Raw genomic sequence first — 144,179 nt, forward strand, 5'->3', positions numbered from 1 at the left:
CGGTGAACATTCTGCAGATTCATTTAGTGTTTCTGAACATATAACAGAAAACAATAGGGAACATTTGACAGATATGTTTATTGTGATGGTTTTGTTGTTTGAAAAAATGGGGGAAAATCATCTTTGCAGCATTACACCAGCCTTTCTTCAGAAAAAACACTTTTAAGCTCATGCAAATAAGTTGAATTCCAGCATAATTTTAGGCAAGACAACTGGTCTGAACTCAAAAATCATCACTGACAATGTTTCACTACAAAGAGACATTGACAGAGACATTGCATATTTTATGATGGTGGCTCAAGACAGAGGGCCAAAATATATTGAGGATATATTGAGGGGAACCAAACGGATCCTTTTACCTCTAGCATGCCCCCAAACTTAGTAATGTACAGTATTTGTACACTGTTTGATTTCTTTTAGATACCAAGATGAAAGAGTTGGAATCTTTTTCTCCATGCCCACTCAACCTACACAGCCCTTTTCCATCAAGATACCTTTTTACCTTACTCTCTAGCCAGGAATTGATTCAGTGGGTTGGCATCTGTTCTGACCTATCAGCCATCAACCCCAATAAATGCAATATTTCAAGCAGGAAGACTGTGATATTGTGATTATTATATATCATTTTTATTCTTCTCTTTGGTTCCGTCTCTGTAGTTTCACTTGAAAGTGCACTGACACGGGCTGAGCGAAGTAGTAGAATTTCATCTCTAGTCTTTGGTATTTTCACACACATTACTGCATGGGACCTTGGAAAGAGTCTCTCACATGCACTCCAACATATTTCTTATCCAGGGCTCCAGGGTCATACAGTACTGTCTCATGAAGTTCTGTGAAATGATCACAAATTTTCATATGCAGATTACATGCTGTAGAGGGAAATTATGTACACATTGCATTCCCCCTGGATGATTTGAAGGGTGATTATGAGAGAGCAGAAGGCGGGCCAAAGAACATTATTTGAAAAGCAGCTTTCCCACACAGAATACAGTGTATAGACAAGTCTGCAGGTGCAAAGAATGTGATGACAGGGCTGTCATTGGCTGATTGCTGATTCTGCTTCATGACAGGAGTAGGCTAAACATCACTGAAGTGTTAAGTACCTACTTATATTATACCTTCAATGTTTGTGCCAAAAGCTGAGGAAAACAGAAATTTTAAAGAATTTTAAAATTAAATCATTAAAAATTAAATAATACAACAGATGTAAAATAAATAAATGAATAAATCATAGTAGGTCTGAACAAAAAGATTTGTATTTCATATTGTATTTACTCTATTTTTAGCTACTTTTATATGTACTGTTTTTACTATTTTAAAATTACTATTTTTTATTTTCCATCTTATATTAAAATTTCTTTCTCTTTCTTTTTTAGCATTGCTTTATGCTCCCTTTAGGCTCTATTTAAAGTGCAGCACTTGGTTGTATGTCATTTATTTTGTTGTAAAGCACTTTGAGCTGTATTTATTGATCAGAAATGCATATATCAAAAATACAAGAAGGTGAACCTTGTATATCAAACAGTGTAGTATAATTTGATATATTTGTCTGTTATTTCAGGCCTATGCATCTTATCTTATGATTACACTGTGTTCAGAGGTTGAAAACTTAGTGGGGCATGTTTGGTCGACTGAAAGCTGCTATACTTATCAGCTTCAGAATATTTCCATGCCTTGTTTTCAGTGTGTAGAGTGTCAGAGATACAATAATGAACAGAAGCAAGTGTAAGCCAAAGTTTAAACCGTGACTCTGAAGGAAACCTGTTAACAAGACGTTCCATATGTCAGGAGGAACATATGTGGCTTGTACTGTAACTGCCGAGAGATTGAATGGAAATGAAATTAGTGACATTACAGGTTGGACTATACTACAGGTACAGTGATGTCCCAGTTGGGGGTTAAGAGTCTTAATGGAATTATACGACATTACAAGAACAAGTATTTTTGGATTACCTCCTGCCTACTTAATTCTCAATCCCCCCGAAAGAGGTACAGATTGTACTTAAACCACGGTGGGAGTTTAGCCCTATAAAATACAGCATTAAAGACCTTACACTCCTTAAGAGGGCAATGGGATCACGTAATTGTGTATTATTGGTAAGCTTGTTTGATGCAATGCGGTGGAATGACTTGAGTAGGAGGAAAACCTGTGGAAGAGGAAGTAAGTGAAAAAGGAAAGAGGGTGATGGTAACAGAGGAGCTGGTTGCAGTTAGCTAGTGCACTGACTTCTGCCACTTCCATTTTACAATAAGTCTTACTTTTTATTTCCCTTTTCTGATGATGTATGCATTCCCCAATCTCCTTTTGCTCTCGTAATGCTGAAAGAAAGGGTGCATCGATGTGGGGGGGTGGGGGGTGGGGGGGGGGTGGAGGCAGTATGCTTGCAGAGGTGCCGGGAGCATTGCCCACAGGAGGCCTGCAGATAATTACAAACCATTCAACAAACACAGCTCGTCGGCTCACGTAGACATCCTGACAGTGAGCCAATAGGCAAACAGAGCTCTAACGAGACAAAGACAGCAAAACATGGGGTACATGAGTCATACAACATCAGCTGCTGTATTGGAAACATGGATGGAAGTTGCAAAGCCAACAAAGGAATACCTGACTCACTTAGGAGAGTCAGGATGGAAAGAGATTACCACATCGTAGCTCAGAATATGATCCATCCTATAAATACTATAAACTATCATAGATACAGAGCATAATCATACTTAATAGCTTGGAGACAGTAATGAAGACAGTAAAGAAGAGGGTATGCTAGCCATAAAATGTTTGAAACACCCTCCATATTTTCAAGCTCATAATCATTACAATCACTTTTTGTAATCATCATCAGTATTACCATCATTGCTCCCAGATTTAAATCTTATTACCCCCATTAGTAAATGTCACACCTATCTACAGCCAGATTCAGTGTACTCACTAGACCATCAGTGCACAAGAATATGTGTGTGTGGTCAAGTGTATGTGTGCTGTATGCTGTATGAGAGTGATGAAATAGCTTTGCCCCACAGGGTTGATATTCTAACTGAAAAAGGGAGAGGGCAGAGCGAAGAGCCCTGCAAAGAATCTGATGTATCAGTAACCTCAATCATGTCCCACACCTATGGCTAACCTCAGGCTAAGTTAGGGAATTAACAGAGCAGCCGGGGAGAGATGCAACACTGGCTTTGACTTTGCACTTCAGAGGTACGAGTGCTTTGCCCCTCCTCTGAGATTCTTGAGAAAGACCATCATTATACATTAATAACGCCAGAGACTTCTCCCTCAGCTTGCACAGCCTCTGTTTGTGTCCTGTATTGATTTTTCACTGAATTCTTTTGATGAGCGTATGAGGACTGACACTATTTGTTTGGGTGTGCACTGCTGTTTGTGAGTGTATGTTTGAGATTAAGTACATGCGTGTCAATGTGCAGAGATTTTACTTGTGCAATGTGTGTATCTGTGCGTGCATATATGCCTCTTACAAGGTTTCTTGAGGCAAAAACAGTCTTTTCCTACACTTGTTTAGTAAACCTTTCTGACACTCAAATCCCATATCCAACTCAGTGCCATTCTCTGTCTCTCTCCATTAACGCATAATATAAGTCACATTCTTTTTCATCCTTCCTTAACTTTTTTTTTTTTGCTCTGTCAAACACTGTTTCCTCACAGATTTTTACTTGTCCCCCCCCCCCCCCCTTTTTTTTTTTTGCAACTCTGTCGTTTTGCAAATTATAGGCTTGGCATTTTTGGAAGGGCAGTTCACTCTGTTGGTTCTTCACAGTTCTGTGCATTTGTCCTGCTGCCACTCCATGCGTGAAAACTATTAAAAAAAAAGAAAGAAAAAACCACACACAGCCATGGGGAGAAAAAAACTGAAAAAAAATCTCAGACAGCAAACAATGAACCAGCATCACACAAACACACATGCTTGTTTGGATATCAGGACACATAAAACAGCAAACGCCAATAAAGAGCTGTATTGTTTGGGCTAATTGTGAAGATAAACAGCTCTTCCTGGGAGACTTCTCCTTTCTCCCCTGAATGTCTCAGGCTGATCAGGTTTCAGTGACATTCAAGGAGGAGGGGGCAAGAAATTGGCACACACATGGACACAAACATCTGCGCACACACACACACACACACACACACACACACACACAAACACACACACAAACACACACCTGCAAGCACAAACATTATCAGACAAAGACATGACCACCAGCAGCAGTGACCCAACAGCCAGCTGCAGCCTCCACAGTTGTACTTACAATGGTGTGATGCTCAGTTTTTTTTTTTTTTTTTATTTGGCACTCCTTCCTTACAGCTTTTCCCTTGATATTAAAGTCATGGCTCATTCATTGTAAGGGAAATCGCTATATTATTACAATATTTTAAAAGCCCTGAAGGATATGAGCCAAATTGAATACCCCTGCAATTTGTCAGCAAATGTGCAATGTTTGCACATTTCTCATTTTTCATCAAATAGGAACCATGACCTTGGGGTGTAAAAATACATTTGGCCTTTTGTTCCAATAAGAACAAGTCAATATGTCTGATTTTTATATATATGCCATATGTCACTCATTTTAAAGTGTTGATGTTTTTTTATTTTCCTGAGGAAGTCATGTGTTAATATATTTTGTTTCCAAAGAAATTAAAATCACTTACATTGGTGAGTTAGGTAAAATGTTGTGTCTTCAATTTACCACGTCATTGAGTTTTTATTTAGTAATAGAGCAATCAATGACTATAGTTACACCAAAAAAACACACCAAAAAACCCAACTCAATTATGTGAAAAGACAGATGATATGGGAAAATGTGACAATGAAAACAAATATCACAAGACTATTACAAATACTATACATGTAGTACATTATGTACTCTCCCAAAGATAAAACCCCTTCACACAATCACGAAAAATACTATTGCACATCAACACATTGAGTATAAATATACATGTATAAAACATACATGTGCAGTTTGACCTGCTAAAGTACATAAGCATACATCAGTGAATACAAAGTAATTACAATAATATATCTTGTGCTCAAAGAAACATGCATAAGCTACATTAACATCTTCACCTTCATGTAATTATACGTACTGTACAATTAATACACACATGCAAACATATACACATGTGCACATAACAACCTGTTAACCACCTGTACCTACTTCATGTTTTTTTTTCAATTTTGCGCTACATAATGCAGACTCATAACATCATAACATACTGTACATAATTATGAACACCCATGCATATACGTAGAAACTGAAAAAACAAATGAAAAGAGGATACAGATGAATACAATTTGAAAAAGCCTACATATAAACCCTATAGAAGCTGTTATTCTGAAACATCAAGAACTAGAGGCATTTCTTTTCTCCCTAGCCCTTATTGTTATACTTCAATTGACTTCTTGTTCTCTCAGTTCAGGGAATTGATTCCTTTAATCGACCCTATGATGCTTAAGATTGAAGGAATTTGTGCCACTGATCTTTAAATAATTATTTTCCACAAAACAAAAAAAGTTGCTGCAAAGTCCTTTGGAAAAAGTGTTGAAAAGTTTAAAAACTTTCATGAAACTGCACTGTGAGTTTTCAGCACCATTTGCAAATGGGGAAACTGACCCCAGATCAGTAGCTATACTCTTAAATCACATCTTAAGACATATTTTTACTATGGTGCATAATTCAGCAGGTGATTCAATTAAAATATGTAGTGACACCCAGTCACCTCTGCTCTTCTAACAGGATCATGTGAGCTGAATTTGATTCACTATTAAAGACCATTTTCTTTATTAGAATACAAAGAGACAACACAAACACCAAAACGTCCTGCAATCCCATTTAATAACATCTTATTTGTGTCATTTTTTCCTAGATGGACTGTCATCAATGACAAACTGTTCATCTTAAACAGACTTAGTTACAACAAACAACATTACCTCAATCCGCTGTTAGATGTCATACCTGCTGACAATGCATGTTTTGTAGCACTGACCCTATTTTGCATTATCCTCCTTACCCCACACTGACCCCTCCCTCTTTTGACTGCAGGCTCATCCCAGGGATGACTAATCTCAGTCCTGCTTTGGTCCCTGCACCAGTGATTATGCGTCTAATCAACTGACTATCACACCACCTTAACTGAGCACAACAACACAACCACTCTTGTGTGCCACATTATTGACAGTAATGACTCAGTGGACAAGAGAAGGAGGGGGGGGGGGTATTTGTGTGCTGCTGTGCTGCCTATCACGTGGAACTGTGTACACTGAAAACAGTAGAGGTGAGGATTGATTTCTGTAGGAACCTGTTCATTTATACCTGGAGTTCAAACATAAATGAATCCTGCTGAGTTAATCAAGTTCCTTGTGATAATCCCTTATGATAATTAATGGTTTAATACGCAGTGGGATGAAGAAGGCCAAAAGTTCCTTCAACTGAGTCATAGACAACTAAAAACAAACCAAAGCCCACATAATGTTCTACCAAAATGAATGTATATTATCAATCACTATTATAGTCTTTGCTTATTGTAAAGTAGACTGATATGCTTCTGTGTTTAGAGCCTTGCTTAGATGAATCTATACAATTCAGTTACTGTACGATGTACTGCATTGTCTTCTTTGCAGACTTACCCTTGTACACTTGCAAACTTACAACAAACTTGGAGCTTAACTCAGATGAACTTTTGTGCGTAAAGGACTGGCTTTCATTCTGATTTCTATTACATAAATGACGCACATTTCAGTTAAATAATCTGGTTCGTCTTTTCTTCTACAACAGTGAAGTTGTCCTGCTTTAAACTCCCAAACAAGCAGTTCTGCTCTCGCTCAAATTAGAAGTGCTCAATGATGTCACACAGTCTTTACATGGTTGTGGTAATTATTAAAGATCACCCCCAAAAATGTGTTAAGAAAGAAGACATGAATAATAATTTTAGTCTGGTATGGGTTCCCAACATAAAAGTTCAGTTGTAGTTTAGTTAAAAGTTCTCACCCCTTCATCCTCATTAAAGATTCCAAAATCTATAAATATATGCAAATTGTGTTCACTTCAAAAATTCAACTACTGGATATAAGATGTTTCCTACTTCACTGAAAAGTTCATTCTTAATGTAAGTTTCCACATCATAGGCCTGTTTAAATTACATACTGGACAGGGATTGGCTCCCAAACTAACTGTGATGTCACAGATCATGCTAGCAGCCTATAGATGCATGCCTTAAACTCCAATATTGGTGAGCACAGATAAGCTTTCCTCCTTCAGGCGATTTATTGGAAACAGATTTCTAGTGTCAAACTCTACAATACCTCAATGTGGATGCAGTGATGATCAAACATCACAGTCAGGTGACAATAAGAAAAAACAGGTTTGGCTGGAAGGGGGGCTTTAAAATCAGGGTATCCAGATACACACCTTTTTCTTAAATCCTCCCCTTTTGCAAATCAGACTGTGGCATGACGACATTTGTGAGATTTGCAAAACACAGGTTTACTATTCCTGTAGTTTCTTTGTTTTTTAATCAGCAGTGCCATCCTGAGATTGTGTTACATTAACGCATTGCACTGTAGTCTGTAGTATACGCATCATACATCTGCCACAGTCTGCTGCTGTTAGGGTTGCAGTGGAATAGGAGGGTCCATAGTGCGGTGGAAGTGAAGTAGCAGGCGAGCGAGGTGGCAGTGGCACAGCAGTCGAGGGAAGGGCAGCGCAGTGAAGGAACGCAGCCGTGGAGCGCGCTGTGCGCACCGGAGGGACGAGTTGATTGACAGTCGGAGGCACGGAGCGCCCCGTGCGGCACACAAACGGAGCACGCTAATCTCCCCTTACTAGTCTTGTCAAAGGCATCTTTGTGAAATACCAGCCAAATCAGCCTGGCGCAAATAAGGGGGAGTCTATCCATCCCCTGGGGTCGACATTGGAGTCTTCTCACCTAACAAACGACTAACGAGGAAGCAGCAGTTCTGCGACCCTATCCCACCCGGTCTTCACCTGTTCAGTCCTAACTGGACACAGTCAGTGCTAACCTGGCGTCTCAAACTATCCTGGAAACGAGAGTGGATGGACTAAAAGGTCAGGTTGCACTTTGCAGTCTGAGCCAAAGAAGATTTTCTCGATTCATTGCATGGACTGCGCCCGCTCCTGTCGGGATCGTTTTGGGGTTATTTATTTTTATGTGTTTGTTTTTGGGTATATTCTTGTAATTGTGATGCGTCTGTGAGTCAAGTTACAAAACCCGAAGCTTGAAAAAAGCCTTTTTATTCTTCTTCAATGGAATAACGGCCAGATATCCAGAAGACCCGGGTGGAAATTAAGTTCCATTTTGGTGCGTAATCTGTGCTGTGTGTGAGGTTGCTGAGCCGCAGAAGTAGTTGTGCCTCCTTCTTTTTCACGTGCATTACTCATTTGTTTTTTACATGGAGTAGGCTGAATCACAGGTAAAGACTTCAAAAGAGCGGGGTTTATTCTCTGTGGCCTGGAACACGCAGGCGGATCTGATGTGCAGATTCTCCGTAGGATGGTAAATGACCGATGGGGAATCATGAACAGCTCTTCTGAACTCGAAGATGGGACTCGGCATAAAAACCAGGTACGTGCCCATATATTGTACAGCTGCTCTTTGGATTCATGAGGAGTGGTGCATCTGCTTGGTGCAGTGTTACCACGCTCAGTTTGGCGATGTGGCTCTCGGGCGAATCTCTGCACTGTAGAGACAGTAGCTGCAGATGAGCTTTTCCCGACTCCCCGGGCTCTGGCACTTCTGTTCCTGTCATAATGTCTAAACCCACCCGCATATCACACAATCCCCATGGCTACTTCTGTTTAGCGCGACACAAGGCTTGCATGTGTCAGTTTAGAGTACTTGAGACAGAAATAGATGGAAACTGTGGGGAATAATGGTAAAAATCACAGTAGGCGCTAAATGTGAATAGATGGATAGTTGTTTGCGCATCTTGGCTGCGTGGACACCAAATATTCTCTGTTTCCCTCCCTATGTAAACCCGGGTTATACTTGGAAGTGAAAGTCTGGAAATCGCATCGGTGTTGTTTAGAGTGTTGAAACATGGCTCACAGATATCCTCCAATAGCCATTAACACTCCAGAGGTCTTTAGGCTGTCTCCCGCTCGGATGAATTGAGACAGGAGCAGACGTGCGTTGTGTTGCAGCCAGGCAAGCTCACTTTAGGGAATAGTCAATGTGTTTTCACAAGGTCAGTGGAGGGTTATTGACAGCCCATAAGGGAGAGGGCTCTTTTGAAACACGGAATCGGATTTCGGGGGCACTGATAAAGCTGCCTTGGTGCATTTGCTTGGCTTCTAGAATGATTTGCCTCACTCATCGACTAATGAGAAAGAGGATGGATTAATTTATCATGGGACTTCGCTGAAAAATGATGTAAAGGTGCTGATGTGAAAACTTCCCCAGAGCCATTATAAAATGATATGAAGAGAAGTTACATTTTTAGGACAAGAAACCTGCACTTTTTTAAAAATATCAGCAATAGCCTGAATGGCCTGTTATGAAAAAAGGTAACAGTGTAGAATGTAAATCACCTGATGGGCTTTTATAAATGAGCATTTTTCTCTCATCAGCTGTTTTATAACAACATAGCTTACTTCAAACCATTTCTAAATGAACATCTTTGCTCTCTGTGGTTCTTTTACTTCAAACTAATCACAAGAATTTGGATTGTGCCATTCGGAAAGGAGGAACCATGCTTATTACCCTCCTTCTGAAACACCCTTGTGGTACATTTCTTGTAATTTGAATAGCCTGACAGGTGTCAGACAATATCTTTCTACCCTGTTTTGTGCCGCTGTAAGATTTCATAGCTAGATTTGAGTAATTTGCAGGTGGAGAGTAGTGGCACTGGGCCTGGTGTTTAAGTCCTCAATAAGGTGTAGTTACATTAATATTGATTTATGCAAGGCTGATTGATAAGAGGCTGTAGTTAATTTTTCATATATCACAGTCGGCTGATTTTAGTCTAACCACGACTCTTCTAAGGAGGAGCTGATCAATGATTAAAAGGATATGTGCAAAACATTCTGCCTACTGCCTGCAAGCTATTTTATAACCACTTAAAGGTCATGCGAATAGCAAAAATGTCTGTCCTGGGCTTTAACTGAATGATTTTGTGTCCTGTAATGCCCATATTTCTGTCTCAGTTCATCAAACTTGCCAGAAAAAAAAATCTTAGATATGAGATAAATTTTAATGTTGTTTTTTTCAAGTTTCTGTTTTTGATGAAAAAATCTGAATGACTATATGAAGCACTAATATGCTGAGTGGTAAGCCTTGAGGATGAAAAGGCAAAATACGTCCCATAACCCCAACTCTCACTCTGGATCAGACGGGGGTGGGTCGTTGGATGAGATGAGAGGTTGTGGGAAATGGGAACAGCTAATGCTGATATCTGTCCCTCTCCTCCCTACATCTATCTGTCTCCCTCTTCTACGCTCGTTATATTGCTATCACACACAGACACACATAAATACTCTGTCTCTCTCTGTGCGTCTGCCTGTCGCTCTGTAATCTTGAGCAGTAACACCAAACCTTTATCTCCAGCCTCTGTGCTATTGACACAGTCATTTCAGACTCAGTGGGAAAGGGTCGGGTAATAGAGATCTCTTGTGGCCCCTTGTTTGTTTTGATATTAAAAAATGCGGTCAAGTATTTGTCTTGTGACTTTGCATATTTGATTTGTTGCTGTAGGTGTGCTGTCATCCATGCCCTTTTTGTAACAGATGGAGACCAGTCATAGTAAAGCAATAGTAGAAAAGATTCTTGTGCAACTTAATATCAGCCTTGAAACCTCATTCACTGAATAATAGGCAGCAGAGACTGAGGCTACATGGTCAGATATGTTCTTATGTTTGTAAAAATGAGACACTTTAAAGAAACAATGGCTACCATGAGATAGAGCATAATTGGAAGCTGGATAAATAGTGCCACCTCCATATTAACTATTTGTCACTGCTCGCCATAATGAAAAGAAGATGAAATAGCAAGGTGGAGAAAAAAATGTTGGATTTTACATCAAAGTGGTTGTTACAGTTAACTTATTTTCTCACATAATTTGGGGGGGGGGGGGCGGGCAAGGTGTGTAATACTGTGCTGTAAAAACACCAATATTGATTTTCTTTTGGGATGCTAGCTAGATATCTTATATTGTGCTGTTATACTGTTAGCTATAGCTGTTTCCATGGTATCATTTTTAAGTCACCAAAGCTCAAGCTACTTTGAGTAATTACAATAATATATCTTGTGCAAACATTACACATATACACTGAACACTGTATATACTGTATGTATAAGTATATATAGCACACACACATACTGTACACTCACACACTGTATAGCTGAGAAGTCAGTGAGGCTCAGTGGGGTTGATCACTCGGGTTGGAGGTAATCAATAACATTCGGAGAACTCAAAACTCTCCAAAGCACCGAAAGATCTGTTTGTGTATGAGTGTAATAACATAGAATGCATCTGTTCCTTGCCAGCTTACACACGCATTTCACTAAAGAGCAATATATCCTACAGACAATTTAGTGGATTTTATAGCCTGAGCTATACTTTAGAAACACCCACCAACACAAAGAAATCAAAGTCTCAAAATCAAATCAATAAGTTGGCAAATCACCTCACTGGTTAGGATGTATCTACAGCACATCAGGCACAAAGCTGTAAAAAGGAGGAAGGTTTGCCTTGACAGCAGACATACTGTAGGCCCACATCTATCAAAAACAGACCCGGCAGCAATCTAATTCAGAAATGATATCAGGATTGCATGAAATCCACAGCACACAAGCACACACACACACACACACCTCTGCCGGGATTTATCAATTTGCACTAACTCACTTTAATACTCTTCGGCCTCACATGTGTGGTGCAGGCATACACTAGAGGGCTGGACTATCCTTTATATACACACATCTATATAGATATTAAGGCTCAAGGATTTGAGGAAAATATCAAATTCACAATTTCTCTGACCACTACCGTGATTTAAATTCCAGTTATTTTCTATAAATCAGATTACAGACCTGTATGTGTGGTCTGCGATATTCAACAAGATTGTATTAAACAGGTTGACAACGGTATCTTGTTTTCACAGAATCACAAAGAATACTGTTGCTTGTTGTTCAGGACCTTAATATAATTGTCTATTAAACATGACCAGTTTAGCTCACATTAATTCAGATATTACATTAGTGGTATACTCATGACATTCAAATGTGTCCTTATATCAGCATATTGGTGCCACTTAAGGTAATAATGACAAACTACTACTGAGTCTCATCTGATGTTTTTTATGTCTAACTAAATGAAACCATTGTTGACAGCACTGCACTCTGCTTAAAGTTACGTTCACTGATCAACAGATATATTTATGTATAGACTTTAAGGCCCTACACATAAAACAATGATATAATATGTGTAGAAGGATTTAACTGACAAATCCTGACACCTCTGTTCACCTGCTGTCTGTTATTTAGACTCCACAAATACTGAACGATCTGTCTGGATTTGACAGGAGCAATCACTTTGTTTGCCAGTGTACAGCAAAAGTATAAAAGAAATGACACTAAGTGGTGTTTCCTCTTCCTTAAAACTGTCTTTGGCATGCAGAGGGAGAACATGTTAACCAGACAACAGCCAAGATTCCTTGTTTGTTGTGTGGCCAACTCAAAGAGTTAATGTTAATTGACTATGGCTGAGTATATCTTCCACCCAACACATGTCATTATAGCTTGTGTAATCATCAGCCACCAGTTTAAACTTTCAGTTGCTACAGCTTGTTAAGACAAGAGCCATGTAAATGATAATTAAAATCACTGGGATTTGAAAATTGTACCCTTTCAAAGAATGATTTTGATTAGTTGATCAACCCTACTTTTAGTGCTGCATGTTTTTGTCTATAAGCTGACACATGATAGGTATATGTTTCTGCTGTAATAGGTCATGTAATATTTGGTATATTTAATAGTATAGGACATTTTTCTTAGGCACTGCTACCATGTAAAACGGCTTCTCAATCACAGTATAACAGTGTTGTGACTGAAGCTGTACTTGGTGTGAGACGTGGTCTTGCTGTTTTTTGTGGGTATCGTTGTCAGACTAATGAACCTGCTGAGCTGGCTGGAGGTATAGGAGGCAGTGGGGACTGGAGCAGAACAGTGCAAAGCAGAGACAGTTGCCTGGTTCACTGGGCTCGTGATTTCCCTGTGGGGGGTCCTGTTATAGCAATTCAATTCAAGAATACTTCAAAAATATGTCCCTCAAGGGGTAATTTTAGGCAAACAAGTACACATATACATTTCATTCACATACATTTAGAAGATATGAAAAAATACAAATATGACAATGTCAGAAAGAGTTTAAAGACTTAAGGATTAATAGCTGGTCTACAGGTGGCCAACAATATCTAACAGCACAAAAGTCTATTGGCTTCTGGAATTAAACCAAACTTCCTCCCGCTTGTTACTACTTACAGGCAATCTAAAATGTACCACTGATTGTCCTTTTTGACAAAGGAAATGTAAACCAGCAGAAAAATGAAAAATGTTAAAGTACTTTCAATAAAAGAGGAATAAAATGTCAATATTCTTTAAACGACTCCAAATGTGTTTCGTTTACAAATGCAGTACGGTCGCTGCTGATTTTCTTCTTCTTCTTTTTTTTTTCAGAATAACATTTATATTTTCACTATCTGTCATCAAACACAGTTCCCAAGTATTTGTAGGTCTGGATGATTTCAACACTTACACCATGAATGATTGTTGGAACACTGTCTATATGGTTTTGTGAGTTTACTATGACAGCAGTTCAACGCTTAACAACCTCAGCTTCAGTCTCCCCTACCCCGCTCTGGGTGACATCAAAGAAACACCCGCCAGCAATAGTTTTCAAGCTCCAAAAGTACTTCATCCATATGTCACAGATCACAATTTCTGAAAATACAGCTGGTAGAATTCTGCACTTAGATAAGTTCAACAAGTTAAAATTGGGGCATATAAACTTTTTTCTCTACGATATAGACAGTTTTTTGTTGTAAGTGTACGCTCTACTCTGTCGCTATGGATGGTAACTGTCAAAAGTGCACGTTTAATGCCAGTGAGTGTGAGTGCAAAGTTTTTGTCTTTGTGTATGTGTGTACATATTGTCTAAAATTCAGTTTGTGCATCCAGCTATAAACAGATCACTGTTCAAAGGAGAGATGGATCAAATCAGGCCATGTCAGTATTATGTATTTAACAGTTGTACAGTATATAAAAGACAGGTTGATGTATTTATGTGGGTCTTGTGCATGCTGTGATCGTGTGATCATGTGTCTCTATCAATCAATTGTTCTTTTTAAACAGAGTATGGGGGTGGGGAGGTGAAGGAGAGTTATTCAGTTTATCAAGAAAAAAAAAATCCCTGAGTGTCATTGATTTCCCTTTGGTACCGCACTTCATAACAACATCGCCTGTATATTGGCATGCACTGTAAGCCTTAATGTTTCATTCTGTTTCTCATCTTCCAGTGGGCATGTTCTCCTCTGGCACTACTGCTTTTCTAATCACCTCTCTTCTATTGATCCTTTTTTTTTATCATTGTGATGTTATCTTCTTTTAAGATTTTGGAGACATCCAGATACCATACAAGCTGTGCACAGTTGGAATCCATTGCTTTGGCATTGTTGAATTGTGGGATCAAAACCTAAGTGGTTCATAAGAGTGTAGGCCTATTGTTAGAATGAAGGTATGAATGTGTGAGACAAGTGTGTGTGTTGGTGGATCAAAGTGGTGACGAGCCATTTCTGTCAAGTCGTTACGTAAGTGAAGAGTGCTTTTACATAGAAAGTGATTTAGAGCCTTAATGGAGAGGCATGTTATTTTGTTTAGGTTTCTGCTGCAGACAGATGGAGCCATTTTGTGTAATGTGCATGTGCAGTAGTCCTTTACCAGTCAGAAGGTTATAAAAGCATATAACCTCAAATGCTTCTGGCCTTGTTCATCTTCTGTTATCTGACCCTCACACTCTTCTATGTTTTTTTCTCATGTTCTCCCTTGCTGTGTCTCTTGCTGACATAAAGGGACAAGACATTTCAATAACCACTTTTTAGTGCTGCAAGGTGGCTAAGAAGCCTTGAGAAAGGTGAGGTAGAACAGGGTTAAGAATGAAAAATATAGGAGTTGATACAAGCAAAAGAACAAACTGGAGAGTCAGAGTGGGATAACAAAAGACTAACCAGGCTAGAGTAGAGTAAAAAGGACACAGGAGGGTTGGAGAGTTTGAATCACAGTAGGTCCCAGATCATTGCTGAGAAAACAGCAGGCTAGCTGGGAGCACGTGTATTTCTGCAATATGACGCAGATACTGTAGAGATTCCAGCTGCTTCTAATCCCACATACCTCCAACAAAGATACAGATACAGGGACGTGCAGAAGATGTTAGAGGAGCACAGGCCCAAATTCATAATTAAATAAATATATACTTATATAATGACTACTTTTGTAACACTGTTAAATCGATATTAAAATGTATGTATTTAACCCTCCTGTTGCCCTCGAGTCAAGGAAGGAAGGGAGGAAGGGAGGAAGGAAGGAAGGAGGGAAGGAAGGAGGGAAGGAAGGAAGGAAGGAAGGATAGGGGGAAAGGAAAGGAAAGAAGAAAGGGAGGAAGGAAAGGAAGGAAGGAAGGAGGAAAGAAGGAAGGAAGGAAGGAAGGAAGGAAGGAGGAAAGAAGGAAGGAGGGAGGGAGGGAGGAAAGAAGGAATGAGGGAGGGAGGGAGAAAGGAAAAGAGGAAGGGAGGAAGGAAGGAGAGAGGAAAGAAGGAAGGGAGGAAGGTAGGGGGAGGAAAGAAAGAGAGAATGAGAGAGGGAGGAAGGAAGGAGAGAAGGAAAAAGGAGGAAGGGAGGAAGGAAGAACAGAAGGAAGGAAGAAAGGGGGATGGAGGAAGGAAGGAAGGAAGGGAGGAAAGAAGGAACAATCAAAACAGACGGGTCAATTTGACCCGGGAGGACGACACACATGCAAAGAAACTGAAAAGTGTATTTCAGTATATTCTCCTCACATTTAACCAGCCCAGGTTTTACATACTGTATTCATCTGACTGACATCCTCACTTGCAGAAGATGCACTTCTCCTGGCTGTGTGGCTGCTTCTCTCACCTTCACATTCATCTCTTAGCACCTCTCCATAGATGGTATAATTGCTTCAGTAATAATGGGCAATAAGAAGGTGATGATATTGTGTGACTAAGATACTATTACTCTGTCCCAACAAATTAGTTTAATATAATTCAGATATCATATCATCATACTGAGGCTTGAAAGCTGGGATGCCTTTAAGCCACAGCTCTAAAAAGCAACACATAAGTTTAAGATAAGATGGAAACTGGTTTATAAAAGATTTTAACTGTTAATGTCCTTAATTTCGTTGTATTCCTTCTCTCATGTATCATATCATAGTTATCTTATAGCTTATGGGGGATAAAGAGGCAGACCTTTTTCACAACTTTATAACTAACTTAAACAACTTGAAGAAATGGATTATATGTCCGTATCCATTACCTGCTTTGGATGCACGATGATGATAACAGCTTATCTGAATGTTACTTCCACTGAGTTCTGTCAACTACAGTCACTATACCTTGTGGTAAATTATTAACATTAACATACACTAATATAAATTCAGCTACACTCAGAAACAGGATGAAGTACTGAGTATATTGTTGTGTAATGCTGGATGGAGCAGGAGTAACAGGAATTGCTATTTAATTTTTATTTATTTTAAACACCCCAGAAAAGGGGCATTTTCTCTTTTGAAAGCCAAACGGACAGGTGCTGAAGCTCCCTTTGTGGTCTCACTATGCACGTGCCTCAGATATATCACACATTGCCGTGGGAGGGAAGAAGGCTTTTTTCACAGTCTATCCTTGGATCTGTTACAAGCCTCATCACAGAAGCCCCAAAGCATCACCAAGGGCTCACTCGCATCCAAAACAACAGCTGCAATAGAAAGTAATTGTACCTAATTGATTCGTGATTTTTGGTAATTGTGTTGATTTTACGTACTGCACATACTTTAGGTTTAGTGTGTGTGTGTATGTGTGTGTGTGAGAGAATGTGTGTGTAGATATGCACACATGTACTTACATATCCGTATATATATGGTGGAAAGCATAATGTGCATGGCTGTTGGTTTTATTCTGTGTCTTACTGTCTTTGACTAAATGTAAAGCTGAGTAGGGAACATAAGGAAGACACCGCAGGGCAAGGTTATACTTTACCTTCCAGAGCATGTATTGACAGATGTGTCAGCAAGCTGACCTGATGGGCAGGGTTTCACAGCAGAAGAGCTAAAAGTGTGTGAGCTAGAGGGAGACTAGGCAGGCGAAGGCATTAGATTTCCATCTGCAGGATCCAGCCCCCCATGCATTTGTGTGTGTGTGTGTGTGTGTGTGTGTGTGTGTGTATGTGTGTGTGTGTCTGCGTGTATGTCTATATCTATTTAGAAACATGAATAGGGGAAAAAACACTCCAAAGGAAAGATAAATGTATGTATTCCCCCCCAAATAATTTTACTGTGGAAGACTGTAATATTGCCATTCTGCAATTTATTATTCACTTCCCTGCTAAATCATCATTAAAAATGCATTGGAAATCACCTGTGAGAGGCAGATGAGAGGTGTGCAGATGGAGGGAAAAGAGTGGGTTGGAAATGAGGCAGAGTGGTGGAGTGAGGGATGAGAGAGACACGGTGTGTGCATGTGTTACGGAGTTCACTCATCTTGATGGACAACTAGCCAGAGCTATTCTGCTGACAGATTGGGCTCTATCTCCATATCTGCAGTGAGAAGTGTCCAATTTCCTCCTGCCGATTTCAATCTGAGAGTTAAAGAGCTCTGTTCGTGTGACACTAGAGTGTTGATCAAATAGAGATGTGAGATTTAGCTTGTAAGAGAACATACTTCCCACAGCATAATGAACTTATTTTTGTTCTCTGTGCTCATCATTAATCAACACTCTCAAATTCACATGCATGCGAGTGCACATGAACAACAAATTACATTCACACAGGAGCTCAGTTCTCTTTTGTGGTGGGTTACGTGTCTTATTAAGAATGCAGACTGAACATAAAATAATTAAGGAATTAATTAGACTATCAAATAAAGTGAATAATTTATGATAAATGGAGTTTAATCAAGCAATCAATCTGCTCTGGCCATTGGATCTTGAGCAGAATATTGCAAGACAGAGGGAGGAAGATGAGGAGGCAATTTTAACTGAACTTACACACAATTACCCTGAAAACTGCTGGAATACAGAGAATGCCTGGCAGCGAACCAGAGCTGATTGCTAAAATAGTGATGTAAGAGTTTGGCATCTGTTCCACTTCTAGTGTTTACAATGCAATGTTATCTTTGTGTTAAACCAACAGAGCGCCTGTGATTGAGCTGCATTGTTTTCTAACTTTCTCATACTTTTTAGTCTGCCTAACATCACATTATTGGTACTCCTTTGAGCTAAATGGAGTCATTTCCACAGGAAACTGGCTTCATACATTTACCTGCTAATGACTTGCTTAAGCTAACGGAGAAAACATAATAGCATCATTATGGGCCAGACACCATCAGGTGTCTCAAGGTTAATAGTAACATTAATTGACTAGAGGGATGAAGGCTGAGAAACCTTTGTTGTCTCTATTAAGAAGTATTCTTGATTTGTGAATAGAATACAAAAGTTGAATGATTGCCTCGTTATCCAATGCCATGTGAGGTGAAATGTATCAGAAAACCAGTAATGAGCAAAGAGTTGTTTTTCATAGATGTTTTAAGCTACTTTTCTTACAATTAACCAAAGAGGAAATGTACCGTAAAAACCGGTGTATAAGATGCACCTATAACACTTTTTTTTTCATTTAAAAGTGAGGTGCATCTTATACATTGGTGTGTCCTAAACACCAGTAAAATGCAAAGAGAGGTTGGATCTGGATATGATTATAGGAACGTAAAGGGCCGTCTACACTTAGAATGATAACTATAACAATAACTATAACTTTAAACATAATGATGTGAGCGTCCACACGCTGCATGCGCCAGCTGTTTCGTCAGCTAATGAAAATAAATGACCTGTATGGCCTATATCCTGTATGTTGTACGGAAAAATGATTGTGTGTTGATCAGAAGTATTTCGGGACACTAGTTGCTGTGATGTTTCAGTATTTACAGACCAAACTGATGTTGAAGCGCGATGTGGAAAAGCACGACTCGTGTGCTGTAGTCTATTTGCACACAGCGACAGCTCTGACGAGTTCTTGGGACTCGAGTGAGCACACAGCTACACATTGTATTAATTATGTAAAGTTACTGTCTTCTTTTAAAAGGTTTAATTGAAACTCATAACCCAGTCTGAGTTAATATACTGGTCCATTAACCAGTAACCTGACACACTGTTTCAGGTGTAATTGATTGTTTTTCAATTAATATCAAATTCAGAAAGTTTTTGAGTATAAACGTGTGTTTATAAATGAATAACTACTGGTGCATTCAAATATACCAGTCTTTATAGAAAAGTGTTTTTCCCAGCATGACATCTCCCCAAAATAGACTGCGTCTTATGTCACGATTTTTATGGCAATTTGATCACTCCCCGCAGCAAAGTCGAATTCTGCATTTTTAAAAATGTAGCCAAAAATGTACATTGTCACATTTGCCTGTAGAAGTAATACTGACCTCAAGTTATGAAGCATATCATCAATGTCATCCATGCAGCAAAACAGCCAAGTTCCCATTGATAGAAATGGCATATTCATTCATCTGTAACAGAAATGGGATTTTTCTTTTCTTTTCTTTTTTCTTTTTTTTAAATCTGTGATCTGCAGAATGAGATGAAAGCTTCACGAAGGAGGTAAGGTGACTGATACTGATAGGAGGATGAGCAGAGCATTAGGAGTTAGGATAGTTTGAGGAGAGATATAGAAAATGAAATGATGCATAAAAATATTCAGAACTAGACAGACAGAGAAGGAGGCACAAAGACACGCAGAGATGTATTTATTGCAGCTGTCCTATTAAACAGTTATGACAAACTCATAGCTAATATATTAACAGACTTATCCACCAACATCCATTATTTATTCATCATCAAAAATTCAATCTGGCAGACGTGTGTGCCATTATTCAGATGTGCTGGGGGAAAGTGGCACATTTGAATAAATGAGGAATTGTAGGACTGACTCCCATGGCTTGTTGTTATTCCAAAACCCTCCCTGTAAATGATTCAAACATTAAATCAATCAAAAAATGTAGAGGAAGGATTGATGTTGAGAAAAGGCCCTTCCCTAGCTAGCATAGCTGGGTTTATTGTACTGTATCTTTGGGAAGAAACATTTAAATGTTCTTGACCAATTTTTTAAAAAAATGGTACTTGTTGGATCTGGCTGTGTCGTACACCATCTGGCTTGATTTTGTTTTTTGTTAGCAGGAAAGGAGAACATGTTTTCTGCACATTTTAACTTGCATCTTTAATTTCAAGGTGGTTTCTGACCCCTGCTTTGGCTGAAGTAGACAAGCTCATATTTACTATATTTGGTTATTTCTTGTTTCCGCTGGTGAAATTCTGCACCTCACTGCAATACCTAAGTCTGAATGAGATTGGATATGGAAATGTAGAGAAGTGCAGACCAGTAGTTTCTGCTGATGTTGTGGAATTTGGCAGCATGGAGAACAGGACGTATTCCTCAGAGAAACAAACGTGCATACAGACAAGTCTTTGCAAGCAGATACATAAAATGAGACACACATGCACAGACACTACTCTACAGTTAGTGTTGTACATTACAGAAAATAGAAGCTACAGTTAAAGGTACACAGTTAAATGTTAGTAGACATTTTCGAACATGACAATTGTGCAAGAAGTGTTGCGAATGTTACATTTTTGGTGGGAACATGAACGTATGCACCAAATTTCATGGCAATCACAAATATCATATTTTATTGTATGCATGTTTCTTCCTTGTCCAGACTGGTGCGTACATAACCCACATTGCAACTTGACCATCAACAGTTCAGTCATAGAGTTTAATTATGCTAGTAGCGACTAATGTAGCCTCGAGCCACTAGTTTTTAGTAGGGATGAGTATTGGACAACAGAGGTCTGAAATGATGTATTTTCTAACTTTTTAGTTTTTTTTTGTCATTTTCAAACTTCTTTAGTCTGTGTGACCTGTGTGACTTAGTGACATCTAGTGGTGAGGTTGTAGATTGCAACAAATTGAATAACCCATCCCCCACTTCCCTTTCCAAGTGTGCTCTGGGTTACTTTAAAAAGATGGTGGTGCAACATGGTGGGTAGATAAAAAAGACAAATTCTTAGGTAACAAAAAACAAAAAGATTATTATTTTCAGGTGATTATACATTTATTAAAACTTGCAGCAGTGCTCCCTCTACCTCTAAACAGACTTTGATAGGTAAAATTGGTGGAGTTGAGGGGGGAAAATAAAGACGAGTATAGGGTTTCTACTATTTTTTGAAACTGAGGTACACCCTGTACAGTTCAGTTTGGGACCAACTTGTTCAAAATATTGACGAATCAGATAAGGTTTATAGCAGTCTAGAAATGTACTTATTTTGTATTAGAAGCAGGTTTGGAGAATGATGAAAAGAACCAGAAAACAATATTTTAATATTACCCAGATTTGTTTTACACATTGAGGATAAACTGTTCACAGTAGAATAGATTAACATTACAATGAGGTAATGATTCTACTGTTAAAATGTATGCATATTATCAGTCATAGCATGATTTGTCTGCAGGACTTCCCATTCATTGCTAGCCTTATTGCAGAGCCATTATCTGTCCTCCATCTTCGTATTATTGTGTTTTTAGAATATTTTTTGCTTATCAGATATTATGTAATGTCTTGTGGAGAACATATGAATGCAAGCCGGGAGCTGCAGTTAAAATATAGCTTTAAAAGTAATTTCTCCTCCTACAAAATACCCCTCACTTTCATCATTGCTCTTTATTGGAAAACTTAAATGGAATTTTTTCTGGCTAAGTTGTCAGATAATCAGGTATGTGTAGTTCCAGTCAGAGTTAGTCTGGGATTGTAAAAGCTCTTATACAGCTGAGCCTGTCAGCACTGGGTTGTGTCTTAGCCATTTGTCTGCCACCTTTAGTCAAATCTTCCTTACAGATGCAATGACTAATAGATGAAGTTTGCAAGAGATGGGGATTTACGGAGCGTGTGAGGGAACTTATTTGGAAAAAAAAAAAAAAAAGTATGATGTCCAGAAATTTTGGGAGAGAAGTTCAGGCAAGCACATAGAGAGGAAACAAAGATTGATTTTTTTTTCTTTTTCTGTCAACAACATTGAATTTGTGGCGAGATAGAAATGGTTATTGTCTTCAGCTCTGTTTAGGTCTTCAGCTTCAGTGTATTTTAAGCTCTGCCTCTCTCACTTGGGAAATGGAATCTGGCAGTCTCCTCGCAGGCACCTATAATGTGACAACATAAGAAATCAATCAGACTCAACTATTTCTACAGCCCCTCAGCTCACATTGATTTATTGCAAATGTGTTGACGATGAAGAGAGAAACTCTTTAGCACTATAGGGCAGGATGGCCAAGGGGAGTGGATATAGGAGAGAAGGATGACGGGATGATGACAGGTTTTGGGATGAGAGGTCAAGGGGAGGAGCGAACAAAGAGGTGGGATCTTGGTTTGCTGACCTTTGTTTTGATAGGTTGACATTTTTCACCTCTGGGGTTAACGCACTGTCTGTCATCAGCCAACCGGGTAAAGAAAATGATGATAATGTATTTTATATTTTGGATAGCTTTGATGTGTTTGCTGTGCGCTGTGGTTTTCAGGATATGGGGCATGACAGCTGCTGTCAGCCTGTAGTGAGATGGGTCAGGGGTCACAGAAACAGAGGTGGCTTAGATTCTCACCAGACACCGTTAGTAAACTAGCAAACTCACAAGCAGTGTAGGGGAATGCTGAGTACTTTTGCGTTACCGAAAAAGAAAACCCCTTCGTAATTCCTTGCGTAGCTTGTTTTAGTCAAGATCTCCTTTAAATATAATGACTGTACATCATCACACAGCCAAACCTGGCCCATAATCTGTAAATGTTAACACTAATAGCAGGAAAACAGACACAATGTCCCATTTACAGCTCTTTATTGTACTTAAGTGGCTTCTCAACATATGCCCACATACAAGTTATAAAACACATCACTGCAACAGGGCATCAGGCTCTTGTTACCCAGGAACAACTTGAATGTTACTGTAATGTTCTTGCTTTTATTTAATCCCATAAAATCTACTACTTTGTAACATGTTGATACCTCTGTTAATATTATTTGGGATGTTTAGTGTGTGTCAATTTTGTATCTTACATGTACTTGTGATTTTCAGTTATTTTTCATATTGTCATGATATCAGATGTCTATGTTTAAAATAATCAACGCTTCAAAAGAATGGTTGCTTTGTAGCCTTTGTTAGTCTATGGTTGTTGCTAATTTTGTTCATATTGTCCACTCGCATGTTTCGGATTTGAGAGGTTTCCATTTTGAGTAAAGAACAAGGACAATAATTGTGTTTACGTAGCCTCCAGATTGATGAGCATCACTGTCAAAATGTGACTCCATTTTTCAAAATGTCTCCTGTTTTACAACTAAATTATTACCATATTAAAGCTGTAATTTGTATCTAACGCATTTCGTAATGGCTTGTTGACTGTTGTTACTGATTTGAGTCACTTTCAATCTTTGCATTTTTTAAACTCAAAACCAATTATCTTGCCGTTGCCACTCAATTATGACTCAGAGCAATTTCATATTTCATGCTCACACAGCTCAGGGGGATATCTGGAGGAATGCCTCACCAGTAAATTTTGTTTTCTATTTTATACTTCTCAAGAGTGAAAGGCTTGTTTATCCATTTTGGTGAAGACTGTCGGAGGGGGAGACAGAGTAAGAGCTCAATGGTAGCTTGGTGTATTTATATCATGGGCATACACTTAGAGACACCAGTGGCGGGGGGTTGCTGATGGAGATGAGGATTGAAATGGATTACTGAGATAGGACAGCACTACTGAGAGAATGAAATCTTATGTTTTTATTAGGCCTTCATAAAATACACCAGCAGCAAAACATACGTCTATCCATGGCCATATGCAGCTCAGCAGAGCGGCTGAGGCCCTCTCTCTGCGGGGGCCGCGAGACTGATTGAAGGGGTTAAAGAGGAGATTAAAGTGATAATGTACATCCCTAATCCCCAGCACTTTAAGAGGGCAAAGAGGCAAAACTGCCTCCAACCACAGAGCTGGACATGAAGAGGATGCATCAATAGTCATCAGGGTCAACCATCACCATGGCAACAGATTATTCAGAATAATTATCTGCCATATGTGCCTTGTCACAATTAGAAGTTGGCTGTGAGCTGGGTCACGGGTCAAATGCTGATCAGAGTATTGAGAGTGGTGGTGAACGTAACCCCCTACACCGTTTATTAGAATAAAATTCAGCTTACTCATCGCATCTGTCACACAACCTGCACTCTGCTTCTAAGCAGATATTCTTAGAGATCTGATGCTACCAGCCACATCATTTTGTTGCAGTGGCTTACTCTAAATGTCACTGCATACTGTGCAATATCCCCCTTTTTCAATAATAGATCTTACAAAATGAAAATCTGGAAATAAATAAAAATGGATTTATGATTTCAATCAGAATACTAAGCTTCTTGAATCGACTTTTTGGCTGAGTGGAAAGGAAATGACTGTGTGAAGAAAGTGTGCAAATGTGAGCTGACAGAGGTTTAGAGAAAAAAAAAATCGAAAAAACTTTTGCGGCTCGTTCTCACAACCAAGCCTTCCATTAGGAGTCCAGGCGTTTTAACTCATCACTGCAGTTCTCTCGCAGGAGTTATACAGAGAATGCTTCATTCCCCATAAAGCCTTGTTCACACTAGTACCCTGGGAAAAGCAGCAACAAGGTGCAAAGTGGTTTATCCATTATCGTGGATCATTTATTCTGTCACTTTGGCCTATGTGAGAAAAGTAATTTTGAGTGAGATACCTTTCTATGCTGTTTACCATCCTGTGCTAAAATATGTCTGTCTTTCAAAAATCACTTTTTCATTCAGATATGCTATTCAACTGGATAATTAAAAGGAAAACAGCTGTGATTCTGAAATACTTAAATTTTTTATTGTGAAGACACAATGTTCAATCTAAAAATCTAAATAACAATTTAAAATGTATTTAAAAAATCGCCCTTTACTTTGTTCTAATTGACTCTCTTGATCTAATTGTGAATTAGATACAAAACACTTTGAGGATTTCTGGGAGAGTGAAAAATGTAATGGTGGCTTAAAGGTTTTATTTGTATGATTCAGAAATCCCTTCTCATTAGTGACACCGGTGGCCATTTAGTGAGCTGCTGTCAACATCCTGCTGCTCACACTCACTCGCATGCATAGAGCAAGTTGCAGTGTAAGATTATTGCAGGTGGTGTCTTTTTCTTCACGTACACTTCTCATAATAACACAAAAGATCTCTAACGTTGTGTTTTGCACTGTGCTTCTGCAAAGCATCTCTCGCTCCCATTCAAAAACCAAAAGAAATACAAAAAGGGTCATGCTATGTTCTGCTATCATTCTAAGGCTTGTTTTCTGCTCCTTTGTTGAGGAAATGTGTGTGTGTGCTCAGGAGTGGGCGACTTGTCATTGTGCGGGTGTTTTGTTATGCCAGTTGTTTGTTGTCATTAGCGGGAGAGAGGCAAAAATATCACATCTGTAGGATTTTACGGAAAATCCAGGCTGTTGCAGACAATCAAGAAATTCAGGGAAAGTTTCATTCATCACGTTATATTACAACCTGTTCACTCATCAGCCATAAAAAAAACAATTAAAACATGTAAATTGCTCAAAAGTTCTTACAAATAGAACCAATCTGACAGCTCACAGTAATACCCCAGACACCTCTGGGTTATTACTGTGAGCTGTCAGATTGTGTGATATGCACGATGACACTGCTTTTCACTGATCAAATGTGTCACATCATGCCAGGCAAGATCACAGGGTGCAGCCACTACCGATACCTTTAGAAAGCAGCCTGGATGCATTCAGACACGCCACTTACATTTAAACACCAATAAATCCCCAATGCACTACTTACATGTGTGGTCTATTAAGATTGTCACCCATCACCATTAGAAGCCACTTGGAGCCCTCTGGCATTCTGGGAAAATAATTACATTCTTTCTGCGTCATAATTACTGCCTTGAAAGTGTCTCTTTTGCTCACTAACAAAGCAGCCTCTTACTCTTTCTCTCTCTTCCCATTCGTCTCTCCCCAAGCTCTGTCTTTCTCATCTCTAGTCTGTTGTCTCTGTAGACACTAATGAAGTGGTTTAATCTCACAACTCCAGAGGAATTGTCAGCAGTGGACTGCATTAATTGAGTTCTTGTGTGTCTTCGTTTTAAAGTTTCCACATTTTCAGAATGGGTCTACCATATAAACATGTTCACCATCTTCACCTACTGTACTGCTGCTGTGAGACTCATTTGCAGTTGGTAGACTGTAAGGATGTGTGTGTGCATATTGGCACAATGTGTTCATTAATTAGTGAAAATGAAACTAATGTAGTTTGGTGCTGTGAAAAGTTTAGTAGCACAGTGATTTCCCATTTGGAACTTTATTCAACTGTATGAATCCGCCCAAATCAAATCTGTTGCCATCTTGATCTATTATTCTGTAATCCCCTACAGGAAATCATAATAAGATTCGTTTTGCTTAGCTGCTCATCTGATCCGGTTGTTTTGATGGAGAAGCATTAGAGGATATATGCCTTTTTTTTTGGGGGGGGGGGGGGGGGTTTACCTCTAACTTATGCACCTACTCATTGCAGAAAGTTGGGATGAAAAACCTGTCAGATATGAAGTGAGTTTGAGTTATTATATAGTTCCAGTTGAGTAAACATAGTGAATAGCTTGTCTGTTACTTCCAGAGTATGACTGATGTTTAGTACCTGCTAACTACACTCAACTGGTCTATTTATGCAGTCACTCTACTTTGATTTAGTTCCTGCCTTCTTCAGAGTCTTCATTTGGATTACATTTTCTTTGACACTGCTTTACTGCATTCATGGGGAAAAAAAGCGACAGTTGTGGCAGTTCCTTTTACCAACAGCCAGAGAGCAAGCCACTGCTTCTGCTCTCATATTTGCCTCAATCCCAAGGATTCAGACTGTTGACTTAGGATCTTTTTGAATAAAGAGTACCTCCATTTTCACTTCACCAGCTAAAGAAGCTCTTTTCTTATTTGCACAGAAGTGCTAAATTGAAAATATGATGCATTAAACCAGGTTACAATTTGGACTGCATTAACTGTGCCCTCAGATATTGACACACTTCAATTGTCAGTTGAGGTGGAAGATGTTGTATATAGTATTAAATTACTGCATCATTTTGTGGATAATTTAACAACATTAGATTACAATATTTTATTAACCAACCTTGTGGAAATGTGAAGCTTGTATGTATCTGATCTTGCATACAGTGGAAACTATGTGAAGAAAAGACTGCAAAATAGATTCTACATAAAACATGATACCTTATTGCCCTAATCATTTCTAAGAAGGCTTTCAGTGCTAACTATTTGTGTTTGTAGTTATATTTATTTATTTATTGCAGTGGTGGTGTTTTATGCATAATGCCCTGTTTCTGTTTGCATTTTATTTTCATTAATTTTGACCTTTTGCCAGAACAGGACTGTGTATATGTCATGTTATTCCATTGCAGTTAATCTGTTCTTTGTTATCTTTTCTTTTCACAATTTCCAAACTAAACATTTATTCATATGAGATTTCATTTTAAGAGCCTGTTCTCCTAAAACTACCTATAGTTACGTTTGAGTGATAGCAGGTGGATGGCTAGATAGTTAGTTAGACTATGGTTTTTGTGCTCAAACTTAACCAGACCTTAACCACAGTGTTGTCCACCATAAACACAAAACATAATTATTTTTAACAGTGATTTGGAAACCAGCATATTACGCACCTGTTTTGGAAAGCAGCATATATTGCTCTGATGGGTCATTCTGGAGTGCTGGTACAAATGACCTATGTAATCTTTTGGAGGACTTGTTGTAATTTCACATACATTTCCAAATTGCTTATTCCATCTCTTGAAAAGTCAGTGATCAAACCCCCACACTTTGCATGAAGAGGCCCTTTCATGATGTGTGCATATACTGACTGAATGCAGTATGTACTGCACGCATTGACCATTGCTTCTGAGGGGTTATTTTGCAATGAAATTTAGAATGCTTCCATTATAGCAAAGGCCCTTCTGAGAAAATTGCTTTTGCATTTATGAGAAGTGTCACTATCAGTAGTAGCACTATGCTGTTGGCATGCTGGGTACATTCATAACTGCTAACTAAGCTCATATCATCCAAGGAGGGCTGAATCAAGGACAGCGTGACTTGGTTGTAGATACTCGAAAATGTTTCACCTTTCATCCAGGGGGCTACTTCAGTTCTAACTGACTGGTGCAGGTGTAGGTGTTTTACCTTTATTTCTTTTATTTCATGCTCCATCTTTCACACAAAAAGCACAGAGAAGTGAGATATTACACTTTAAAGGTTAGAGGAACTCTTTATTTTCCAGAAACAAAAAGTCTGCAGTCCAAGAAAGTTCAAACAAGTGTGATTAAGGTGTTCTTTGGTAGAGAACAAAAAAGCTCAAAAAACTATAATTGTCCAAGGCACACTTCTGGCAAAAAAGTTAAAGAGGCTTTGCCCAGAAAACTGTCATGGTGATTAAAAAAAAAGAAATTGACAAAACACTGTTCATGTTAAAATAGATCTATGTTACCACCCTTAGGGCCTGATTTACTAAAGGTCTACATGTGTAAAAACATCAGCAAACTTGACATCACCTGCAAAAAATGTGCAAACTGATCTACGAACAGAGGGAGGGAGGAGACAATGCAAATATGTTATTTAGCACACCCATTGTGATTTACCAAACCTGAAGGTAATTTTTCTGATGGCATATGTCGGTTTTTCTGGAAATATTTGTTTTTTTTTTATAACTCAATATATTTGTTAACCTCTTGCACTAGAACCTGATCACTTTCCATTTTGTACTTGCAGGCTTTCTGCTTGTAGATACAAGATAATTGCAAACACCTAAACAGAAAGCCAATGAACTCACAGATGACAAATGCATAGTATGACCCCTTGATGGCTCTACAAAGCAAGGAAGAAATAGAAAAATAATGAGAACAAAATAAGAAAAAAAAGATATACAGACAACAAGATTAAAATAGACCAATATGTACCAGCAGCACAGGCACAACATCAGAACAACTACAAAAGAGGACTGAAAAGAAGACTTGTTTCATTTAGTTTTGATGGTTCCTAGGCCTTCAATCATAATGCGGACTGGATTACTGTTGTATACATTAATACTGTTGTGTACATTATAAAAGTGTTTAGCCATAGGATCCTTCCATGGTTGATTACATTTTTTTTGTTTTGTTTATTATTTACAGGGAGATGGCTTGGCACTAACATCCCGTAATGTAGGGGCTCTCCTGAAACTGGTCTCCAGAGAGGCAGGAAAAACTTCCCCAAGAATAGGGTCACTTTAATGAGATTCCAGTTTGAGTGTATTATCCTTTTTATGGGATTTGCTAGAGAACTGTATCCTGTGACGAAGTAAACCTGCTCATGTCCTGAGAAATTTCTTCTCTTTTTCAGATCAAGAGGTAGAGTTGGGCTTTTTTGAAAGCATCCTGGACAGTTTAAAAAAAAATGTTGCTTCTCTGTGCAAAGCAGTCTGCCAAGATTATGGCTTGGTTTTCAAATTCTTGAGCAGTGTCACAAATACATTGAAGACGTTGGAATTGTCCTTAAACCAATTAAGATGAAAACTATCTGCTCTCAGCACAGTGTTTTTGTCTGTTCCTTTACTGTAATCTGAAACTGGCCATCCTCACCCTTAGAGATAGTCTGTTGTTAGTGTTCAGTAATTATTTTCCCATGAATCTAAAAATGGCGAACATAATTAAGAGCAAAACAAGCCCATATTGCTGATGCTGATTGTGTAATTGGTCTTGGATAACAAATACATAGTACATCCTGAAAGATGAAGAATGAACTCGGAAGGAAGCAAAATATCTGGGTGCCTGTTCCATAGAAAGTTTCAAAGCTTTCAATCCATTGTCATGCTCAATATTAGCATAGAAGGACTCCATTTCCAAAGTTACTAAGAGACATCAGCAGCAATTCTCATTTCCTGTAGGAGCTTTAGAACATGAGAAGTGTCCCGGATGTATGAAGTCAGTTGGTGAGTCAAAGGCTTAATAAGAAACTCCACAAACTGAGAGGCAGGCTCTGTAAAGGATCCATTAGATGATATAATAGGCCTCCTTGGAGGAGATTCAGATTCTTATGAGCATGTAAAAAGTGTGTATCCTAGGATGTGTACACTACAAGAAGTCATGCTCTTGTTTAGTAATCTGCCCTGCCTGTGGGTTTATCTCAATGTCTCCTGTGTGTTGCTTAATGGATTTGAGGACAGCTTATGATAATATTCAGGGTTATCCAATTGCTGTAAGGCCTCTTCAACATATTTGTCCTTATCCATTGCCACCACTGCTCCACCTCTGTCTTATGATAATTGACTCATTCTTGGCTTGACAATCAAAGCTTGTTTTGGGATTTGGTCAAATTCAAAACAGTCTTATCAGGTGTAGAGAACAAATTATCAATGTCAAAGTCCAGTAAAGGAAGTTAGAGTGGCATTTGATACTAGAAGCATAACGTGACACTTGGGTCTGAAAAGAGAACTTATTGGGCCGTATTGACATCTCTCATTTTGGTCTTTTGGTGGCACCACAATAACAGATGGAGGCAGCAGTACAATCTAAATAGATCTGTCTTGGTGTGAAATTAATTTGTGTGTAGGTGAGGGAAGAGTCCTTGCGACAGCACACTGACACAATCTGAGGTAACAGGTGTCTTCAATATAGTAATTATGGTATTTTCTTGTTTTGATTCCTGAGGTTCTGGGATTGCTGTTGCCCTATTTGGTATCTGTATCCCCGTATGTCTCCTTTCCCTCCTTGTTTTGTTCTATTCACGACTTGTAGGTTTTGGCCGCTATAAAATACGATGTAGATAAAGCAGCTGGGGAGGATGCAGTGAGATTAGAGCTGGATTCTTTATCACTGTTGATGAAGTTGAAAATAAAGGTCTCTACTATTTTGTGTCCCGGTAGGTTGGTCTAGTCCACCTGTAAATCTTGCCCTCTTTGTAGTTTTGTTTGTTTGTGATACCACAACTTGGGTCTATTACAGGAAAGTTGGGTTCATGTACAAACCCATGACCTTAGAGGACCAATATCCAATGTAGCACGACCCCTCCTAGGGGAGAGAATGAACACGCAGCACTTACCACCCGATAGCACTCAACCAACACACTCTGCAGTCACGCAGTGCCACACACATACACACACACACACACACACACACACACACACACACACACACACACACACACACTATTACAAATACACACACTATTCACATAAATGAAGTGCTACACCCACAAACAAACACACATGGTCAGTTTTTGGGGACATTGCATAGACTTGCTTAGAAAACAAAACAATACCCCAATGTGCGAATTATCACTATCACAAGCATCTTTTCAGACTTTATTCCTTGCAGACTAACACTAGCCATACTGACCTAAACCTAACCCTAACCTACACAACTGTCCCAAAAGTCTGCTTTTTTCTAATTGGGGACCCAGCTTTTGTCACCAATTTGACAAGCTGTCCACAATAAACTGGTCCTATGTCTAAAATGTATCCTCAAATATAGTCTATGACTCATAGGCAAACAGCGTGACTGAAGGAGGAAGCACCACATTTATCTTGTACCATCAGCATAAAAATCTGATCTCTTTGCCAAGGTCAAAGTGTCAAGATGGAGGGTATCCCTTGCGTGCAAACACAGTCACAGACATAGATGTACACAAAAAGATAGATGGAGACAGAAAGACAGACGGATAGAGATACACACACACACGCAAACACACACACACACACACACACACACACACACACACACACACACATAAGGCCACCCTGATGTACTACTTGAGCTAAAATCATAAGTCATTCAGCAAGGTAGCTGTACCATGAAGTGTAGACACCAGCATCCATAACATACATGTATTATTTATGAGTGCCTGTATGGTTTGCACATAGCGATGTATGCAAATGTACACATTAAGGAGAGGCGGCTCTTCATTTCTGCCTGTTAGAAGAAGTGTGTGCCTTCTTACCTTCTTATCACACTGCAATTGAAATAGCAAGACTGGGGGGCGGAGATCCATCTTGTCTTTTTATGGCATGTCTGTGTGAGTGTGTGTGTGTGTGTGTGCGTGCGTGCGTGCGTGCGTGCGTGTGTGTGCATGTGAATCTTGTGCTTACATGAATGTGCTGGTGCACTTAACTGTGCTTGAAATTGCAATCAGTAGCTTAAGTGGCCTGCAATTTCAAAAAGAGAAACTGAAGTGGGGAAAGAAGGTAGAAAAAAGATGTAAGCCTATGAAGTTAAGATGTGAGTTATCCTTGATAGGAATCATCTTGATTATTCCTGACAAAGGTAAGGGGAGTAGCATCATAATTACCTTCCTTGCTATTTCATGTAAGAATCAGTGAGTGCTTTTAAAAACGTTGTCTCCATGTTTGTGTGTGTTGATGTAGCATGTAGCAAAGTGGCCATTCTCTCCTTAAGGACCTTTTCAGTGCAAAAAGAATTTTTACTGCCTCAGAAGTACTACTTTTGCATCTATATCCCATCTAATCTGTAAATGTACTTCTGAGTCTTATGTTTTGAGCGTTTTTATGCAGCCATACAATAATAATTAATTGTCCTTACTTGGCAGGCATCTAGCACATAAAAGTTTTATTTCAAGTCAAGAAAAGTCAAGTTTATTTGTATAGCCTGACATCACATTCAATGTCTCAATTAGCCTAACAAATCTAAAACAACCACACAGCTCCTGACTTAGCCAAAACTTTCGAAGAAGACAAGGGGGAAATAAAAAATAAATTCAAAGAGATTCAAACAGAGATAACCTGTCTTCAGATGGCTGAAGGTGGCAAGGCAAGGCCATTTGTAAATGTGTACATGTTTGGGGGCCGTCATACTTATGCTGTAAGAAATGTACACTGGCAGATAAGGGAGCATAAGCAAGAGCAGTCTCAGATTATCTGCATCCTTAGAGAAGAGAGGTAACAATATAAGCCATAACACCCATATGAAATTGAAAGCCTTCTTTCAATCTTGCCGTTTCACTTCATGCTCCCAAAGCAGCCATTCTGACCTCACAGTGATTGTGTGCTTTATAATAGCAGCTGTGGTGATATGTTTTTGCATTCCAGTGTGTGTGTGTGTGTCTCAGGGACAGTGGATGACAGACTTGCTCCCTGTGTGTGGCCGATTGCAGTGTGTGAGCTCCAAGGACAAGCAGTGGAGGGTAGAGCGGGTGATTTGTCTCTTAGGATTGAACTCATCTCCCTGATCACCCGCAGGCCTCTCCTCCCTCTTCTTTCTCTCTATGCTGTCTTACTTTGAAGGTGAAGAGCATTTCTCTCAGTGTTTGCTTGCATCCATTATGGCTGATGCGGTTGATCGTGTTTGGTGAATTTACTGAAGTTTATGTCTTGTGTGCATACTCGAGGACACGTCTACACAGAGAGCATTCAAATAGAGATATGCAAAAAAAAAAGTGACAAAACAAAATCCTTGAGTTGTCTCTGAGACTGAGTAGCTGAGCATAATGCAAATACACTGCCACTTCCTGTATATCTTCTCATTGTTCTTATAATTAAACATAAACACCTGTATTTAAGACATGACTACCCTTAAGTTATCTACAGAAACTGCAGCAAACATCAGCTTATTTAGTTTATCTCTCTGAAATGTAGGTGTCTTATCTGTCTGTTCTATCGGTAGCGTGTTTAGATGTGTTTGTTTTCTATTGGCCAGAGGGTAGTCTTGATAAACTGTTCTGAAATAATACTTAGTTTACACCTCTGAAATAGCTAAATGCGATAAATCACAAAAAGGAGAAGAAAATACTCTTAGAAGCTAAAAAAAAACTGTTTTGTCATAAATCGAGCTGAAAGTTAGAATAAATATTTTGCAGTTTGGATAGAAAAGAATGGACTTGTAATGGAGCTCCCTCATTTTATTTAATGTATTTAGTTTTGTTACCAAATCGCACAAATGTCCCCTCCGGTAATTCTTTATAACCATTATTTGTGTGCCAGTGGCCAAGGAATCCAAAACAAGTGTATAGCACTGTCATCAGTCCTGAGCCGTACAGGGAATAGTCCCTTTGAAGTCAGTAAAAGCTGATATACCGCCCATCACAGCCACAATGACAGAGTCCTCCAAAATAACTAGACCCAAATCTCTATGGTGTGCAGAACAGAATATGGATGCTGCCTACAGTGCATTTCCACTATTTTTGTTTTATGGAGGCAGTAAAAGGTATAATATTATTTAGCTCAAAGTTTTTGCCCATCTCCTTATTTTAATGTGATACTTTTTCCAACCATATTTACTCTAATTTGCATTAATATAAGTTTTATTCTGGTAACGGCAAGGGGAAAACTTTGAGTAAATGACACAAATGTTGCATGTTTCTTTATCACAGTTCCTATTAATTACTATTTTTAAGTAAAGTAGAGCCCAACTTAGAAGTATATATGACTTCTTATTGTGAGTGCGTCATTAGTTCATGATTTATGAGCTCATTATTTTATAGTTCAGTAGTTCATTGGTTCATGACTAATGGACCAGAGACAGACTCCTCAAAAAAGAGTGAAATTCACAGCACATTTACTTTAATACCCACATCCAAATAGTTATCTTTATTTGCTCTCCAGTCCTGTATTGGAGACAGGAACTTCAAGAATTGTGTGTACCACCCATATATTATCTCTTGAAACGTCGTTCAGAAAATAACTCCCCAACATGTCTATATTGAGCAATCACAGTCACCCCATGCAACATCAGAGTAAGATAAAACCTTCACTGACTTACTGTGAAGTTAAAGATGTTTCATCATTTATCTTAACCGCTTGATGGGAAATCCTTGTCACAGCCCTATTTGTTCATTTCTTCTCACTCACTGTTAACCTCTCTTTTTCCCAATGTTAGATGATAAACACTAAACAACATAAAATCCTATATGCAACACTGATAAACCATGTTCACATAAAACACAGTGTCACTGTGCTTTGTATTCAACATCCTGCTCCTCCTTTGTCACTCCTTTTTTTCCCATCATTCTGTCAGTCTCAGTCCCCTCATTTAGCAGTCTGCAAGTTCTGTTAAATGATTAGTAAGCCCACAAGTGAATGTATGCAAAGCCTCTTCCACTCCATCGGCTTAGTGAGCAGCAGGCTTAAACACACCTTGCTAAAGTCCCTGTCACACACACACGCACACACATACACACACAAATGTAAAGGTATTCTGCTAAGTGAGCAAATATATTCCCAGAACAACACATTCACATAAACTAAATATTCTTAGATAGTACCTGGATTCTTGAATTGATTCTTGAATCTATGCCCACACACACGCACTCATGCAAACATATGAGTGGACTACACTCATTCAAAATGTACGCACGTACACATTCAGTCACGCCCAGGATAAGCCTGAGCCCTTCCTGTCTTCTAAGACGTGGCTCATCAGATAGGATTCTGCGTGTAAAGTCCAACCAATAAAAAGTCCAAATATTCTATTAAGTGTAAATCCTCTCCGCTGGTGGAGCTTGTGGAGTCAGATTAGGACTAGACAAACAGCGCCAAGCAGTCATGCCCACACCGGGACCACTGCCAACAAGAAACCCCATAGATATGTGTGTGCCACTATGAGTGCGTGTGAGCATGTTTGTGTGCATAGGCAGCAAAGAACCCCAATGTGAGCATTAGCGAGCAGGGGGATGAACAAACTAAAGCTCTGATACGTGCTGCTCGATATAATGGGAAGACAGAGTGTAGGGGATCTGAGTGGGTTGCAGCTGCAATGCACAACCTTTGGTCAGTGTGCCACTGTGTATGTGTTCATGTGTGAATTTGTTTTTCTGTCTCTTTGCCTGCTTGCAAGTAAATGGGAGTATACCGTTGCACGTATTGGTGCACACACGCACCTGTGAACAACATCAACTCCATGTACCACTTATTATAAATCAAGTCCCATTTACTTGGCTGTGTAACTGACTTGTTAGTTTGTTTAGTCGCATCACTATGGAGTCAGTGTTTATTTAGTAATGGCCGCTCTGTAGCTCCTCTGTGCACTGCAAGCACGGACAGCTGCAATGTTTTAGGCTGAACAGACATAGATTTCTATTGCTGACCCTAAGGCTGCTCATTAGAATTCAACACACCTCTTCTAAATCCCCTCCCCCCCATCTCTTTCTAACTCTCCCCTTCTCACTTTTTTCTCTCTTGCTGCCTTTTTTTCCCTCTCTTGCTGTCTTACACATTGGAAGAGAATGCTTAGAGCAAAGGGGTGAACCATTGGTCAGCAATCATAACAATGCATGTGTGAGCTGCATACTCTAAAATTCATACTTGCTGACAACTGACAAAACAGATAGTACAACTGCTATTCAATTGCATGCATGAACACACACAGTTAAACCGGTGATATTTTTTATATCAACTATGACTCACATATGAAAGGGGTCACTTTTCATAGATACTCATACCAGAGAGAATTATCACCCAACTGTGCAGTGCCAAAGAACTTCTTAACCTCTTTAAACTCTTATTTTTTTGTTAACGCCCACACAGTTGCTGCGTGGCTGCATCTGAACTACTCTCATTAGCCCCCTGTAGACAGCCGTTTCCATATTTTACACAAAAAAAAGCTCATACAAGCTCATTGTATGCTACCTGCCAGCAACAAACAGCAGTCAGATAAAAGTGCATAGCAGTGTGAAGAAAGCTGAGTTATTAACAACTAAAGAGCCAGGTAGTTTTGTCAAGAGATGCAGCAGAGAAAAATGAAGGTAAAAAGAGTGAGTGAGTACTGAATGCACATTTTGTCACATGGACTAAAGCACATACTGTTCAGATATGGTATACAAACACCCACATTCACCTACATGTGTGAATGCTTGCTTCCACACTAAAGCTGTAGCTCAGATTCAAGGAAATGTTTCATTCTTTTTTTTTCTTTAGGAGCAAACTGTGTGTACTGAGGATCTTGTAAAGCCATCTCTTGGAAGATGCACTGAGCCTGTCATAAACTATTGAGTTCAGTGATACCTTTGAGATGTACAGATGCCTGTTCAGATCTGTCTCTGTCAGTGTGCAGTTATGTGTGTAGGTGGTTGCAGTTTATCAGTACCGGTACCATTTACTGTATCTGTTAACAATTATTTCATGTTAGATTTTGAGAGTTTGGCTTAGAAAATGCACTGGCAGGTTCTAAAAATGTTTCAGTTATTTAAATTCACACCCCGAATATCTGTGTCTGTGTGTGTGTGTGTGTGTGTGGATATGGATTTTCTGCATGCATGTGTGTGTGTGTGTTTGTGCGCATGTGCTTGCATGCTTGACTGCACATGTGACTTGAACAAACGCCAACACTGGTGGTCCTGTCTGTTTGTCCCATGCAGACGTTCTGTGAGTGTGTGCCCAGCTCCTCCCAGCTCAAACACCGCTGGTCAGACTCAGAAACTGCCAGGGAGACCCCGGCCAAGGTAAGGCCCTGTCACCACAATATATACATGCACAGGCAGATAAATACACGTGCACATGCATAAATATATTGATTTCACGGGATATCTCAGAATTACTTTTTTTTCATATCAATGATAATATTTATAGGGGTTTCATTATGATGAATGTGTCATAGTTTTAAAACAGAAAACAATTTGAACCCTTATTTAGAGAACAAGGTATTACTTTTTAAATCTTTTTTTCTTACTGACAATGCTGTTCATAACATAATCACATTTGTAAAACACCATTTCTCCAGAGTTTGAACAAAATAGAATTGGACAGTTGAATGATAAAAAACATACAAAATCTCTTCATCGCTTCATCCATATACTATATGTCCTTTTGTATATATTCCACCAGCTCCCTTTCAGTAAAAAATGGGGGCACAGTCTGAATAGTGACTTGCTCACCTGCAGAGGGGATTAGGTATCATTGACGACGATTTTCATCACAATCCGCTTTCTCGCTGCTTTGGTGATGGCAGTGTGAAGGATTATTGCATTACATTTCGCCACCGAGCAGCAGTGATGGCACAACCTCAGCTCAAGTACCCAAACACACAAGAATTAGATGGGATTAGGCCCTGCAGATTCTCTGAATTGAGCAGCGTGATCACCACTGCATCAGGAAGAGGAGGAGAAGCCATGTACTGAGTAGAGCTTCGGGTGTCACGTGTCTTGTTTTGTTTACACCGCCATGTTGGCAGGAAAAAACGTGAGGAAAACTGAATGGCACCAGCGTCGATATCAAGTCATCTGAGTTCACTGTGCAATTTAATTCCAAGGACACTAAATGCTGTGTTCCAAAACATGATGGATTGACCATTATAATGCCCCCAGGGTGCTTTTCACGAGTATTGAAACATCTGCAACGGATAGTGTTCAGGCATCTACAATTACCTGATCAACTTCCTCTCATCCTACGCTGAAGAGTCTTTAAAAGCCTACAAATGCCTGGAAGTGTACAAATGGATGAAATCTGGATTTGTGATGAATAATCAGCTTTGGAGTCTTCCGGCTAAAAACTGCTTTGTCGTCACTCAAAGGGTAAGTGTCAATTCATCTTAGTTAATGTTAGCATAAGCGGAAGGCAGAGTAATGTAATCAGTGTCTGTATCTAGTATGTATCTTCAATTTATTAACTACATTGTTGCTGTGTGGATGAATTTCAAAAGGAACTACCTTATACATGATGTTATACTTTTATGATAAATAGCAGTTTTCATACAAGTGCCATGAAATTTTTAATTCAAAGGAATTAGTCAGTTGAAGCCATGGGTGGTCATCAGGAATGATGCGGCTGCATTAGGATCCCGCTGCAATTGCACAGCTGGACTTGGTGAGAACTGCTACCATGTGTCGGCTGTGTTAATCAGGGTATGGCAGCATTACCATGGAAGAGGTAGCAGTAACATCAAAAAAGTGCAAGTGGGTCACACCAAGTGAGGAGTCTTTGAAAAGAGTGGAATATCAGAAAAGCAAGGACATAATGATGCAAAAAAAGAGAGATTTTCCAAAGGCCACACTGCCATTCCAACAGCCTTCCTATCTCAACCCCCTGCTGTGCAAGCCCAACTCTACAACAGCCTCTCCAAAAGCTGTACACTAGAGAGACAGATCATAAAGCCAGTGGTCCCCTCTGTTGTCAGAGAGTATGCAGCATCCCATGTGCCAAAAGCTGTCATGCTGGAAATACTAGAACCCTTCATAAATCTTCATGACAAGCAGGCAAGGGATGTCAATCTGTCACAAGGCCTGAGCAGAAGCAGTGTTTGAACACACAACTGTGACCAAAAAAACAAAAAAAAACATTATTTATGATTTTTAAAATAAAGCCAAGAGCTGATAATAGTCAAATCTAAAATTGAAACATACAGTACATTGTATGCTGTCAGTGTTAAAATCAGAGGTGCATTTGCTGACTTAAAAAGTGTAATTGTGTAACAGCTTGAATCATCGTGGTATTTTCAGAGTGATATTATAGAGGAGGAATGTCCAAAATGTGGTCTGATCAAAAAAGCATTAGGATAATAACAGCATCTACCCCCAGAGCAGCCACAAAGACAGACATCAAAAAGCCTTCAGTGTTGATGTTGAGAAAATTATGCTACTCGAAGTCTCGAAGTAGCTTCACCACTGAGGCTACCGGGTATTTATGAACATAGAAGTTTTAGCAGTTGGGCTTGTGAGCTAGTCTCAAATTCAGACAATGAATTCCACTCAGCTTCCACCCTGTTTTATATGAATGTTTATCACATAAAAGCCTGTTGTCTTTGAGATTAATGTTTACTGTTGCTGTTAGGCATTAGTAGTGTCTAAAAGATATCTAAACTCATTTTATTATGTTTTCCAGAAACACGAGGAGTTGGCAAGAAAATACTATGAAATGCAGCATCGCCTCTCACGCTTGGATGTCCTGGTAGAAACTGCTGGATTTAGGATTTCACTCCTACACCCATTTATCTGGGCCTCACCTGATGGATATGTTTCTTGCACTTGCTGTGGTTCAGGTGTCAGAAATAAAGTGTTCATTTTGTGCAAAGGACCTCCCTGTAAATGAGGCAGGAAACTGTGTTGCAGACTTTTGCCTTGAAAAAGATAAGCAAGGAACCATCAGAGTGAAGCAGAGCCATGCATACTATTACCAATTGCAGCTATTTGTTACTGACAAACCATATTGTGATTTTGACACTGAATTGGAATGTACTAGAGTCTTTAAAAAAAAGTATCATTCCTAAGCTGCTTGCCAAGTATTTTTCAGTTCATGGTCAAGTCTGGTGCTACTGTTGTAAGCCACAAGTAGGGAACATGATGGTCTATGCATCAGGTTTTTGTTCAGTTAAAAGGTTTAACCAAACTTGCCTTCGCATGAGAAGAATCCCTAAACAGTGGATATGTCCCATCTGCAGGAAAGTAATCAAGAACCTCAAAACTAATCAGTGGTAAGAAGTTTTGAAAATGATTTAACATCCATTTATTTGTAGCCTTCTCATAGCAAATTCGTATATTTAGGGCCAATAAAACACATCAGTTTCTCTTCAAAATGGATTTTATCACAAGCAATAACTATAATAACTGAGAAAAGGTTTATTTACAGTTAACTAACCAAATTCAGATCAAAGACAAATATGCAGATTTCCAGTGACCACATATCTATTATTATTCTGTCCACAAGTTAATGTCTGTAAATATTGTATGGTGGCCACATCTGTTGGTAGTTACAGGACCATATCTCTACTCAGTTACATGACCTTACACCTGTTGATGGTCAGATGATCCGATGATCTGTTTCAGTATCACTGAAAGGGTATCAGATTAATTTGTAAGAGCGTGAAATGTATGTCACATCATTTTCTCTGTCAATGTCAATGAAATCTATCAAGAGAGTGCTTTGCCAAACAAAGTGTTTTATGACTGTTTTTTTTTTACTCTTTCAATGTGTATCCTAAGAGATGCTAAGTATCTGGTGTTCTCCAAGTCAATGGGATTTAATTGTTTCTTGCCACAAGTGAATGCTTGACTCTTTAATTAAGCTTGGTAAGAAAAGATAGACTGTCTGACACTGAAACCTCTGCCTGCCAAAATGACTGTAGGTCCCCTGGGAGCAAATGAGATAAGAATTACTTTGTGCTGTGATGAACTTCTTTTTGTGCAGCCTCCTTATCCTTTGAAAATGATACAAATTGAATTTAGTGGGAAAATGGAAATTAAATATTACATTGTATGGTGTGGCTTGTTTGTTGAATAACATTGAGCTCTGGCTAACTTACTTGGTTTCTCAATAAATATTTCGAAATAGTCAATAATGCAAACTGTCTTTTCAAAGTTGGTTGTTCCCGAAACTCATGAGGAAGATATTTTTTAATGATTCCCTGTCAACTCATATAAATAGACTTGGCACTAGTCTACAATACATTACACTAATACCAAGTTGGAAAAGCTTTGAAACAGTGGTCGAATCAATGCCAAAATAATAAGGCAAAAATCAAAAGACAAATGAATTATAAGCTTAATTAAAGCCAGCATATATTGTTGAAATAATATTAGGACAGACTCAGGTTTGATATATGAAGCTACAAAATGGAAAACGAACATATTAGTAAAGAAGTGAGAATATTAACTATTTTTATCATTGCTTTGTAGACTTATCTCATTCAGTCCAGTTCTATTCCTTTTTTTTCTTTTAACAACATATTTTCAGTCCTCAGAAACTGGCATTCCAACTCAAGAGATTTAATGTGTCTTTTACAATTTTCACTGTAACATGACGGAGTTGCTAGATCATCATTATCGTACCAAGAATAGGCCAGAAATCATTTTCAGTTTCTTTGTGGGTAGATTCCTTCAGCTTCTCCTGTGAGAATCTGGTCTGCAGTAGGAGGCTAGCTGCTGTCTTGAGGACAATCTGTTGGAAGGATTATTGATGCAGCTGATGATTTATTTGGTTGTTCTCCTCTTTGCAGTTTGCACTTTTGTTTCTTCTTCTTCTCCAGGGATGGTTCATGTTTGAAGATGAATGGGATGTAGTTGGGCGACAGAGGGTTATCACTCTTTTTGGGGAATGTACATGTAGTTACAGGTTTGTTGGATGTAAAGGTATCAAAACCTGATCGCTTAAATGAATCTCATTTTTTCTCTTTTCCTTGCTGTAGTGCTGACTGTGTAACAAAAAATACAGAAATCACACTTCGAGGCATATCCTTTATGCATGAATTGTTTGTATTGATGATTTTAACTCTTAATAATTACCTGGTACTTTAAAAACATTTGGTCCGTATTGACACCACAGTTCACTGACTGAAAATATCTCACAACATTTTAGTGAGCAGTGTTGTTTCCTTTAGCTGAGCCTTTGTTTGCTCTGCAGAATCCATGCCTTAATGCACTGATTAAACTTGCCTTGTCAGAAACTGTAATAAAAGCCTGTTAAATTAAAACAATATTAAAGTAAGGGTGTGTTGTATTCTGATACGAAATAGGCCTAACACAAGCTGAATCCATTGCTTGTGGGGTCCCAACGTGCAGTTTTCTTCATTTCTATCACATTTTATGGCAGTAATCTATTTACAGTATGTCATCTTTAATCTGGATCTTTAGGAATCCAACAACATGCTCACCCTTTTACTTGTAGTCAATTGTTCTAGCATGCTGGCACACAACAACTATCCACCATGTTTATTCTTTATAAACAGAGCAGGAGACTAATTGTTAGTAGTCATTTACCTTCCTAGCAATCCTCTCGGTTTCCTGCCAATATGGTTGTGTTTTAATTTCAACTGTTGAATGCTGGAATTGCATGATGTTAACTACCAAAGCTCTGTTCTGATGTGAAAGTGTTATTGACGCTCCAAACAAATGGAATAGCAATAGAAATATTATTATAGGCTTGGAATTCCAATGTATGTCGATCAGCTTGTAGGTATGTTTGTGATTGTCCGTGTGTGTTAGTTAAGTAACAGCAATGTCTTACCGTCTATGTATCAGTTTGTGGTGACATACTTCTGTGTGAGAGATGTAGAGAGAGACAGAGAGAGAGAGACAGCTTGCTCCTGCTGGTTTCCTGTTTATCTAATGAGCAGACAAAGCCTGTCGTCCAAGAACTGTCTGCCAATGCTGCTTCGTTGGAGGATGACATTGTTTCCATAGACAGGAACTCTCTCTCATTGTCTGCCTCTCCTTTTCTACCTATCCATCAGAATTCCCCTGTTGTCTTCTCAAATCCTGCGGTGTGGCATGAGTTGAGATAGAGGATCTGAAAGTCAGCCCCCAATTACTGAGTGGGGTCCTGCTGTGAGATTGAGAGATTCGTTTACAAAAACTGTGTTAGGAGGCTGGCTGTCCCACACTGAAACTCTTGAGTTGACTTGAGATATCATTCTCTTGTGACTTGAAGGCAGTAACCAAACCTTCACTCCTCATTGTCATGCTGACTTTTTCTTCTTTCAATTCATTTTCTCTGACTCGTGTCAGAGTGTCAGGCACTAAATGTCAGACTGACATAGAATTGTTCACTGAATGTCAGTCTGACATTGAATTGTACCTTTTGTGTACAAAAGCTTGTCATTGGACCTGTACCTTCATACAGTTCCTTTACCTTTACTTGCAAGTTCATTTCAGTGCACGTACCATTTGTACCTTAAGCACAATTTTGAACTCCAAGAGACTACCTTTAAACAATGATAAAATCATCAGGCATGAGCTTTTTCACCACCCAGCCACCACCGTGCCAAACTGTCAGACTCCACTTTAGACTTTGTAGCTTAAAAAAGGTCTACAACTTTCATTACAAAATGATGTGTCTTTTTGAGTGTGTAGATATTTCTCAGTCCTGTGTGTGTTACTGTGCAGCACATAATGTGTAATGTATCATATATCTTGTCCAACTTAACTGTCAGTATTCTAGCAATGAATGTTTAGTGCAGGGCAGATGATTGTTTCCATGATGTGTGCTGGTGACAGAGCTCAGTGAAACTGTCCTAATGTTACATTGCTGCAATTCTGCAGTGTAAGGCCATTATATGCATTATAGCACTAACACCCTGTCACACACACACACTCACAGAATCACTCATCTACACCTGCACTTACATACAAAAGGGAAAACTAAAATCATTGTTTGACATGCAAGGAGAGATTTCAGAGCGCAGTCAGGATTTACATGTTGAGTTACAACAGGGAGACAAAAAAAATTATGCACGGCAGTACTCCCCTGGAGCTCTTTTCTGTGATGATGTATTTGAGTGAAAAAGCAGGAGGACGTGGGAAGGGAAAGTTTTACATGTGCAATATGTGCATGTGCTCGCCTGCCGTTGCAAGTACTTGGTTGAAAGTGTTGTGTGCATTTGTGTGTATTTGCATAATAAATGTAAATGGCATGAGTGTATCTAGTGTCTAAGTGTGCATTACATGTTTGTACATATATATACAGTGCCTATAGAAAGTATTGACCCCCCTGGCCAAATTACATTGACAATGATTCAATTTATAAAAGCATGCATGCATCTGTGCATCTGTGCATATTGATAAAATAACTTTTATATTTTACCAAGATACATTTTAAAGCTTTTTAAATTGGAGTGCCCTGTAGCTGAGTGGTTACAGTGCATGCTACATACCCGCAACGTCCCTGGTTCCAGTCCGGCAAATAAATAAATAAATGCAATCTACCAAAAGAAGCAATGCCTGTGAGCTAATTCAGGGAGCCCACGTCAGGCTGCCACTCCACTTACATGCCAAACTCTTCTCACTGTAACATTTATCAAACACACCCTTATAGTCACGGTAGTGTATTTAAACCTTCAGTGCTCTGCTCACACTTGCCTGGTGCAACACTGCGCACATGCTTGCTTCCTGCCATTGCTGCTGCTGCTGCTGCTGCCATTCATATAGTTTTTCAAAAGCACCACCTTCACTCCAGCATCCACCTGGAGGCTCTAAGTCTATTTTCCCCTCGGGGGGAAGTTAGTATCATCACTCTCCACTCCCTGCTGTGTGAGATCAATGTTTACTTGTGGGGAGTGACAAGTTAAGAGCTTAGACACAAAACAGTAATGCTGTATATATACTACATTTAAATAATATGTTGCTCCATGTCAGTTGGTTGACTGAAATGCATTTATTTTCATTTCATTTGTATATTGACATGTTGGTGTTTTTTTGTTTTTTTAAATCAGCATCAAATTCAAATGTATTTGTTAGGATAGCACACAGTAAGAGAAAGAGTCTGTAATTTTGTTAAAGACTATACTTACAGTTGTAGTTTATTGTGGTAACATGCTCAGATTTGCCAATTAGAACTTAACACAAAGTACAACTAAGGATTGCAGGAATATCTAGTTTTGCAGGTATATCTGTCAAAAACAAAAACAAAACACCAAACCAGGATTTTGACCTGATGATGGACATGAATATTTCTTGAATTTAAAAGCAATCTATCCAATAGTTATCGAGACATTTCGCTCAAATATGAACCTCATGGGGGTTTTAGAGGAAAAGCGGTTCATTGTGTGGCAATAGGTTACTGTGCAAATTTTCACTTAAAATAGTTGTGAAGATATCTCACTAGTCTGTCTCATGGTTGAGCTACAGGAAAGGCAATGAGCGGTGACAATCGGTTGGATTCATCTTCATGAATACCCATACATGACGCCATATCAATCCATCTAACAGTTGTTAAGATATTTCAGTCTGGACCAAAGTGCACGATCAAACAGCCGACAGATAGGCATCCAGCAAGTTCCCACTGGGCCTGGCAAAATTTGCTCTCTGGCTCCAGGCCCCATATGTGTCTGCCATGTGGGTTATAAATGAGCCAGAGATGTACAAATTGAGCCCGTGTGGGTAATCATCCTTAGACTTCAAATAGGACCCTTTTTGGGGCTACCATCCAACACTGTGTGGGATAATAATTGGGAACCCATGAGAGTCCCACATAGCGTACCCATGAGCATTCCTACTTGTTCACTGTAGAGCCCATGTCGGTGCCCATATTCAGCCCCCGTATGGACAAGCTGTCTGGGTAGTTAAAACTTTTTTATGTCTTCTACTCAAAGACTGTGAGTATACACAGTGGATAGGAGTTTTTCCTGCACAACACAATTGATTTTCTTCACATTAAAGCAACCATAAACCTCTCTCGTAAAGCAGACCATTAGCTGTCTATTAGTGTGCTTCACTGTGCTTGTACAGCCAATTTACATATTAATGAGCTTGCACTCACTCACACTTTCACATACAAAAGGATAACAAACACACACTCGCACACACCTGCCCACATATTCTCACAGGGAGAACATCCTCCAGAGTAGAAAAAGTCAAAACAGTAAGAGATCATATTATTATTAATCATGCATAGGTGGGCCATATTGCTCTCTCTCCTATCTATACAGCTGGATCATAAAGGGACATCTTACAGTCACTTTACAGTCCAGTGATTGGAGACTATGTTACTGGCAGAGGTCTGGCAGGACTCTTCTCTCTGTTCATTAATTTACATTTGTTTTCTTCCTGTAACAAAAAATGGATAGAAGGAACATCAGTGCCTTCACTAAATCTTTCACAGCTAGCTTCTTAAGCCGGCATCCTCCTGCCATTTCAGCATCTCTACTCTAATCACATACAAGGTGTTTCAATCGTGTGTTTTTTCCTTAGTTTTGATTGTCAAGAAAATTGTCATTTGAAAGAATCTACATTCTTTTGCAACATAAATCATTCAAAACTGCAATTTGGCAGATGGGGATATGGTTATATCACTGACTACTGAGCATCTGGCAATCAGAATATCCACGATGATGGATGAAAATCATTTCTTTTTGAATAAGCCAGGTGGTATGCCATAATTTTTGGTGTTCTACCAATTGTAATACTAACACATACTTTTTCTCTCCCTTCTTTCCCTGATTTCCTCCTTGTCTCATCTTCCTACTTACAGAGGATGAGCTGCAGCTACCTGCTCTGCACTATCCTGCTCTTCGTGGCTGTATTGCTCGCTGTCACTGTAACTGGCACCATCCTTTTTATGAACCACTACCAGGCCCCACCTATGTCTGATGGCCTACCCCACATCTCTACCAATCAGGATGAAGCCAATGCCCTGGTCACTGTCGAGAGAGGCGACGGCTCTCGCATCAACATCTTCATCGACCCTAACTGCCCCGACTATAACAGTAACTTTTTACGCTTGGAGGGTGTGCAGACCTCACTGCTCCACTCACTAACCGACCACGACTCTGACCTGAAGTCAGTGAAAGGCCAGGATCGGGCTCTTCTTGTCAGCTTGGCTGAGGAGGTGGCCAAGCTGTCAGCCCACGCAGGGCAGCTGAAAATGGACTATGAATCCCTACGCAGAGGCCAGGGCAGCCTGGGGCAAGATCTGAACACACTGCAGACTGAGCAGGGACGCCTCATACAGGTGAGACACATACACACACACACACACACACTCACACACCGATACACAAATACACAACAGCAGCATAAATGCCGGTTGACATGCAACATTGCTGTGAGGTCATAGAAAAATACACAACCGAGGTCAGTCAGAGTAGTTTTTAAGTCACAATATAATACAAATAAATATGAATGAAATTCCAGCTTTCATTCCAGTTTGTTTGCTAGGCCTGCAATACACAACAATCAAAATATGATGTTACTTTTCAACAAACAATCATCATAATGAGAATATAACAATGGATGAATTTTAGTTTTGGTGAAATTCATCTTTCTGCATTTCTTTGTAAATCTACTTTGAACATGCTTTCATGTTTACTGTCCAAGTGTTATGAGTGGACCCGAACACAGCACACTGAGACAGAGAAGAACTTTAAAGGGATATGGCAAAAACTGAGATCTCTATCAATATGAATGAAGATAAGGTGGTGGGCTGGAGAGGCAGAAGAGCAGTGGGAGCTGAAGGCAGGCTGAGCAGCAGGGAGTGAGTGAACCTGTGGCTGAGCAAGCAGGAGTAGCGCTTGAGATTGTGGTGGAGAGTGGGCAGGTAAGACAGGTGCTTGGAGGAGAGCAGAGCAGTGTGCAAGTAGACTGAGGGCTGGGTAATGAGTGTGACTGTAGAGGAGTCTTGGCAGGCAAGCAGATGACTATTGAACGGAGCAAGCTGGCTGGCACACAAGGAGGAATTGTGGAGCACAGGGAGACACACTGTTGGAGCAGCAAAAACTACTTAAAGAGCAATAACATACACTGGAAAGTTGACCCGAGCATCTTACTACCTCAATGGGTGACAGAATGATCTGTCTAAGACTGGAAGGAGAGCTGGGGTAAATGTACTGTCAATTGATGAGGAAATTATTAGAAGGAAATAATTAGAAGGTGTGTCAGAGCAGGAGGAGAAGAAAGCAGCCATGCCCACAGATATACAAGAACATACACAAGGAGACAGACAGGGAGAGAAAACAGAAACAGGGATAAAACACCAGGATTACAGTCAGAGCCATGACAACAAGGAAAAAAAGTCTAGTGATTCAGCTAAATAATAAGCATCAAATTTGCAAAAGCCATGTATTACTACGTTCTCTTCAGTCCTTATACATTAGTGTAATACAATGGACTGGTTAAAATATGTAAATGTTTGAAAATCCATCTGGAATGATGGGCATACACATGCATGCATGACTTTTCTCCAATTTATTGTACCATCCCGGCGCACAGCCATGAATGTTTTTTTAATGAACAAATCTGTGGTGCTCACTTGGTTACGAATGTAGATATTGAAATGCTCAACTGTGGCTTGAGGAAGAAAAGAAAAAAATCATGTAGCTCGTCATGCATCATGGAACTTGCAACTTGCAGACTGTTCTTTTGGTAGATATTTTGTGTGGAAAAACAATGCAATAGGTATTTTTTGATTGTTTCTTTGGGGGGTGAGGGGGTGGGGGTATGATTGAATTTAATTGTGATTGAATGAGCAATAAAAACTGATTCCAGTGATCAAGACTCACTGCTGAATACTTTAAGTACTGTACAGAGCTGCCTGAAGACTGGATTGAGAAACAACTATCAATATGTATTGATTGTGAAACCACCTTAAGATGCGTGACAGTTCATTAGGCTTGGGAGTTTTCTGTTGGTTCCTGTTATTTAGTCCTTTCCTTTCCCTGACTGCAAAATCAGAGCTCCATCATTTACCAATCCGATGCCAACTCGACCATGTTAATTTCTCTTCACACTGTACAAGCCCAGCAACAGCTAGATTAAAGTGCAAATAGGGCTTACATCCCACTGAGTATTACTCACTCAGTGTAGTGTTTGAAGATGAGGTCACGGGGGGAAGAAATATCCATCATGATTCAAGAGACAGAACAACTTACCCATTTATTCTGTAAGATAACATAATGTTTCCCTAGATGAGTAAGACAGACTCCACATTGGATGAAAACATAATTAGACCCCCTTTAGTTTCGCACTGTCCACATTGATTTATTGGTGATTCATTTCCTAAATGTGCACGGGAAATCTTCACACTATACGCTCTTTTAATTTTGGCCTATCAGGCTGAGTCTCTCTGTTTTGCAGTAAATAGATCTCGTAGCTGCCAGCAGTACAGCTCAGACAACTGCATACACTCCGATTGCACCGACCGTTTCTTTAAGCCAGAACTCTTAAGCTCAGGATTTATTGTTTAGAAATCACTCAAAAACCTCAGTTGGTCTGCTTGGTGTTCATGGGCTTTAAAAACCATGGTTACTGATTGGTAGCACAATGGAAGCAGAAAGAGACCCAGTCCCTTTACTGCTGTTAATGTGGTGTAGGTGGCATAGTGTAGTGGGCATTGGGGCTAAGTGGAGGTGGTGCTGGCAGCCTAGACAATATAGCTGATTGATTTCCTCTTTGGAGGCAAGGCATGTGGTGTGCACATCCGCTGTTACCGCCTGACACCATGGTGTGACTGTGTGATCTATTGGCCACCTGTGGCCAGGACATCTGATTTATACGATGACACAGAGCTGACTATGCCAGTGTTAGAAATGGCTCTGTGTGCTCGCAACCCCCCAAAGAACAGTTTCAGTCTGCCACATAGAGAGAAACCCTTCCACATGCCCCTGAGATGATGAGCAGGAGAATGTGATTGCAGTCGGTTTTTAGGACCAATCCCTTTTGATTCTCCAAAAAGCTGCATATTCATTTTTCACAGTGACAGCTTACAGCCTCAAATAGAAAAGGCACACTATTAATCACACACATTTGCATTCCAATAAAGCATGCTGATAGAAAAGACTAGACAAATATCGTATCGTACCATAACAATATATTTATTTTACTCTTAAGTCAAAAATATAATACCGGCAGTGTTAATCTTTTTTTCCATATCCTTCCTTCATTGGAATACTTACAAACAGGGAGCTTATAAAGTTTACATCAGCGCTTTCGCACTTTTGACTGGCTATTTCTCAGTGTGTCTTTGGCTAGCCTTGAAAATTTGAGGCCCAAGAATTGAACCATGGGGGATATTGGCTTGATCTGTTCTGATTCATGATCGCCAGTGGCAACAACAAACCCCCTGACTTCTAGAAACAGCCTGAATAGACTAAGAAATATACCAAACAGCCTTACCCAGTTTTCGAGTAAATTATGGTCAACAGTATCCAAGGCTGCACAGATGCAGCACAGGACTGACTGAAATTCATTTGATTCGGCATGTGTACACATGCCCCTAAATATATTCTTTAGTGCAATCTCAGTGCTATGATATTGACGTAAGCCAGAGTGAATTTTGTCAGAAATCAATTTATATTTAAAAAGTAGTTAAATTGAATGAAAATCAACTTTCCACAAAATGTGTTTTGTGTGTGTTTTGCTTGATCTTGACTAGTAAAACAGGTATTATTACCATTATTTCCCTGTCACCACCTAACAAAGCAATAACTCACTGAAATTTACTTTGCCTCACTGACATTTCAGAGTCTAAAAATAGTGTACTTTTCTCTCTGTTGACATTAACTGTGTCTTTATATTTTTAACAAGGACCATAAGCTCTGAATCAGGTAAATTCAAGCAAATATGTATTCACTACAAAATTCACACTGTCTAACTCATGAAGTACTTTGAGTTAATGTCCTCACATTTGTGTGGTGTGAACCTTCAAAACTTTGTGCTCTCTACAGAGGCTCTCTGGCTGTCTCCATTGAGGTCTCTTGGTAACAGGTGCAAACATTTTTCAGTGAATGTATCACAATAAATGTTATTAATGTATTTCTTAGCTCTTACCTGGTGGCAGCTTTGTGCACATCCAATGTAGCCAACCCTGTATAATGCCCACTAGCTGGGGTGAGTATGGAGGTTTTGTGACCTGCATGCACTCATGCACTCTTCAGCATTGAAAAATAGCAAGGCTAGTCCCCCCATTGCTACTCCAACTGACATGAAATGTAGTTCACATATTCAGCTGACTTGAGAGACAGTCAGTTTTGCACAATGCCTGACTGCAAAAAACCTGCAAGGACATAAAGGCTATGAGGAAGAGCATGCCTTACTGATTTCCTTGAACTGCAGGTCACAATTTAAACCGAATTATGTGCCTGTGGAATATTAATGATTTGGTCAAGTGACACCCACAACCTCTGCAAAGGATCTTGGGGCAAACCTCTGCTACTGCATAGCACAAAACTGAATTGCCTCAAGATGTTCATTCTGGTCGACACAAATTCCTTTGAGGACTTGAGAAAATAAATAAACAAATAAATAAAACATTTCACAGAGTGCGTGTGCTAGCTAGTGTTTTGGCCATGGATGTAATACAAATCATTTTGAAGACTCAATTACAGTGGATAATGATAAAAGTCACATAAAATATGGAAACTCTAGTCAATTAATTAATTTCCTAACAGTGCATAAGCATCTGACTATTAACATCACACGCTCTCTGTCCACACTGAATTTGTTAAATAAGCACTTGCGTTACATTGTGCCAACAAACATCGTACCTATCAGCTTGGTACTCAAGATCAGACTGGAGACCTAACCACTCAAGTAAAAAGTGGGTGATTACTTTCTACTTTTGTTGGTACTTTTTAAACAGTAAACACACATTTTATATTGTGATATTTAGATGTTTCTTTACTGGAAATGACAAACAATATAGTTACATCTACTTAACTAGAAACTTCCATCCAGCTGCCACCTCATTTATGTTTATGGAGTGAAATGAGGATATATCACAGAGATAACTCTTCATTTTAACTAAATGAATCAGCCAATTCGCCCATGATGTGCTTTCATCACAACTGACAGGAGGTAAATAGAAACAGAGCATCTGACAAAACTTTTGTTCAAAACAGCCAGTTAGGACACTCCAATAGAAAACAAAGCAAGCACTGTTGTTGCAGTGTAGCCTCAAAGATGTAGCTCATCAATTCAATGGAATAAAGAATGTTTGAATGTTTCAAATTCTTGCAATTAGAAACACTGCAGAAGTATGCACCCTTAAATATTTTGTATAAAGACATCCACTGGCACAGAAGTTTTTGAAAGAGTCAAAACATATCATCTTCTTAATTCTTAACATGACAGTAACAGTAATTTGCCTATGAGCTATTTCTATTGCAATTATCATTTAGAAATTGCTTGCTGCATGATTCTCTGTAAAAATAAATGAGAGGAAATAGATTGTATTTTTGGTAAATATAATGTTATAGTCAAAACAAAACAAGATGTGTCAAAACATACATGCTACAGTAAAACAACCAATTGTGTGCAAAAAATGGAATATAGTACAGTACATATGGATGCATCTGTCTTGAACTAATGCTCAAATGACACATGTGGCCATTGTGTGTGCAGAAACATTAAAGAGCAATTCCAATTATGTATAATTAATAATAATTATTATTTCATTGCAAAGCTAAACCCTTTACCCCGAACCCCACCAACCCCCCAACCCCACCAACCCCAACCCTGCACTAAACCACACATGGACAAAATCAAAAGCCTGATCAAAGAGCCTCACTCTCTGTATGATGTGAGTCAGATTTGCTAGGAAAACATTCCCTTTATGTGTAAATGTTCTGTCCATCATCAGGGTAATCTTTTATTCATCGTTTCTTTGCTTTAGAGGCCTCTGAATGACGAGGAATTCTGAGATTGTTTAATCAGGGGAATACAGTACTGTAAGTGAGGCTGACCTAACATTTGTGTGCAGCTTTCTTATAGTATAGTAAGCCAAGATAAGAATGTATTGACAGGTATTGGTAAGTAAGTACAGCCACATTTTTTATTGCCTACTGTATGCACATATTATATAGTGAATGGAAAATTAGCAGTTTTATTTTGTCTTGGTAAAATCCAGCTTGATGTTTACAGTCAAGATTCAAGCTGTGCATTCAGATGTAGTTTATTGGCATCAGAGAAACAGCACACAGTGAAAACAAACAGATATCCAGAGGCTCTTGAGGAGATGGAGGAGGAGTCATATGTCTGTGTATTGCAGGTGCCAAATGATGAAAAGGAATGGGAGTCTCTAAAATGAAGCATGTGGAAACATCTGGGCAGAAAGGTGGCTGGGAGCTACATGGCTGGCAAAGTGCAACACAATAAAAAGGATGGGGTTAACCGTCAGCTTGACTGTACCCTGTTCATATCATCTTCATGAATTTATTTATAAACTCGGCATCCATGAATCAAAGCCTGATATACTTTCATCATAACAGGCAGGATTTATTTCTGGGACCTGCCTTCTCAGGAAACCTCTGAGCGACATTGTGAATGAGACACAAGAAATTACACTCTACACTATAACATCATTAGTAACTTTTCAATGAAGTAAATGGTTATTACAGAAACAAGAACTACATCATTTAATATAAAAGCATCATTATAAAACATTTCCTCCAGAAAGCACTAATTGGCACAGGTCCAGCAAAGTAATATGATGTTTGTCTCATTATTTTTCACACCTATTGTCTACTTTGATTAATAAGTGAAGCTGTGGAATAATACAAATATGCACAAGTGTTTAAATGATGTTCAACTTGCACTGGATACATCATTCAAAAGAAAAGAGAGAGTGAAGTTTGTTGAGGGATGCTCTCACTTCCCCCCAGTTATTCCTCCAGGCCCTAGTTGACTTGGCAGTTGACCACAGACGCTATCTGCATGGTGAATATATTTTGTTACTCATGTTAATTTTTTTTTTTTCTCCACAAGGAACATCGTGTCACCATGTTTCTGGAATATCTGATTTAGGCCAATAAAAGGATTGTATGTTCTGACAAAATATTCCAGTCACATGTAAAGCAGTTACACAAAAACAATTTAGAAATCGGAATTTTTACAAGTCTGCCTCAGATATGCGGAAAAACACCTTGCATTATTTGTGCTCCAACCTTGACTCACAAAAACAAGGCTGCTGCTGTGTAACTGACTTTGTGAGTCAATGTTATGGCTTTCTAATGAGAACTAATTACATCATGATCCTAATTGATGTGTCAGTGTAAGCTTAGTGTTAAGACTGCAGACACTTCTCTTCCCTTCATAATATACAGGAAATAAACCACCTAATGAAATTACCACACTGAAAAAACAAAAAATTATCAAATCTACACACAATGAAGAGTGCAACACTTAGAGGTTAACTCATCTATTAAGTCATATTAAAGCCTTTTAAAGTCTTATCCCTTCATACACACACACACACACACACACACACACACACACCTGCTGCCTGGAACAATAACACACTCACAAAGCAGCTCTCTATGTTGTATCCTGCCCAGCTGCTGTGCACAGTGGGTACTCTCTATATTGTTTGCGTGTATATATGAATGTGTGTGTGTGTGTGCTTGTGGTTCTCTTTTTACCCACATGTGGGCATGCACAGTACATAAACATGTTGTTGTTGTTGTTTGTGTCTGTGTGTGTGTGTGGATTAAAGCCCCAGTGCCTATGTAATATGATTGCAGCACAGCTTGCTTTGCCTCAGAGGTGTGTTACATAGTTATTGAGGCCAAGGAAAGGCCACTGGGGTTTCTGTCTAATGCAGTTTTAACACCTGAATATAGCTGCACAGACATACCTTTGATAGAAGACTCTGCCTCTCCTATATATGACTTTGAGCATTGCAGGTCTTTGTGTGTGTGTGTGCATGTGTGTGTGCAGACAACAGAGGGGGAAGAATGAAAAAGTGAGGGTACAAGAGAGTTTGTGTGTATATGTGAGTAACAGGAAGGGTAAGAATATTTCTCATACTTGCCAAAGTAAGCCGTGTGTATACTGTACATATGGGGCCCCACACCTGGCTCTACATAGGTGTTGGCCAACTAGGGCAAAACGACCTTTCTGCAGTGAACAGCACATAAAGGGCTGCAGGTAAGGAAGTGACCAGAGCACATCAGAGAGGTTACCCTGCTCTCTGCTTGTCCTAGCACACACATTCATCACCAGCCTTCCCACAGGGCTCTTTGTGGTTCACAGCATTCACCAGGGTGCATTATGGGATAGGGTACCATGTGGTCTGTTTTCTACATGGGGTAGTCTTTGCACCTGTGTGTTTCTAAGGCTCCCTCAAGGGCTAGTTATACACTGTATGTTTTAGCCCATAAACTACAGAGTATAATTTATATTAGCAACATTTTCAAGGATGCCAGAACTTTTCTTGGATAGACTTCCCTATTGCATCCATTGCTTTATATTCCAAACGTTTTTTTTTTCGAAGTCACAATGTCATTGTCTTCTTTTTGGTCATGCAGATGAGACTGTCCTTGCTGGTGTGTTCAAGGATGTTCTGACATCTGAGTTGTCTGCTGAAAAGAGTTGCATCCACAAGCTATAAATGACATGACAAACATTAATCCAACAAAGACATTGTGAATTAGATTTAATGAATTTAATCTCTTCTTACATTAAAGAGATGTGGCACTAAACTCCAAACTGTCAGATGGTAGAGCATACTTTACCACTCTAAAGTCTCTCCATGTGACTGTAATGTAACTTTGACACAAATCAAAGGCAGCAAATTGTATTGGATTGCTTATCTTAATGTTACAAATCCCCAAAACCACCAGCAACTAGGAATTACAGCCCCCTGGAGTACTTGTTTTACACACTTGTTTAGAGACATTTGGGCTCCAGGGTGGGTTAACAGCAAATAGCAAAGAAAAGGGAAATAAATTGATCAAACTGAAATTGCTTACTCAAAGCAAAGATAAACCCAAATGCAAATGTCTTGAACTCCTAACTCAGAAAAACCAAGAGAAAAGAGATTAACAAAAATGCTACATATCACTGTGAATCCTTGTACTCTTTACAATATTTTATAAAGGAGTAGTTCATGACATGTTGGTTGGCTGGTTTGAAGTGAATACAGAAACCCACAGGAGCTAGAGGAAGCCAGCCTTTAAACCTCAAGGTCTTACGCTGGATCTGCCTTGAACAACCTACACACTCAATCACTCTCACAACCAATCAGAGAGGCCCACCTGAAGCCCATTATGCAGAGCTACCAGAGCAGGTTCCCCAGAGAGAAAGAAAGAGATCTACAGGGCACTCAAAGAGAGGGGGTTAAACTACATAACACACAAATACACCGAAAAATGTTCACAATACAACCTCTGGGTCATAAGAGTCTCGACATAGAGTGCAAAAATGAAGGGGAACAAGCTCTTTCCTTCCATATATTGTCTAGTACATTTATGCATTATTTTATGTGAATCAAACACCATCTGGATCCGTTCTATATCTCCATGTCTGCAGGAATGGCAGGCATAGAGAGGTAACTAATGAGTGTCAACACATTTGATGAGAATAGCTGAATTAATTCCAGTCATAAATAGTAATGGTGAAAATTGAGTTTGATGAAAACCTTGAGGATTAAAACTTGATGGATTTGGCATAATTACATTGTTAATAGGCTTAACTGTAAATGTGTATTCTTCTCTTCCGCTCTGTGTGTCTTTCAGCTGCTGTCAGACAGCCAGATCAACATGGTGAAGGTAGTGAACTCTGTGAGTGATGCTCTTAACGCCATGCAGAAGGAGAACGTGGGCCTGAAGGCGCGTGTCAAGGCCGACTTGCAGAGGGCACCGGTCAGAGGAGCTCGTTTCAAGGGCTGCTCCAATGGTAAGAGCAATGATGTTTGGGCTTGACTATATGTACCTGTCTGACAGATAAGATTTTTTATATATATATAGATTTGTCTGTCTGGTATTCAATTTGTCCATCTGTCTCTGAATGTATAATTCAGTCATCACTGGCAACCTATATGTCTGACCTTCTTCTATATATTTGACTCAGTGTTATTTCCCTCAGTTAGCCTGACTCCACAGTTCTCTTAGTTTATATTCTAGTGCGGTCTGTCTGTCATCCATCTTCCCACATATTCATTCAACCCAACCTCTTCTGGTTATATCAGTATGTTTCTCTGGGCTACATCTCATCCGCATTATCTTGTGGCCTTGGTAGAGATGTGGAATTTTTTAACTGTACATGAGAAATGGCTTGCATGTCAACTGGGATGTGTGGCTCAGAGGCAGAGAAAGACCTGAGGCATCACCCCGTTGGAAGGCTTTAAACCAGGCACAGTATATGGCATTCCCTGTTGGATTTGTCTTGCATAGGTAGCCAAGAAGCACAGCGTGAAGGCCGTTCATGTACAGCACACAGCATACAATAACAGTGTTATGAGACAAAGTATGAGAGGCTTGTGAATGTGGCAGATGTTTTATAAATGAAGACGTGAAGGCACAGGCATGTACAGGGAGTGCGACATTTACGAGTAGAGGTGTTAGAGAGGCATATGTTCAAGATTGTGGTTTTAATTTTACTCTAAGGAACTGAAATTATTTACATGACTCATTTGGTGTTTTATTAAAAGAAATTGAGCAATTAGCCAGCACACCTGGTATTTATCAGCTGTTGTTTCTTAAACCTCTTGCCTGATCTCAAACTGAAAGCCATGCTCTAATTCTATATATTCCATATGAAGTCATTCACAATTGCATTTCAAGTCCACTGAAAAATCAATACCTGTCAACTGAAACCAACCTAAACTTTTCACTGAGAATCTATACACAGTAGACTGGGAGAGGCTCTGTCCATGGTGCTGAACATTTGCATCTGTCATCAGTTTCACACAGCTTTATGCCTTCTCCTGCTTATCTGAGGCAATCAGTAAACAACAATTTGAAACATGCCAGATTTTTAGGTGGCAATAAATTATAGATCAGCCAAAAGGAAAATTATTCCCGGGATCTTTGCACAATTGTTATTTCAAAGTGGATGTTATAGCCCAATTGTGGAATCATTTCTTCAAGCTTTATTTTAATTTGTTTGTCTCCTGGCTCTGTATTAACGGCAACAGCCGCAGAAACAGAGAGAATATTGTTCCCTATTGCTAAAGAAATCATTAGTCGATTTATAAGCTGCATAGCATTCCCCCCTCTGTGTGCACAGTGTATGTGGGAAAACACAATTACAAGGCAGTACCTCACTTTATGATGCAATGAAATGTGAAGAAACATTTTTCTGGTAAAGAAAGAACTAATACCATGTTTCAGAAGGAAATATTTATTCCAGGGTTATTGTTTTGCATGTATTAGAAGATGTTTATCAGGGAAAAGTTTCCATAATAAGAGATAGTTATATAGGAGCTCTATGTATTTTCAAACTCTCTCTCTTCAAGGTTGTATAGATGATAACATCAACCCTGTTGTGTTGGTATAGACTGCTCCTGTCTTCATTATTTCATATGGAGCCTCGTAGAAACAGGTGTCCTATTCAGTCAGCTGTCTGTCAGGGTTTTATAGTTCATTATTGATATTTTCTTTCTATGTGTTTTTCCATTCGAGGCAACTTTATTTGGGAACTCTAAAAATTTAAAACAAAATGAAAATCCTCATAAATTATTGAGATAAAAAAAAGCGTCTCTTTGCGAGTATGTGGTTACTGAAATATGCAGACCTTTACATTAGCCATCGTACAACACAGATTCAGAAACAGCACACTGGACTGGGGGATGCATCTCATGCTGGAGGCTTGAATTGACTGTCATTTATGAAAGCAATATGAGGAAATACGGTTGAATAAATATGACCTTGTTTACAATGACTGCCATTTAAAGTGGGCACTCTGAGATTTCCCTATCTCTCTGTTTATATCAGGACAATATCAGATTCATATATCATATATAGAATATATTTTGAACGCTTTTGAAACAGTATCATCAACTGAAATACCTGACCTGACATGCTATTATACTTTAAAGCAAAAATAACTAGTGTTTATCATGGTAGACAATCTCCCCTTTGTGACTCAACTTTTTAGATCTTTTTATATAGAGCCAGGAGTTAGAAAATTAAAATGAATCTGAAAGAAACTGATTATTTTTGCACATTTTAGCAATGATAATACTGCTAAGACTTATATAACAATAATTCTTCTGTTGCTTGGTTTTATAATCACTACTAGAAATTCTAGTATGTTTGATGTAAATATACACTGAGCATTTCACATTCATCTATTTAAAGCATAGGTATATTAAAGCTATATTAATGTTAGGAATAAAGCTTTTACAACATTCAGACTAATTTACAGACCAGCATCAGGGTTCAGCACCACAGGCAGCACTTCCAAGGTCTGAAGTACATTTTTTGAAAGCACTTTTACATATGGTCCCTGTCTCCATATGGTATGGTAATGCATTAATTTAAAATAAAAAATCTTCATCTTTAAATGCACTACGATACAGAGATGATACCGTAGAGCTACAGCCACGGCAAAGCATACAACAAAGGAGCCAGCAGCAAGTCAGTGTTTTTGCACAACACAGCCTTGACATTTTATCAAAGACATCAACACTGGACCCGAGAACAGAAAAACTAGGAAAAATATCATTGCTGATTACAAATGATATACAGCAAATGAATCTTTTGTAAATGATCTTGTATGTTTATCTTACATAGTGGGATGCATTGTGCTAAAAAATGCAATATATCCTTCTTTGTGGGGGTTAATTGCTTTTAGCTGTTATCATTGTGGTGTTCGGATACCATCACAGCCTTTCCTTAAGAGTGGGATTGAGATTGACTTTAAGGCACGGATACATGTGTCAATATTAAAAGGGGATCAATATAATGACGTAAATGTTGCATTTCATATGAAATCAAAGTATACAAGTATAGTGTAGGTGTCTATTACATTGCAATGCATATGAATAATTAGGATGTAATTTACATTTCTGTATGTATGCATTTGTAATTCTATTTTAACATTGACATGAGTTCAGGGTTCTTGGTGCTGGTTATCTCTTGTATCAACTGGTCACGCTAGGCTAAAATTGTATGCACACATACACAGCAGTACATTTTCACTTTTTTTATATGTCTGTCTGCATAGCTGTGTGCATATGTGTTTAAGTGTGGAGCGCAACCAGGAATATCCTTGACTGCCTGTGTGTCCCCCTGTGCCTGTGAATATTTGAAGTATTCATCTCTGTACTGTTTGCATTGGATTCCCATAAGAACATATTAGATTTTCAAAGTTACACGAATCCAAACCTGACAGCAGTGAAGCATATTTCAGCTCTGACTACAGCAGGGTTTCTGAGTTGGATAAAACCACCGTAGGAGTCCTAAGTTTCAGTTCATGGACTGCATTCAACTTTGCTCTACTGTTGCACACTGGCTCTACTGCTAAAATTATTCACATGCTGAACTACATTTTCTGCCACTGCTATTATTGACTCAGCATATGGTACATCATTATTATTATTATCATTATTATTATTAGTAGTAGTAGTCGTAGTTGTTGTAGTCGTAGTAGTAGTAGTAGTATTGCTACCACATAAACTATTCCATGTTATTAGTAAAAGTAAAAGTCAAAGTCAAATCATAAATCAAATGTACATATTAGGACATGTATTCATGGTTGGAAACAATTTCAATGTTTGCTACTAAATGAGCAGTATGTTAGGTGAAGCATGTAAATGAGCCCCTATTGGCGGTCAGTGCCTGTGATGTCAGTGTGACTCACATTGAAGGGTTTATGTGACTGATGATTTTGTTGCCATACACACGCTAACCACACACACTCATCCAAGAAGCTAAATGTCTGTTTTAAAGGGATAAGTCTGGTGATATTCAACTAATCCCATGAAAAGACAAAAAACAACAATGAATGAATCCGTCTATCAAGTATTGTCTTTGTAGCCAAAGCCTGATAGAGCTTATTCCTCTGTGCCACAGACTTCCATTGTTGTCCAAAATCGATTAAAACACATCAGTGTGGCACACTGTCACAAAGAGTGACATCTTTCTTTATTATGATGAACACAAGCACTGTATTTTATTTAGAGTCACGTCCACATACTGTACACTTTCCAGCTGCCATAAACACTCGAAATACACTGTGACTGAAAATATGAAAATAGTCTCCAGCAAATGCACAATTTAGTCCTTTGTGAGCCATGTTTGCTTTTAAATACAATGTTTGGGACCTGTTTTTAAAGATTTATGTCTTTAATAGAAAACCAGACAGTTCCAAAACGTTTGAGGAACGGACTTGTTGGTTTATTGTTTGCTGTGTTGAGTTTCAGACTAATTGAACAATTTCCTAAATTGGTCGGATTGCATTTTAATGGTACCTGGAACAACAATGCCACATCAATACAGCCTCTTTCCTTGTTATAATACAAGGCTGTTTTCAGTCTGAATATCTAATAAGAGTTGGGATAACTTCTGCTGCTTTAATTTTGACTTCTTTTTATTGTGAATTCCCCAACTTTATGACTATGCAATAGAAGTGATTGTAACCGTGACACATCTTGTCAATCAGAGAGTTAGGTTACATGATGTAGCTATAAGACTGCAATTTTTTAGTGCTTAACAAAAGCCGAGCTAAAGAGATGTGACACCAACGCACCTGGAGTGTCACTACCATTATGAGGGTGGTGCTTGAAAAAACATTTTTGCCTCTGTAAGGGATCATTACACTGAAAAAACTTTGAAAGCCTTTGCTACAGAGGAGCAAATTCTTAAATAATGATGATAGTCTCTTTTTTAATGTCCCATGGAACCCGGACAGCTTCAGTTTCCTGTAATGAAAAGAAGAACTCGGAAATGCTACCATTTATGTGTGATGAAGATGATGAAAGTTGGAGCTTATTAGTCGAAGCTCACACGGAGAAAACGGAAGAGCTTCGGGGAGACCAAACATTTCATATCATGTAGAGACTGTAAAAAATCTTGTATGGCCTTTTCAAGAACTCTCTTGGCTCTTTTAAATTCAGGGGTTTGACCTGGTGAAGGCTGGTATGCATAATCTATTAAATTGTCCTCATCATTGAGCTCCTCTCCAACTTCCTAGGGAATAGATTTTGTATCCCTTGTGTAAGACCACTTTCACAGTCACAGACAAGGGTGCTACTGTTCTGCTCTGTTGTAGCTTACACGCTCTCTGTCTCTGGGTGCGTGTAATTTTTTTGTAACCTAGCCAACATTGAACAATAAAATTCAACATTAGCTTGATTATGTTGTACTGTGAAGTTATTTGGTAATTTATTACTTTGTGAAACACTGAACAATAGCTTTTAAACACTATTCAGGAAGGACCACACACAATATTTCCACATTAACAACTTATCTGGCTATTAATGTTAATATTCACGCTATGCAACTAAATAATATATCACACACTTTTTGGATGAAAGATTTGAGATATGAAAGATGTCTATGTGTCCATCTATGTATCTATCTATCCATCCATCAAGCCAGCCACCAATGCATCCATCTTCTATAGCTATTCTATCCTTTCAGTTTGTATTTGGATATATTTATATATTTTACTTCCATGTCATCTGTCTGCCTTTCTTCAATCCTCAATTCAAAAAGAAAAAAGGGGACAACATTGTTTTTCTTGTTTTCTATTTTAAAAAATGTCTCAATTTTTTGCTTTGTTTTTTAGTTTTTAGTTTAAAATTCAAAACCATGGATCATCCAATAATACACAGACCTTTCTGTCACCTCAACTCTGCACTAACTCTTCCTGAATTCTCCTATCATATGCTCTCTCTTCACACTTTCAATCTCTCTGTGTTGCATCATTCAAATATATATATATATATATATATATATCCTCCCTCAGCCATACTTCTTCATCTCTGACTCTTAAATGTCTCTTTTCTTTTTTTTCTCCTACATATCTCAAATCTACTGTATATCTCAGCGCTACATATGTTTCTCCACCGTGAATTCACATCTGTGCTCCAACCGTGTGACATTTTCGTCTTCATTTCAACCTACTTACACTCAGCCTTTTTTTTTCATTTTTATCTTCGCTGCACTTAGACTCTGTTGTCTCATCCTGTCATGTATCTCCCCCACCCCTATCCATTTCATCATCTATCTTTCTTGTGAATTCCCTCTCAACACAGCCATTCTGTACCTCCTCATTGTTCTTTCTATCCTTTTCAAGACTCATCCTTCTGGAAAACAATTCAGAAAATTGAGTAAACAGCACACTGGAGTTTTGGCAGGATTTTCAGAGGAAACAGCAACTACTCCTTCATGTTTACTTGTATTCACATGCCTCTCTAGTGCCTGGCTGTAGAGGAGCGTGACAAGTGTTATCTCATGTACTCCTCATCTTCTCGTTTATTAGCGCTGTGCTCTCTTTCTCTTTGCAGCCATACCGGACCTAATTCATAACATGTCTCCCTGCTTTCACCTCTCCCTAGGCTCACGTCCCCGTGACTGCAGTGACCTGTACGCTAGTGGTCAAAGAGAAGATGGCATCTACTCTGTGTTTCCTGTGCACCACCCCGCAGGCTTCCAGGTCTACTGTGACATGACCACAGACGGAGGAGGCTGGACAGTGAGTCATAGGGATATGCACACACACACAGTGTCTCTAATACATTTTACAGTGGGCAAGCTCACACACACACACACTCACACACACACACATGCAAACACAAAGCTCTTAAGCTGTATGTGTATGTACCTAAAATAGAGGCATTCACTCAGTTGCTACATTTTCAGAAGGGTCATAATCAAGATGAAAATGAAAACCAGGGAAATGGAAGGGAACTAAAGGCCTTTTCACCAGATCTGCTTTTATGACATGTGCTTTTACTAAATACCTAGAATAAGAATGATTCACCCAAAATGAATCTTTTCTATAACTGCAACATCGGCTCCATTCACTCATGTCGGAGTCATCCACTCTGATATGAGGTTCTTTGCTGTTTTGTGAGCACCTGCTGCGCTTACAGTTGTACTCGCCCCAGGAATTGCATCTATCAATCCGAAAAGGTTGCATCAAAGTTTTATCACAGAGAAGCGAGGAGACTTTAAGCACAAGTTTTGAAGTGGACCTTTTTTCAGAAAACACTTTGAATTAGTCACATTTGAATTCCAACAGGCAGACTGCGGAAAGGAAAATGAATGAAAGAGAGAAGAGAGACAAACAGAGGCAATAAAACACAGCACAAAGAGACACAACAAAACTGAAATAAACCCCATAAAATATGGTGGCACTTTTTGTTTAGTAAGCAGCACAATTGGAAGAGTAGTGATTGAAATACTGATGTAAGTTGTTACTGTGACAACTGATCACATCACTAGACTATGTAAATCTAACATGTCTGTTAACGCTAAGATATCTTACCTAATATTTAGGGGTTATGACTGACTGTAGGCAACAACAAAAAAAAACAGCAGTTTATAAAAAGACAGGCTCCATTTTCTATGTGCAAACCAATTTGTCATTGTACTTCTAAATCAGCAGACCTGTTTCTATTTAACAGTGCTCTAGTTAACAAATGTCTGACCTGCTTTTTTGTTTTTGAAACTCTTGCATTATTGTGATTGTATAATAATATTTTGAGAGGAGTTCATATTCTGAAAAAAAGGTAGCATGGATATGCCAGCGTTTATTCCTTCATCAAACATCTGTCAGTTGTCTGGCCTTACTAAAGCAAACATAGTTATTTAAGTGAGGCTGTATACTGGAAGCACTGTGTCTTTTGGGAATGAGAGACGGAGAGGTGAGCAAACATTGACACTGAGCTGTTTGAAGTTATATTTGGATGTGTGGTTTAGATGTATTACACTCACACACACATACACACACACACACACACACAACATCTTACCGGTTAGAGCCATTTATGTCCCTTTGTTCTGAAGTGTATTGTAGTGGTCCTCAGGGATAGCAGTGCAGTTTTTTAATAGAGAACGAAGGCCTTACAACACTTAAAGAGCTTGTAATTCCTACTAAATGAATCCATCAAAACAGGTTGTGACACATTTTTTTGCAAAGCTGATTTTGGAAAACTATTTAAGGATCCATCTGCAAAATCTGTACAATGAACTCTTAGGTTAAGTTTCTGCCTTGCAAACTACTGCATATTGAATGAAAAATGTTCCACATCCACTGCATTTAGTTATTTACCCAAGTTATAAAATCAAATCTGTTATCCTCTTTCAGTTTAGGGATTGTGACGCTGTCTTGTTGACAACATTTTGATGGATATTTTAAAACTCCCTCTCTAAGGCTCCCTTTCCTTGTGTGATCACCTCTGGATACAAACACATGCAAATGTACAGGATGTGTCTGTGATAGCTGATCACTAGTGCTAACACTAACACTTCTACACTAATTACACTGTCACTGCCAAGCACTCTAATAATAACAGTGAGAAGAAGAAACAGCATATACATCCATGAATGGTGTGATTATCACCTTGTTCCCACTTTATCTTATATGTGGATTAAAAACACATGCAGGATATATGAAACATCAACCCAGGTAACTATTACATTGACATGACAGGGAATATGTGTGTATGTGTGTGTGCTTATAAATCGTTGACTAACTGTATGAGATAGGCAAGGTCGTACCCTCCTATCATCAAATAAAGCAAGACTGTCAAAGTGACAGAGTGCTTAGCGCAGCATGATGGAATGGAGCTACATGCCAGCCTGTCAGTGGGTAAATGCTTATATATGTGAGCGTGTCTATGCATGAATTAATGTTGGCGCCAAAGTGTGAGCTCCTATGCAGAAAAAGCTTATGAGAGCAAGCTGGTTTTCATATCATTGCTACCCCCCCCCCTCTTTCTTTTCACAGGATGCGCCAGTGTTAAGTAACTGCTCTTTGAATATTGTCCTATAAAAGGATTTACATAGCAGCTCAGATTGAAGTGATAATGTAGCAGTTACTTATCCTGCCTGGTGTGTTGAGCTGATTGTGATAACGCTTGAGGCTCATTAAGAGATCAGCATGGTGCAATCCAACAGGGGCAGGTAGGAAGATGGGATGCACGGTGAGTTGAGTGGCTTACTGTCTGTCTAACGGCTGAGCTTAAATAAGGAATGAGCCATATGCTGCTACCTCATTAGCATACTTTGACATACCATTGCACTGTTGCAGAGACTGCTGCAGACAGACTGGGAGATGAGCAGGTTACTTAAAAGAAGGGAGGGAAGATAGGAGCGACTCAGAGGAAACAAAGAAGCCAAAGTGCCCGATGAAAACATCAGAATCACATGTGGAGAGAGAGAGAAATTGAGACACACAGATAAAAAGCACAATAGGAGAATAGCAATTTCATCCCCCCCCCCCCCCCCCATACTCTGGAATGCCTTAATTCAGATATGGCCAGTGATAAAAATCTATCTGTTCTATTGTATTTGTAGTAAAAAGGTAGCCCTGAGGGAACATCTGGGATAATGTGGCTGTCTTAAGTAATGGTGACAGCAAGAGAACGGGGCTCTAGATTCAGATGTCAATCAGCAGAACTGTAGCATCAGTCAGCAATGACCTTTAGGAGCCTGTTTGTTCATATCTGTTCATATGTCTCTATGTAGCAATAAGTTTAGTAGAGCTCACAGAGGGATTTGTTTTGCATATGTGTGGGTACGCATGTAGGATTTATGGTTCTTCGTCACAACACCCAACAAGGCTTGCTTGTGTGCTAAGAAAATGTTACAAAAAATCCATCAGAGGCATATTGCAAAAGGCAACCGTTTTCTATTATCAAATAGCTGTTTTCCATAATACTCTGCATGAAGCATTATCAAACAGCCCAAACCAACCAGCAGCCACCCACAAACATCACTGTTTCTAACCCTATGATTCCATATACAGTAAAATGTAAGATCACAGAATAAATGTAGAATTAACACCAAATAAGTAAATTCAAATTCTATTGTTTAATAGCATCTTTTTAACTTTTTTTTCAGATTCTCTCCTGTGAACTACAGAAATCCAATAAAACCATCAAGGCCATTGTCTGTTAGTCTTAGTTATAACAGAAATATTAACAAGACCCAGGTCTGAAAAGTGCAAGTTGAATTTCAACACTATCAAAGCCATTAAAATTAGATATCAACTCAGAAGGCAATCATTTCTTATTTGTATTAACCTTTGGAGCATTATTTAGCCCCCTTCCCAACAAGCTACATGGTTGGTACCAGGGGCGATTCTAGGGGGACTAAGCTCTGACTGAGTGCCCTGGAAGTGCTAAATTACTCATTTCACTGGAAAACATAAATTACAAAAGAAATATAAATACATAGTTGAGTGATCTATAGTGTATAACAATAATGGTTCAAGATAAACAATGGCAGATTTCTACAGAGATGACCCTGAAATAGTTAATGAACTCTGAGGGAAAGACAATATTAATGACATAACTATCCAAAGTACATTAAACCAGACGGGCTTGCAAAATAAAATAAATCAATAATTTATTTTACTTTTAGGGGTGCTGAGATCAAATTTGGGGGTTTGAGCACCAAGGGGTAAAAAGGGTAAAAAGGGTCTAAAATCGACACAATGCATGCCTTAGATCTAGTTCCATATAATACCAGATTCTTCATGTGTTATTTTTGACAGTATTAATTCCTCCAGGAATCAGGTTCTTTGAAAATGACCCTGGATCCCATCTGTCAAGTTGTTTCAGAGAAAGAAAGAAAATGGATGTGGCAGCGAAAGTATAAAACAGACAAGTGTATAGTTGAAGCTACAGTATGACTGCTCAGCTCTGAGGTGTCATGGAGTGAAGGAATAAGAAAGACAAATCTACAGTAATGAGTACAAAAGTGGTATTTAAGGTTTCTTGGCTGTACTATATGGATGCAATTGTAAGGGAGAATATGAGTTGTTTACACTGACTGCTGCTGACATCACTGAAACAACATGGACATAGGGAAGAACATCCCTCTGGGTATAATGACTCATAGATCTTGTAGAACTTATAAATGTAATCCTTTTTTTCCATTTTCATGTGCAGAGGACAGACAAAACAAAACAACAAAACGATAAACAGGGAAGCAACAGCGGTTCCTAACCAAAATCCCTGGTTGCTGATTATGTCTAAGTCATTAGTGTAATTTAGTATCCCTTCTTTGCATCCTAATAGTGATTTACAAAAAAGAGAGGAGAGATTAGTGCAAGTTAATGTTGATGGTTGTCAGAGGAAATTGGTCAATATTTCTCCACTTCTATAACTCATGCCCTGGAGACTATCTGACCACAAAGGTAGGAGGCTAGGAGCACTGATGGCAGATTGAACATAAAAGAAAAGAGCTGTCATCATTAGGCCCCAAGCCCCTTCAGAACACACGTACAAACACACACCACACACTCTGCCTCACTCAACAGAATAGAGAGTATATTGGACTGTACCAAATAACCTCTTCACATAATCAAAGAAGCATTCATGTCGACATGCAGTAAATGAGATTTCATGTGTGCTTACAGACTCACCCAGTGACACACACACAAATACTAAAATATGTATACACACAAGCCCCTCACTCAGATAAAGTAATCCTTTGGGCATTTGGTCTACCTGTTTCAGCAAAGAGAGATTTCAAATGCTATTTAAATACAGCCTCACGGCTTAGGGTAATGTCTTCTATTATTACTATTTTATTTGTTAAAAGGAAAGGACTAAAAATGACCACGGTATAAATAATGAATGAGAGTAGATATATCAGAGTGCAGTGTGAGTCTGCATTATCAAATGGTGCTTTTATCAGAAGCACTGCAATCACTCTCAAATATTCAATTCAGCTAAGAACTGAAATGTAAAAGTTTCAGATTGAATGTACGATTGTGTGCATGTTGTGCCACTCCTTTAGATGCTCGGAGTGCCTTTTGAGCGTTTCAGAGTGTACGCTATAGGCTTTTCAGTATCTCTGTCTGGCTCACAGGCTCTTCAATATTTCATCTCTGTTAGTTTATTGGTTTGGAAAAAACATAAAATCCAGGATGGATGTTTCTGCAGTTGTGTCTTATCTGTTAATGTTTTGTAAGGCAGAGAAATTGAAAACTTGAAGGTACGATCTAAAATCAAAATATTCCAAATATAATTTTGCTGTCACATTCAGTGTATTTGAGTTGTGAGTTCATTCAGATGTTTATTGTTATCTTCATTTACATTTTTGGAAAATGATTTAGGTATTTTTGGGCCCTTATTAACTGGCTCGAGGAGACAATTTATTGCAGTGCTGAGAGTACAAGCTGTCTACTGGTTGCATTATCACAGGTAGTGACAGACATGTCCTTTAGGATATTAGTGCCATTAGCCAGCTCTGGGTGCAGGTTGTGTTAGGAAAGGTTAGACAGATGTCTGAGGGCTGCTGCAGTAACATTCACTGGTTTTATATGTCCTGTTCGCTGCACAGAGAGACTCACTGCTGATACACGCATATGATTGCATGTTTTACATTCAAATATCAGTGATTTCTTGTAAAGATTTCAGCAACTACATCAACATAAACAAGATTTACTTTTTAATGTGCTTTATTTGCCAAATTGTGTGTTGTGTTGGGGTCCAAAAAGTGTTGTATTTACATATTATATGTGCATGTTTTCTATATATTGTAGTCACTTAAGTGGGAAGGCTATAATGGCAATCTCAATCAGTTGGTTGGTCCACCAATTCGGTCTGGACTGAAATATTAAGTATTGGATGGATTATGGACATATCTATGCTTCCTGGGGCTTCATTGCTTTGGTGATCCTCTGACCTTTTTTACATGAGCACATCTCAACATCTATTGGATGACCTGTCATGAAATTAGATGCATACATTCATGTTCCCCTGAAGGCAAACAGTAGTAAGTAATGACATTTTCAATAGCTCCAGCCATACTTTGTGTTTGCTGCTAATAAGCAAATGTCAAAATGCTGACATGCTAAATTACGACTGTGAATAATTACACCTACTAAACATCAGCATATTAGCATTGCCATTGTGAGCATGTTATGTCTTAGCACCACTGATAAGCTACTATCAGTTGTGGAGACTGAATTATTTAGTAATTATCAAAGTCATAAATGGTTGTTTTGGATATAATTGCATGTTAGTTGTGATCTTTCCTTTTATCCTGCTACTCTGCTTTCCCGCCCTGTATATTCTACCTGTGTTAACCTGGTGTCTCTTAAAGGTTCGATGTGTAAGAATGAGAAATGCCTTCTCATTAGTGAAACCGGCGAGTCGCTGTCAGCATCCTGTTGCTTGTGCCTGTACTCCATCAATGCCAGCTAGGTGTTTGTAGTCAGATAAGATAGCACAGTTTTCGTGGTGGATTCCCGTTGTTTATTGACATTAATGGGAGCGTCAGAGTCCTTCACGTAGAAATCAGTCCACAGTCTGATGTAGACAACCAAGAAAGTTCAGGCAAGTCTCATTTTGTAAGTTGCATAACAATCCATGCACTCATTGGCACTAAATTACGATTAACACATGTAAAATGCTTCACAGTTCTTACATATAGCCTCTTTAAGCCCATAACCAAATAAGGAAATCGGGTTTCCTGTTTATATGATGGTTCAGAAATCAGGTTACTGCAAAAAGCTAGGAAATAATCTTTTTACTTAAGTATATGCAAATGTAGAAATTGTGTTTGTATGTGTGCGTGAGACAGAGAGAGAGAGGGAAAGAGTGTTTGTGGATGATTGTGTTTCTCCGTCTGTTCTCATTTGCTGCCACTGTGTTCAGAGCACATCTGTCTTTCTGATAGGATTATAAAACATTCACCAACAGATGTTTGCAGTCCTCTTTGAAGATAGTAATTCTGCAGACTGCTGTAGATTTATGAGTGCTTTCATCAGACAGTGTTGAATTTGTCACCATATCATCAATATTCTTAACAATGTAATCAAATTGTTAGCAATTCCTCTGCCAGACTGTTTTGATCTATCTTAAATCTATAAAAGGAGGCGTGGGGCAGAGTTTGAAGCTGATTCTATTAGTCTGAAAGGTTGATTCATTTTTTTTCTTTCTTTCCACCTGTATTTTTGTATTATGTTCAGTACATACCTTTTGTATATTTGCCTCTCTTCATTTCTATTTTTAATGTTTGCCTTTCTGCTGTCTGTCTCTCTCATGGCTGATGTATTAATCATTCTCTGAAGATCTAACCAATTATCTTCAGTTAGTCAGTATAGAGCAGCGGTACCAAGTGACATCTGCTGCCAAAGCACCAAACATATAAACATGCGCTCACAGTGTGTACATGCCAGGAGCTAACAAGCTATTGGCACATTTCCTATTTTCCACCCAGTCACATGCCAGATTGTAAATCTCCCCGAATCAGCTTCGGAGTGCTTGTGTGGATTCTTCCCAGTGTTCTGGTCTGTCAGTCACAGTGTCCGTCTGTGCACGCTGTGGGCTACCAGTAGTTGACAGAAAGCCTGCTGAAGAGCTTAAGGCAGCTTGTTAAGTAGCCTTCATCTACTTCAGAGATTACAGGGAGTTTAATGTGATCATGCCAGTGCAATAGGCCTTTAGCAAGTGTTGGGTGAGATGGTCCTTAAGAAGTGGAGATTTTCATCTTGGCAGTGTTTTGCTATTTTTTCGTCCATGTTAGCTTGAATTGGTTCTTTCAGTGTACTTATATGTCATGCATTAACATGCTGGTCCATTTTTTTTAAAATATTATTGTTGCCTGCATAGAATTTTTTGGGGTTTTGTTGTTGTTGTTTTTGTTTATGATTGTGACAAGCTGCAAACAGGCTGTAGTCCTGAAATGCAGGTGTAACTTTTCTGGAGAACTGTCACAGTTCCCTTGACTGGGGAGAAAGAGTACAAGAGACTTTTAACTGTCAATACTTACTTTATGGCACTTTGCTGACACAGACACTCTGACAAAACATGTTATAGAAACCTCTCTCCCCCTCTAAGGTACTTTCCTTCTTCTCGAAGGCCCGCCTGGCTTTGTGCAGTACTATGTTTTCATTGTACTGCACAAAAAGGTTGGTGCAGAACAAATGGTGAGGAGAAAAAAAAAGATTGTTTAACTTTAGCTGCACAGCTTGGTAACTTACAGATTCAAAAGAGGTGCTAATAAGGTGACAATATAATATAATATGATATGTAATTTTTTCTTTTTTGACTTGAGATCATTTGATACATACTTTCAACACACTTGGAAAACATAAACAAGTCAATTTCTAACCTGTATACAGTCATGTTTGTGCATGTTAAGGTAAAGAAAGTGGTGTTAATGAACTGAAAGATCACACAAGGGAAACAGAAGGCGAGAATATAGAATATATACATCACATTCAGTTATCTGTGGTTTGCCAGCTGCTTCTTCAGGATGTATTTATTTACTAATTTGTAAACACTGTCAACACTCACCATATTGTGAGCTACCACAATTACACACATTTTCTTCATGATGCGTTTTCCTTATGTGCAAGAGCGCATACGATGTGCTACTGCAGAAATGATAGAGGTAATCCTTAAAAAAAAAGCTGCCTCAAAGAGGTAGAGGTTGTTTAGGCTTTGTGGAGCATTTGTACGGCTTGTATAAAGAATTAATTACCTGAGAGCTGCAAGGAAAGGCAAGAAGATAAAGTCAAAACACTGCAGTATGTAGAAAGACTGATGGAAAGTGCAAATATGAAAGGAAGTTGAAAGAATAACTGCCTGGAATTATCCTCTATTTTTACTGCACAGATGGTGAACACAATAGAACAGTTTGCAGTAATACCTAACAATTAAATAAATAATACTTCAAATGCTCAATTTTCTGGTAGATTGTGTCAAAAGAGGTGTATATTCAATTCTCTGGTGATTGTGGTTGTATAGCTGAAATAATAATGCATCATATTACAGTAATATTAAGTAAACAATGAATAGTTGAGTGTTATGTTACGGTGTCTATGAAAATAACAGATAGACCTTACATGATAAGTGTATCTGAGAACCTGATGCATTTAACTGTCCTGGGTTTCATTTGGTTCTCTTATACAGTATATTTTGTTTTCTTCTGGTATATCAATATGAAAACACACAGGCTGTAGTCGCTATTGATTATTTAGCTCCGTTTTTGGGATGGTTCTGTACTGTATGTGGTGAAAGACTGAGAACTCGCCTGACCCTTCAATAAAATGGCTGCTGTGTCACAGCTGCAGGTCTCAGTGTGCGTATGGCGGGAACATCACCTGCCCCGACACCCAAACAGAACGTCTGTCAGTTTCCAACCTCGACAGAAACAACTTTGATGTCAGGCGCTGCCCTCTAGCCAAACATTGTGTGTACGGATTTATCAGTTTGGATGTTGAGCAGCGTCCCAGTGGAAAGTGTGTTTGTGTCTGCGTGTTTAAGGTGAAGCAAGGTGACCTATTGGCTTAATAACACAGAGGCTTTTGAGCGGCATAAACGCACATTTATATAGAAAGTTACACTCTAAGCTGCAACTGACTTTTGTTTCTTTACAGGTAAAATTTCAAAATGCGTTTTTTTTTTAAAGACTGTGTCATCTTTCAAACCCTTTGTGCTACTGACTAGTACTGACTTGTCTCGGGAACAACTTCTTCATGAGGAACAATAATGTTAGAGCCAGAGCAGACTGTCTACTTATCTGCCTCTTAGCTACATATTTCTGCATCTTCCTTACTTAAATTTATCAGTAAACACGCCTCAAGCAACACAAGCAACTCAAGCAACTCAAGCAAACAAAACTTTTTCATAATATCCCCAAACTTCAACATTAACATTAACACCCACATCCTTATACAACCCTGCATGTACAGTAAAATCTATAATCATACACATCACGCAATTATGGAAAACACACACATTTATTGAAAATTTAGATCAATAAATGTTCAGTATTCTAAACATTCATTATTGAACGCTTCTGCTTATAGAAGCAGAAGTGGAAATTAATATTCTAAAACATGCAGACACAAAATTATATATATCATAAAGACAGTAATTCATATGGATATCTAAATGCCCACACATACAAGCAAACACTGGACCAACACACAACTTAAGTACACACATATTGTCACTGATAGCACTGTTACCCGCTTCCAAAATACCTCCACCTCCCAATCTTTCCCTCTTGAGCCATGTCAGAGAAAATGATTGGTGTCTCTGTGAGCTTTATGTCTTCAGGGAACACACACACACACACACACACACACTCACTGACCTTCAGGGTCAACATGCAATTAAACCTTAGAGGGGCTCTCCAGTCTTACAAGGATGCTAGACATGGAAGGAGGCAGGGCCAGTCAAACAAGAGTGTTAACCCTAACCTGAACTGAACTGCTTGGTGGTTAACCTGCTGCTGAAGAGTGCTGCATCATGTGACCATTGGCCAGTTTCATACTGGTGCAGTGACTCAAAGTAACAGGTGGCTACTGTTTTCTTTCTATCAGAACAGACTAGCTTCAATACCTTTAATATGAGGGTTAGCAAAATCAAGGCTGTAACACAATTTTATCATTTCTAATGGTTTCTTGAGAAAAAGTAGATGAATCAACAGAACAATGCTAGTATGAGAGCGTACTGCACTCTATTCTTTCCATATCAAGTCTATCAGACATCTTTGTCATATGTCAGGTGGATCAACAGTATGTTTGCAACCAGACAGGCTTTGACTTTTTCAGAGTGATAATGTGAGTGATACATTGTTCTGAAAAGCTACTGACAATTTGAATAAAAAACTAAAAGGTTTAACTTATTCTCGAAAAGTCTTTTCATAAAGATAGACTATATTCTAACACGTTTGTTTCACTTTCTTTGGTGTGAATTTAAAAGGAAAGTTTTTTTTCTGGCATTTGTGGTTGGTTGAGGAAGCACTTTATGCCATTTTATTGCCTCCTAAACTTTCTGCCCCTACTCCAAGTGCCAGGAGAGAAAGAAGAACAATTAGGAAAGGATGAAAAGGAAAATCTCCACCTCATTCGTGACATGGCATTATCAATGTGCAGTCCTCTCTATTTCAGCTAATTTAAATTTTGGGGTGAGGAGGAGTAAGAGGAAAGAGGGGTAAGATAAGGAAGCTGGAAGGTCATTATTTAAAAAGAGTCTTTAGTGGTATGAATGCTGTCATTTTTCAACCTCCTAAAAATTCAAGTCATGTTTTTTATTGCAGTGCCTTTACTGTACCAGAGAGTTGGGCTTTTGGGGGTTTTTTTTTGTACAAATCTTCGACATGAATCTCTACAGTTAACCCAGGCGATGAGTGGAACACTCAGGCTGAAATAGGGGCAAGCTTTCTCACAGTCCTTGAGTGCCCTGCTGACATATCAGTAACATGATAATGATGCATTGTTTGCACCATGAAAGGCCACAGCTTGCTTCCCAAGGTCTTTTGATTAGCTTCAACAGGACTTAATTGTATTCACTCATAATAACCGTATTAACAGATTATGAGTCATATTGAATCAAGAGTAATATTGTTTAAAATCACCATTCAAACTAAAAATATATATACTGTATATGATCATGTAAATAATTCAGATGTTTTTAAGTGGACTTGACTGGACAGATTTTTATTCATGGTTTTATTACATTTTGCAAGACCTGGATTAAAAAAAATAAGGATACATATGACCACAGACCTCCATGCAACATGCTTCATTTAGATGTGTACATGCAGCATATCCAAACATTTGATTGGTATTGTACAATAGTGAAATAATAGTACTGTGTATTAATTAATGTGTTAACATAATTTGTTTTTATTAATATACTATCATTTTAAATACCACTACTACATCTATGCTTTAAGCTTTTCTGTAGCATTACACTTAATAAAACATCATTTCTAAATGAGTAACACAAGGCATAGATCATTACACGTGTGAACATACAATTATACTAATTACTTTGACGTCGCTCAGATTCTGATTTAATATAAGGGAATACAATCCAGTAGAAGAGTAAAGATAGATTTCCATGTAAACGTATAGAACTTATGAAGTATAATCGCTTACATATAACTAGGACACTAGTTTAATGGTCTAATGCCCTCTGACTGGAGTAAAGCCAGCCTTATGCAACACTGATACAAATCCCTTTGTTTGTTTATGTATAAGTGACAGCTTCATGCAGCACTCAGCATGCTATGACCTCTGTGTATGTCTTACTGATAAAAATGGCATGGGGCTTATTTAGCAGCACTGAAAAGTGATGGTAATGGGGTAAACCGACTTAATATTAAGTGAGGTTCTATATTTTTCTTGTTGGCAACAAATTCTATGAAAAGACCAAATCGACAATGAATTGATCCAACTAATAAGTATTATATAGAGTACCAAATTCAGAAAGTATTCAGAGAATACTTAAATACATTGATGGTTTTAGTCTATTCATGGAATTTGTTGGCAGTTTTATTTAGCATTGCTAAAAGGGGACACATTATTTTTTTTGTGGTGAACAAGAAAAAGAAGCAAAATCCTACTGTTACTGTTAGTTTACGGGGCCTCCCGAGCCACCGGAAGTCAGCCAGGACTTAGCTTCCAGCAGCTGACCAATGAAAAGGCATAGTAGCTTCCTCAGGAGGGGGGTCTTCACTGTATCTAAAACTGACTGTTTAAGACAGAAGCTGAACTGAGGGGCTGCAAAAAAGGTATAAGATAAATGAGTGTTTGAACTGTAAATAATGCAAAGATATTCCAGTTGAATCCAGTGTCTTAATATAGAGATGGATGGAAATGTACATGATATGTCCTCTTTAAGGTGCCTCTACTTTGTCTAATTTGGATGTAGTAGTGGGCAAGGGATGAGGCATATACAACAAACCCAGAAACTTTGATTGGGAAAACTAATGGATCCATAATTTCTACATGACCCATTTGGGTAGAAAGACCTGCCAACTTAAGAGGGTTGAGATTCATGTCAAAAACTGCTGAACTGATGAGCGTGAGGGAATTGAATCTTACAGCGAAATAAACATTAGGAGATTTCACATCTTTGGAATTAGTGAGGAAATCAATATTCAAGAGGATTCGGATTTAAGAGATGAGGAATCGAGCCTCTTACAGGATAAAGAGGAAAATCCTTCAAATCCCTTGATGTTCTTGATAAGTGATAATGATACAGTAATGATGATTCAAATGATCATGATGAAGACAGTTATGAGGATGACAGGGATGAAGATTTTGCCATAGCTCGGCAGGATTTTGTTCTTTGTCTGTGTGGATGTTAAAAGCAAATATGGCCGTTGGTGCCATCTGGTACCTTATGGTATGTTAGTGGGATTAGTCACGCTGAATATAAACTGTCTCAGGGAATTGCCTTTGTCATTTTAACATTAACACAGCCTTTCAACAGCCAGTCCTAGACTATTTTCCATCAGCATGCATTTTTTTTCTTTCTTTCTCATCCTCAGCCTGACACTTGGACTGTCAGCACTTTTAATGGTTAGAGTGTCTCATGAGAGAGAGAGAGAGAGAGAGAGAGAGAGAGAGAGAGAGAGAGAGAGAGAGAGAGAGAGAGAGAGAGAGAGAGAGAGAGAGAGAGAGAGAGAGAGAGAGAGAGAGAGAGAGAGAGAGAGAGAGAGAGAGAGAGAGAGAGAGAGAGAGAGAGAGAGAGAGAGAGAGAGAGAGAGAGAGAGAGAGAGAGAGAGAGAGAGATGAGTTGAATCCCTGAATATCAGCCATTTGCAAATATTTCTCATATTGAAAAGGTTTCTATAAAAATGTCTCCACGCCCCCTAGCTTTGTAGAATTTAATGATTTAAGACAAAGAAGAAGAGACATTTCATCCCAGTATCTGAGCATTTAGCATTATTGTATTATGGATATCATCTCTTTTCTGGAATTTCAATTAAGTATGCAAATTCCACAGCAATTTGATTCAAAGTCAGTCAAGATTTAATGGATTCCTTTTATTAGCCTCCAACAAATTGCCTTTTTAGTGGGAAGAGCGTTTGCATTATTCATTTGTGAAAGAGCAAGCATTTATGAGATAATTTAGTTTAGTTCTAGATGAGCTCAGCGACCCTCAGTTGGGACTTGGAGTGACTCATCACAGAGGAGGATTAAACACTCAGTCCAATATAAATCTCATCTGACCACTGACTTCTTCTCTTGCTGTTTTGGTTGTGTAGGTGATCCAGCGCAGGGAGGATGGCTCGGTCAACTTCTTCAGAGGATGGGAGTCTTATCGTGAGGGATTTGGCAAAATCACTGGTGAACACTGGCTCGGTAAGTGCCTCAAGATGTGCGAGAGTGTCTGCGTGTTTGGCAATGTATGACTCATGAACATGTGCATTGTCACCTGCAATACCATGCCAAGCCAAACGCTGCAAGCAGTAGATTTTAGATGGTGCTGTCAACTTTTAGAGAGAGTCTGCAAAACTATGACTTTCTTATTACCAATAGAGACAGCTCCTGTAACACGAAGTCACAAGTACAGCACTCAAACTCAAGAAAATAAACAATCTCACAGAGAGGGAAAACGCAAGTCATGGCAGGTGAGTCAGCAAGATAAAGAGACACCCAAAGATACTGAGTCAAAGAGAGATTAGATGACCATTCATATCATCAGGTTTTCAGTAACAGCTGTGTTGCTATGACAATGAAAAACCACTTTAGTGACAGTGACAAAAAATATTGCAGCAAATTAAAAGATGTGTGTGTAAACTGGACTTTACCGGGAGCTGTGAGCTCAGCAACAGAAACACAACAACAGCCAAAAGAGCAGTAATTCAATTACAATATTATTTTCTTTCACATGACAAACACAACACAGTATTATTTCATTTTCCATAACCTTACAGCTTTTTCCATGGTCGCCTTCTGTTTAAAATTTGTATTTCTCAGAGGGTGCCTGTCCAAATCCTTGCTTTTCTTGCTGGCAGCATGACACATTAGTGGATCCTTCGTCCTCTCAAATTTGACAAGAAAAGAATGCCAACAGAGGAATGAATTAGACTGTGAAATTATCAACCTTCGAAAGCCAAATTCTTTGTCTTCTCACCACCTCTCGTGAAATAAACCAAAATGTTTCCTCCTGGTAGGGGTTTGTCCATAGCTCCAACATGACTCCTTTTAGGGCTCAAAATTGACTGCTCACACTTGTGACTGTGTTCTTGTGAACAGAGTTTCAGTGGTGACACCCACAACATATCTAGTACAATTAAATTAGACATTTGCATTTTTCCACCATGCTGGAGGTGAGCATGAGAGTAGTTAAGTATGAAACTTGTCAACCAAGAAAGCATGTACAGTGTGAGAGGGGAATAATCCAGGACAGGTGACATGTAACTAGAAACAACTGCAGCTGAGGAATAAGTCTCTGACAACGACTAATCAACGTTCCCAACATTTCTTTGGGATCTCAGTAGAGGTGCAACAATTAGTCGATAAGTTGATCATACAATCAGATCAAATAATTTATAAATTGATAATTGATAATTAATTGAGTCGTTTTTTCAACAAGAACTGTCAAAATTCTCAGATTCCAACTTCTCAAATGTAAATATTTTCTGATTTCTTGAGTCTCCTATGGTAAAACAGGGGATAAAAGAAGACATTTGAGGACATCACCTAGAGTTATTTTCAAACCAACAACTAATCAATTAATCCAGGAAATAATCAGCAAATTGATCAATAATAAAAATTAGTTGCAACCTAAGATCATAGACCACTACTCATAGTCATGATGTATACAGCCTGCTGCTTTTGACTCAAGACAGGCACATCATCAGCCAAGGCGGCACATGTGTATGGAAGACGGTTGCCTGGGGAACATGCTCAGTGTTACCGATGTTACATATAAAACTGAAAATGACTTAGAGTATGTCCACAATGTGTCATACGAACGATACGAGGGCTGAGAATATTTTTCAGAAAAATGATCGATTGTACAGAAAAACGGAAACACTCAAACAGAGGGTCTCTTCACCCTCTGACGGAGGCTTCTGCAGAGTATTTGTGCTTCAGTATCAACTGACTCTTTAAGAAAAGGAGGAGAAACTCAGGCTTAGTTGAAGAAAACCTGCCAGTGAGCAAGTTATGTTCACAGAGTCAGTTACCATGGAGACTGACTCAGAGTTTCACTTACCTCTCTTTCTGGAATGGATAACCCAGAGTTCCCCTCATCTCAGGGTTAACTTACTCAGTTTTCACATAACCCGCTTCCTGGAACAGGCCCCTGAAATGGTTAAATGGTGATGGTGACTGACAACACTCCAAAGCTGGCGAGATGCAACACAAGTAATGCCTCCTCACATCAAACAAAGTTCCTTCAAAAAAACTTAGCTTATGAACTTTATAAAACCTGTCATTAAACAAGAGTGTTCATTGCCCAATCAGCATTCATGGGGAAAATATTTAGCTAATAAGCTGTTTCATATTCTTGAGGACATTACTTAATCACCAAATCTGGTTGGCTCACTCAAAAATACCAGTCCAAAAAAAGCCAAGCAGAAATGTTGTTTACTGAGGAAATGTGGATTTAGCAGCAGCAGAGTGTTAATGAGCTATCACTATGGTTGGTGTGTGTGCGTTCGAGTGTGTGTGTGTGTGCGTGTGTGTCTTTAAAACCTCTCATCACAGTTTGTTCAAGATCAGACGGGTGGAGTAAGTGGAGCTTGAGGAAGTCTATTTCTGTAACACACACACTTGGTCATGGTCAAGGTCATGGACGTGCCATACCACATCTGAGATACTCTCCCATCAGCACTCTAGATTAAAGCACTATTTTACACACATACACACAAAACACTTTAGTAGCAATACTGCGGACAAAAATGTGTCTGTGTGTAGCTCAGCTTCTACGCATTGCGGAATAATGATGGCACATGGTAAAGGACTTTTGCGACTCATCTTTCTTATTTTTATTACGGTTAAAATTTGATATTGTTTCATTTAGGAAATCTTATAATTCAACAAATGAGAAGAGGGAAGAAGAAGCCTCGCAAAGTAACTCACGACTGACTTACTCATGTTTAACATGCTGTGCTAGATATTACACATATGAGTTTCACACAGACAAACCTATGCAGCCTACAGGAAGAGAAAGCAGTGAAAAGGACCAAATCGACATTTTGGGAAATACACTTATTCACTTTCCTGCTGAGAGATGAAAAGAAGATGAGAAGATCAATATTACTCCTATATCTGGAGGCAGACAGTTAGCTTAGCTGAGTAAAGACAGGAGGATACAGCTAGTCTTTCTCCATTGAAAGCTAAAAAAAAATTTAAAAACTACTAGCAGAGTGAAAATGACATGTTGCAGTTCAAGAAATCACTGCTCCTGGCCAAGAAATAGCACATCCCTGTAAAATGACATCTAAATTTGGATTGTGGAATGTGTCTATATATTATATCTTATATATTTAGAGATGCTGGTGGGCAAAGCTAAGTTCCCATTCATCTGGCTGGAGCTTCATTTGTAACTAACAGATATCAATCTAACTCTTTGCAAGAAAGTGAATAAGTGTATTTCCCAAATATTTATTTAGGAGTAACATAGTTTCCACGTACAACTGCTGCAATTTTAACACTAGTGTCAGCTGAAGGCATTGAGTTCATCCATAGTTTTGTGTTAGTTTTATTTAACTGTGTCTGTGGTCTGTCATCAGCTACTTTTGTGGAAAAAGTCCACGCTTATGAACAGTTTATTGGGAACAGTTTATCCAATTGGGGAGAAAAATGTGTCCCCAGCCACAAAAAATAAGCACACCATGATAAAGTCTAACAAAAGAAGCTTTTTGTAACCAAATTAAAGTGTTAACTAAATATTTACAGTATGGAGTGTGGGAATCAGTGGTATCAGTAGTATACGTATTGCATGAGTGGAGAATGTGTGTGTGTTTGTGTGTTGTTATGTGCATGAAAGCAAAGAACTAGTAGCATAACCAAAACAAAGGATGCCTGTGGGAGAAAGAACTGCAGCTGCAGCGAGTCAGAGAGAGAGCTGCCAACAGCATCCAGGCTTCAATAAGTTGGGAACACCCTCAGGTGTTCCTCGTTGTACTAACAATCCACCTGCAGAGTGAGCAGAGACACAGGTGAATCACACGGCAACAGATGACATAGTAGGGGTCATCACAGTGTGTTATTGGGAGTTTCCATTTAATCTCTTACACCTGAAACACCTATTAAGTGAAATTGAATGAAAAGCAAAACCTACTAACCTTTTGTACATATTCAATTAAATTAAATGAAAATACAATTCAACTTGTGAATCAAAAAAAAAAGCACCAAATGCTTTGATCTCTGGTCACTTATTGGTTTATTTTTAAGTCTTTGTAGTCTGGTTGTAACATTAAGATTTTTCAGTCACTTGTTCATCAGACACGAGCCTCAGTAATTAATCAGTCTCAATATGTAAATAGGTTGGACTGCAGGTCCAGAACAGCAGGACTGAAACATTTGGGACTGCTGCTCGGTAATTGCCTAATATTTTCTTTGCCTGCATAGTTTTTGATGCTTTATCACCTTCACCACTCGGTGTCCTTGCTAGACATAGCAATGCTTGTATACTGTATAGCATTTGCAGAGTTTATGTGAATTAATGGAGATCTAGGTCTCTTTGCTGACCTGAGGCCATTACAGAGCACAGCCCATAATAAAAAACGTGGTTAGAGTGCCAGCTAGATCTCCCTATGGTACACTATAGGAACATGGTGGGAATATGGAAAGCCCAGGATTTAGCAGACTGAATTTGAATGAGCCAGCAGGCTACTTTGAACCTTTCAGAGTACCCTTGCTCATTCAGGGTGTGCTGTTGTCTCGTCACCCCCATCATCGATTACCCTCAGGGCAAAAATGAAAAATGGATTCATGCTTGCCTGCAGCCTAGAAAGAATTTCAGTGCAGCTATGTTCTCCAGACCAATATTGCTCACTAATGCTACCTGCCACTACTGAATATCTGTACATTTCAACATACACATCAAAATCAACTAAGTATCGTTTCAGTTTGGCAGCTTAGATGTCAATTAGTTGAACAAGTTTAATTGGAGTGTCAGTTCTATTGAAATTATTCTATTGTAAGTGTATTAGTTTGATTTACAGTGATACAGTCTGAAGTTAAAGTAATGAAGGTGCAGCTTTACGGTGAGTCCAGAATAATGATCATGTATGTACTTCACTTTAAGGTATGGCTTGATTTGATATATTGACATATTTCTTTATTTTCCCTTTAAACTGAACAAAATTGTGCTTCACTCTTAAATATTCATGTCAAAAAAATAGTAAATAATGTACATACTTCAACTTAACAGAAAAATCAAATTTTTGCATGCTGTGTGTATAACTGTGACAACTGATATATTGCTGAATAACCGATCCCAAAGGAGCACATATAAAGAGCATAAAACTGGGCCAAAGCAATTTCATTGTGGTCATCAAATCTATTAGACACCTGCTTTCCTGATGCAGTCTTGTCTACCTGTAATATAGGTCCTGAACAGTTTAATGCTGTCCCAAAGAGACTAACCTAGTTTTCCAGGTGGCGTATTACAATAACATATCTTGGTCTGTAGTGTTGAAAGCAGCACTTACTACAGCAGAAAAAGTAAAGGGGCAGACAAATTGCCTATTGTGATATTTGTATCCTCTCTCCTGGCTTCATGCCTTATAAATTGCAGTTAATTGCATATTGTTGAATTGTTGAATAGTAGTCTTAAGTTGCCACAAATAATTCCCATTTGACATTTGTGATGTTTTGTCCTTTAATTCAGAGGAAATGTTTCAAAAGTATATTGTAGACTATTTTCCATTATGTTTAGTTGTTAGTTTAGATGGTTATTATAGTTCACACTGTCAGGAGTATGAAAGTGTAATTGTAGGATAGGTTTTACACTTTTTCAAGTCAATACTATCATGATAGTCTTATACTGAATATTGATGGAACAATTCAAATCAAATTCATTAATAATCTGCTTTGTTTTTACCTTTTCCGACTAAAGAAAAACGCTTAACATTCTTGAGCAGTACTCAATTTTATTAATCAGTGGAGCATTAACGGCTTAATCAATACCTCTAAATGGAATTCTAGCTTTTTGGTTCCCCATAATAGGAATTATTATTCATTTGTTTGTCCTAAGTGCTGGATTGGGTTTCTGTCATCATTTTATAAATTTGCCTTCCTTCATTTCCATTCGGCTTTTTTGTTTTTCAAAAAATACACCTAATGAATCTTTGTTGTTACTCCTCAACACAACTAACAAGGACTTCTCATTCTCTATGCTCAGAGAAAGCAAAAGTAAAAAGCCAGCCAGATATAATTATATCTGCTTTCTACTCTGTGGAGCAGATTGCATATCAGAGCTGGTGTATCAAAGAAATTAGGGGAGACAGAAGCTTTGATATCAGTGAAGGTTGGTGTATTGATGTCAAAGTGTTAAAGAAAATCTGTAGCCCTCACCTCCAAGCTCTTTTCATTAATGGTAAGCCATTTCATTCACCACAGGAGTTTTCCTCCTTTATTCTTGCCAGTGTTTACATCCCGCCTGAAGCCTGTATGAGTAAGGCACTGCAGCGCTTGGCTGACCAGATAACCAGTATGAAGCGAGAACACCCAGACTCCTTTCCCATTATTCTGGGGGATTTTAACAGAGCAAACCTCAGCCATGAACTGCACAAATACAGACAGTGTATTAAGTATCCCACCGGGCACAGAAACACAGTCTCACAGTCTTAAAGGATGCTTACTGGCTTGTCCCCCATGCTGCTTTTGGACACTCTGATCACTCATCTTCTTCCAACATACAGCCAGAAACTAAACTCGCAGAGCCTGTGCAAACAATATTGGAAGATAGGCCGATGATCTGATTGAGCATACTGTCACTGTGACGCTGTGAGGTGCCAGTGCAGATTGAGAGAATGTGTTACCATGCACTGAGATAAAAATGAAATGCAACAATACGAAATTGTTCTATAGTCAAAGTCAAACGCCCTCAAGGACAAGGTCTAAAAGCAGTGGAAAAGAAATCAGACTAGACAAAAGAAGCTACAGTGAAAAACTAAAACAGAAAGCTCATCATTCCTTGGCCCCAACTAACTCACTACACAGCCCAACTGATTTTATTCCCCTACCATACCTGCCATTCAACCTGTATGTCGACTCTTTCACAGACAAAAGACTGGCAGTGCAGTTACATGCCCTTAAGTAAGCGGGTTACATTTGGTTTTTTCCAGTAAGCTGATTTCTTAAATGTCATGTAAATGAGAAACCTGGTTACCGTAATAGGAGAAGGGGATTAGAGGTCTGATTTCCCCAGGTAGATTTGTCCTAGAGAACGCCAATTTCTTGCCCATGTACATGCTTAACCAGGTTTCTAATCAGCTTTTTACAAACAGGGGAAGTATCAGCAGAGCAACTGGATGAGAAGAGAGACCTTTGCTAGAAGCGATTCATCCTCACATTTAAAGCAATTCCATCGAAAGTTTGACTATAATTGAAACCAACACAAAGTAGCCTGTAGATATCTAAAAAAGTCAGCTTCCACCCCTGAACATTTGTCTGTTTGCTATTTCCAGACACATTCATGCTATGAGGAAAAGCTCTGCTCTGTTTGTCTGTCTGTCCTCTCCTCTCACTCTGACACAGTCAATTATCAGGAAGTAGCACCCTTTAAAATCTGTAAGCTATTGTTCCAAACTCAATCTGATTATTATTACTGATTTGATGATGCATATAATTTCCAGTACCCCGATTAAGTTCATTTAAACACATCCCCAGTTACCCGGGTAACCTCTCTCAATAACCTGGTTACTTAAGTACATATAAAGACATTTTAGGAAAGCCTCAGGCACAGATGGCATCTCACGCTCCTGTCTAAAGGCCTTTAGTGACCAGTTGTCTTCCTTCAGATCATCCACAGATTACTCTGTCTGTGTGAAGTTCTTAGCTGCTTCAAATGCTGGTCCTCATAAACCATTCATCACAAGAACAATGACTTACAGGCCCACACATCTGCAGTCCCAAAGATCTTTGAAAAACTGGTGTTGGCCCACCTAAAGCACATCATAGGCCCCCTGCTGAACCCCCCGCAGTTTGCCTACTGGGCAAATGCGTTGGTTAATGAAGCAGTCATTATGGCACTGCACTCTCTCCTGCAACATATTTAATGCCTGAAGAGTTACTGTATGCAAGCTTCCTTTTTTTTGCCGTGGAACTCGTCTGCTCAAAACTCAGTCAAGCACATTGGAGATTTTCAGCAGCCTGTACGCCCTGGAGTCTTGGCTGTGTAAATGGTCTAACATCAACAGCTTTGGATATGTTCAGAACTTTGATTTTTTTTTTCTGGCTGCGGGATGCCTTCAACTGTCTTGGTGGTTTGCACTCAAGTAGACTATAGGGGCCCAAATACTTTTTTAAAACATTAGTAGTTGTCTCCAATTGTGTCATTGTTAATATCACTTGTATAACAGGCTATTCCTGTCACTCAAAGTAACAGAGTCCACTACTATAAATGTAGCTGTATAGTAAATGCTAATAATCTGGTACTTGTCAAGCTTGCTGCCTCACCTGATGCATCCTTGGTCAGTCCTGGTCCATCTCCATCTCCCAGCTCAGTATCATTTGGGTTGTTGAATGACATATAAATCACTGTTCTGCAATGATTTCATAGTATTAAAGTGGTTAGATCTATGTATGCTGACTGAGACTTGGTGTAGTGGAGGTGACTGTGTTGCTCTGAATGAAGCTTGTCCTCCTGGTTTTAATTATTTTCAGCAGCCTTGGATTTCAGGTTCTGGAGGCCGACTGGCTGTGTTTAACAGAGAGAATTTTAAATGTTACTCTTACTCACTTTTTCTCATTTAATGATAAACGGTAAGGCCTGCCTACATTGTGTTTTAATCTACAGACCCCTGAAATCGAACTTTTATTCAGGAATCTTCTCATCTTGTATTGATTTGAGGTCATTTTAACACACATGCCTGCTGCCCCCTCTATTTCCTACGCATTTTGAGACATTGTGCATTGTTTTAACCTTACTCAGTCAGTTAAAGGACCCACCCACTTAATGAGACACACCATGGGTATTGTTCTGTCCACTGGTTTTATTCCTGATAGTGTTGATCTTTGTGCGGCTAGCTAATGTGTCTCTGACCACAAAGCTATTATTTTTAAGTCCCCCTTTCCACCTCCTGCTCCCACAGTGGCTACTATGTTTCGTCCCATATCCTCAATACAATCTCTGCTGACAAATCTCATAAGGCTTTCACTGCTGCATCTACACATAGCAATAACCAAAAATCATATCTGGCCACAAAAGAACTACTTAACAATTTCTGTAAAGCTGTACTTGACTCCATAGCACCTGTAAAAATCTGTACAGTCAATTCAAGTTGCAGCTGGCCTTGGCTAAATAACAGTACTATAGTAATGAAGAGAAAATGCAGACAAGCTGAATGGAAATGGGAAAATGACAGACTGACAATGTTATGTGTCAATTTTGAAAGAACTAATGTCCACCTATCAAAAATCCTATTTCTCTAGCATCACTATAACAAGAACTCATAACCCAAGAATTACTTTCAAATCCATTGAATCCGTAACTATGTAACCCTCCTAGCCAACAAACTGAAGCTGTCATCATCACCTGTGAGAATTTTTTTTATCCTTCTTCACAAACAAACCAAATATAACTCCAGATCACTCATGTTACCTGTGACCCTTCTCCTTCTCCTTCTCCACATTGCATCACCTTTGCCTTGCTCAATAACTCCCTTTCACTGAACACATTATAGCATACAATGGCCAAATGAAAGGCTTCATTGAGTCCTTCAGATCTTATGCCTGCCAGATTTCTCAGAGGGATTTTTAAAAGTGTTGGTCCCACTATTTTATCTGTTGTAAATAGTACTCTCTCCGCTGGCTGTGTTCTCTCTTGCCTGAAGCACATAGTAGTGTACTCACAGCTCATGAAAAGCTCAACCTCAACCCTACAGATTTCTGAATTACCATTTTTATCAAAAGTTTTAGAGATGATTGTCCACTTAGAGTTATTATATAAATAATTATAATATTTTTGGTACTTTTCAATGAGTTTCTGGTGCATGCTGAAACTGCACTCACTCTAGTGACAAACATCATTTTACTTAAAGCTGTTGCAAGTGATTGATGATTGTGGCAGAAGTAAAGTGCTGGATGTCCCAAGACCTTCTCCAGCCAAACAAAGCCAAATCAGAAATAATGCTCCCTGTCTACAAATATCAAACCTGCAACCAGAGTCCTGGGTGTAGTATTTGACAGTGACCTTTCACATGAAAAACACATCACAAACATTGTTCAATCATGTTTTTTATCAATGAAGGAGCATCTGAGAATTCAGGTATTTTCTCTCTTGGCCTGACCTTTAGAAGGTCGTCCATGCTTTGATTGCATCTCGGTTAGATTAATATAATTAATCGTGTTCAGGATTAAGGTACATAGAAAGATCTCACATCTTCAACTGGTATAAAACGTACCCACTCTACCTTTAACAAATAATAGACAATATCAAATCAGCCTTGTTTCTTCTTTGTCTCTTCACTGGTTACCAGTAAATTGCAATTGGGTGTAAGATTTAGTTCAGCCCTCAGCTACATTGCTGGATTGCTGCTCCCCTATGAGCCTTAGCAAAGCCTCAGACCCTTGGGCAGGGTTCTGCTGGCTGTTCTAAAGTCCCAGCTCAAGACTAGATGTGACCAGGATTTTGCAGTCAGGGTCCCTCATCTCTGGAACACCCTGCCTGAGAATCTGAGGCATGCAGGATCTTTTGAATCACTTTTCAAAATGTGTTTTTTAAAGCCTTGTGTTAATTATAGCACACTATTTCATTTCCAACATGCACATAGCACACCATTTCATTTTTTTTATTACTTTTCCTTTTTTTTCCGTTTTTATCTTTATTGCTGGGGATTCCATTTATTTTTGTATTATTTTAATTACCTGTCTTGCCTCAGCCCTGAAATTTCTTAATCCTGGTTCAACCACGTATAGCATTTCATAACTGGCTTTTGAATAGTGCTGTATAAATAAAGTTTATTATTAACATTATATTAATCTAAAAACAAAAATGCAAATATAGTTACTCGACTGTTTAATAAGCCAGCTGTAGAAGACGTGAAGTGAAAATAAGCCTTATTAAATTCCTTTAAAACAACAGCCTTAGCCTGAGGCAGTGGGTGAGATCCAAAAGTGGATGAAAATGTTATGGATTGTGTCCTTGTTTTTCTGACAGTTTATGTCGTTTCCCATAGCAAGAAATGAAAACCACACACTCTAACATCAGACTTCAGAGAAGCGGTGATAATGTTATTTTCTCACATCAGATTCGACTTAGGGATGGCAATTTTCTAAAACTGCTACTGCTGTTTAAACAATATTGATCTGTCCAATTGCACAACTAGTGTACAAAGGGAGAGAGGTAGGTAAACAACTAAACTGAAACTTATTTGGTAGCATATATAGAGTCTCACATTTTTCATATAGATTTTTCACCCTGCACTCATCCTGTGATGATGACTGCGTAAATGGATCTGTTTGCATCTCTGTTGCAGTCATCTAACTCACATCATTGTGCAACAAAACAAACTGGCACAGAAAGAGTTTCATTTCCTTCATCATCACAGTAATGAACTGATCCCTCAGACACGTGTGGTCTCAAAAAAAAACCTGCAATGCCATTTATCCAGTGCATAACATTCAACTTGCTGTGCAGCTGCAAGATCAAAAAGGCTTATGACAGTGGTTTCATACGTACTCCTTTATTGATTGCACATTATTATTTATTCAAACCCTCCTTTCCACTGTCATGCACTCTGGCACTTCCTGTATATGCAGTATAGTTACCAAGCAGACCACTACTTTGTATATGCAGTGCACCTATTTGACCTGTATACAGTAAATGTTTGTTTGGCTGCGTGGCCCTCTGTACATTTGTTTTTCTCACTCCATTAGGCACAAGGGGAGGCACTGGTGACCAGAGTCAAATTCATTTTATATCTGAGCATGGAAGCATACTTGGCCAGTGAACTCTTCTGATTCTTTTTAGTCATTATCATATGTATTAAATAAAGTCAAATCACACAAAACAACTGCCATTATTTCTCTATTATATTTTATCACCACCAAATAACATCCAGCAGTGTCATTTTTCCCTTCAAGTATTTAGTAATTCTCTTTTAAATGAGGTTGCCCGGAGCATGTCATATCATCATATGTTTGGGCAACAGTGTGATAAGACCCATGTATCTTGACTGCTCTGCCTGGAAGTTGTCCTCTATCTGACGAGTGTCTCATTCTGATCTAACGTTCCTCGGTTGACTGCCTCATTAAATATACACTTACAGCTACCACTGAGAGGTAATACAAAGGTAAACCCTATTGTTTCTTCACCACAGTATTTTCTTCTGTTTTCTCAAGCAGTGTTAATTGTCTTTATTTTGTTTATTTTGTGACATTGTGCTTTTATTTTATATAGAGATTAGCAGAGATACAGACCTGCATCAAATACCCCAGCTATATTAGTTACAGGGCATTCATATCAACTATTTGGTGCACCCCATTCTGATCACCTTAAACAAGTGGGGCATATGCAAGTGTTATAATTGAGCTCTTAGCCAGCCCTGAGTATTGTAAGTTCACTAGATTATAGGGAAGTGAGCCACAAAGAACAAGACATTTGCATGTTTGCATGCATTTATGCAACAGTTAGGGTGCAGATGGGAACCAGACAAGAGGATGACTATAATTTGGAGATGGGCATTTGACAGGTTTGGCTGTCCACATCAGTCCAAAGTGAATGAGGGCCTCTTCACATGCACACAAAAACACATGGTAAACCCTGAGGTATACTGTGTAATTGCCTAGCATGCCTGTCGTCTTTCTTTGGCTCCTCTATTCCCTCTGTCAATCCCCCTACTGTACCACTCTCCCCTAGTATCTTCATCTCTTTTCTGTGGCAGGAGTCCTACCCATGTTTTGCAGATCAATGTGAAACAGCACCATGTCCATGGCAATTAACTCCCCAGCCTGTAGAACGTCTCAGAGCATAAAGTAGCAGAGGAGCCACACATAGCAGGGGAGCCCATTCATCTTCAGTCTGAAAGAGACCACACTGGCCACAAATACACTAGAAACCAGATACTATGGGACTAAACCCACAGAAGTGATCAAAAGCAGCTGAAAATAAATGCTTTAATAGAGAATGGATTTACTTTGATCAAATACAATCCTCTGTACATATGTGACATATAAAGCTACCCTGTTGATAACATGTCATTTTGTTGTTGGTATCCTGACAGAAAAGGGTCAGGCCATTGGAAGCTTACAGCTCATTGTTGTTGAACTAAAAACATTTAACAATGCAATGATTTAGCTGCCATTAGAAACTCTTTGAGCCACCCGTTTTAATGTGGTTGATCCTTGTTTGTCTCTTTGCCACAAATTCTGATTCAATACATAAAAATAAAATATTACATTATTGAACACAATTAGGGAAATTTACAGGATACAACAGTAAAATAAACAGTCTGAAGAGATAGAAAAAACATAAACAATTAAATAAATAACAAGATAATTAAGAAATGAAAATGTTGAAATTTGATATACATTTAATATATTACAATACTTAAGTGGACCCAGTGCATAAGACTCAGAGGTGGATGAAAAAAGATGATGGGGTGACTAGGGATGACTGAAGGAGACAGGTGGTATGGAGATGGCAAGGCGGTGCGTTGGCTGACAGAGGTAGAAAGAGAGAATGAACATGGAGACAGGTGAGCAGACAGGCAGGAAGTAGGCCTGGATCCTGAAGCACAGTAGATAAACAGGCGCTAATCCAGTGGCAGAACATGGGGAACTTAAATCAGAAAATATCAAAATGCAAATAGAGCCAGAGCTACCACACTGGCAGAAACAACAATGTTGCGAAGGAGCATGAGAGCTAGGATGGGTATCCTGGAGAGGTGATTAGCAGATGTGTGTTCGTCAACAGGTGCGTCGGCAGAGGAGGTGATGCGTTGATTGCAAGAGGGTGTGTGGAAATCAGGTCAGCAGTGGGAATATACACACAAACAAACAGAGAGAGACAAAACAGGGACAAGAAACAGGAGGAATGGAGAAAAATAGAAAAGCATAAGGAGGAACAGGGGCACAGCCGTGACAGATAAGACATGTAGTAATGCTGCCATATTGTAGCAAGTTTACCTTATGCAACTAACTCTGTTTTTTTTATCGCTTTATTCCTCTTAATCTTTTTCTTTCCCACGGACTCATGCATAAACACACCCTTACACACATTTATCCTCCACTGCTTGCCTGTACCACAATGCAGCATCCTGAGGCTTGTATTTATATTCTTGTCACGCAGTAGAAAACCTAAAGAGGACTGTATCTACAAAAGAGAGCACAAATCAAAGCACATCACAATTCCTGTGAGGATAACGGCCCATTTTGCCTTTCTGTGTGTATTTTTTCTCCCATTATTCTGTCTGTGGACACTTAGTTTTGTGCAATTTAAATAAGTCAGGGAAGGTCAGCGTGGCCAAGAAAGAGACAAGGGTTTGAATAAACATTCAGTCATACTCATGGGACTATTTACAAGCCTTCTCTCTATCTATTCCACCTTTACTGTTCAGTCCAAGATGGATTTGTGTCACAATCCCACCGAAAACAACTGGGGTGGACTGCAGCCGTGATTACACTGAAAGCACACCCCTTATATGAGATAGAGGAGTAAAAAATGCAGCTTAAACAACTGTGGTAGATGTGTCTTGACCCTGTCAGTGGTTCATCTGTGAAAGTATGCCAAACACTCCAATGATGTGTTGCTGCATCTTCCCCCAGCTTGGCAGCACTACCATTGACAGCAGCAAGGTTAAGGGTCAGTACCTTTCACCACTCACAGGTTACTGGAGTGAGGGGGATGGAGTGCTGATCGATTGTTCTCCGGCAGATTTATTACTCCAGTCTTTAATAGATAGGTGATGCGTCTGCCTCATTTAAGGCAAGGCCTTCAGCTATACAGTTTTCCAATGTCCATACTTGTTCAATGGAATAAAATACTATATATTGAGATATTAAGAGAGTTGGACAGAGTGGACAGGTGGACAAATGAGAATGATGATGAGCACAGAATAATTGAGGTAGCTAGAAAAAGGAAACAGATGAGCCATATTTGGAAAGATTAGTATGATTAGCGAGTACATTCTGGAGTAAGAGAAGGAGACAACAGTGGTTATGGAGGGAGAAAACAAACTGTTAGAAAGGAGGAGATGCATAAATGGAAAAAATACTTTTTTTCTAATAATTTTTCAAATATACTGAAACATACGACTTTTTCACTATCCAAATAATAGTGTTTTTAATTTACAGTATGATAGCATCTGGGTATGAGTGCCAGCAGTATATCATTTCTCTTGCACATGTGCATGTATATGCATAAATACAGAAAAACAAGCATACGTTTATACAAACTTGCTTATCCACTGCATAAGTGGCTGATTTGAAAATGGTGCCGAGTCAATAAAGACTGCAACCTTGCACGAAGGTCACAGCTTTGAGAAACTCTCCAGAAGGCTCTACACAATCTCCCCCTGAACTCTCTCTGTTCCTGTTAGTGGGAATAAATAGTCTCATTATTCTGCTAGGCACTCACCATCCATCCCTGTGTGTTGCTTCTGTTGTTTCTAAAAAAAAAAAAAAAACCTTTTTTTTTTTTTACCTCCCTCTGCTGTGAAAACCCTTCAGTCTGTCTGCGTCTCGCAATAACCTATAACCATATTTTAAGAATTATTGGGCATTTTAAATCATTCTCATAAAATAATTTGCTGTTGCATTCAAAAGCTTGTGAGTTGTTTACAGCAGGTGACATCAGATCCCCCAGATGTCAGTTTGTATATCCTAGAACATATCAGCATGCTCTTTTAACACAGCTCTATGGTAGTCAGCTGTTATCCTTTTACGACTCATTAACCGCTCACGTCTTTATGTCACTTTTATGCTCACAAAGCCTTCACAGAATTACTCTTGATATACAGAATTTTATCTTACACTTTACAAGAAGCCAGATGCACTCCTCAAACTGATGTCTAAACAGGATGCTAAGATGCTGAGTAGCAGCCGATGTTTATTACACCATCTTGTACAAGGAGAAATAAACACATTCACTGTTCACATTTTTCATTTGTATATAGATTATTTAATTCACAGTACAAGAGAGTAATTATTTTAAAGCTTTTTTCCTCTATGTGTATATTGCTTAAACCCCTGTAGGCTAAAATTTTAATACCTGTAATGTCATTGTAAAATGTAAAGACGCTGATGAAAATATTTTATAAAAATGAACAGAAAAATGTTACAACTGTAGCAATACAATACAGTCTTTCACAAGCGTACCAGGAACATTTGCATATTTACATTTGAAAGTGAATGGTTAACCATTATTTGGATAAATAATGTGCACAGAGAACATAATTGCACTCTAGATGTATGGCAACGCCTGCATAAATAACGCCAACAAATGCACATCAATGACATGTAATCGTCCATATGTTCTATACAGTACATTACACATTTGCTCCTTTTTTCTTTTTTCTTTTTTTCATTTACAGTTGCTGATAAAATAGCCTCCACATTTGTACCCACACTCACTTCTTAGTTGACTGGATGAATAGCATTTTTAAACCACTTCATTTTACAGAGCCATAATGTTTTCATTCTAGTGTCCAGTCCATAATTATATTGTATCTGTAATACAACTGACGGTCACTGTAAATGTTGTTTTATTTTTAGTTATACTATGATTCCATATGTGCAGAACCCTCTCAACAAATTTACAACATTTATTAATTTAGCAAAACATTTATTCTGGTCACCTGGAGATGACCTTAACATCAGAAAAACACATTTTTTTTAGTGCCTGGTGCAGCTCTTTACCGTCAGTGTCTGCCCACACATTGTGTCCATGTGCCTGATGTTACCTGTTACCTTTCTACCCTGCAGTTTTTTCCTCCCTTCAGCTGTAACCACTAAGAATCTTAATCCAGAAAACCATTTCACTGGCTAATACAACCGCACCAATGTATTAACACTATGTTTAATTTTTCACTATGACACAGTGTACAATTTTAAGAGTGTTTCACCAGGAGTGTTTAATACAATTGCTGACATAATTGGCTCCACATCTAAAGGCTTTATGAAGCTTATGTATTGCTGTATTGCTCTGACTATTCAGTTAATACTTGGAAAGACTAGCAATATCCTTGGAGAGGTACAATACTATGCACTATAAATGCATACACTAGAAAAATGGTGTCTCTGAGGTCAGTGACAAGTGTCTCTCAGTGTGGTTGCGTGGGAGCGACGCATCTTCACATTCTGTATGCTCATTGAACTGGCTCACATTAATATCTGTGAAACAAGTTGTTCCTTTCACTTTTTACAAATTGCTTCACATATGCATGCTGATATACTCTGTCTGCATATTCTAATGCAGACAGATGCAGATTGGATATTTAATTCACATTTTCAAATATGTATGAGTATATGTTACTCTGCTACTGCATTTCTTACAGCAGAAATCTCTTACTCCACTTTGCAACCTTATTAAAGAGTACTAACTGCTGCAATATATGGCTTTTCAGACTCTTTGAAAGTGTGCATACATGTGTAATATGTTGATTAAAATCTGTGTTACAGGAGTAAAAAGATAACAGGAGAACTGATTGGAATGAGTGTGAAAGCCAGCTGTCAGGAAATACAGGAATATATGATATGATACCGTATCCCGCATGACAAAGAGAAATATAAACTACAATCCCCTTCAATCTATTATTTAGAGCACATGTAAGTGTTTTCAGTTAAAGCTCCTCCAATACTGCATTCATATCCAATCAATTATTCAGGAGTGTGATTCCTCCTCAGTGAGTCCAACAAAGTGATGTTGGCTGTCCAGGGATCCAGTCAACCAGCCAGCTGAGGCCTTGCCAATCTGCTGTGATGCTGACACAATGATGCCTCAGCCTCCAGCTCTGCCTCTGTTTCCTTCAGGAGGGTATGCAGTCTCTGATTGGTGCGGCTGTACCCTGGCAGACACTCTATTTGTACTAGATTGCACTGCTGGAGTGGAGATAGCTGCAATTTGCAGCAATTCGCCAGTAATTTCGATATGTATGAGGACCCGAGCAATTCGTAGCCCTCTCCACAAGGCCCAGGTACTTTATTTGATGCCTCTCATCACCAGCCTACAGGTAGCAGTATATGCCTCCACTTCTCTGCTTGTGCTGGTACCAAAGTCTGGTTTGGTTTATGCTGTAGGAAATGCTTAGAAAAGGGAAAGGGATTTTTTTCCCCAGAAGATGTAAAAATGTATGAGAAGAATCCACTCATAAAGGAATCTTGAATGAGCGCAGATGGGGTGATTTAAAATTTGATTGAGGAGTGACTGAATGAGTCTGCTAATGACAGTGACAGAATGGTATTTTTATCAAGTATTTTGCTTCCCTGCTTTAAGCCACATAAGTCCCCTTCTATTTTGTTTCATGCAATTATTCATTTCTGTCATTTGCCTGGGTTTTTCTTAGAGGCGTTCAATTAAAAAATACATAACACTTATTTTGTAGTTTGCACCAAACCGTGACACATTGTTCATGCCTGGTCTGACAGTATACAACAGAACAACATATAGATTAACAATTCATAATTTGTAACATTGCCTCGACTCTTCTGTGCAAAGATAAGTACACATTTCTGCAGGATGGTGTCTGTGGTGCTGCATTGTGAATGGGTGAGATGAGGCAATGGTAACTGTGAAAAACATGTTTCTCACACTGAATTAAACACGCTTCTCACATCCCGGTGCTACTTTACAATGTTTGTAAGGGTTACTAGCTCTTTTGGAAGCTCTCAATGGACTTTATAATTATTCATCTCTTGAGCTCACACTTGGCAACATTTAGCATTACTTGGTTCCACAATTTTTTAGAAAATGTTGATCCTTGCTGGCAAAGGCATCATGCCCGTTCAACTTGAGGTGACAAATATTTGAGATTGGATGGGTTCAGAAATTGTTAAATCCTACTTTCACGATAAGTATTTTAAATAGCCATTACCAATATAGTGTTTAAACAAAACCCTCTTTTCTGTATTTTTTAGTTCATATTTTACACTACCTGTAACATGCCCTTTAGTGCCAGAGGTTTTAAAGGTCTAGTGTGCAGGATACAGTAGCATCTTGCGGTGAGGTCGGAGATTGCAACCAATTGAATATCCTTCCTCTCACCCTCCCCTTCCAAGCATGTAGGAAACTCGTGAAAAATGCAAAAGGTCCGTCACTAGCGAGTGTTTGGTTTGTCTATAAAGGGCTACTGTAGAAACAATATGGCAGCCTAGTGGGAGGGGAGCCATTCCCTATGTAGACATAAAGTGTTCATTCTAAGGTAATGAAAACACTTCTTATTTTCAGGTGATTATACACTAATGAAAACACTTATGAATATAATATTCTGTTTCTGCAAAGTGTGTTCCTCTTGATGCCACTAAATCCAACACACTTTACCATTACACATAACCCACAACTAATTAACATTAGTGTTAGCTTGTTGTCTCTTGGTATTATTTGTAGCTAAATTATTGTTTTTGAAAAAAACATTTTTCAGCACTAAAATGTGTCCAAAACAAAAGCCGCATTTGTGAGCTCCCTTTACTTAACATTTCATAATGAATGGTGGAGGCTTGATCACCAGTTAACATTACCCCAGAGTTCAAAGCATTTATTCTTACGTTCTCATGTTCAATATTGCTTTTAAAGGCATCATTGCAACATGGTATTAATTGGTACTTATTCATGTGGGAGCTGGTTAAATTGAAGCCAGAGCAGATAATTACTGGTTTGACTACTAACTACTTGGTTTGGTGTTAACATTAAAGCATTTATAACCGTGCCCCTTCAAAAGACAAATGATGGCATGATGCTCCTGGATGTGGATATATTGTTACAATGTTTGATCTTTTTAAAGACTGTAATCTGGTTTCTATCTCTGCCTCGTTGTCCATCAATAGATCCATGAGGCAGGGCATATAAGGTCAACTGACTAAATGGTCCCAAAAATACTTTGTTTTGACAATATTAATATTTGAGTAAGAGTGTCTTGAATTCTAATGATGCCCTGTACTTAATTAGCACTGAACTCTTAGCAACCTCATTACAAGCAAACAGCACTGGAGGGTCTAAAGATGTACCGTCTCTTTGGACACTCTCTCTTTCTCTCTCTGGCTCCTTATTGCTCTGACCCTGAAATCAGAGGAGGGGCTTAGTGAGACCATTACATTGCCCTTGCCCGGCTTTATTGGTGTCATTCCTTCTGCCCATGATCAAAGTCACCATGACATTTGAATGTTCAACTCCATGCTTGTCATGTCTCGCTCCGTGATGACTCTCTCCTCCAGCTTTCCCTCCCTTTCTGTCTGTCAGTGTCTTTCCCTCTCATCTGACACATTCTCTGTGCGTAGTTAGATTAACTGCTTGACACTTCTTTTAATGCATTTCACTTTTTTTCTGCCACTTTTTAGCAGCTAAGCACTCAGAGAAAATTGAAAAGTGTATGGCATAGATCTTAACGGCCCCTTTCAGCTCCTATAGCTGAGACCCAACTCAAGACAGTTCTGTTTCATAATCATAATCATAGGAGACAAAATGTGGCTTTTAAAGTGAGATGAACAGTGTAGAGAAAATATCTACAGATTGGTATGAGTCTTCATGTTCTCTTTGTGTTTGGGTTTGATTGGGTTGATTGTACACATTTTGGATGAGGTCTGATTATCCTCCTGTCTTGTTTGTATCAGTTGTGATACCCCTTTATTATCATGTCTCTTTTTTCAACAGTAATGTTTCTGTTTGGGGACCTGTAGACTCCTGACCCCCTTTAACAGCTCAAAAACACACTTGGCACGATAATGATAGTGACTTTTCTTGGTTTATGTGGATTGCTTACCAACATGATTTTTAACTTATGAACTGAAAATGAAGCATCTATAATGCATCGATAGTGTCATTTACACTCCACGAGCCTATATCAGTTTGTTCATTAGAGTTGGACCTCTGGTTAGACTGTGCAGAATAAAATAATTTGATTTGACCACTAGTTACTTTTTGACAGATAAAATAAATGCGTTGTACTATATATTTGTTCAGACGTAGCTCATAACACATGTATAAATACAGTACAAATATTTCCTAATTTTTGATATAATGGTAATTCTTCATAGTAATTTCTGTACTTTGTCACCTCTTTCAAAGTACTGTTCATAGCAAGACGAAGGGTTACCAATACAATACTTTTCTACATATTGAGCTTTAATAATGTCAGAATAAAAGATAAAAATATTTCAAGGGGAAAAAAAATACTTTTCTACATAATGGGTTTTCACGAGCAAGGACCACACAACCAATGAGATACATTTGACAAATTTATTAACAAGATTTGAATGAACCGTTTGTGCTCTTGATGTGGTGTGGGGAGGCCGTATGAAGGATCCGCTGCTGCACCCAAAAGCCATGGTGAGACCCTTAACCACGAAGGTGGAGGCTGGGGTGGTGGAGGCAAGTTTAACCAGCAGCAGTGTGAGCAATGTTGGAGGGATGTTAGTGTATGTGGGAGTCATATTTAAATGGTCCGCCTTGAGGTGTGGATGGCTGTGATTGGTGCAAGACTGATGGGGTGTCTGTCAGCTGACTTTTGTGTCCTGCATGAACTAACGCGTTGCTTCACTAAGTTGACATTTTGTTATGCGAATTTACTGGCAGTCTTAAGACAACTGGGTGCACTACTGTGAAACCTTGATCCTTTGCGTCTGTGTGACTGCTCCATACCCAGTGGATCTTCATGCCCTGTCTGTTGCCAGTCGTTCCCGTCAAGCTGGGGCTCCTCTGCTCATTTTGTTTTACCTGAGAGCACCTCTAAATATTAACATGATCATCTCCCTGAATTACAGCCTTACAGGCCTGCCAACTTTCACTGCAATTGTCTACCTGCCTCTCTTTCTCTCCCCCTTCTTCTTTCTGTCTCCATCTCCCCTGGCTCGGTCTTTCCACCCCGAAGGTTAATTTCTGATATCAGATGTGATGGGTTGTTGGCTCTCATTCTTCTCTCTCGTGATTTTATGACTCTAATCCTGCCACTTGAGCGAAATCCCTTTCTTTATTTTGCCCAGTGGATGGCATTTAGAAGCATTTAGTTTCACAAAGGCATGAAGTTGAAAGCAAACCAATACTGACATCTATTTGAGCTATCCAGCATCAGATAAATTAACCTTACACAACTTCAGCCAACACTAAAATCAGGATGACTTCAGAGAATCAATTCTTTTATATTTCGCTCCTGTCCTAAGTGCCTGTCTCATCACTGACAATTAAACGCTTTTAGGCTTAGTTGTAGCTATGACTTAAGAAAGAATTTTGGAGATTCCTACTTGGCACATTTCTCCTTTTTTTTAAGTGCATCAAGAGTGGACCAAAAAAACCATCCAGCCCTTTTACACACATATGCTGTCGTTGAAATACTCCGAAAAAAGACACTAATGATGAGATGCACAGCTAAAGTGCTCTGAGAAATCAAAGCTGAAAGAAAATATTTAAACAGACTTTTAAGAAAACGCAATTGCAAACAAGTGCAGTGTACGTTTCAACAGTTCACTCCAAAGCGACTGTGAATACTATCATTAGAAATGAACCAACTATATATTTGCAACTGTGAAATATGGAAGAACTGGATGATGTTAGTGCTTTGTTGTATCCACGAGTACCCTTTTATTGCACATTCATGCCTATAAACCCACTATCCACTCTTTTTTACCCAAACAGTTGTCAACATGTGAACCCAAATTGCATATGCAATATTATAACCATCAGCAGTCACTGTCAAATGCATAATCAGAGCAGACATTTTGACTTCCTCTTCTGTGCTCAATTATGTCTGCATGAATTATTCTTAGAGCAAAGGCAATGTTTTATGCATAATATATCATAACAGGACCTGCATGAGGAGATTTCATGTGGATATGGTGAAACATTGAGATGATGAGAAGGAAATAAACATGGAGGGCAGCAGTAATGGAGTGAAATAATAATTACATGGCTTTAGTTAAAGTATAAATCTCTACGGATGTATATGACAAATACTAAATAATGTGTGTGTGTGTGTGTGTGTGTGTGTGTGTGTGTGTGTGTGTGTGTGTGTGTGTGTGGATTAATAATAAGCACTTGTAAAGTTAATTTGGGGCACCACCTTCATAGATGAATTAACTTGGAGGAGAAATAATTAAATCAAATGTATTAGTTTATTATTATAGTATTATCAATGTATCATGCCGAAGAGTTGTGAAAGGACTACACAGATACAACAACTTGCCTATGAATCAAATTATTATAAAATTATTATAACAAGGGATAGGAATGAATGAGAAACACAAAGCATACATATATTCAACTACAATGAATTACTGAATGGATGCTTGAATGAGTGGTTAAATTAAGTTATTGCCGACAGAATGAATAAGTCAAAAACACAAAGAGGGGCCAAGACTCTAACTACGGACAATAAAAATTTAAATTTTGAAAGCTGGATTAACTGAGACAGAAGCATGACAGATGGTTTCCTACTGTTTGCATGGTGATGAAGGCTTGATGATGAGTAAACTTCCTGGAAAGTGCAGCGCAAGGCAAAGCAGACTCGGTTATCCTCGAGTCACTGGAGTGACAGCCAGATGAGAACTGTTGCAGTCGGTTCAGTGAAACAGCTTTGGTTCACTGCTTCTCAGGAGGATGAATCCAGTCTGAGACTAGCTGAGGCCACATAGTGGAAACCCGCAGCAGGGAGGTGTCCCAATCTTAGTGCATTCAGTGGCAGGCCATGGAAGCATGGAGATCAAACCTAATCAGAAGAGACCTTTGAAATGTCTTTAAAAGATTTAACTACACAATACAAATAAGAGATTACAAAATATTAGATTATTTAAATGGCTTGGCTTGTGGCTTAAGCATCATTGCAGTCTTTCTTCTTAGTTAAGAATTCCTTTCTGAAGATTATATCTGTCTGGCAGAAAAAATTAAAAAGACAGCGCCCGAAATGCAACACAAGCCATCACAGCTGATAAGGCCTAGAAATAAAAGAAGGAGCAACAGCTGCCTGACAATGAGCTGTAAAGGTTTTTATAGTCTAGGATGTGTGTTGTGGAAGAAATAAGATTCTTGGTGCTCCTTCAGTAGAATGCCTTGGGTTACTATTTATTTCTTTTAATGGGCAGAATAAATATAGAATAAAAACTGACAATCAAATAAAAGAATGACTTTATTCCTATAGAATATTTAAAAACTGTATGCGCTTGCATACTGAACACTTATGTTTTGTCATCAGTGTCATCAATACATCATGAAACAGTGAGAAAAAAGACATTATAATATTGATTAACCAAAGAAAATACAGAGTAAAATCAATAAACTGTCATCTTCTAATGTGTAATTAAATCTGTTAAGAGAGCATCACCCTAGCAATGAAATCATTGCTTATTAATGAAATTATACTGGATGATATCAGATAGATCACATGCAATATTATGTGCAATTTATAATTAACAGATTATGGAGTAGAGATTGATTTTCCATGATATCAAACTAATTGAATTGTTCTGTAACACAATAAAAGTTAATATTGGTTAAATAAGTCAAGATAGTTATATATTTACACATTTAGTAGCATTTTCAGACCAATTCAGAAACTTATTATGCATTTTTTAAAGATAGGAGGAGAGGGGGTGATTGAAAAGAATGTGGCTTCTTCATAATTGTATGACTGAAGAGATATTCAGCTAGCAAAATAAGTTACAATGGTTTATTTCACCAATTCAAGCTGTCTATTTTCTTCCTGTGACTAGTGGAGGTAGTCCTGTTCATGTCTCCTTGACATCCTTATGCCTTTAGGTCAGAGGTCATTGGCTCCTGAATCTACACAGACAGGCTGTTAGACCAGAAGAAATCCTAATGTTTCTCAAATAATTAAACTTTTCCTGAATTTGTTCTCCTACAGTATTTTTGATTGCATAGTTGATGTCTGATCTTAGTTTAGCCGTGGCAAAAATGGTAGTTGGAGGTGTAAATGCTCAAGTTTTAATCAAGACTCATTGCTGTTATACATCATTGTGACCTACCAATTAGCTTTGTATTACACTAACTGCTACCTGTCCCCATCTATTAAAAGCAACGTACCCTCTCATTAATAATAGTCATGATGAAAAAAATGCTGGAAGGAGGATGAAGATGTTCCAAATGAGAGCTTCAGATCAACCTCATTAGCAGTAGTTGAGCCAAACAAACATGAGAGCTACATTGTAAGTAAAGTGAGCAAACCTATCGCTTCCCATGTTTCTTACTATTAACTCACACTGGTGGTATGACAGAATGGCCAGTACTCATTCATTTCAAAAGAGCGCTGGGAGACATTCGTTAAAGTTTCTGTAACCCACGCAATTTTTCCAGGACGAGATAGTGAACCCCATGCCCGACCCTAGCAAGGCTTAAGCCCTTAAAGTAGATATAAACTCATTTAGGCATACTCTATGGCTTCTTTGGGAGAATCTGAAGAGGAAAAGACACCTACAGAGTAGGCAGAGGGATACATGGTGAAACTGCCAGAAGAAATGTGAAGAAAATATAACAATTACCAAGGGATCATCCTACTTTCTGTGCCCAGTAAACCGGGTCATCCTCAACCCTCTTCAAGCTGTAGACAAGGGACTCTGGGACCACCAAGCAGGATTCAGGAAAAATCACTCATGCACAGCCACAGCAATACTGTACATCATCATTGAACTGTCTGTTGAATGTAGTACATCCCTGTACATCAATTTCATCAACTTTGACAAAACATTGAGAAAGTATAGCTTAGACAGGACCATTATGGAATAACCACAGAGATCATAAACTTAATCAAGAACTCATATTATGGAACCACATGCAAAGCCATGTATTGCAGGCCATTTCTCCCAGAGCTTTAATATCAAGACAGTCGTCAAGGATGGATGTCTACTTTCACGATTCCTGTTCCTCCTGGTAACTGACTGGCTCATGAGGGAAATAACTGAAGGGAAAAGAAATGGGATTAGTGGACAATATGTGAGCGGCTAGATGACCTTGCCTTTGCGGATGACATAGCTCTCCTTTCACACACAGATACAAATGCAGGAGAAGATGGACAGACTCTCAGAAGCTGTGGCAATACTTGGTCTTACACACAATACAGCAGCGTGGATCAAAGGAGAGACAGACAGCGACAGCTATACTTTTTACGTTACTGCCAGTGCAATAAAAGCTTTTTGATTAAAAAGTCAATAAGAGTATTTTATTAATGTAATCCACATAAAAGATGGTTGTGATGCAGTCACATGACTGTAACATAATATACTCATAACATACTCAAAATGCTTAACATCAAATTTCCAAAAAGGCGTTATCTATCTCTATATTAGGAATCTAATAATAATAATAACAAAGTGATGTATTAACAGCTTTTTGTCCGGCTCAAAATCTCTGCCATTGCACAGTCTGAAGAGCCTTGCAGTTTGGTTTCACTGTAGTCACTTCCTCCAGCCCTTAATGTAACTGGTTTTAATTTCTAGACACACAAAGAGTTGGTGCCACTCTGGAACCAGTTAATCTGGCTGAGAGCTGGTTCTTTAGCTGTGAAATCTTGACCCACAAAGAACTGGTTTAACAGTAGGTATTGGCTCCAAACCAGCCAAACCAACGGCCTTATGTCCAGTAAGTCAAGCTGGGAGACATGGTGCTATAGAGAGAGTGCAGTGACAGCTAGCAGAGAGATTTCAGCGACTTGGCGAGAAAGTCCAGCAGAGTTCTACTGTAAATGAGCACAGGGTCAGAGTAGTCATGAACACCTTACCACAGGTTCAGAATGAATGCATGAGCAAAAATAATAGAAAATAGCATTCAAACATCAATAGATACTACACTGGTGACTGTGTGTGTACTTCCTCAAGTATTTAACACTATACACTTTAACACTATGGAAAGCAACAATCAGTGAGACAGCAGCATCTTTGCTGTGTACACCCACAAACTCACTGGTGGTGTAAGTACATGGTTAGCCACAACCCAAAGCTCTGTCTAGCACTGTAGATGAGCTGACATCACACTGCTTTTGTAGTCACAGCGTGCAACCTGCTAATCTGTTAAATAAACAGTTTAAATATTTCAGATTAAGCCATGTAAGCTTCCACCACCGTTGCATCATCTTGTTTTTTTAAGAAGCTTTGTTATTTCCCTTATTTGGCTTACAGGGGATATATCATGCTTTTTTGCAATTTTCTATTATTTTTGTGTTGTAAATATGTATATAGCATCGGATGTCTATATTAAACATGAACAAAGTTCCGAAACTTGAGGTGAACTTATTTAAAATACTAACTGCTAGTCAAAAGCCAAGGCTTCAGGCTCTGAACATTTGCACAATTACCTCCACTTCCTCCATATGATAACGTCAGATTATTTGAGCATGCCCACAAACAGCTGTATATTGAATCCTACTACTATTAGTTTGTTTACATAACTGGCAGAAGTCAGCTGAAGGGCAATTTCTGGAAGTTAACCAATCAGTCCTTAAAGAGACAGTAGCTTAGGCAGCCAGCTTCAGACAGATGTTGAAATGGGGGGCTGCATAAAGAGCCAGTATAAAATAGATGAGGAGTTTTTCGAACTGTAATTCATACAAAGATATTATAAGATATTATATATATATATATATATATATATATATATATATATATATATATATATATTATTTATATATATTTCAAAACAGGGTGTTATTTGTTATCCCTTGAGTTTTTGTCTGTTGGGATCTCTGGTAGTGTTGGTGTTGGTCATCGAGTGTTGATTATTGCTTGTTAATATATTAAATATCAATATCATATCTGTAGAAAAACAAGGCAATATCATTCAATAGGAATTGTTGACCATTATTCTTTTTGTTATCTAGTTTTAATATTTACTACCATTGTTTAAATATGATAAGGACGCATTCCAAATTGAGGAAATTAACATTAACATACATTTTCTTTTCTTTTGTATGAAACTTATCCTCTATGTTCCGCCATTGTAAGTAACATCGGGTTAGTGAAGGGGGATAGTTTGTAAGGGTAAGTGACTGTCTAAGGGTGTTTAGAGAATTTGAAGCAAAAAGACTGAAATCTCAAAAGTCATAGTGGAACAAATGATCAATAACACTAGCAAACCCTTGCTAATTTATATCATTTTCATGTTATTCAATAAGGCAAGGTTTTAAAAACAGGTTTAAACCACTTAAAACAAAAAATAAATACTTCCTGCCATTTAAAATTATTTCACTGCAATCTGAGCTGTCCCTAATGCAACGTTTTAAAATAGAGTACGTGTGTTTGATCATGAATTAACATTTAATTACACCTTACATTAGAACACTATCATAATAACTTGTCTCTCTATGGCTGTCTCTATCACTTAATAGCTCTATGAGACTGCCATAGAAATGGCTTTTCTTCCTATTGCTGCATCTCTTTGTGATCCTGCATCGCCTCGTCTGTACATTCAGTCCACTTAAATATGACCTGACCATGAAATAATCATGAACGTAAGCGAAAGTTCACAACTTCATTTAGATATGTCATGCTTCACTATCTCTTTGATGTTGCAGAGTGGAAAGATGCACATATATACTGTCATATATACTGTCATTCTACATGGCATCCATCTAATCTACAGAGACTCATCTTCACACCTGCAGTCATGCTGAACCACCTACGTATGCAGCACTCCCGCTCCCCAAGCTGCTGGATTTAATTCAGTGAAAATGCTTGAGGCTCAGTGTGCTTTTGTCTATTCAGAAACCCATAACGATTCAAACGAGACAATGTGTATCAATAATATATGGCAAAAATGTATCTATCTTCAAAGATGAAGAAAGTGACTCCTGAGAGCAGTAATGAGTACGCTGTGGGCAAAGTGAACAAACATTCCCATGATCATTATTCCCAAGTTAGACTCAGCCTGGGGAGCGGCAACGTGTGTTTGCTGCTGAACAAATACTACCGTTGAAAGCTGAAGGCTATTCTGAATTCTTGAAATGCTTTTGAATGTAGTGGAATCAGCCTCTTATGCACTTGTTCTATCAGTCAAATGCAGGGTACTCATGTGTGCATGAGTGCAGCCAAGCCAGCAAAAAAAATACAGCCCCCACACTCCTTTTCTGTTCCTTCAACAAGCATGGAAGAATTGGGACAATGTTTGCGCTCCCAATAGGGCATATCTCATTTGATCTTCAGCCAGTCTGAGCATTCACCATTCACCAACTGAAAGGTGAGTGGGTAGGGTTAAAGGATTTGCACTTTCCAGTTCACAGTCCAGTTCCTTTCAAGTTCAGTATATTTGTATGAGGGGGATCGAGAGCTTATACTTCAAAGCACATAGCAGACATATATTAAAATGAGCGCATTTCTAACTATAGCAAGCATTAAAGTCCTTCAGCAGGGCTCCAAAAAATCTTACATATGGAATATTCCTCTTCCCATTTTCCCAGGAGAAGTGACTGTCTTCAATTTGCGAGAAACTTGGAAACAGGCATAGACATGTCTGAGCTATGACAGTTTAACTAAAAATTCTTTTGCTTTTTGTCCCACCAAAATGTCACACTTGGCTCTGAGGGAGCAGCAAGCCAGAGAGTTCAGCACACACCTGTCTCTGTTTTTCTCCTTGCGCTACTATCTTTTGATGTCAAGGGGAGAGCTGACAATGGGAAGCCTTTTTTATTCCCTAAGAGTGGACGACAGTAAGCCTTTCAGCAGACGCGTGTTCACAGACCCCCTCAACCGGACTGCCCTAATGGCAAAGGGCACAGCCACTGTCCTCGTGGCTATGGAAATACTCCATCCTCCATCCTTCTAACCCCCCCACCCCACCCCTCCACCGCAAAACCCCTCGACCACAATCTCTGCAGAGTAAAATGGTTTGACAGGAAGATTAAGCAAGAAGAAGGGATGGAGCGGAGAAAACGAAAGACAAGATGAGGCAGGGGTTGAGTTATGGTGGGAGGGGGGGGGGGGGGTGAGAAGCAAGAGGAGGAGGAGGAGGAGATGGAAGAGTGCTGCTGGTCCTTTTCTCCTTTTCAGCTGAAACAGTCTCAGGAGCTGCCCCCCAGCAACAGAGGGAGAAAAGCATGATGAATAATTAACTTCGAGAAATGTCACAAGCGGCAGAGAGAAGTGTAATCATTTCTCTGTTGGGTTTAGGGATCTGTTTTTTATTCTTTTTCCTTTATGCCCTGCAGTGCTGCGCTACGTAGAGACTGCGAGCATAGGACTGTAACCCGTCCCCTAAAAGCATCCAATACATTCCCCTACATACTTTTCAAATAAAAGCAAATAAATCATTAATATTTGGGCCTTTTAGCAGCATCATAGAGACATCTACCATCTTCTACATATTTAATCATGTCATTGATGTCAGTCTCATTAGCTGTAAAATCACATTTAAGCAGGCGGAATCTCTGGTGGTAATGGTTTAATCAGTGTCAGAAAGACTTGAGCTTTGTTTCCTTTCAGTCGTGGGGAACACAACATGCCCTCTCACAATGAATAAAAAATAAAAATGACAAATTACTGTCGCCATATTCTAAACAAGCTAAATTTGTCCTCCTTCCTGTGAACCTCAGAGCTGTGAAAATGAGTTATGGATTACTGTGACCTAGTTTAATGAGGTAATAGCAGATATATATCATTTTTCATAGATGTATTACCAAAAGAGGAACAATAGTTTGCTCCCACATGTATCAGTGTGTTCTAAATTTAAGATCGACCTGTTTTTCATGTGCAGTGGAGAGGACACTCTTTGTCTTTTTGCTACCTGAAGTGCTAATATTCATAATAATGGATATAATAAAGATAATGTTCAGCTTTCAGTGAACCTACTATTTTTAACACTGTGGAAGGTACTAGTCTTTATAGGCTCAAAGCTCTGTCATTGGAAAGGAGACTGTAATGACATGGATGATTTAATAGCAAAGGATGCTTAAAGATTTTTGTCCCATCGATGTGCTTGTGCTTGTTAATCAGGCACATACTAAATGAGATTCCTTATCAGTAAACACATTGATTGTTTAAAATGAGGTCCTGATTTTACCAGTATTATTTATCGTTTTAGATGACAATGAGTAATTATGCCTGTATAGTACTAGAGATTTATGTGTAGAAAGAAGTTCAATGCAGATTGCTACCCATTCAGAATTTCTTATTTCAAGTGTTGGATAGAAATGTACTATCACTGTATGCTCAAGAAAAGTGTGACTTGAGGGCACCCTAAGGCACCCTGGGGCAAAAATGGGCTGTGTGACCTTTTTGAGCCCCCCATGCTCACACACATACACACACACACACTCCTGCAACACATCTTGCACTGTCATAGAAACCATAGGGGAAAGGGGAAAGAGTGGATAATCACACCTGTCCCATCCAACTCTTAGAAAAATACTCCTGTCTCAACCCATTCCCGTAAGAATGACTCCTGTCCCATCCACAGAATTCTTGAAAAAATGTCCAACCAATCAGCAACCAGCCGACAGAGCAGACAGGAGAGAATAAAAAAGAATAAAAAATGACAACAGAACAAATAGCATCATGTTCAAAATGAAGCAAATAGTGTTTATTCATATTATAATCGCATATTTATTTATAAAGACTGCTCCCATTTATCCTTTTCTGTCCCAGTCATGTGATCCCATCCCACGGGAATCCCATGGGAAACCATTGACCCACAGAATTCCTGAAAATATGTCTCTGCCTCTTATAGAAACCAAGCAGTATTCCTGCCCCATGTTTGCTGTTTCTTTTTTAGTTGGTTTCTGATCATTTGATTAAATGTTTAAAAATACATACCATTTTAGCATTATATTACCTGGAATATTAGAAGACTAGATTTTAACACAGGGTTTCTTTACAATACCTCAATATTAGCAAAAAATAAAGAATACATAAATAAAGGAGGAGCTTGGCCCTGGATTTACCATTTTAGTTACTACCACACTGTGAAGATGCAACACATGAGGCCTTCAGGGCTCTTGAGGGTTTGGGTCACCAGGAAAGTTGCCTCCTTTGCTCACTTTGCTTATATTGTCTGGTTCTGAATCCACCCTTGACTCACAGTCCATGAGAAAGCTTCAGGTAGTGTTATTTGTTGGTCAAAATACACAAATAGGCAAATCAGTTGAATTGTGAATGTGCTTGGGCTCTTTGTAATTTTTAACAAAAATGTATTGCATGGCCATTTTTAGTCATGCAAGCAGTGTGATTTTAGGGATGTGGTCAGTTGGAAGGTTGGTCAGTCAGTCCACTGCTTTTGGTCTGGTGTCTGTTAATGTAAACCCTTTAACCATAGGCTGTATACACTAGATGAACATTTGTATTGGAGCCAGTTTGAAGCCCAGATCTTGATTCAGGACCTTCCAAATGAGTGAGTGCAGGGTGCTTTCTCCCACGCTGTGGAAACACGACAAAACCTCAGACCGAAGAAAACGCTAGCTTACTGGGAACACTGACTGATGCATACTTAGCTAAAGTTTGTAATGTTAGCCCAACAGAGCAGTTATCGTAATCAAGTAACAGTAAATTTGCCGAAATATTGCAACAGCAGTTCGACTCAGCGCGAGTGCTGGAGCCTTGTAGAGCAGCAGCTGAAAAAACGCCCACACAGCAGACATCAAAGCCTACTACAAGTCTTCAAATCTTATGAACCCAGCAATAATTTCCTAATTGACCACCAGAACACTTATAAGAGGGAATGACTTTATCCATTGAGACCATAATGACTTGTTTAAATGATTGATTTAGTATTTCTAGAGAGAAGTTTAGGGTTTTTTTTTTCATGGGAGTCTTTCATTTCTTCAGAAATTCAGCCATTGCAAAAATGGCAATTAAAGTCATAAAGTAATATAATATATATTGTAATGTTAATTAAACTAAAATTAAAATAGGGTAGACAGCACATCAAAGCAAACAGCAATTAAATATGTTATGTCTTAATGGCCCACATGTAAAACTAATCAGAAATAAAGAGAATAAAGGAAGCATATCCTAAATGCCATCTAAAGCACGTAGAATGACAGAAGTGTTTTGACTCTCTGCTAAGCTTCCTTTAAATAGCAAATCAGTGAGAAGAGTAGCAATGCTCCCCAATGGAGCAATCAGCATGTTAATACAGAAGCAAAACACCTCAAAATTCTCCCTTGTATTAAAACCCATTTTAAATAACCTAACAATAACATTTAATTAACAGGGAGTTACACCTGAGCATTTAGATTTTAACCAAAGAAGTCTCTGTTGTTATTTCACTTGTCTTCCTCTTTAATTATCTTGAATTACAGTCTAGCTGAGATTCTCTGGGGATTTAATTAGAGACTGAATTAAAGTTATTTAAATACAGTTGGAAGCCGCAGAGTCTTTAAATAGAGTTGTGCTGCATCTGGTATATTATTTTTCTTTTTTTTTTCCTGAAAGAGAAAACATCCTAAGTCTTTCTTTTGAAGTTTGTCAAATCACTCCAGGGTACTTTTCCCTTAGGTGTTTATGTGGATTGATACATTCTCTCAAAGGGCTATGACACAAAAACAGTGTCTTGCAAATGAGACTTTTTTTTTCTTCTTCTATGAATGTGTGTGAAAATATGTATTTCTGTCTGTTTCTTTCATATTATTGAGTATTTACATTTGGGCGCATGAATTAAGTGGAAACTGACATGCATGAAGTTACCTGCTTATGAATGTATTAATGACTGATTCTCCACCTCCAATTTGCCGATCCACTGTGAAAATGAAAAGAACGGGATCAACCTCCCATTGGGCTAGATTAAATCCAAACTAAGTGCCTGAGCCCAGACTGCGAGCTTCTGTCTCTGAATAATAATAGGTTCTTTCAGCTGTGTTTGTCATCAAATTAGACCTCTACTTCAGACAAGGCGCTCTCAGAGTGCAATTCTCGACAACAACGGAATTCAAATTAGGTAAAGTCAGTTTGAGGATTGTAAGCTTTAAAGAGGAGAATGAGTTTCATTTGTGAAGGTGATGATTGCTGTAGGTTAAATGACAGTGTTCAGGTGCATAGAAAAGTCTTCCTTCCTGTGGTGGAGCTGCTTTCATGTTAAATCTGAGTCACATTACAGGAGAGACAGTAAAACAAACCTTAAACCAGCTTGTGCAGCCTACAGCTTACTCTACATGCTCCAAATCCAACCCCCCTCTTAACCATGAAGCCTTTGAAGCTTCTCCATCATTGCACACAATTTCTTTTTCTTTTTTTCACTTTTGTTTGTCTTCCTGCCTTGAATTTTGTGTTCAAGGGACCCTGGTTTAGTTCCTCCTGCTCCTATATGCCTGACACACCATTCCTCTTGTACCTTTGATCAACTCAGGAGAGGAAAACTTGCCCTGGGAAGCACCATCACTCCAACAACTCCAACACAGCAGGGGAAAAACAGGGAGCAGGAGGGAACAAGGAAGGGAGGATGGAAACCTTTTTTCCCCTTTGGCACTTTCTGTCTTACACACTCTCTAAAGTATTGAACAACAATTAGAAAAGATTGGTTCGAAGCATCGGGTGAAGTAATGGCATGCTCAAATCTGAAATAGTTGACACAAGTGGATATGAACTGTCCAGCTCAGCCCTACAAGAGCAACAACAATAAGTCTAAAATTCAGGCCAACAAAAATGACCTATAGTTATGTTTATACCATCTATAGGCTGTAGTAATTATGACCTGTGAAAGTGATGCAATTCAGATGACTTCTGTGTAAGGTGACATTTTGCCTTATTAAGAGGAGAAGGGTTGGGTGGATGGACTACTATTGACCTTATAATTCTGTATGTTTTCATTATCAGGAGACTACAGATGTTGACAAATGGCTGACAAATTGACACTTTTGTTTTTTGATATGAAAAGGATATATCTTAAAGTGTTAGAGTGCTGTCTTTTATGTTCTACTATATTGAAGGAAATGACTTTGGATGTGCTTTATACAGGATATTAATACCTCCTCATTTGGAAAAATGAGAATCACTTGGTTCATAAATCAATTCACTGTCCTGTATGAGACTGAACAGCTCTGCTAGGTCATGCTATTTTTCCCAATTCAGCCTTTTCTTTTGGAACTATTTTTCTTTAATATAATAACTAACCTTCTGTATTGAAAAAAAATCACTATCCATTCATGATGAGGTCTCCATCAATAAATGCAGAGGACATCAGAATATTTTGCAGAATTATTATAATTATTCTTGCCAAATGTAGGTGAAAGTAGAAGAGTTGTAATTCAGTTGTAACATGATTTCATGCTATCACACATCAGTGAATAGTTAGTGACATTATTACATTGAAAATCACCTACAGCACGCTGTTTCAGTGGAATGAGCTGTTCTCGCTCATGGTTGTGTGAGACACTCACACTTGTAGAAAAAAACTCTAACCTTGTTTTGGAAAGAAACCCTACACATGCAGGGGGAGACTATAAATGGGACAAAAACCATATTACATCTTATTTCCAGTAAATGTATGGCATTGAGAGGCTGCTGAAATAGCTTTATATTGTTTGCTGAGAACAACGGCAGTGCTTGGTAATGGATTGCTTTGGTCTGTGTCTCCCTCCTTTTTCCCTGCAGGGTTGAAGCAGATCCATGCCCTGTCCATCCAGGGGAACTATGAGCTACGTATTGACTTGGAGGACTTTGAAAATAGCACCGCCTATGCCCAGTATGGTACCTTTGGAGTGGGCCTCTTCTCAGTGGACCCAGAAGATGATGGATACCCTTTGACTGTGGGAGACTATTCTGGCAATGCAGGTGTGTATAGTGATATAGTTAGACTTTGCTTGCAAGATGTGATGTCCTTTAGTATATACTATTTCTGTTTTTGCACTTTTTCTTCATTTAACCTAATTGCGAGCGGGGGTTGAAGCCTTCAGGCAATTTCGGGTATGCGCTGTATCTAAAATAAAGAAAGATAATAGTATGCAGTGTTTCCCCTAGCTTGAGATTAGCCTCCAGGGGAGGAGAGACTCTGCAGCCGTACATTTTTCCATTCTCTGTTTAGAGTCTTCAAGTTAGGCTAACCTACTGTTGCTAACTTTGGAGTCAACACTCCTTTCTTTGTCTTGAGAAGCTACAGCATTTATTTACTGACACACTGTAGCCCGTGCTGTACCATAACAACCATATTGATAACTAACTGCTAACCTTTTCCTCTGCTCCGCTCACCTTAACCACTTTATCACTTTTCTGCCACTTGCTCTGTCACACTTCCTACACACACACACACACACACACACACACACACACCCACACCCTTAAAATGAGCTACACTATTAAGCACTGACACAATTTTGGAACAGCGCTGCATAGAGGCTCCCAAACGCTATTGATTTCTGAATTAATGGATATTTGGTGTTATTTTTGGCAAGAAAAAACAATATCTTTTCAGCCTGGTGGGGATTCTTATTAGCCTGGAGGCCTGCCAGGCCTGTACAATTATAGGGGAAACACTGGATGTTATGCTTGGTTTAACAAGTGTGTTCAACCAAGCAGACAGTTGCCCATCAGAGAGAGAGACTGGTAGTGGTTGTGTCTCATTTCCCAACCATCAGATCCAAGCCAGCGACCTGTCACCTTGATTAAATTACTGCCAATTAATTGCACTGCTTGACCTGCAGCGTAAACAAAAACCTGCAGTTGAAATGAAGAAGCAATTTAAAGAACCTTCGGGGAGCAGTCCTCTGAGAAAGCAGAGAGAATTGGGACAGATATGAGAGATGGAGCAGGGAGAAGTCCAAAGGAAAGAAGGAACTACAGGGGGAAAGGAACTAGGATGGAGGGATGAAGGGGACAGCTGCAAGAAAAGAAGGGAGGGACAGTAGAGAAGAGGTAAATAAAAATGAGGATAGAAGTATCTAAGGGACAGAGGAGGCAGAGGAGTAAAAAAAAGGAAACCAGAGGGGAAGGAAAAAATGTGTTGTGTGTGTAACAGCTTTTTGCCCGTCTGCTAAAACATCCTGCACTGCTCCCGGACTGTCCTCAACATGGCCTGACCTTGAACTGATCTGCCTGGTGGACATTTAAATCCAGTCAAATTAAGGGTACTCAAACTCTCAGGATGCTATCACCTCAGCTTCCCTTTAGGCAGTCCTACCATTATTATTAGTAGTAGTATTTTGCTCTGCTGTGGCTGCTTTCTGATCGGCTGACAGGTGCTCATTTGGGCTGGGAGCAGCTGGATCTTAATGGGCATCAGAGGAAGCTGCTGGCCCCCAGCCACCAAGGTGACACCCAGCACCTTGCAAATGAGCCTCTAAGTGCTTCTGTTTTGTTTATTTTGTTTTATTCTTTCCTTTTTTTAACATCCTCTGGACGTCATCCCTTTGTTGAGCTCATTGAGCTGTTTCTTTTTTCCTCTTTATTTTCTATCCCCATAATATCTCCTCCCCTAATGTCAAGCAGCACACAACATGAATATCAGACATGCCTGTCAGATTATTTTTCCCGCTGACTGGTTACCATGGTAATGCCAAATGGAGAGCAAAGATGGACAGAGGGAGAGGGTAAGCAACTAGGCGGCCACATCCTGGGCAATTAAGGGCTGTTTGATGCCCTGACGAGCTGTTAGCCATCACCTGATAGCTGGTGAGCGTTCTTTCATTCTGCTCTCAGCTTTATCAGTCTCTCTACTTCTAGTCACAGTGTGAAGCCCGCTTTAGAAAGAAAGGAAAGGACAGAGAGTGGAGGGAAGGTATATGGGGAGTTTATATAACATTATAAGCTCTTTGAACATCCATTTGCTGAAAACTTCACACAGTGTCTGCAAGAGCCTTGCTTTCATTTTGCTTGTGAGCCTCTCTGACCAAAGGCTTGCAAAGCAGTTATTGATGTGGAGAATTTCCCAATGAAAAATCTTAATGTAGGAAGTAGATATTTTCAGCTAAGCAGTTTGATTGTGACTGACCTTGCAGACGATGATTAAAGCAGGTGATGCAACTTCGCTGTACATGCAATACCCTGCAGTGGTCATACAATCATTGTCATATTCAGTTGTCATATAACAGTTCATAGAACAGTGACAAGTGAATACTGTAGATCTTTTTAAAACAGTCACCAATGCAAAAATGCCTTAATAATGAATGGTAATACTACCAGCAAGAATACAATCAACATATCTGATTAATTGCATTAGTCTTTTCTCTATTATTATAACTTTTCTGTCAATTAACTGACATCCCAATCAAATCATTGGGGGTGTGTTTAAAAAGAGGAAGATTAAAAGGTAACCACAGAACCTTTGATAAATTGGCTACAAAGCCATTTGACCTCCTGCTTTAGATAACGAGAGGCAGTACTCTGGGGAACGTTGGGGCTCTATTTTTTCATTCTTTCATCTCCCTCCATTTTTAGATATGATTAATTGAAAAGTTGTATGTCATTTTGAAGTTAATCACTTGTGGATGTGTCTAATTCCTGGCCTCTGGTATAACTACAGTGTGTGGGGGTACTAGCTGTTATAATAATAGGGTTGTTCTTTGTTTATGAGAGTTTTTTAGATAAAGAAACCTCTATATCCTACTTTTTATGTGCATACTGATTCAAATGTTGCTCATCTTTTCCCTCCCTAGGTGACAGTATGTTGAAGCACAATGGGATGAAGTTCACGACCAAAGACAGGGATAACGACCACTCGGAGAACAACTGCGCCTCCTTCTACCATGGTGCTTGGTGGTACCGCAACTGTCACACTGCTAACCTTAACGGCCAGTACCTGCGCGGTCAACACACTTCCTATGCTGATGGCATCGAGTGGTCCACATGGACTGGCTGGCAGTACTCCCTCAAGTTCGCCGAAATGAAGATACGGCCCACTCGCGACCCCGAGAACAAATGAGATAGACAAAATAGAAAGAAGAAACATTTTTGAAAACATTACAAACCACAATTTCTGACAGCTAAGCAGACTTACTTGTCTTGATATTCTGTATTCACTAAATCATACCTCTTTCAGTTTAGTTGATTCTGCTGTTTGACTCCTGATGTCTCTCTCCCTTTTTGCTCCTCTTCCTTCATCACTCAGCTACTAGTGTCATGCTGGCTCCCATTATCCTTTCCCCTAGTTCCCTTTCTTGAAAAGTAATGTAACAGTGATGCCCTTATTTTGGATGATTCATTTCACAAAAAACAGCATACCAGAGCCCTGAGCCCACAGTCCACTGCACTAGCTTTACTCAGTCTGACATGGTGGTCCATCCATCCCCGGCAGAATCACACACCAGTGATTTCCTCAAGACATGTAACTCTGACCTCCCAACTGTGCTGACATGGCACTTCGATTGTGGTTCAGTCTCACTGCCCACCGCTGTATAATCTGTAAATGGAGAGATGGTTGCTCCAAATATAATAGAAAAAGGAAACCCTTCACACAATATAAACAGGAGACACAAATCCCTCTTTTCCCTTCTGAAAATAAGTTTCACCAGTGAGGAGGGACACTGGTGGTGATTGTACACTATGTCACATTTACATCCTGAGTGAATGAGACCTAGCATGGTTGTAGAAAGAAGTGTGGGGGGGGTGGGGGTGGCTTTGATAATGAGAGGTAGACAGAGACAGACAGGGTGAAGAAACAATTTGACAAGAGTTGAATAAGTTGAAGGAAAACGGGGGCAATGGGAGTGAATCAAAGGGTAGAGCGGAAGTGGAAGAAGAAGAGGTGCAAAAAGGATGGGAAAAAAAGAAATGAAAAAAAAAAAGAAAGAGGCAACGGAGGATCTCATTCATCTGACTTGGGCCATTAGGGAGCATATTGGGCACTTTGTCTGATCTGCCTGCCAGCTGAGTACTGGCCAACTGATGCAGCACTCACAGATGGTAACCCAGCACTTTGTGTGTACGTGCGCGTGTGTGCTTGTGTGTGAGTGTGTGTCTATGATGGAGAGAGATGGACAGACAGACAGACAGACAGACAGACAGACAGAGTTCTTAACACTATCAATTTACTGTCTTGAGTTCAGTAGAGCATCTCGATTGACTCCAGTGATAAGCACAGACAGGCTAAACATGATGCATGGCTGGCATACCTTCACTCTCTCCATCTACGTAGTTAAAATGAAATTAGAAAGCCTATACTGTGTAGTTTAATGTAATAGGAAGGGAAAGACAATGATAACAGTTTGAAGGAGACCAATGGGACCACACAATGAGTGGGGAATTTAAGACTGTGTCAAATCTACCACATTGATCTTATTTTCTCGGACCTGTTTTGCCAACAACCCACATCCCCATATCTCAGTTTTTTTTCCTCAGTTTTGTCATTTTTTTCCCCTCTTCCTTTCCAGGTGATTACTATGGGATTTGATTGTGTGACACAGTTTCTCTTGTCATGCAGATAGAAAGAAGAGTTGCTGTAAAATAAGATTTGATGCTCTCAACAAACACTGTATTTTACTTCTGAGTAGGAATTCTACAATGTGTTATGGCAAAAACAAAATTGCCTAAAGCAAAACAATAAAAGGAGAAAAAAAAAAGACTGAAAGAAAAAGAAAAAAATGTCATACGGAGAAAAAAAAACACAAAGGTGGGCGGAAAATAGTGCAATTCAGATTTATATACGTCTTTTATTTTCGTCGGTGAATCAACTTTTTTCAGTCTCATCGAGTTTCTTTGGATTTACTAAAAGCTTTAAAAGATATCTGTAGATTTTATTGTACAGTGTGTATGACTTTTAGAGCATGTGAAGCTGTTTTCTTACTATGCTAAAACACAAAGACAACTCAAGCACATGGACTTAACAAAAATCTACCAGTGTACAAATAAAGACACGCAGCGAGCGAGCCAGATGTATTTACAGGAACTTTCTCTCTTCCCTCTACAATGAGCGACAGGTGGGAGTGGCCCCTCGCTGCTCTGGAGGTCAAAACACAAGTGAAGAGGAGGAATGTGATTATCCCTATCAAGCACACACCCGTTCAAAATTGCAGCACAAAAATAAATCTTTTTGGCACAATATGAGAGAGATTTCTGAACCTCTTGGCATGGAAGCTGCCTCGCTGTGGACATACATGATCTTTTCTTGAGCTTTTGGAAGTCCTATGACACTGGGAGACAGTTTTGAATGTGTGCTGGAAGGGTGTCGCCCCAGCTGACAGCGAGTTAAACGTGTAGCACCGAGCAATGTTGCACTGAATACCTCTGACACTGGAACAGCTCGGAGTTTTTCTGTCATCACCGGTGCTTTGGACAGGTGTCTCCATTGCTGTGCGTGCTTCTGTAGCACCCCGGCTGTTCACATGCAGCTATATACAGTACATCATGTCTTGGTGGATTACGTACGGCCACCTCTCTTCGACATCAAAGCACAGACACATGTTACAAATACTTGCTGATGTTATAATGGCACAAAGTGTGAAATGTAATAATGTCAAAGAGGATTTATCAAATTTAAAAATAAGTTGGAAATGTACAGAACCACTTCAAGAAGAAGGAAGGAATTGGACTGTGAGTGAGAATGTATGCAAATGAGTGTGAGAGTGTATGTGCTTGCGTGTGCACATGTGTGCGTCTACAGTGTCTCTGTATGTACACATATATATGCACATGCTTTGGTTTGTACATGCCTATGTGCATGAACAAGACGAGAGAACGGGAGGCTCGGTGTGTCTCTCTGTGGAATTTTGAAGTAATGTGATGCTTATGTACAACTTGCCTCCCCTGCTATTTGTGTTGATAACAGAGAGATTTACATAATTATAATGAACTATTACTTATTGTGATTGTGAACCCATTAAAGTGGACACCACCTTCTGGTACTGTGTTGAACTGCGCTCGTACCCTGAAATCCCCCTCCCCCTCCACCCCACCCCCACCCAACCCCCTCCGCGCCCACAGAAACCCACTCCCAAAATCGTTTATTCACCTCAACACAACGTTGTGCCCACTGTATATGTTAATGCTATGTTACCCCTTGTTATTTAAATGTAAAGACAAGTATTATTTGCCATGCCATTTTTGTGTTTTTGTTGAGTGAATGCCTTTGTAGTCACTCTCTCTCTGCTGCAGCGTGCTAAGTCTTCAACAGAGGAGATGATAAAAGAGTAAAATCAGAGGTTCTAATCATTCCCAGTTATCCCACTATTTACAGCACATCAGCACCCTCCAGATCGATCCCCAAGATCCCCAAACCTTCTATCTTTCTTATTGTGTACCTCCTTAATTGCCTTAGCCTCTGCTGCCAATTCCCCTTCACACCATATCTCCTAAATTCTTCTCTCTTCTCTTTTCAGCTCCAGCAGACTCCCCTGCTTCTTTATTGCTCTGCTTTCTGCCCCACTCCTACCCCTGATCCCCTGTTCCCAAGTCCCCCCCCCCTCCCCCCTCCCCTCCCAGCGCAGAACTAACTCTGTTTTCTTTTTCTTTTCTTTTTGGTGAAGTACTATAGATTGTTTTGCTGAATCTTGATACTGTGTTTTAATGTTCTTGTCAACATTTAATAAACATTCACATTTTATAAATGGGGAACACCCTGAAGTATGTGTTTTGTGTTTCTCTCTCTCTCATCCCTGATAGGCATTCCTGGGTTGGCATTTGGAAGTTTTTAATCTAAAAACAGCTGATTTGATCAAGCTGAATAACAACCAGCAATGAACATTAAGTAGACTTCAACCTGTCATGATTTTTTGGAATGTCGACCACAGTAAAGTAACATGCAGCGAGTTGTGAAAGGTAATCTGCGCAGACCCAGAATGTAAAAATACTTGAAGTCTTAAGGGACTGCGCAGTTTTGACTTATATCTGCTGAAGCACTGAGACAATGTCTAAGTGTCCTGCTGTCCAAAACAATGGGTGTAAATTGAATTTTGTTTGTGGAGCTCAAACATTTTTTTTTAAATGTCATTTTGAAAGTAATGAACTCAGCAGCAACATGGACTTTCCATTAACAATGTCCCAGTTACTCATATATATATATATATATATATATTATATTCCACAAAACTGTGAATAGTTGCCACTGATTTATGCCAAAAATAATCCCAATGAAAAGTAAATGGTAGCCTATTTTGTATTATCTATGTATGTGGAGCTGTTATCTCCATGAACTAGATTATATGGGTAACAAGAGATATGAGGGAAATTTTATTAGCTTTTAATTAGCTTTCTCTGTAATCATGTATTATCTTAATATGTCCACAGATAAGTGGATTTGGCCCTACTGACTTGTATTGATGTGGATGGAGTTTCTTTGGTCCCATTTTTTTGATAGTTAAGGCACCACCAGAAAGTCTAATCAGTTTCAAGTGACGTTCATATTTGTGCATAAGAGTAGCCCATACATATTCAATGTCTGGAGGATGGAGACATTGGTGAGAGTAATTTAACATGGCAATTCAGCAAATGATCAAGTTATCCTTGTGTGGGACACATTGATCAATCCATATAAGTTTTCAATAGAAAGTGGTTCTGTACCACTAACCATGGTTACAGGTTTAGCAGATAACTTGACTTGACTCTGCCTTTTTGTTCCTCAGCTGGCTCGGTTTTAGCTGTGTTTGATCACCATGGTAAACTGTGTGTAGATTAAGATCAGCGGATCAGATCAAAATGTGTAAACACCCCCCTGTAAACCAATCAGCTCTCTGGAATAATGTAGTCACTAACCTCACCGTTGCTATCATTACATACAGATTGTTTTTTGTGTGTACTCACCAGTAAACAAAACATTTTTTTTTACTTTTATTTATTCAGAGGAGTTTCTCTGAGAGCAATTATCTCTTTTTCAGAAATTCCCTGATCAAATTCACACAGTTACACATTCATACCTGGTAGCTTCATAGTAGCTCTACTAGAGCAGCTGGGGATAAGGGGGCTTGCTCAAGGGCACCTCAGAAGTGGTAAGTTAGAGGGGCCGATGCTGCTTCTTCACTTTGCCCACCCAGATTTATTTATTGTTTAGATATTACCACTGTCTTCACTAGCAAGGGGGTTTTTGGGGGATTTGTCACTGAAAACACAGTTGCCAAGAGCCATGATACCAAATCCAAATGTCATGCTATGAAAACAATAGTGAAAGATGCTAAACTGCTCTGTAGAGATGAACCTGTAGAGTCACTTAATAATTCTCTGTAGGTTCTTCGTTAACAGTGATGCCTCTCACATTTCATGCAGTCATTTAATCCATTGTTAATTTTTCAAATGGGATTAAGGCAGCTTTAATACTGGAACAATAATTTAGAATGGGCTATAAAAAATGAGTCAGAGGAGTCCACTTACAATAAGAAGATACCAGCTGGTCAGAATTAAAGATTTAAGGTGGATATGGTATGTAAGTACAATAATACGCAATGGAAATCATAGGAAGAGTGTGGTGACAGAAATTATTTTTATTCTATGGTCCATCTGTCATACACCTTCACTGTAACCATGGGGTAAATAAATGAATTATAATTATTTTTATAGACTGGCACATTGAATGAATAAAGAGCATACCGACTGTGCTATACAGACAAGAAGAGGTTATTAAAATAATAACTTTATTTATGTACCACCTTCTGAAAAGAGAGTTTACAAAGTGCATTGATAGACAAAGCAAAGGCAGAACAATACAAAGCAAAGGCATTCGACATAGTAAACAGTAACAAGGCCAACATTAACGAAACAAAAGTCAAAGACAATGAAACACAATAAGGGGTTGATTTTTTTTCATTAAAGGATGTTAAAAGAAACAATAAACAATGAACAAATGACATCACATAAAAGCACGTCTGTAGAAATGAGTTTTAAGAAGTGATTTAAAAGAAGTTACCAATTCTATTATTCACATGTTGATAATAACATAACCCTAACCCTAACCCTAGTATTCACGTTGGTCATAAAAACCTATGTCTTTTCTTCAAGCCTTTGCATTTTCCCACAGTAATGGTCTCAAGCATCAATAACATAAACAGCATTACATTTAGTTATAATGTAGCCTCGCGCTGCTTATACTCACCCATTAGTTTGTTTTTCATGTTAGAAAAATGCTCCATTTTTCTCCCACACTCCCATATACAGTGCAGAAAATACTGACTATATACCAGTATGTATGAAATACTATTAATTCCCCAGCCATTTAGTCCATTGCTTTTTATTGCCTTATTGCTTTATGTTTGTTATTTTCACTGCTTTTTATATTTTGTTTGTGTTCTTAGATTCTTTATTCTTTATCCTATAACCTATTACTTGTTGCAGCTCCAACAAATCATAGGGATCAACAGTTTCACCTTATTTCATATAAAATACAGTGTCTGTTAGAAAAATCCAGCTATAAAGTGGGATCATTACTTTTATGAGCGACTATCCATGGTAGGTTTAGAGTAGCGAGGTAAAGATACCCTGACGCTGAATGTGCCTCATAAATTTCCCAGTGTTTTGAAATCCCTTCAAGACAATGCAACCTGTCACTGATTAAATTTTGAGTGCCTGTGAGTGGCCAAAAGCTAGGCCAGAACGATGCATCTGCTAATTGCCATGAAAGAGTGTGAGTCATGATAGGGAGGGTGCGGGCTGAAGGAGTAACACTGAGGAGGGATGCCAGCCGTGTGATCTAGCTTTTCGATTCATAGTTCAAAAGAGAGCAAAGATGTCAGTGACTCAGTTCCTATCTCTGCAGAGCCATAGATGCACCAGGCATTCAAGTCTGGTCTTGACACGTTATGTGTGCTGGCTATGCCATCAATTCAGCCCCTTTGAAAGGGCAGAATTGGCAGCAAATATGTCTATTTGACTATTTGTGGAACAGTGTCAAGTACTTTTAAATACCATCCCAACGGCTCCTGCAGAGATCAGTCAATGAAGAATGATACAACATCAGTGGACTATTTTATGCAATATGCAGTCTTGTGAAATGTCTTCCTCCAGTAGAGGGACACTGCTGTTTGTCCAGTTCAAGGTCACATCTGTCTCCTGTCCCACCGAACGTGTGCACAAAAAAGTAACTATTATGTTGTTGTGTCATGTCTTAAAGCGACTCTTACCTTTCATGCATTTCACACAACCCCTCCTCCCTCCTATGTCCCACCCCCGCGAACGCACATACAATAGTTTCTGATATAGTTTTCTTTTTCCCGCTTTCCTCTGTCATTGTCAGTCGCTACTGTCTGTTTACGGCTATCTCCGTGGATCATGGATGTACTATAATGCCATGGATCCACAACAGACTCTCTTCCAGGTGGGGGTGCGAGCGCGATTACGTAATGCGGAAGTGGAAAACAGGCAGGTTGCTCGGCAGAGTTTTCACAGAATATTATGAGAATGGAATAATGATTAGTTTCTATGCCTGGTGGATCTCTCTAACACTTTAGAGTGCCATTACCTTATTAATAGCATTTTAACTAAACAAAAAAATGTGTAAAAATGTAACAAAGGTAAGGGTAGCTTTAAAACTTGCTTACGGATTCGTCTAAATACATCACAATTTACCCATTCTGTCTCTATCCCTGCCTTCAGCCCAGCACTCTCTCTTTCCGTGGTTTTTGCCATTCTCCACCTGTTCACCAGCTGCCTCCTAACTTTTTTTCCTGGTTCCCACACCCACCTACTCATCTGTTGCCGCTCCCATGTTGCCACTCCCCAATTATCCCCACCTGCTGCTCATCAGCCCCAGCAGCTCATATGCCGGTCGTCTGCCATCTATTTCCTGCCAGATTGTCGATGTTGCATGTTGTCTGCTTACATTCTAGCCACCTGTACACGATTTTCTGCTATCATGTTCCTGTCTGTTACCTGTTCATGACTGTACCTGTGGTTTAGACCTTCTGGCTTTTTTATGAACTGCCTTCATACTTTGCCTCTTTGGACAGTAATCCTGTTTTTGTACAGGACCTTTTAATTCAACCTGGCTTGTGTGTTTTTAGAAAGGTCTTTATTTAATTTCAGAACAAATAACAATTTCCTATCAAGTACATAAAGTACAACCAGTGCCAGTGCATTTGGGTTGACCTCGTATTTGCCCTGCTACCACCTTGTCCAAATACTGTGCATCAAATTTACATCTTCTATAGAGAAACTTGAAGATAAACTGAGCATATGGCAACTCAGTGGCATTGTGTTATCTACAAACTGCAATGAAGGAATGCAGCCTAAGCCTTTATCTTTAAAAAGAATAAAGGAGGAGCGGTAGTAGGTTAGAAATAGGCCACAATTGCCTACATGGGTTGTTTTTGAAATCATACAGTTTGGTCATTAGGTATGAGGACTTGTTGCTGGCTTACTTGGAATCATCCACTCCATCTTAGCACATAGCTGTTTGGGGGTATTAGCATTCCTTCCCCACATCTCTTTTCAGCGTGCCAGCTGGGTAAGCACACAGATTACTGCAGAGCCATGAAAACCAACTGAACACATCTGACTGAAAAGGAGCATTGTATTAGTTCAGGCAGAGCATAAATGTCATGCTTTGCCAATCACCTAATCGCTACACACACCAATCTCCACCCATTGTCACAACAAAGCAGCCTATTTAAATGCTGTTCACAGATTTTTGCCATGTAAACTGCTGCACCCATGTTGCTGCAAGGTAAAGCTTTACCTCCACCTCCCCCGGCACTTTATCTGATATAGTCAATCCACTGACACCGATAACACAGCACTGTTGTTGCCCTGGCTTCATTCTGTGAACACCCATGGGGGGGTTTGCATTACGGCCTAGATATATTGTCAGCATGCTTGCTAGGGAAAGCAGGGGTGCAGCTTTCTGCAGAGACGTGAATGTCAAATGCAGCTGTGTTAACACTGGTTGCCATACAATGCTTTATCATTTGAATGGTGTGCTCACAACTGAATTAACTGCATGTTGCTTTGAGTTTTTTTTAGTCATAGTCAGTGTATCTTAATGCAAGATGCACTTTTAAGTATCCACCACCAAAATGCAGAAAGCAAATAACACAGCAACTGGCATGTGTGTTAAATATGATTAAAAAACACATGATGTCATTTGCATTTGGTGCTCAGGTGTGTAAAAGGATGTGGTATTTATGTGGCTATACGTTATTTATGGCGTAACTGCAGACTTCAAGTTACATTAAAAATATTTGAAGGTGTCATGTCATCAAAATTTAAGAGGCGGGACAGCAGAGTCCATGCCTTCTGTCATGATATGCACAGACACTAAGGCTGGCAGCAGCACCAAATTTGCCAGACTCATAAAAGCAAAATGGTGACAACCGAAACAAATCGTAGGCTTTGGCTTTAATCGCTGCCATATGTTCTGGCTGGTCTGACACGCTTGTCGTCGTTTTTGCACAGCCTTGCACATAGCAGCTATTTCCTTGCCTGCAACCGGCCAATCATATCATGTGATTGGTTACAGTTTACATATTTTGGTTGATTTGCATAGATATTTTTATCTTGTTTTATGCTTGTTATGAGACATGTTTTCTCTCTCCACCATTCTCAGATTCCTTCATGTAGCTGACCTGGAGCCATATGAAGAGAACGCTGAATGTAAATACATGTTACATTTTAAGAACGTAACATAACTGTGAATTGCGTGCTTGTCCACACACTTTTTGTGGCTGCTTTTTTTTGTGCAATATATGGTTATGTGGGGTATTAGAAATGTAACTGCTGTTACACTGTCTTGTGAACTAATGAGTTTTCTCGTAGTATGGTGCAAATGTGGTTTCATGACACTTAAGTCAACTCAGTTATTCTTTGTGTGTCATCAGCAACTGAATTGCAATCACAATGAGTAATAACCACTTAATGCTTGCCTTAGAGGACCTTGCAAAGATAACATGCTGATTTTTATTTTCAACAGTCAACAATTAATAGCATAGGGAGCTCCTCAGATTTCTGTGGAAGCTCTGTGTGAACCCTTTCTGCTTTCCCTGCATGTACTCTGAGCTAGTAAGTAAATTTGCACAGCAATTTCAATTAATCACTTTTTTTTGTAGTTTTAGGATTTTAATGAAATGACTTGATCTAATCACCCTCTCCTTGGTGCATGAAAGTAACCAATTTAAACCTGCATGAGTATCTCCATCAAGTAAGTGACAGTTCAGCTAGCAGCAGTGTCCCTGTAAGGCACTCATAGTCTCCCGTTTCTCTTTCCCTTTAAAAGAGCACTCCACAGATTTACCTTTGACCTTTTGAATAATGTCAAAAAATGTGTGTTGTGCTCGTAGCTTAAATAGTCTCACAGTGTTAGATTTAGTTTCTTTGTCAAAGGTGTAGTCTTCAGCCCCAACGTTGCATGATGCAAATGACGTGCAAACTGTCTTTTGTTTAAATTTGGTTACCTTTTAAATAACTTTTTCTATATTTTTTACATTGAAAACTGCATTAGTGACCCTTTGCCACTCTTTTCCTGTTTTCTACTCTGAGTCTAACCCTGAAACCTAAGGTGATGAACACTGAGATGGGAAACTGAGTTTTTGATTCCATAAGAGCTGATTAGAATCAGTTCAATCAACCCGAGTATGTTCACTCTAACTTAAGTGTGTGTGTGATAAATGAAAAAAGCTCAGATACTATGATTTACCATGGCAACAGGAAAATAAAAGGCAGAGCCTCCATTATCATTCAGTGGACGCAGAGATAATGCACATGTGTGCTGATTGTGCTCAAATTCCACCCACCCACCCACCCAAAAAAAAGCCTGAGAGAGAGCATGGAAAGTGTGAATAAGTTAACACAATAAAGTTTTATTCAGTATTGTCCATTAATTCATCATTAACCACACTTACATTTCCTTAATGATGATAAAGTAGTATCTGACTGTGTATAAGGCTATAACCTACATTACATTTTAGATATTATTGTTCAGCTTTAATCTGATGAGGGTCTACACAGGAACAACTGAAGATGAAAAATATAGTTAAAGATTTTAAAATATATATAGATCAAAGACAGAGATACATGACCGTAAGCTCACAATCTGTTCCAGTAATAATGTGTTTAGTGATTTGCACATGAAAATGCGTCACGGTTAAAATTTGTGCACATTTATGAGTATCTTGGCTCAACATGCTGCTACATCCTGCTCACTAAGAAATATTTAGATGTAATCTCTACTATTATCAATGCTACCAATCACATTATGAGTGATAGAGATAATAATAATTTATACTATGTGTCCAAAGGTTCATACCAAATTTTGAAATTGAACCTAACATTAAACATTATGCAGTTAAAATGTTCAGTGCAGTAGCTGCTCTAACAAACTGACAGCTGTCATGTGTGCACAGAGTCACAATGTTATAAAAAGACATGAAAAGCTTCAATGTGAGCTGAGGGTGACTTAATGTTGTGTAATATTTGAATGTGGGGACATAATGCTGTTGAAAGAAATGACTGGTGTGCATAAAAGCAGTAACTTTACAAAGTCCTTGAGTAACAAATGAATAGCCAACCAGGATTTTGATTCTGATATACAGTAAACCTCCACTAATGAATGTGCTTCAATATGTGCTTTGAGGTGGACTGAATCAATGACGAAATGAATTAGCATGTCTCGCTCTCTAAGAGAGAGGAGACAGCATGTTGAAGAAAACCTGCTGACAGGCAGGTTAGACAGCACACAGTTTCCCTCATCTTAACCCTGAGATGAGTTCTCACAATAAATGCAAGCAAACACACGGTAGTTGTAAATGGTGATCACTGTAAGCAGTTTAACATGCAATACAAACAGAAAAATTGTCTTTATTTATTGTCTCTGTTGGCCACATTGGGAATACAGATGAAGAATTAAGTCAATTTTCTGCAGGAGTGGTTTTCTAAAGTTTATTTGGACATTTCTATATTTTTCTGCTGTGAAACCTCATTATATTGGAATTCATTATTGTACACGCCATCAAGTCAAGCTAACCACAAACCTTTCAAGCAAAAATTCCATAAATTAGATTGTCCCAGCTTCTGGAAACTTGAATTAATGTTTGCGATTCTTTGTCATATGCAGTGTGCAGTTTGCAGTGTGTAGTATATGTGTGTGTGTGTGTGTGTGTGTGTGTGTGTGTGTGCGTGTGTGTGTGTGTGTGTTCGGCTGAAATCCAGCATTGTGACGACATAGCTATGTTGTGAGGATATGAGAATATTTTGACTGGTCCTCCTAACTTAAAAAGGCATTTTGAGGGTTAAGACAAGGTTTTAAGGTTAGGGTTACCATTGGTTACTGCTAAGGGTTGGGCTTTGGCATTTAGTTATGATGGTTGTGGTTAGGGTAAGGGGCTAGGTAATGTCAATGAGTGTTCTCACAAGCATATAAAGACATTTTATGTTTGTGGATACGACAACATATAAACAATACAATTCTTCCATTAATCAATGAATCTGCAGGTTAATCAGTAATGAAAGTAATCCTCAGTTGCAGCCCTAGAGTAAAGTACAATGGCAGCCACAGCCACCTTTCAAGCGTACAGTGGGTGAGCATTTTGTATTAAAAAAGGTTCTGGGAGAAGAATCACTTGAAATATAATGTATACATTACAGCATGGTGCATTGGTAGCTGTGTTGCTGCTGTAAATCATGCATACAATGATAAGGTTTTTGTAACTTTCCCTGCTGATAGCACCGGTTCTGCAAATGTACTGATTCTAACCTTCCATTAACCATTCATAACCTCCTCAGTGCATCAATCCTTGCACAACTACTTTTGTCCTTCTTGTGGATTATACACCTTACTGTTTATTTGAAAATAGGTTTGCCCTGTTCTTTAAGGAGCCCCCAAAGACACTATACAATCTCATGTTTTTATATCCAATTTTATCCATAGTATCCAGAAGTGTATATTCATACCATTTGCATGTATCTAAAACAATTGAATCTTTGCTAAATGTAACTTCTAGGCCTACTGACAACATTCATTCAACTGTGTTTTTCTGAGTGTGAGTATATTTTATCATCACCATTTATCATCCTCATTTTATCACTATGAATTCAGTTCCAACAAAGATTTGATTACTTTTTCCCCAACCTGATATTTTGCTGCATAATCATACACCAGAAATGACTATAACGATGCAATTTTTCTGATGTAGTGGTTTTAAACAGATGCATTTGGATGCTTGTCACTTATTTATTTGACTTGACGCCAAACTCTTGATTTTCTTTAAAATAATTCATCATGGTTGTCATTATATTCTGATGCTCTGTTGAAGTATAGAAATCTACTTTGAGAAACATTTGATGTACTGTATCTTGTGACCTTCAGTGAAGACATGCTGCATTTCTATCCTATGTCCAATAATTTATACATAAATACTGCTACTATGTGAGAAGTGTCAGAACTCATCATGGAACCTGCAAAGATTCAGATGTGTACAGGAAGGCAAAAGTGGGATTTGACCTCTTAACATTTGCATTGAAAGACAACCATCTTACCACTCAATCACTGAGCAAAATCAAGCCATGTAAAAGTCTACAGGTTTAAAAAATGTCTAGGGGCCGACCTAGGAGGTCTTGATGGGATGAATTATGAATTGAATTCATTTCTGTTTACTTGAGTTGAATATATACTTTTTGCAGGATTTTAAATATATTGGATGTATGACAAACATTATTTCTCTGTAAGTGTCTTTTTTCTTTAAATATTGCATCTGTAGTGGAATCACATTTCTTTATATTTTAGGCCATAGAGACCTCTAGTTTAGTATTCCTTGATGTAAGTGTCACCTTCATTGCTTGTCACCCACATTGGTTTTTACAGCTGACGATGTTAGGGATAGATCGGATCTTTCATAAGTACACATAGGGATTTGTGATCTTCTTAAAATCCCTGGCAATTATGGTGCAGAGACGCTGTCCGTTTGAGAAATGTTATCAAAATATTATTCTGAAATCTCTTCTAACACATGAAAATATAGATTTATCAGCTCTGTCCATCTGAATTGGTGGACTCTTTCACACCTCAAATCATGTTTAAAGTAAATGTTTTAGCTCATAATTCACATGCATATGGATGTTTAACCTTCCTGTTGTCCTCAAGTCAAGGAAGGAAGGGTGGAAGGAAGGAAAGGAGATAGGGAGGAAGGAAGGAAGTTAGGAGGGAGGGAGGGAGGGAGGGAGGAAAGAAGAAATGAAGGTGGGAGGAAGGAGGGAGGGAGAAAGAAAAAGAGGAAGGGAGGAAGGTAGGAAAGAAGGACAGAGGAAAGAAGGAAGGTAATGGGGGAGGAAGGAAGGAAGGAAGGAAGGAAGGAAGGAAGGAAGGAAGGAAGGAAGGAAGGAAGGAAGGAAGGAAGGAAGGAAGGGAAGAAGAAGGAGGGAGGAAGGAAGGAAGGAAAGAAGGAGGGAGGGAAGGAAAGAAGGAACAGTCAAAACAGACGGGGTCAATTTGACCCGGGAGGACGACACGAGGGTTAAAAAAGTTTGCTGTCAACATATTTTATTACTTCCCATATAGCATTAACAAGCAATAAATTAACTTCATGAATGAGAGCTGCTGCAGGCAAATCTCGTCATGCCGCAGTCTATTATCACATGAAGAGTCTCAGTATTGGCCATTTTACTGTAGAACAGGAATTTGAACTCACTGCATTGAATACCAGTCGATTCCTGGCCTCTTCACACAGCCAGCATTGATGTTCCTGTAGTTGGTTGTGATGAGTTTTCAGGTGTTCAAGCAGCAGCTCCTTTTCTCCATTGTAGGAATTCAACTTGTGTTTTGGCAAAGCTTTTATTTTCATGAATTTAGGGGTGGAAAGGTGCTGTTCTTTTCAAGCTCTGTGGGGCTGTCATCTTGAACTTGAAATGTCAAGGAGAACACAGATTTTATTACACTTTGTGTTGGTGCCAACTCTTGACATGTCAGCACCATAATTAGAATAATAATCCAAGGAGAAAAATGGCATGGTGAGGAAATACTGAGGCAATAGTAAGCCTGGCTGTTTTACTCAGCATTAACTGACAGACGTCTATCTTCATAAATCAGACTCATGAAAGCATAACCCTTGATTTTTCTTTTCTTTGACTGCCTGTATTTCATCTTAAGACAACTTTAAAGCAGCACTGAGGAATTCATAAAATTCTCTTAAAATCATCTTTGTAAATGTAATAGTGAATTAGGGAAAGATCATGATTTGTACTGAAATGATGACATGAAATGTGGCGTGGGTTAAAGTTACTACTTCCTTAAAGTTAGGCAACCTTCTTTGTCATGGCAACATTAAACAACACAACAATTTTGAGTTATGTTTTTTTTTAATGATCACAACCCACCGTTTGAAATGAGCAGCAGTCTTCTGCAGCAGAGTTCATAAAAAGTTCACTTTTTTTGCAAGTTAGGGTTTAACCACCCACCCAACACACCACATCTAAGTATGAAAATTTGTCATCTCTTATAGACGTCATCTGAACTATGATACTTCTCTGGGTCATAATTTCTACAGCCACTAGATAACATTTGTCCCTCAAACGTAAACATGCGTTATTTTTGGCCAACTGACACTACATCCTATTACATAATTTCTCATGGTCAAGTTTTAGGAGATGATTGCCTGATTTTGTGAACTAGTAAGTTCTCAACATGTTAAATGACGAATGGTGATGAAAGGTCTCCATAACTACTTTTTTTGCTCTTCCCAATTCTCACATTTTATATTTATATCACTACAAAAGGCTTCTTTATGGTATTTTTAAATGCTGTGTAAAACTGTATAAAGATGCTTTGGTATTAGCCACTGTGAAAGACCAAATTATAAAACTGCACTCTCCATCTGCAACAGAAAAAGCCTGTTTCTCTGTGAGAGCTTTTTCTGCAAAGAATGCATTCCACCTGCTGCGTCCATTTAATGTCCCCACAGCTGAGAGAGCCAGCCGTCCTGACCCAGATGCTGAACATCCATCTGAAACATCTGAACACCAAGAGACAGTTTGTCTCTGACACTTGCAATTTATAACACATATCAGACATGAAACCACAATTGGGAACCTTTTCGAAGGTCCAGCTCCAGCAGTCACTGTGACAACCCTTATAACTGAGCACTCACAGAAGGAGTGACATCAAGAGACCAACTGAGCAGTAGTCTTTCATTTCAAATGAGCTCTCAGAGATGACGAGGGACAGACAAGAGAAGAGTGATGTCGAAGGAGAGATCTCACCGTATTTCGAATCAGATGAAGTTTGGGCACAGTTCTGCTTTATGCAAGTGAGTTCAGCCAGTTAAAGAGCAGAAGTCAGCTCCCATCAGTTTTACACAACATGCCTCTGTTGATTTATTAGTGGAAAGAATATAAACTTAAATATGAAGGAAGGTTTCAGAAAATGTACAGATCATATTTGCTACTCCACAATAAATATATTGCATTCAATTTCCACTTTGAAACTGCAGTGTACCAAGGACAGTCTCAAAAATGGTAAATGGTAAATGGCTTATATTTGTGTAGCGCCTTTCTAGTCTTCTGACCACTCAAAGTTCTTTTACACTACAAGCCACATTCACCCATTCACACTCACATTTGTATTTTGACGGAAAGCTGCCATGAAATGTGCTTGTTAATGAGTAGGAGGAGGAAAATGCATTAGGAGTGCTTTGATTCACAGTTGTCACAGATGTTGGGAGCAATTTGTGGATTATCTTTCCCAAGGAAACGTTCAACAAGTGGACAGGAGGAGTGGGGATTTGAACTGCCAGTATTCCAATCAGTAGACGACTCGCTTCACCTATAGTTGTTCTGGTTGTGTTATCTGTGCTCTTACTCATACTAAAAGAAGAGTCCTTGACATTATTTACACCATAACTGGCAGCTAAGAAAGCCGCTGCACTGCTGCGCATATCTATGAATACATTTTGCATATTATATGTCTAGAGGGGGGTCTTAAATAGGACATATCAACACTTGATTTGTAATGTCACCTCTACTTCCTCCTGGTAATGACATCAGGTTGTGTGTGCATGCCCAAAAATGGTCGTCTGTTCAAAAAGCCTCTGATGTTCCATGGCTATCAGGCTTCTTCTATTTCGAGTAAAGACGGAGAAAAATAAGTGAAATCCAACTACAATTTTTTTGTTCAATCAATCAAAAAGGGCCTAAAATGGCTCAACTGCATAAAGAGCATGTAATAGATAAACATGTAACCTACAATAATGTCATACATTATAAATAGGGTTAACTTTTTTCCTGATGTTAAGAGCACTTATTTTATGAACTCACTCAGAAAATAGTGTTTAAATAATTGTCATGAAAAGGCATGAAGTTGTTTTTTCCATCCCTAAAATTGACTGTTGCCTTTTGGTGATGTTATTCAAACCAAAGTTTTGAAATGTACACATTATAACATTTTACAGTATATGTACCTTTATATGAAAAAAAGACAATTATTCCACTTCCTCTTCTTCTGTTAGGGAGTCACAGTATATGGGAAAATATACCTGGCCAGACAATTGTGTCTCCAAGCCCCTACCCTGGAGTCCCCATTTCCCTGTGGCTGGTGATGTTATTGTATGTTAGGCTAATTGATGGTGCTGGCAGGTAGAAGGTCCCGATGGTGCCTTGTGGGAGCTGTGGATCCAATATTCTGTCAGACAGAGGTAACCTAGAACCTGCTTATTACTTGTGACACCTCACAAATATGGAGCAGTGGCTAATAACTAAGCAGGCCCCAAGAGAGCCTTTGATGGAAGGATGTTGGCGGCAGGAAAGTGAGGTTTCAGCTTACAGGCTTTTATTGAAATTACACAAAGGGTTTTCGTTTGTGCTTTGGTGCACAAGGGATAAACTATTTCTGCACTGCCAAACCTACATATCTCTGTTTGTACTGAGCCAGCACAGGACAAGGGGTGTACATATTGACACAAGTCATATGAACATAATATGAGCACCTCCCAGTGTCTGTGGGGATTGACACTTTTGAAATGGAAGCTGCTCTGTGACACCAATGACAAAAAAACAAACAAAAAAAAAATTTCAGGCCTGCTCAGTGTGAAGTAAAATTGTTTTTGCAAAATTTGGAGCAGTAATAACTTGTAAGAAATATGGATTGATCCAGTCAAGAAGCATCATATCAAGACCATACGTCAGATTGCATTAATATATATTTTTAGCCATGTAAGTGGTGTGACGTTGGTACATTGGTCCTGTTTTATTGGGTCAATTGCCATGACATTTGATACATCGGACATTTATGGTCTCCATAGGATGAATCTAAATGATTTTGTTACAAAATCTGGTACCCATAATACACCAACACTTTTTGTCTATGACCTAATGTCTGCAATGGTGACATTATCATCAACTTTGTATTTAGTGCAAAAAGGCTCATGTTAACTAGTAACACACTTAAGATGGTGAATATGGTCAATAGTTTGCTGTGAGCATGTTAGCATACTGATTTTTAGAATATATCGAAGTATTTATCAAAGCACCACTTAAGTCCAGTCATATGGGTGCTATAACTACCATTATGTCATTTTTACTGACTACCATTATTGTTGCTGGGATTCCTAATTTGCAGTGCTACTCTGTAATGGCACTCCAAAGCATATCTTTGTAAATATTTAGTTTTTTCGGCATACTGTGTGTGAGCCAGAGGAAGCTGCTCCAAAGATGTAGAGAAGGTTGCTCCCCCTCTATTTTCAAAATATAAAAAAGTAATTGGTTGAAATAAACCATTATCCAATCTCAGTATGCTTTATTTAGAAAAAAACAAACTATTGATATTCTATTTAAAATTCTTCAACAGCAGCACTTGCAGGGCAGACAAGAGGGGAAAGGGCATTGTGTGTGAAGCACTGATGTATTATAAAAGTTTGAACTCCTAAAATACAGCAGAGTAGGATGGCTCCTGATGTCCTCCTTAGGTTGCAATTCCTTTTATCAATTTAATCTATTTTCTTTGCACCACAATACAATGTTGACAGGGTGCCAATGGCAGTTTCTAAATTGCATCTAAAATTCTCAAACACTATGTGTGGTTGGTATCGAAGCCGATTTCTGCCAATGTGATTAAAAAAAACCCCAAAAAACCTGTGAGTCAATATAATTTGAAATGTTCTCAAAATAATGACTTAGTATCTCAAAATAATGAGAAATTATAAATATATGTTGCAAATTACTTTTCAACATAATCCACATAACAATTTTTTCAGATTTAGCAGTCACTTTTCCTTTTTTGGAAAAGTGACTGGTTAGCTTCTTGCATTAGCCAAGGCAGTAGGTAGCTTGATACCAGGCCTGAAACACGAGAGGGACCTGTAATGGAGACCAGGGGTTCCATTACTTAAATGATTGATTGAATAGTGTATTTGTGTTGATGCAAACAGTTCATTGGAATAAGAGGCACACACATGTTAGGGATTAGGTTTATTGAAGTAACAAACATTTGAATCTTTTGTCCTTGCCACATGGAGTTCCAGAGGGGAGGGCCTGGGAAACACAGGAGGACTGGCCATCCTGCCTGTGTGGAAATAAAAACCCTAGTGTTACTCCAGTGGTAGTCACTGTGCAAGGCAGGATATTTTGTGTGTATCAATTGAGGAAATAATGTTGTACTCACCTCTTTCTTGGTTGTCTCTTCAGCAGGCAAAAGGTTGAACTGGTCCAAGGAGGCTCCTTAAAAGCTCTAGGAGCAAACCATTGCTCCTAGATAGGGGGGCGGAGTACAGACAGGGGCAATGTTCATGTAGATGGTTATGCATGTGGATGTGATTGAGTCAGAATAGGAGTTTGTATGTTTGTACTTATTTATTCTATCATGCTATTGAGGATGGTGTTGGTTTTATGTAAATATTTATTAGATAATATGATTGTGGTCTGACCTACACTAGGTGGGCTGGTCTGGCTAATTTCCTTGATTTATGGCGGTGCTCTTGTCGGCCATCTTTACTGCAGGAAGGTACTTTTGGGAGAAGACTGTCTGCAAACTAAGAATGGATATCACATTTCCGGGATGGACTCAGGTGGGACGTGCTGCTGCTCTGAAGTGAACTTTTTTCATCAACAATATAAATTAACAACATCATTTAAATGAAACAGTTGGGAGAGTTTGCTTGTTTGTCATGTTGCTTATTATTGTTAGACTGGTTAGCGAGCAGCAACAACTTCACAAATGCAGTGAGACATTATAATATGGATACTTCATCTCCATGAAAGAAAGAAGACGTCCGATAACGTGAGTTTGATATACGTCTTTATCTCTGTCCCTATTGTCGCTAATTTCTTCTCTGATGGTTAAATGTCTCTCTGTGGCTGGTGTGTGAACTGTCTCCTTAGATTATATAATGTGCTTTAATGAGTTTGCTTGAACACTGAAGCTGTTTAAGGGTTAAAGCTACCTATATGGACTCACATGGAAAGATTCATTTGGAATCAATCCACATTTTAATTGAGTGGCTGTTAAGTCACAGGTGATGTTGTGTGATTTGTGAATGAGTGTGAAAGAAGTCTTGCTGCTTGCTTGTGACAATGTATTCATTGTTTGTTTTTAAGCTGAGCCTTATATTGAGTAATAAGCTTAAAGTAAAGTAGAATTAAGACCCTTTTAAATACTGAAAGTGGCTGGAATAACAGTGTTAACATGTCAGCTTTGAATGCTTTTTTTGTATGTTGTGCATATAAATAAGAGTGTGCAAGTCATGTATTTGATAAATGCATTAATACATTCAGATGTGAACCTACACTTGTAGATCTGTGAATGTTTTTAGTGTTCAGGCTTTCCAGTTTTCAGAAGTGATCGATTATCAGAAGCTTTGTGGAACTTTATATACTTAATAGTGAAATGTGATCAGGTTCTAGTGGAAGAGGTTAACAAATATATTGAGTTATAACAAAAACAAATATTACCAGAAAAGCCGACATATGGGAGATTATTTGTGACGAAGTCAATGCTGTTAGTAAAACCAAAAATATTCCACTCCAAAAATATAACACAGGTGGAAAAACTCCGTCCTGTTTATATTCTGTCATTGTGCCTCCATCTCCTCCTCTCCACAGTGACAAAAGTCATCTGTGCGCAGTGCGCAGCCGGTTAATACCTGCCCTTCAAAGGTATTATTTATAGACGCAGTTAGCGTCCGAAATAATACCATACGGTTGGTAAATCACAATGCGCATGCTATATAACATATTTGAATTTTCTCCTCCCTGTATTTTGCACACTGGGGTTGAAACGCCCCATATTACATATTCATTATGGCAAATGTACTAAATGGACAACGCGTATTATCTTGCACAGTTGAAAGACGCAAACCTCAGTGCGCTTGCACATTTTTTGCGGGTGATGTCAAGTTTGCACATGTTTTTACACACGCAAACCTTTAGTAAATCAGGCCCTAAGAGGATAGGAAACACGTGTAAATCATATGTTGTCTTTTTTGATGGGCATACAAATCTGTTGTCCCAATAGAACAATATTATAATTATATTATTGAAGTTAACTTTGTTTAACTTTGGTAAAATAACGTGTCTAAACCACTCCAGAGCTAAAATGAGCTCTCAATTGTTTAGAAACAGTCATGTGCTAAATGTTAAATAGTCCCCAGTCTGATTTCATTGGGTTTTTAACTTTGAGCACTTACAGTACCTGTCTCTGTAGGGCTCTGTATTTGAACATAAGAATGAAGATATAAGTGGCCAACTAGTGTAAAATAGCATGGTGCAGTGTGTTGGTTTTCCTCCTGTCCTTCCCAGTTCTTCAAATCACCAGCCGCCACTGGTGTGAACATAAATATGATGTCACATTAGGCCGCCTTTGGCTCATTATTCCAGTATAAATTATAGTTTCAGTCTGTCCTGATTCGACCACATTAAGAGAAGAGGGCACAGTAGCAGTGGGTAATGAGCTGTTAATAATGGACATGATTGATAGAGCCACAGAGCCAGTAACCTCAGTCGTGAGATGGGCAGGCAGCATGTCAAAGTAGACAGGTAGTGGGCATCAGGTGGTGTATGGTTTTCTTAACAGTCATAAAGAAGGCAGGATCATATCTATTAAAATAAGGATGTCAAAGCTTTTATCAAGATCACCTGGTTAAAGAATAGTCCGAGGTGTGAGAGCCTTTATCTGATTAAAAGACTCATTTCTTAGTTGACAGGACTGTGTATATAGGATCATAAACAGGGAAAGAAACAGCAGCTGACAGTGCAAATGATGAATAATAGTAGTCTTTACAACTATGGCTTTAGTAATAGCATTTCTTGGAGTGGGGCCAACACTAGTCCTATAGTACCAAGATTCGTAGATGAAAGCAAAACTGACTTAGAACAGAGCAGAATACTAATTTTCTAAATAATGACAGAGAGGAAATTAATTCTTCTGTTTGTGATGGAATAATCATTTAAAAATACAATAGAAATAATAAAACTAATAAATTGTGAGAAAAGACAGAGGTACAAACATATGACTTGCGGGGGGAAAAAAATCTTTTAAGCAATTTAACAGTCTAGTAAAAAAAAATCTGTTTTTTGCTAAGAAAAGAGGAATACTTTGTACCTTTCAGTAGCCTCTGCTAGAAAGTATTTCACCATTAGAACAAAAAAGAGGGGAAAAAAAGAAGATTGATGCTGAGTAAGACTAACAGAAAATGTCTCTGAGGCTAGGGGGGTATGTGGAGTTGACTTTGGAAAACAAATAACAAAGTTGGCATGAAAAAGGAGTTATGGGAGTTGAGTTTTTATCACATTTCCTGTAAAAAGTACACCTCCTATAAGTATCCATAAATTTAGCTTGAAAACAAGTTAGATAGACAGACGTTGTGGAAAAGATTTAAATAGGTTGCAACGGAGCAAAAACCGACTTTTTAATTTTACAATTAAGACACAGCGCCATAGAGTGAATTAAAAAATGTGTCATATTATCACAAACTGGCAGTCACCAACTCTACAGAATTCACTAAATGTGACAAGTCCTGCAAGCTAATGATCTCATTAACTACAACACAATTGTTGCAATGAAACAGACATTTTTGTGGGTGTGATTGAGTCCTACTGTGTCTGTGTACACTCTAATTTACTGGTGGTCATTACAGTATACAAGTGGGAAGCTGATGCATAAATCCGGAGGCTCATATTCCTCCTTATTTATTTTTTGTTGCATATGCATTACAGGCCTGGGCAAGAAACACTGGTGTTTTTAATGTGAGTTTGGGACTCAGCTCTGCAGTGTCATTGACCCAGTTGACTCATTGGCTTATATTATCTACTGTACAGGCATATCATACCCCTTTTCCACAGAGCTGGAGCCAGTGCCGGTTTGGAGCTAGTACTAGAGCCAGTGCTCAGTTGGTGCTAATCCAAGCACCTCTTATACGACCTTGTTGCTTTTCCACCGGCAAGGAGCCACGCGATTATGTCACTGTATAACGTAGCCAGCGTGCGCCTTTGAAGCACTTCCATGATTCACCAATGAGAGACAGCAAAACGGTGCAAGGCATTTAGCCTGCCGGAAACAAAGAAGAAGAAGGCGAAGAAGGCTCTGGCAATAAAATAATAAGAATAGTAGTTTTAATCAACAAATATTTAACCCTCTGTAAATGCCACGCTAGTCAGCTACTGAACGTTAGCCCCGCTAGCCGGCTAATAAACGTGGCTAATGTTTATTAGCCGAATAAACGTTAGCCCCATTAGTCTGCTAATAAACGTTAGCCCCGCTAGCCAGCTAATAAATGTTAGCCCCGCCCCCAGCCCACTGACGTAATCGGTTCTTGCTTTAGACCAGCAAAGAGTTGGTGCTCCCTCTGGCTCTCGTTCTGAGGCTCTGGGCTGGAGCTTTGGCAGTGGAAAAGCAAAGAACCGGTGCTTAGTCAGGCTCTGGCTCCGAACCAGCACCAGTTCCAGCTCGGTGGAAAAGGGGTATCAGACAGCATATCTTCCTTGTGGAGCTCAACAAGTATTGTAAATTAAAATTCATGTAAGCTGCAATTTATTTCAATAATGACCATTTTATATAGTCACAGGGAGGAGGAGAGGGGGGGGGGGGGGGGTGTAACAGAATACCCTGAGGAACTTTTCAAACGCCTCGTGCAGCATAATCCCCTACCCTCCATCTGTACGCTCAGTATTTTCCAAACAGTCATATTTTCAACAAAATACGGCTAAGTTCACATTTCAGAAATAGAGCCGCATGGTATACAGTACAGCTTGATGGTGGGAGACTGACATTCTTCTAGTTTGGAAAGAATTAAACAAAGAGAAAAACTGTTCTGGGATCTCAGTATCTCCTGACAGCTTTACAAGCCTCACAAACACACTGTAACCCTCATCTCATTCTCAAGCTGTTTTTCTCCACATTTTTTCCTCACTCCATGCATGTACTATATATGGAGTATTTGGCATGAACACTGTTGTTTAAGGAGGAAACTTATGTGCACACAATTTCACTGGATCCACCATCTGTGCCCTCCAAAATTCATTGTTTCCTGTGCGCTATAATGCCCCCCCTGTATCTACTTTTTCCTTTGCTTTGTTCACAGCCCTTCTTGCTTCTGCACATTCATAAATACACCAGCCAACAAGGCAACACTTGGCACAATGGCTGTGAGCCCTAAGATATGTTTTGGGGGATTTTTTGCCTTTTCACAAAACAACTCAGTGGAGAAGCAGACAGGAAACAAAGGGAAAGTGAGGGGCATTTGGAGTCAAATCAGGGTCGTTGCAGTTACTTGGCATGCTCTGTAATCATTCAGCTGCCAGGACACTCCAAACTGGGTTTTTTGTAATGCAACCAAAAATCACTCAGTTTTCATTTTTGAGGTGTTATTTTCATGTTTTACCTCACAGAAGCACGACAAAATAAGATGTGAGCTTTTTCAGCTATTTTTGCGGCTACAATCAAATACAGCTCAGGGATATGAAATGTGTGTAATGTTCCTTTTTTTTGTTTACACCACTGTGCCACAGCTAATGACAGATTAAGAAGTTAATTTTTAGTCCCGTTGAGTCTCTTGTTGAAAGTACGACTTGAAGTTTTTCCCAATGTGTGACTTTGGCAACCCTCTGAACAATTCAATTAAATCACAGTTTGGTAAGTAAAATGTCTCTCTGCTCAGCATGACTAGTTTAATTCACGCTTACAATGATTATAAGTTTAGTCCTTTCTAAAACAATGAATTAGAGATTTAGCACTGCAAATTAGCCTCATGCTTAATTGATTACAAGTAACATTTAACTGTGTTACAGCTCTTAACAAATGGGACATTAATGTCACCTCCTTTATCTTTGCTCTCTCTCTCTCTTTCTTATTCTTCCCTACAAATGTTCACACTCTCTTCCTCTGTATTTCTGTTTGTACGGTACGCATTTTTGTCTGCCACGGTAATTATCTGTTTCTTTTTCTCTGTCTGCAGTTCAGTTTGCTTTACTGGCTTTGCCTTCAGGCCTTGCTTAGAGCCTGAATGGGAAGCTTGGGATTCACCAGCCCGCCTGCACTCCAATTCTCACCTTTAGTCACCAGCTTTGGGTTTGTGACCAAAAGGATGACACTGGAGATATAAGCAGATGAAATTAATTTTCTTTGCCGGGATAGACTGAGGAGCTGAGATACTCTGATACCCTATCTAAACTCTTCACCTTTTCTTGCAACAGTTGCTACTTCATGTTGAATGCAGACTGCTGAGGAGGTGAGGGCATCTGATTAGGATGTCTCCCTGAAGCCTCCCTGTGGCGGTAATCTGGGCACGTCTGACTGAGAGGAAGCCCAGAAGGCTCGGTAGGGGACTATACTGTATATTCCAACTGGTCTGGGAATGCCTCAGGATACCTAGAAGGAGTGAGGAGAGGACATGGCTTGGGAAAAAAGATGCCTGAGCTGCTCTTAATAGCCTGTTGCCACTGGAGCCAGGACCTTGATATGAGGCGATGGATATACTTTTCTTTAATGGCTATATGGGGGATAAATGACAAGGAATAAAACATAACAGATGCTTCCACACGGGTGCACTGGGTGGTACAATCAAGCAATAAATGTCCATTCAGGCTCTGTGGCAAGTATAAAAATGCTGAGCAGGCCCAGTTGATTCTGATTTTGTATCAAGATGGCAAGAGGAAAAGATCTAAGTGACTTTGAAAGAGGGTTGATTGTTGGGGCACGGATGGCAGGAGCTCCAGTCACAAAGACTGCTCAACTGGCTGCTGTTTCAAAAGGAACACTCACTCAAGTGACATGTGCATTTAGCTCTATCGGAAAGACATCAGTGAATAGGGTCAGAATTTGTGGTCGGCAATGCATATTTCATGACTGTGATGCTTCGGCATTAGTGCCATACGTAAGGAAAAACATGAGCAACTTGTCCTCAGATGACTGAGAATGTCAATGCAGGACGTGATCAGACTGTCAGCAAGAACATCAACAATTTCATAGAGAGAGCTATTGTAGTATTGTTGCTATGCATAAGCCCATCATTACAATGCTGAATGCACATTTGAGAGATCAGTGGTGCGAAAACCATACTTATCTACAGAGATGTGGAAAAAAGGGATATGATCAGATGAGTCATCCTTCACCTTTATCTCGATAAGTGGGCGACTGACTCCATGTGTGGCGTTCACCAAGAGAATGGTACATGCCTGAATGTTTGACCCCTACAGTGAGGGGATCTGGAGGCTCTGTTGTGCTGCGGGCCGCATTTTGATGGCACGTTTGGGTCCACTTGTCCCCTTAGAGGA

General features: G+C 39.0%; 1 protein-coding gene across 2 annotated transcripts; it reads left to right on the forward strand.

Moving 5' to 3' along the window:
- Nucleotides 1-8,518: 8,518 nt before the first annotated feature.
- Nucleotides 8,519-117,507, forward strand: fibcd1b (fibrinogen C domain containing 1b). 2 transcript variants are annotated; one of them, XM_053340149.1, is made up of 8 exons: nucleotides 8,519-8,590; nucleotides 37,743-37,826; nucleotides 47,278-47,757; nucleotides 57,254-57,413; nucleotides 64,024-64,160; nucleotides 78,665-78,761; nucleotides 114,246-114,425; nucleotides 117,242-117,507. In XM_053340149.1, the coding sequence occupies exons 1-8, from the start codon at nucleotides 8,519-8,521 to the stop codon at nucleotides 117,505-117,507; spliced, it is 1,476 nt and encodes a 491-aa protein (XP_053196124.1). The 2 variants fall into 2 exon arrangements, with proteins under 2 accessions (XP_053196124.1, XP_053196125.1); XM_053340150.1 differs by lacking the exon at nucleotides 37,743-37,826.
- Nucleotides 117,508-144,179: the final 26,672 nt, after the last annotated feature.

The sequence above is a fragment of the Scomber japonicus genome, chromosome 19 (genome assembly GCF_027409825.1).
Source record: "Scomber japonicus isolate fScoJap1 chromosome 19, fScoJap1.pri, whole genome shotgun sequence".
In the NCBI taxonomy this organism is placed as follows: Eukaryota; Metazoa; Chordata; class Actinopteri; order Scombriformes; family Scombridae; genus Scomber; species Scomber japonicus.

Bases quoted from the DNA above. Each gene is read 5' to 3' on its own strand.
- fibcd1b (XM_053340149.1), top strand. From the start codon at position 8,519: ATGGTAAATGACCGATGGGGAATCATGAACAGCTCTTCTGAACTCGAA. The intron at 47,758-57,253 runs GTGAGACACATA...TGTGTCTTTCAG, and splicing joins AGCAGGGACGCCTCATACAG to CTGCTGTCAGACAGCCAGAT. The intron at 114,426-117,241 runs GTGTGTATAGTG...TTCCCTCCCTAG, and splicing joins AGACTATTCTGGCAATGCAG to GTGACAGTATGTTGAAGCAC.